Below are 143,279 nucleotides of genomic sequence, written 5' to 3' on the forward strand. Positions count from 1 at the left end.
AGAAATGTGCTCAAAGAAACTCAGAGAGCTCAAAACGCAAAGCCGTGGAGCTCTGAAATCCCAGAGGAGCCTACCCACGGTCCCCAGCCACTCTGAGAGATCAATGGACACAAGCAGGTCCTGCAGCTACCTTGCGTGTTCATTCAGTGCTCCTGGGAGTTGCTGGAACCTCTGCTTCAGATCCCGCTTCTGACACCAGCTGATAAAAGAAAATCTTCAGCCGAGTTAAATTTAAAGGAGTTTAATTGAGCAATGAACAATTCATGAATCAGGCAGCCCCCAGAATCACAGCAGATTCAGAGAGACTCCAGGGATGCCTCCTGGCCAGAAGAAATTTGTAGACAAAAAAGGACAGGAATCAGAAGTGATGTACAGAAACAACGAGATTGGTTACAGCTCAGAGTTTGCCTTATTTGAATGCAGTTTGAACATTCAGCAGTCTATGGGTGGTTGAAGTATGGCCACTGGGATTGGCCAGCACTATGCTATTGTTACAAGTGCATATTATTAAGTTAGGTTTTCAATTTTGTCTGACTATTAAGCTAGGTTACTGTTCATCCATAAAGACTCAAATATAGAAGTACAGAGTCCTACTCAGGCCATATTTAGTTTGCTTTAACAATCTGTAAAAATCAGCAAAATAAAAAACCTTGTAACGACTTCAGGTTCGAGAGCAGCCTAGGTAACACAGACCTCAACTCTACAAAAAATAAAATTATTAACCAGGCAAGGTGGTACATACCTGAAGTCCCAGCTACTTGGGAGGCTGAGGTGGGAGGATTGCTTGAACCCAGGTGATCCAGGCTGCAGTGAGCTATGATCACACCATGGCACTCCAGCCTGGGCAATAGAGCAAGACCGTATCAATCAATCAGTCGATTCTTATGTGGCAATTTATAAGTAAATTGGCATAAATATGCATGTATTTATATGGCATGTACATCTTCTTATCAATGCTATTTTTTATTACTTTTACATTCTAAGGTTCTGGAAGGTATGAACTCCACTTACCTACCTTTCCAAGGCAGATATGTAATAGTATTTCAGTATGTAAAAGTAATCCATAATTGGTTGTGATGAGTGTTGTGGTGAATAAAATACTTAAAGACCTATGAATTGAAAACTTAAATTCATTCAAATCTGAAATAAATTGAACTCTGCAATCTGAAATGTAAGGACATGAGAATAATAATAAAGTATAACTGTATTTTAATTATAATCCAAAACATTTTTATTTTTTTCATCATGATCACTGTATTTTTATACAAGTTTTTAATGAATTTGTAATCAGAACCTAACTAGCAATGGAGTAATATGTCCTTTTCTTTTGCAGCTATAGAAAGAACTCAACAAAGAAAATTTGAAGAATGACTTTTAGCAGCAGCAATAGAGGACAAAACAACAGAACTCACAGCCCTGGTAAAACCAACAAACAAAAAAACCCCAAAGACAAAAAGCATTATTTCTTTATATTTCAGGGAAAGTTTTACTTACTGTTAAATTTATAATTTAGTTGAATTGTGGGACCAAAAATCTCCAGGAATCATAATAGAACAAAAGTTCTTAAATAACTAAACACACATACACCCACCCACACACACACGCACACACACACTTAGTATGGTAATAGTTGAAGCAGGACATGTTTTAAATGGTGAATTTTTTTTCTGAATTTCTGATTTACACCTGCCCAAGTCCCCTGAAAACCTGATGGATAAGAATCTGAATTTTCATGGTAAATAGTTAACACAAGGATAACTTAATTTTTTTTTAGATTAAGCCAATTGAAAATTGAGACATAATATACCCTATAAAGGAATTAAGTTTTTCTAGCTTTGATCAGCAGGAATTTCTGAGAGGAATTCTATACTTTTAGAAGATAACATGCAAAGAGGGGACAGAATTTTGGAACATTTATACCACATTAGACTCAAAGCATTACCCACTGTTTTTCCCTTTAGAAGACCTACCTTCCAGTTTCCATTCCTGCACAGTCTCATTAAACATGAAACTCTAAATTTGTTCAGAATTCATGACTGAAGCACTACCATTTGCTTTGAATTTATTTCAGCTCCTTCGAAAAGGCCTCTTTGGGTAAACTGTTGTGAAATCGTAATGTGTGGGGTGAGTAGGATGGCAGTGGCACAGTGCATGGTGCATGCTGTCAGGAAAGTGTGGGACCTGGACACAGGCCTGTGATGTATCTCAGAGCATCTGAGAACAAGCATTGAGAGTGGCAAGATTGACTGATTTAGTGAGCGAGAAAGCACTAACAGCCACAATGCCTAGGAGCCTGGCTGTTCTTTAGGCTCCACCTTCCCGTGGATTATGAGAGAAAGTCTATTTTTGATATATAACTGCATAGCATTTTTTTCTTTCTGTTTTTTTTTTTTTCTCTTTTGAGACAGAGTCTGTCCCTGCCACCTAGGCTGGAGTACAGTGGTGTGATCTCTGCTCACTGCAACGTTTGCCTCCCAGGTTCAAGTGATTCTCATGCCTCAGCCTCCCAAGTAACTGGGACTATAGGCACGCACCACCATGCCGGGCTAATTTTTGTATTTTTAGTATAGACGGGGTTTTTCCATGTTGGCCAGGCTGGTCTCAAACTCCTCAAGCAATCCTCACCTCTGCCTTCCAAAGTGCTGGGATTACAGGCATGGGCCACCACGCCTGGCCACATTTCTTTAATTGTTAGCTCAACAGGCTCAATCCTCCTGATGTTAACTGTTTGGATCAGCTGGGAAATACACCCTTGCTTTGTGCAGCTTTGCAGCCCATAAACAATGTGCCTTAGAATTTCTAAAAAGTGGAGCAGACCCTAATCTGAAGAACATGCTGGTGAAAGCCATTGTTGGTCATTTTGAAGCTATAAAGTGAAGTTAATGTTGTGTAAAATTATTTTGTTTTAAGATCCTGCCTTTGTTAAACTGTAAGGTTATTTAATTTTGTAGCAAAGGCATTCACACAAAAGATAAACTGATGAGCAAGTTAGATCCTACCCTCAAAGGAACAGTAAGTGCAGTTAATTCTTATTTGCTGTAGCTGTGTTCTATAAAGTTGCCACTAACCCTGAATTAGGAAACACTGAGCCACTGCTCCTAGGGGAAAGACAGGGTTAGGTTCCTGCAAGCCTCGGGTCACAACATTTTCACGAATTGATCATTACGCAACCTTGTTTTGTTGATGTTTCTGTATAGAAATACCTTATTTAATATATATTGTTGATTCATTAACATTGAACCTATAGCCTACAGCATCATAGCTCATGCCTGAGTGAAGTTTCTCTCACATGTATTTTCTCCATAAGGTACATCACAGCCTTCTTGCACTTAGGTACACTAGACAGCACTTCTGCACGATGATTGGGGCCATTTTAAACAGCAGAATCATCAACAAAAAGCACAAAATATGGAAAATGTGACACTAGCTAGACTGTGACACTTGTTGACAGTATGATTGCTTGTAGAGTGGAAGAAGAAGGCCGGGCATCACCTCATTCTACCTCAGCTGGGAAAGTGAGCACTGGGCAACTCACATTTTTCACCACTTGGCATGTTTGTGAATGACTGAGAAATGGCAATGAACATTGATTTGGGGGTTACAAATAAATTTTAGCAATAGGCATATTTGCAAACATGGCATATGTAAATAATGAAGATCATTATTTATATGCATTTCATGACAATATGAAAGACAATCAGAAACCAGAAAAGCTGTAAATGGCATCTTGGGCATTATAAAAGGAGCATTAGGGCCTTCTACATAACTTTTTAGGATGCTTCCTGCTGCCGGTAACCAGCCTGGATTAGGACTTGTCAGCGGTCCCACCTCCGTCAGAGCCTGAACACTTCGTGGTATTTGTTGGTTTATGCTGCTGTCTCTAGTGAGACTGAATTCCTAAAAGCAGGACTCAGACTTAACTGTGTACTTTGCCCAGCACCTACAGTAATGCATAGCACATAGCACCAGGGAGTTTGTTGAAGGTTTGGAGTCATTAGTAATAGTTTCATGAAGGCATAGGTATGTGATATAGAACCTAAAGTCCTAGTATGATTTTTAAAATGTTTTTATCTCTAAATTTTTCACTTTATATATCTAAATTTGTACTTTACACCTCTATATGCTTTTTTCTTTTTCATGTAAACACAATACCATTATTATGTAGTAAGATTTTGGTGAGTAGGAGTTTGGGAAAGGGCATTCTAAGCAGAGGGAAGATGATCAAAGAAGGGATTCAGGTGAGAGATGTGGGTCCCGTGGAGGTGAAACCCTCAGTTTGGTGCATCCAAGGGTACATAAAGGGGAGCAGTCCTAAGTCGTCCTCAAATGCAGGTTAGACTCATTCTGTGGAAAGCCACGGAATGCCAGGCAGCTTTACTCCTCAATTTGAAATGTTGCAGGAACCCTGAAGGAAACCTAAGTGAGCAGTGGAGGGATGAGGTGCTTTAGAAAGGTTAATATGGTTAATAGGGTAGGTTATGAAAAGCCCACCATGTAGGCAGGGACCAGTAGAACCATTGAAATGGTCTGCGGTGAGGCCAGGCGCGGTGGCTCTGGGATTATGCCTGTAATCCCAGCACTTTGGGAGGCCAAGGCAGGTAGATCACTTGAGCCCAGGAGTTTGAGGCCAGCCTGGGTAATGTGGCAAAAGCCCATTTCCATAGAAAATACAAAAATCAGCCAGGCATGGTGGTGCACATCTGTGGTCCTAGCTTCTTGGGAGGCTGGGGCGAGAGGATCGCTTGAGCCCAGCAGGTGGAGGTTGTAGTGAGCTGAGACAGCACCACTGCACTGCAGCCTGGGTGACAGAGTGAGATCTTGTCTCCCCCAAAAAAAAGAAAGAAAGAAAGAAAAAAGGAAATGACCTTAGGTGAGAAGCAATTAGGACTGAACTTTTTTTTTAAGGAGCAAGATGCAGTTGTTTCTTAATAATATAGTAAAACAAAAATTCTTCTTGCAGAGATCATGTTCAATACCAAAAAGTCTCAAAATAAAAGGATTCCTCTTTGTCAGCAAGCTTGGCATGGTGAGGTGACATTGAAGCACTATTATAGACCTGCATACCAGATCAGCTTTGAGGAAAATGGTTTTGCCATCACTAGAGTTTAAGGTAAAAACCACATCCAATTTAAAATGTATAATGTGTTGTTATACGAACTGTCAAATCAGGTGTCCTATGTGTAGTAACAGTTTAGGAAAATGAGCTAACTGCAGTAAGATTTAAAAGATGCTGTCCTTGGTGAGTTTGAGTTTTGAAGTATAAACACATTGTTTATACAAAGATATTTTGGGAACAGAGGTGAATATCAACTATATGCTATAGTTGTAAATCGTTAGCTTTCATCACAAGGCAGGCCAATATACATATGTTTAATTTATATATTTAATTAATACATATTTTGTCTAAAATTAAAGTTAACTGGAATGTTTTAGCCATGGACAACTTAGTGACTTGATTTGTATTACATAAGGCTAGCAGGACATAGTGGTTTGTTTTTTGTTTGTTTGTTTATTTGTTTGTTTTGAGACAATGTCTCACTTCATCACACAGGCTGGAATGCAGTGGTGTGATCTTGGCTCACTGCAACCTCCACCTCCTAGGTTCAAGCGATTCTCCTGCCTCAACCTCCTGAGTAGCTGGGATTACAGGCGCCTGCCATCATGCCTGGCTAATTTTTATATTTTTAGTAGAGATGGGGTTTCATCATGTTTACCATGCTGGTCTCGAACTTCTGACCTCAGGTGATCCACCCGCCTTGGCCTCCCAAAGTGCTGGGATTACAGGCGTGAACTGCTGTGCCTGGCTCTTTTTTTCTTTTAATTTTTTCAGACAGAGTCTCCCTGCTGCCCAGGCTGGAGTGCGGTGGCACAATCATAGCTCACTGCAGCCTTGAACTCCTGAGCTCAAGCCTTCTCCCCACTTCAGCCTCCTGAGCAGCTAGGACCGTAGGTGCCCACCACCGTGCCCAGCTAGGACCTGAGCTTTATTGTCATCAATAGGAGTAGAAAGAAGAAAGTCAATCGATTAAGAATCCCCTGCTTCTCCTTTTTGACTGGCTTTTATACTCTAGACACTCACCATCTAACAGAAATATAATGGGAGTCACATATATAATTTTAAGTTTCTAATAGCCACATTTAAAAAGCAAAAGGCAACAGGTGAAATTAATTTTTAAAATGTATTTTATTTAAAGCCATATATCCAAAATACCATTTGAACATATAATCAGGAAAAATGGTGATGGGCAGAAGGGGGATAGCCACAAGGGACAAACCTTAAGGCATTATAAGTGACCTGATTTCTGCTTTTCTGAGCTAAGAATGGTGCTGATGGTAAAGTTTGAGACTTTTGCCACACTCAAATATGTGAAAATTAAAAGAGATGTGGAAGGAGAAAAAAAAGAAAGAAAGAAAATGTACCTGCCTCTTAATTTTACTGGATTCTCTCCAGGATAACAATAATCTGGGTGGCCAGATGCAGTGGCTTAAGCCTGTAATCCCAGCACTTCGGGAGGCCAAGGTGGGTGGATCACCTGAGGTCAGGAATTTGAGACCAGCCTGGCCAGCATGGTGAAACCCCGTCTCTACTAAAAATACAAAAATTAGCTGGGCATGGTGGTGTGTGCCTATAATCCCAGCTACTTGGGAGGCCAAGGCAGGAGAATGGCGTGAACCCGGGAGGCGGAGCTTGCAGTGAGCCGAGATCGTGACTCTGCACTCCAGGCTGGGCCACAGAGCGAGACTCCATCTCAAACAAACAAACAAACAAACCAATCTGGGAAGAGCTGTGCTCAAAACTTGCTCTAAGCTCCCTTGTCACATCGTGTGGAGGGATTGGAAGGGTCGAAGTCATGTAGACAATACAAATTCTCTAATCTCAATCCCAAAATCAAATTAGTCCAACGCCACTTCACACTTTGTAATGTCTCCACTCTGGAGTGAGAGGTTCCTGCCACCTCCCGCGAGTTCAAAGGGACTCTGCGTGTCCTCTCCCCGCAGTGTGTGAGGCACCCTCATCCCTGCAGCTACTCTCACAGGGAGCACGTGGCTTCCAGGTGGTACTGGTTGTGTATCCCATGACTTCCATTCTCTCAGTTCGGTTTCCAGATTTCTCACAGATTAAATAAAATGTAAAATACCTCTTATGGGAAGGGAGGAAATCCCTTTGGAGCCTATTTTTCCCCACTTTCCAGGAATCCCTAAAGTGGCCCTAACGTGATATAAATGTGCAGCCCTGCTTATTGGCGGTCCAGACCCTTCAGGAGATGGGGAACACACGCGGAGGGGCGGGAAGCTTTGCATTCAGAGGCTGAGGTACTGAGAAACCCGATTCCTGAGACTTCCAGGGCAACAAAGGAGAAGTACATCATGATGGACCAGTGTGGTGTGAACAAAAGGTTCTCTGGCAGTGCAGGAACCCCCAGGCTTCAAATGTGATCATACTGTAAAAGCAAAAATGGTATACAACTTGATCTTGAACAACTCTCAATTAAAAAAAAAATCATTAGGGAGAAAGCAAGAAGGGGGCCAAAACTTCTCCCCATTCAAGGAGGTTGAAAGAGGAAAAAGTAAAATGCTGAGGCAAATACGTTAATATGTACCTTTCTAGGCAAAATACAGACCACCGAGGTTATTGGCTTAATAAAAAGTGCCATAAGCCATCACTTGTCTGTAAGTAATATGAGCTGACCCAGTCCATGGCATGTGGGGTCTACTGCCCAGGTCAGCCCTCGCCGCCCCTCATCAGAAATTTGGAGCACTTGATCTGCGGCTGCCAGTCAGACAGGCTGAGCAGCAGGTGGAGGGGCATAAAGGGTGGTAACCACACATGCCAAGCAACAAAGTTTGTCTCCTGCAGAGGGCAGCGGAGAGGCCCCATCTAGCAGACACAGCAGCCCGCTAAGTTCAGCTCTTCTTCAAGCAGTGATCTGTCAGCAAGTAAGAAAGTCATCAAGTCTCCTAGTTATGCCTATGTCCCCAGGTTTGAAAAGAAATTTTCTTTATCACTTTGTACAATTAACCAAGACCATTCTAAAGGTGTGCATTGGACATGAAAAAAAAATCATTATTGGTTTTTACTTTTTTTATTCTTCTTGCATTGTAGAATTTTTTTAAAACATACAAAGTATACAGAATAACTTAGTGAATCTCTATGTGTTCATTACCAAGCCTCAGCAATTATAAACTTTCTGCCATTCTTTTTTTTTTAGCTTTATTGAGGTATAATTGACAAAAATTGTATATATTTAAGGTATACAACATGATTTGATATACATTTACTTTGTGAAACGATGACCACAATTGAGCCAATTAAAACATCCCTCACCTCAGGTAGTTATCTTTTCCTTGATGTAGAAAGAACCCTTAAGATCTACTCTTCTAGCACATTTCCAGCACACAATACATTATTAACTATTGTCACCATGCTGTACACAAGGGCCCCAGAACCTGCTCATCTTATAGCTGAACATTTGTACCCTTTGACTAACATCTCCCCAATTCCTCCATCACTCAGTTCCTGGGAACCACCATTCTACTCTCTGCTTCTATGAGTCTGACTTTTGTAGATTCCACATATAAGTGAGATCATGCAGTATTTGTCTTTGTGTGTCTGGCTTATTTCACTTAGCATAATGCCCTCCAGGTTCATCCATGTTGCTGCAAATGGCAGAATTTCCTTTATTTTTTATGGCTGAATGGCATTCTGCTGTATATATACAGGATACCACAGTTTCTTTATCCATTCATCTGCTGATGGACATCTAGGATGATTCCATATCTTGGCTATTGTGAATAATGCTGCAGTAAATATGGGGGTGCAGATATATACTGAAGATATGGATTTTCTTTAGATATATATCCAAAACTGGGATTGCTGGATCATATGGTAGTTCTAGGTTTAACTTTGTGAGGAACTTCCATACTGTTTTCCAGAATGGCTGTACTAATTTACATTCTCACCAACAGGGTACAAGGGTTTCCTTTTCTCCACGTCTTCACCAGCACTTGTTAGCTTTTGTCTTTTTGATGTCTCATGTGATTTTGATTTGCCTTTCCCCAGTATTAGTGATGTTGAGCACCTTTTCATATTCCTGTTGGCCATTTGTGTGCCTTCTCTGGAAAAATGTCTGTTCAGGTCCTTTGCCCATTTTTAAGTCAGGTTATTTGTTTTTTTTTTTTTTTTTCAATTGGGCTGTATGAGTTCCTTACGTAGTAATTGTCCATTCTTTTATCATCTATCTCTCCACCCACTCGCTATAATCCCTTTGTTAATCATCCTCATTCTCCTCCTCATCATTGTTTTATAATTCAGTGTAGAATCAAAATCTACTTGTATTTAAATATACAAACCTTAGCCATACAATTTTGATAATTGAAGCACTTGTGCAATTCACATGCCTATCACAATATAAAACATTTCCATTGACTCAGGAAGTTCACTCATATCCCTTGCCAGTCAAGTCCTCCCCTTCTAGAAGTACCACCATTATGATCATTTTCTCCTTAGACTATTTTTTAGTTTTCTAGGACATAGAACTAAAATATGGCACTATTTACTATTTTATGTCTAATAATGTCTGAGAAATTAATCCATGTTACCATGTGTTTGAGTGTTATTTTTGCTTTTATTTTTTAATAGTATTCGATTGAATTAAAATACCACAATTTGCTCATTCACTTGCTTCTTAACATGAAGAACATTTGGGTTCTTTCCAGTTTTTGGCTATCATGAATGCTGCTTTGAAATTCATGTACAAGTCTTTTTTTATGGTGATGTTTTCAGTTCACTTGGATAAATATATTAGTGTGCAATTGAATAAAAAGGTAAGTGTAAGGCTGGGTGTGGTGGCTTACACATGTAATCCTAGCACTTTGGGAGGCCGAGGAGGGTGGATCACTTGAGGCCAGGAATTCAAGGCCAGCCTGGCCAACATGGCGAAACCCTGTCTCTACTGAAAATATAAAAATTAGCTGGGCATGGTGGTGTGCAACCATAATCCCAGCTACTCACGAGGCGGAGGTTGCAGTGAGCCAAGATCGTGCCATTGCACTCTAGCCTGGACAAGAGCAAAACTCTGTTTCAAAAATAAATAAATAAAATAAAAATAAAAATAGAAAATGTTTTTTAAAAATACAAAAATCAGCTGGGTGTGGTGGCACACACCTGTAGTCTCAGCTACTTGGGAGGTTGAGGCACGAGAATTGCTTGAACCCAAGAAGCAGAGGTTGCAATGAGCCGAGATTGGGCCACTGCACTCCAGCCTGAGTAACAGAGCGAGACCCTGTCTAAATTTAAAAAAAAAAAAAAAAGAAAAAGGGCAAGTGTATATTTGACTCAATTAAACTGCTAAAACTTTTCCCAGAGTCATTGTATCATTTTACATTCCCGCCAGCAATATGTGAGATGATGGTTGACTCACATTCTTGCCAATATTTTTGTTGTTTCAGCCTTTTTCATCTTAGATATTCTAGTGATTGTGTAATGGAATCTCGCTGGCATATTTATTGCATTTCTCTAAGGACTTTTGGTAGTGAACAATTTTTCATTTATTGGCTACCTATTTGCCTTGTTTTGTAAAGTCTCTATTTATGTCTTTTTATACTTGAGTTTAAGGGGTTCTTTGTATAGTGTACATACAAGTCTAAAGCGAGTAAGTGCTTTCTGAATATTTTCTCAGCATATGGCTCTTATTAAATATTTTAAATTGTGACTTTTGATGAATGTGATTTTTATGAAACTTAATTTATCATTTTTTGTTATGGCTATTGCTTTTTGTGTCTTTAGAAATCTCTGCCTATTTAAATTGTAAAGATAGTATCCTATTTTTTCTGCTAAAATCTTTATATTCTTAGCTTCTGTAGGTAAATTTATTATCTGTCTTGAGTTAAACTTTGTGTATACTGTGAGGTGCTAATCAAGATTCATTTTTCTCATGTGGATATCCAGTTATTTCCACATCATTTGTTGAAAAACTTTCCTTTTCATGGGATTGGTTTGTACCTTTGTCAGAAATCGGTTGGCCATATACATAGAAGGTATATTTCTTTGGTAACTATTTGATTCCATTGATATATGTATCTGTCCTTCTGACAATATCACACTGTTCCAATTAGAGTCTCTGTGCAATAAGACAGGAAGTGAAATGGTATAAGTCTTCCAGTTTCATTCTTTTTTGGGATTGTTTTAGGTAATGAAATCTTTGCCTTCCCAATACATTTTACATTAAGTTTAACAAGTTCTATAGAAAATGCTGCTAAGATTATGATTGGGTTTGCAATGAATGTTTAAACTGATATGTTTCTGAGAGTTGAAATCTCAGAAACTTTGTGACTCCCTATACTGAACAGAGGATATCTATTTACTTAGGGCTTTTAAAGTACCTCCCAGAAGAACTGGTACAGATCCTACTGAAATTATTCCAAAAAATCAAGGAGAAGGGACTCCTTCACTCATTCTACAAAGTCAGCATCATCCTGATATCAAAATCTAGCAGAGACAGAAAGAAAAAAGAAAACTTCAGGCCAATTTCCCTGATGAACATAGAAGCAGAAATCTTCAACAAAATATGAGCAAACCACATCTAACAACACATTAAGAAGTTGATTCGCTGAGATGAAGTAGACTTTATTCCTGGGATGCAAGGTTGGTTCAACATATACAAATCAATACATGTGATTCACCACGGAAATGAAATTAAAACAAAAAACCATATGATCATCTCAATAGGCACAGAAAAAGGTTTGGATAAAATCCAACATCCCTTCGTGGTAAAAAACCATCTACAAACCAGGCATCAAAGGAACATACCTCAAAATAAGAGCTGTCTATGACAAACCCACAGCCAACATGATACCCAATGGCATTCCTCTTAAGACCTGGGACAAGACAATGATGCCCACTCTCACCACTCTTATTCAACATGGTACTAGAAGTCCTAGCCATAGCAATCAGGCAAGAGAAAGAAGTAAAATTTATCCAAATAGGAAAGGAAAATAATCAAATTCTCCCTCTTCACCAACGATATGATTTTATACCTTGAAAACCCTAAAGGCTCCACAAAAAGTTTCCTAGACCTGATAAGTGACTTCAGTAAAGTTCCAGGATACAAAATCATTGTGCAAAAATCGGTAGCACTTCTATACATTAGTAACATTCAAGCTGAGAGTCAAATTGGGAAGGCAATCCCATTCACAAAACAAATAAAATACCTAAGAATTCATCTAACCAAGGATATGAAAGATCTATATAAGAACTACAAAACCCTGCTGAAGGAATTCACAGATGACTCAAACAAATTTGAAAACATTCCATGCTCCTGGATTGGAAGAATTAATATCATTTAAATTGCCCAAAGCAAGCTACAAATTTAACATTATTCCTATCAAACTACTAATTTCATTTTACACAGAAGTAGAAAAAACTATTCTAAAATTCATATGAAACCAAAAAAAGAGTCCAAATAGCCAAAGCAATCCTAAGCAAGAAGAACAAAGCCAGAGGCATCACATTATCCAACTTCAAACCATACTATAAGGCTACAGTAACCAAAACAGGGTGGTACTGGTACAAAAACAGACACATAGATTAGTGGAACAGAATAGAGAACCCAGAAACAAAACTGCACACCTACAACCATCTGATCTTCAACAAAAATAAGCAATGGGGGAAAGGACTTCATATTCAATAAATGGTACTGGGATAACTGGGTAGCCAGATGCAGAAGAATGAAACTGGACCCTTACCTATCACTATATGCGAAAATCAAGATGAATTAAGATTTAAATGTAAGACCTTGACCTATAAAATTCCTAGAAGAAAGCCTAGGAAATGCCATTCTGGATATTGGCCTTGGCAAATAATTTATGGCTAAGTTCCCAAAAGCAACTACAACGAAAACAAAAATTGACAAGTAGGACCTAATTAAACTAAAGAGCTCTTGCACAGCAAAATAAACTATCAACAGAGTAAATGGACACCCAGAGAATGGAAGACAAATTTGCAAATTATGCAACTGACAAAGTCTAATGTGCAGCATCTCTAAGGAATTTCAACAATTTTACAAGAAAAAAAGGCAACCCCATTAAAAAGTGGGCAAAGAACATAAACAGATAGTTCTCAAAGGAAGGCATACAAGTGGCCAAATATGAAAAAATGGTCAGTATCACTAATCATTAGAGAAATGCAAACCAAAACCATAATTAGATATCATCTCCCACCAGTCAGAATGACTGTTATTAAAAAGACAAAAGATAACGGATGCTGGTGAGGCTGCAGAGAAAAGGGAAAACTTATATACTATTGGTGGCAATGTAAATTAGCTCAGCCACTGCGAAAAATTTGGAGATTCCTCAAAGAACTAAAAACAAAACTACCATTTGACTCAGCAATCCCATTACTGGGTGTACGCCCAAAGGAAAATAAATTATTCTACAAAAAGGACACATCCACTTGTATGTTCATCGCAGCACTATTCACAATAGCAAAGACATGGAATCAACCTAGGTGCCAATCAATGGTGGACCAGATAAAGAAAATTTGGTACATATTGCCCGTGGAATACTATTCAGTCTTAAAAGAGAATGAAATCATGTCATTTGCAGCAACATGGTTGCAGTTGGAGGACATTCTCCCAAGTGAATTAACACAGGAACAGAAAACCAAATACTGCATGTTCTCATTATAAGTGGAAACTTAAACATTGGGTACTTAGGGACATAAAGACGGGAACAATAGACACTGGGGACTACTAGAGGAGGGAGGGAGATGGCAGCAAGGGCTTAATGGAAAACCACCTATTGGGTACTATGCTCACTACCTGGGTGACAGAATCATTCATACCCTGAACCTCAGCATCACACAATATAATCATGTAATAAACCTACATATCTAGCCCCTAAATCTAAAAGTTAAAATTACTTAAAAAAAAAAAAAAAAAGCCTAAGAGGAACCTGGTTTCCCAGTTCCAGATTCTTCTTCATTTTAATCCCCTGAGAATTTCCCACACTATTTTATAAACTCAGTTACACAGTTAAAAGAAGGTTACTTTATACATAGCTTATAACATATTCTTTTTTCTAGGAGCAACCCTATTAACTGAATGGCTTATAACATATTTGTAACAGAAGGTCTTTCTGTGTCTCTAGTCTGTTGTGTCAGCAGAAAAACCACTACTGTACATTTAAGAGAAAAGCATCTAAGATGTTTATGTTAGGCCACAGGGTCTCATGAGAAATACTGACTTCGTGAGGTCCTACGCTCCTTCTGTTATTATAATAAGCATTGTTTTATGCTGTGTTTCTAATTCAAAAATTGAATACTTTACTTTCTGTGCTTCATAATATTAGGACTTCCTGTCCCCATTTTAACAAAAAGGATATTTGTATAAATTGAATTATTTATATCCAGTGTTTATAAAGCTAGTAGTTCCTAGAGTTCAGGAACTGAACTCAGGATATTTATCCTTAATACTTCCTTCACAGAAAATTTGTTCCTGTCCCAAACTTCAGTTTTGATATCTTTCACAATCCCAAAGTTGTTTAGGTTGGAGTTTAACATGCTTAAAGTAGATAGGCAATTTTTCTAGACTATCCTTCTGTTGTTAACATCTTATATATTATATATTTTATATTATAATTTTCTTAATCATAATGAAGATAGAGATCATGGCCTATTATATATTGATTTGACATAATTTACTAATTGGTTAGTCTAATTTATGGTCATTATTGAAATATTCTTTGGGTGCCAGAAAAAATGTGCAATCTCTTTTTATGAGATACAATGTTATATATGTTCATTAGTTCAAACTTTTAAATTACATCATTCATTTCTGAAGTAACTAAAGAAAAAAAGTCTGAATAAACCAAATCGTTAAAGCAACTGACTGAACCCTTAGTAAAAATCCCTCTGAACAGTAAAATAGGATTGTAGGAAAATTTTTTAAATGTTGTAAATGAATAATCCCTACTTAAAGTATAAAAATGTTAATAAAATTAAAATAATTTTTAAATATGGAAAGATACTCAACTCATTTTATCAGACTGGAATAACCTTAAGACCAAAACAGAGTAAATAGAGCTAAATAAGAGAAAATTATATACCAATTGTATTGTGCACACTGATGGACTTTTCCTAAATAAATGTCAGAAAATAAAATTCAGCAATGATTTAATCATAAGACTACATAATAAAAGATTATCCCAATAATGTAAGGTGAGTTCAGTATCACAAAATCTGTCAAAGTAAATGACCACATTATTATATTAAAGGGAAGATATGATCATATCAATATATGCAGAAGAATATAATCTAGAAAGTTTGGTATTCATTCACAATAAAATATTTTAGCAATCGAGATGAGAAGACAACTTCTTTAAATGGTCTACAAACATATCTTTGGAAACATTTTTAAAGATAAGGAAGCAGAAACATTCCTTTTAGAGTTATTAGTATGTCCATGTGCTGATATGAAATTCTGCTATTCAGAATTGTAAGGGATGCTCTAAAGGAAAAAATTAAGTCTATTGGCAAGGAAAATCACCTTTTTCACATCATATGATTTTCAAAATGTAATGTTCAACAGTATGCATGAGAAACCTGTAGAAATAAGGAGTTACTTCAGCAAGATGGCTATATATAGAGTCCATACTCAACCAACAGTACTCTTATTCTCTAGCAAATATATAATAGTAAATGCAATTTTTTAAAAGAATACCATTCATAGTAACATGAAAATATACATGGTACCTAGGACAAATGTATACAAACTTACATCAAAAACTTAATAAAAACACAAATGAAGACCCAAATAAAAGAAGAGTTATACTATAGTCATGGATAGGAAGAGACAGAATCCCCTGAACAACAGCCCCCAAATTAATAAACAATCAAAATTCAAAAGGATTACTATTAGAAATTTACAATCTGATCTTAAAATTAATACTAGAGAACAAGCAGCCGAAATAACAATAAAAATTGGAGAGAGAAGAAGAAAAGAGAAGAGAAAGGAAGTAAGGAAGGAAGAGGATAAAAAGAAGAACAGAAATAAAGGACAGAGAGCTTGGCTTGTTAGATATCAAGTATAATTTCAAGTTATAGTAAATAAAACCATGTAGTATTCATGTAGGTTTATACAGTTAGACCAATGAATCAGACTGTCGAGAAACTAATCCACCCATGTATGTAAACTTAGTGTTGACAGAGGTGGCACTTTAAGTCAATTATCAAATACGGTGGGACAATTGACTATCCACATGGAAAAACAAAAAAGACTCCTACTTTGCAAATGCCCCCAAAATATTCCAAGGGATCTCTGAAGTTATATTTCTCTTTATTATCTTTTAATTTGAGAAATTGATGCTAAAGAATAATAATTATTATATTAAATAGAATTAACCCTACCAAAGCTACCACTTAGCTTATACAATATGGGAGTTTATTGATGTATTTGAAGCCTCTATGTATCTTTTCCTGAATGCATTGAAACATAAATCTCCTAAATAAATCACGTTATAATTTTCCTTTTCATTTTAAAGTTTTTGCTATATATTATATGAATATATCATAAAGATTTTTGTGAACGTCACTGTTTATATATATATGGAATCATTCTGGATTCGTTCCTGGAAAGTTGTTTTCTATACTAAGCCTTCCGTTTTGAGAATAATCCTTGTTGACATGTGAAGCTGTAGTTCATCAGCACTTCTTATAAAATGACATTGCATGAATCAAACAAAATATCTTTACCCAATCTTTTAGGAACATATAAACAAGGCTCCTTTGAATATATTTTAGATGTTTCCTGGTCATCAATAGATGCCAGGCAGCTTATGGTCACACTAAAGGTGGGGTCACTTAGTCTCTGGGAGTAACATGAGTGACTCAGAAACAAGAACTCTTGGAAAGGCACATGCCTAAGAGGGATACGGTGTAAATTTTAATGCAAAATTTCACTTTTTGTTTATTTATCATTTGAACTGTTAAGCACTTTTTGTATCAATATAAAATATACTAAAACTAATGAAATACTAAGACACATGTCTTGTGAAGGAAGGTTTCTTGGAGACCACTTTTATTTACACGACAAGTGGATGCTCCTAGTATCAGAAGACACTGACACATAGCGTCATGTGCTTAGTGGTTGCCAAAGTCTACCAACTTTGGGGAGCTGCAGGAGTCTTTCTGGGAGGTGGGAGGAAGGGAGATGAGTTTTATTATTTTGGGGTTTTCAAGCATTGAAACCAAAGGCCAAATACTAAACAGCATTTACATTTTAAGGTAAAATTCATTTTATTTGCAGCGTACACTTGTGTGGTAGACTGTTAAAGACAATTTTATGATTATTTATACACAGTATAATGGTTACATCTGCTGTTTGTTTTTAAAATAAAAAAAAAAATCAAAGAAAAGCCCAACTTTGACTATGTGGCTGAGATAAAGACCATGAATTGGTCTTTCCTAAAACTGCAACAGATATGCTGCTAGATTATGTTGTTTGCACTTTATGGGCATTTTAAAATCAGTATTTAAACTGAAGACATTGTCATGTTTTATTAATTTAATGAAGTTAAAAGTGACTGCTCTGTACATCATGACCTTAACAATGTTGATGCTGTAAGTGAAAGTTCATTGTCGTCTATATACTAAATTTATGGGTGCTTCTAACTTAAAATTATGACGGCAGATTCTCCCCCACAGCCTTAGTCCAGGGATGTGGCTGTATGCAGGTGCAGTATGCAGTTATGTGGAACCTTGCTTTCTAGTTCTGGGGAAAAAACTATGTCCCTAATTACTGGTTGCAAGAAACACGAATCCAGACTGCTTACAATTTTTGGTGGCTTTCTTTACGGTAAATCATCCCACTGGAGATATATTGAATTGTCAGCAAATTATATGGGGTATCTGATCACGTAACTAAAAATGTTTACCTCTCTCACTTGAAATGATCAGAAATTCTAGAAAGAATAACATTGTAAAGCCATATTTATTATTTTATTTTACTTTTTGGAGACAGGAGTTGCCGAGGCTGGTCTTAAGCTCCTGGTCCTCAAATAGTTCTCCCACCTTGGCCTGCCGAAGTGCTGGAGTTAAAGGTGTGAGGACCACACACAGTCTGGCTTTTTGTTTTTTTGAGTGTCTTCAAATTACAGCCATCGTTGTGAGTATGAAGGTGGTAGGTATCTCAGTGACTAATGATGTTAGGGAGCATCTTATGATGTGCTTATTGGCCATTTATATATCTTTGGAGAAATGTCTATTCAAATTCTTTGCTCATTTTTAAATTAGGTTATTTACCTTTTGTGTTTTTTGTGTTCGTTTTTGAAACATGGTCTCACTTTGTTGTCCTGGCTGGAGTGCAGTGGCCAAGGCTTATTGTAGCCTCGACCTCCCAGGCTCAAGTGTCTTCCCGCCTCGGCCTCCCAAAGTGTTGGGATTGCAAACATAAGCCACCACGCCCAGCCTATTTGACTTTTTATCGTTGGGTTGTAAGGTTCTGTATGTATTCTGGGTACTATACTATTAACAGATATAGCTGCATCCTTTTGACATGCCCCCATTCATCTTTGAGCATTTTCTTACTTTCTGGCACAAAAAGATGTTCCAGGCTCATCTCGCATTTCCCCTGCCTTTGACCTGGAATCAGCCATTTTTCCAAGGAGCTCTTTTAATGAGAGATTGGTTTTTGGAAACCAAGATCTGGACTATAGGCATACTTAATTTTGCTGAGTGCTATAACTTGTAGGCCTTTTAAGTGGACATACCATATCTACTTTTTCACTTAACATTGCCTGTAAGTTGGTTTATATTAGTTCATGGAGATGTTTATTCTTGTTTATGGCTACATAGTACTCAATTGTGTAATGTACCATGTTTATTCAACCAGTCTCCTGTAGATGGGCATTTAGGATGTTTGCAGTCTTGTATTATTACATCTAATGCTGCAGTGAATAATCTTGTGCATATCTTGTTTTTTATTTGTGGAGATGTGGATTCAGGGTAAATTCCTAGCAGTGGGCTCACCTACTCAAAAGGTAAATGCGCATCTGTAGTTGTTAGATATTCTCAAAATCCCTTCCATGAAGGTCACACCAGTCTGCATGCCTGTCAGCACTTGCACAGATTATTAATTCATTGTTATATTTTGCTTAAAATTGAGTTAGGAAGTTTGGTGAATAAATGGTTTGGGGATTTTTTTTTTTTTTTAAAGATATTTCCTGGTCATATGTGCCATATTTTCTCTATGGTCCATACCACAGAATTTGCTTGTTCCTAAATTATGCCTGTGTTTATTCACATTCATTTATGCTAAATTGTTTTCCAAATAGTTTTATAAATTTACCTCCCACACCAGCAATGTGTAAGAGTTTTCATCTTAGCCAACACTGTAATCAACGTTTTTCATTTTCCGAATTTGGTAAGTTTGAAATTGTAACTTGTTTTATTTTCTATTTTGTATTTCCTTGATTAATAATGAGGATAAATATATTTCCAAATGCATGTTAAACATTCTTGTTTCATTTTCTGTGAATAGTCTGTTCATGTCTTTTGCCCATTTTCCTATGGGTTATCTGTAGTTTTATTATTAGGAGTCCATTTAGATATTCTATATATTAATCTCTTGCCAATCATATGTGCTACAAATACCTTCTCTGAGTTTGCCACTGTTTCTTACCCTGTTTATGGTATCTCTTTCCAAGGTTTAAACTTTTTATTATAGAAAAACTTGAAATACACACAAAACAGAAAGGATAGTATAATATTAGCTTTGCATTCTTTACCCTGCTTCAAAAGTCATGAACTTATGGCCAATCTTCTTTTTTCTATACCTGCGACTTCTTCACCTTATGTTGAAACAAATCCCATTAGTAATATAACTTCAACAAAATTCAATATATTTCTATGAAATATAGGGATTTTCCTTTTTAAACATAATCACAGTGGCATTACCATACTTGAAAATTTAACAGTATTAGATATATTGCATTCAGTGTTCACATTTTCCATATATATATATATATATATTCATAAGTTTGTTTGAATCAGGTCCAAATACAGCACATACATCATGATAGGTTGATATGTCTTTTGAAAGGGTGTCCATGCATCCCAAGTATTTGGGGCAGTCTTGGTTGTCACCATTTCACTATGTTTCCCAGCACTATCCAACATGACCTGAGTTATCTCTGCAGCATTAGGAGCTCGTGGATTTAAACATACTTAATGTATTTCAGTATATTGCAATTATTATCCTTTCTGATGATCAGACTGTCCTGTGTTTGCCAAATAGGAGTCTGTTCAATCTGTCCTGAGTTTTTTGACACGACCCTCGTAGGTTTGATAGCATAGCATCCACACTTCCCAGTATAAGAAGTTCCAAGCTCATCGTGTACATGTCTCTCAGACTTGAAGACGTCTTGGGACCATTGAATAAAAATGGTGGAGACCACAATATGGGTAGTAGTGAAATGCATTACTACTGGGTTTGGACTTATTTCTAGGCATTTTCCATGGAAAAATTAAAAAGTCTTATTTAAAAAAATACATTGAGTTTACATTGATAATCCAAACTCAAACTGTGAACTAAGGGATTTTACTACACTTTATCAATTTTACATCTTTATTCATTTCTCCCACACCAAAATCCCCGACTCTCAAAGACAGCAACATCATTTCTCATTTGAGTTATCCCTCACAATAATCTTATCCATTAACAATATAACCTTGGGCTACTTATTTCATGAAAAATGCAAGGAATGAAATTTCTGCTTTTCTGGCTCCACTATGAAAATCTAAGAGCTGCTTTAACTGTAGCCAGCCTGTTCATGTGCAATTACTATGCCATTTTATATCAAAGACTTCAGATTTTAACTTCATAATATTTTAGTAACCCATAATGTCTCAAAACTACAAGAAAGCAGCCCTTATGTGAAAATGAGTCTCTGCTGGGCATGATGGCTTACACCTGTAATCACAGTGTTTTCAGAGGCTGAGGCAGGAGAATTGCTTGAGGCCAGGAGTTTGAGACTAGCCTGGGCAACATAGTGAGACCCTATCTCTACAAAAATAAAAATAAAAACTTAGCCAGTCATGGTGGAGCACGCCTATAGTCCCAGCTTCTTGGGAGGCTGAGGTGGGAGGATCATTTGAGCCCAGGAGTCCAGGGCTGCAGTGAGCTATGATTGTGCCACTGCACTCCAGCCTGGGCAACAGAGCGAGAGCCTGTTTCTAAAATAAATACATAAATAAGTTAAAATCTGTACAGTCCTAGAACTAAGGACTAGACTGTAGTCCTCTATTAAGAAGCTTGGTTGATATGCTGCACTTGCCTATATCATAAAAATACAAAACAGGCCAAGTATTCCAGCCTTTGGTAGGCTAAGGCAGGAGGATTGCTTGAGCCCAAGAGGTTGAGCCTACAGTGAGCCATGATTACGCCACTGCACTCCAGCCTGTACGACAGAGCGAACTCCTAAAACAAAACAAAACAAAACAAAACGAAAGACATAAAGCAGTGTGTTAGTAATTGCATTCCCAAGTCAGTGTTTTTTTGAGCAGCCCTTTGTTTCAATTATTGCTGTTCTTTAAAAATCATCAACCTGCATTTATCTGAATCATTAACTCTTTGATCTGTTGGTGTTCTTACATTTAAAGATACACAGCAACTTAAATATGAATTATCCAAACCCCTTGTAGTAAAGCATAATCTCCACCCACTTCCAACTGCTTATACAGTGCCAATTCCTTATCACCAATTTGTTTTTCCACTGAAAAGTGGAAAAGGATGGAACCTTTTGTCTAACCCAAGTCGCGTTGGACAGACAGTTTGAGAATCTCTGCTGTAAGTTACCATGGCTGGAAGAACCCAGCCCTGAAAATCCAGCACCATTATGTAACACTCATCCATTCCTTTCTGCTTTCTAGTAAATGTTGACTTCCTGGCTAGATTGTAGCTTCATGGGCAGTACCATGAATGACTCACTCTATGATCCTAAGGCTTGGAACTGTAGGTCTGTGAATGCATCAAATAAATGGGGTACATGACATGGTCACAAAACAGTAACACCTTGATTATGACCAAAATTTTAACGAAAGAAATATGGTTTTTAAATGTGCAAAACTCTGTTAAAAGAAGTCATTAGGGTCTGTCACGTCTTCCATACTTGGCCAGCTCCAGGTTCTTAGCTCCTAATCAAGCAAGGTTTTAAAAAGCTCTGGATATAGAAAGCAGTTCTCTACCTCCATACACCTCTGAACCACAAATCCTTGCATTTTAAACATGCCTTTAAGCTTTCAAGCTTTAACATAGTGGTGCCTCATTCTCTAGTGTGGCAGGCAGCTTCCTGTTACTCATGTCCTTGTGTCCCTCTCGAGTGTGGGCTGTGTCTCACTTCTAACAGACTATGGTAAAGTTATGGAATGCCAGTTTTGAGATTAGGTGATGAAAAGGCTCTGACTTCCAGCTTGCTCTCTTGCTTGCTCTGATGGAAGCCACCTCCCATGTTGTGAACTGACCCTTTAAGGCAAGGGCCATGTGGCAAGGAACTGAAGGAGGTGTCTGGCCAACAGCCAATAAGGCATTGAGACCTCAATCCACAACCCACAAAATTCAACCCACTGAACCCTCCCAGAAACCACTTTGAGCGATCTTGAAAGGCCTGGCAGACCTTGAGATGACTGCAAGTATCACAGCCTCATGAGACACTGAGCCAGAGAACCCAGGTAAGGCATGCCCAGATTCCTTGTTTCAAGCTACTAAGTTTTAAGGTAATTTTTTACATAAATAACACATTTGAGACAAATGAGGCATTACTATGCCACAGCCTGAAAACTGTCACAGTTACCTTAGGCAAGTTAATCTATTTTCAAACAGCAAGAGCCTTCCCCACCTCACAGACTAACTGCAATGTCTGTGTGAAGGAATCTGCTCACATACAAAAAAGTGAGCTTCCTTTGAACTCAACACAGAAAATTTTAACAGACTAATTGGTTTACCAATATCTTTCCAGAGGAATTTCAATTGAATTGTTCATAATTTATACTTTTTTATATTGAAAACATTTTTAACTAGTGAAAACAAAGGACACATTCAAAATCAGGTAGAAATCATGTTTCCTTTTAATTGAATACTTAATTCACAATGTTTCCTCTCTTCCTGCTACTCTGGTAATAATTAGGTCCCCACCTCTCAAGAACATTGCACCTGGCCAGACTGAGAGCCAGTGTGAACATGGGCCCCAAACCAGGGCTTTCGGAATAACAAGGAACAGCCAAGCCAGCCTCTCCCTTCACTTAGAAAGGGACTGTGAATGCGAGGGTCCAAATCTTCACCGTCTAAACACAGAAAACCAGGAGCTCAACACCAACATGGAAACCAAAATGTATCAGGAATGAAGTGCAGTACCCCTTCACATACTCAAGGTCAAGATGGGTTTGCAGAAATCGTATCTGACCATCTGGCCTCTGCTAGTAGATATGGCCCCACCCCAGCATTTTTAAGAGAATATGTTTTTGTTTCTATACTTGTATTATTTTCCCCAAGGGGTATAAAATCTACCAAAAGGAATATAATGAATCAGAATAAATCAGCTCACTCACAAGAAACCTTCCTGGGTAATGGTTTTTAGTTGCTGAGCTTATTCAGCACGTTATTTAAAAGTGGCAAAATTCAGGGCAATCTGAGAAGAGAATTCAAAAGTGGCAGCTACAGGTTTAGGTAGGACACACATACATACAACCCCCATTTTTTTCAGTGTATATGTCAAGAGGTCAAGACCCCTGATCATCAAAATAAGTTATTTTGTATATTACAGTGCACAGGACAACAGAGGGAAAGACACTTTCCTGGAAGGTGACAACAAGGCCTTTTTGCAAAAGGTCCACTCCAAAAGGACTGGAGCCCAGTGCCTTGTGGCCTTCATTAACTTGACCCCTCCTCTTCTTTGGTTGCAGTGGCCTCAGTGGGAGCTGTTTCTTCTACTTGTTCTGCTGGCTTCTTCTCCCTTTCCTCTTCCTCATCCTCATCCTCTTGGGGATAGAGGTCTGGGTATTTCTGCATGCATTCCTGCATGGCCCGGAACTGGTCTACACAGTCTGACCCCTTGATCTCCTCCGTGCTATAGTGGAAGCAGGAAAAGGCTGACTTAAACTGTTCTCCACAGGGACCGCTGGCCATTCCCCCAAGGCATGGGCAGTTCCAGTTAATGTTTCCATTTGGCAGTATCAATCCTAGAACAGGAAGATAAGCAAGGACAATGTGAGAGATGTTCTCTAAAGTTTCAGAAAATACAAAACTAGTCCAGTCCTCACAGGCTACTCAGGTGGTGCAAAACAGGAACTATTGTTGCCTATGGACCCACACCTTGATTTGGATTACATTTAAAGCCTAGCACATATCCAGCATTCCTTGGCCCAGCTGGGAGAGAAGCCACCAATGACATCTTTCTCCATGTGTGACACTAGTCTATTCTAAGCCACCTCCCAGTGCTCTGAGGCTGTGCTCCAAGAATTAAATACCGGGACCCATCTAACCCAAAGAGGAGGAGATCACTTGAATGGTTAGTGAAGAGCTTTTTGAAAGCCCAAACACTTTAAGGAACCGAGGTATTGATCTCCTCTTTCTAATCCTCCTCCTCATATGGATGGTCAGGACCACCCCACCCCCCATGCTCCCTGCCCCTTGAACCCAGCTTGCCCTGCAGCTGCTCTCAGAAGCTCAGCATAGCCTGGGGAGTGGTGAAGAGGAGGAGGTTGCTCCTTATGTACTGATGAGGAAAGATGTCCAAGACATGCGGCACAATGAGAAGCTGGTGGCCTACCATTAGTGTGAGTGCATTCTTGTGAAAATCAACCAAACTGTTAAACTGCACATATGTGTTGGGGAGGAAACAAGGTTATAAATGGGTTTTCATTTTCACTATTATTAATAGGCCTCTTACTTTTGACTTTTATACCTTTTCTTATCACTGAACTTTATTCACATCTAAATAGTATTTCTTGGTTTTCCAAAATGCTCTCAAAATGATGGCTTCATTTTCAGCTTTGCGACAGACATACCATTCATATAGAAGTTTCTTACATGAGTCTTATTAAGAGACTGAAAGTACTTTCTAAGAGAGCCTCTAAAATGTCCTGTGAAATTACACATGATTCTTCACTCCAGGGCAATACCGAGGCCTGGCGCACTGCACTAATGTCCAAAGTCCTAGACGAAACCCCGCCTGCCTCTCAGTTCCAGCTTGGGAAGCTCCACTGACCAATGGATCTGCTGTAGCTATTCCTGTCCTTTACTTGTAAAATGGGGATAGCATGGACGATGCCAACTAGTGCTGCCCCCTTAGCAGGCAGCAGACCCCCAGGACCATCAGCAGTTGCAGATCAAGTTCTCCTGCATTAAGTTATGCTTGGTAACTCACATAAGCCTTCTGACAACCTTCTGCAGTGGGTGCTACTAACCCCAGTTTGCACACGCAGTCTCTGGGGCTCATGGTCCAAGTGAGGACTGCAGACTGAGCTGGCAGGATTCCCAGAGCCATGCCCCTTCCCCTACATCTCACTGCTTCTTGACAGGGACCTCAGTGTTGGAAAAACATTTGCAAATGCTACCCCCTGGAGTTTCAAATCTGCTCACAAACCTGCATAACCAGTTTCCAAGAGATAATACTGACATTTAAAAATTACAACCCAGTGCAAATTGACCAGGTGGTTGATCAAAAATAACAAAAAAAATTATATCCTAGGTCTCCAGGAGTCCTTATTTCATTATTTCTTAGGGGCAGGTGAGCTGGAATGAGATACTTCCTCACAAAGCACATGGTGCCAATCTGCATTTCAGGAACACAATATAAATCCACACAGAGGGTACCTTTGGCATGTTACATAAAGCTCAGATGCAGTGTGTTGTCAAACATGCAGTCTAAGGCCTGAGGTTCCAGTCTCTGGCTGAGTCTGTCTCCGCCCCCTCCTGGGTCCCCAGTTTTCTCATTGGATCCGATGATCTTTAAGGCCCTCTTGATGTTTTGATTCTAGGAAAATTACTTCTGCCACCTTTTTTTCTTGGTACTCTTAGCTATTACAAGCACCATCTCAGCTGCACAGCTGGGTGCTGGAAGGCAGGTAGATGGCATAAAATGGTGACTTACTTGGCCCACTTAGTAATTTTGCAGTTAAGAGGTTGAAACCTGGGTCCCAGAGTTCTTTGTGTTTTATATGCTGCTTTGTACAAAGTATCACTATAAGGGGCTGCAAAGCTAAATGCATCATATGGGATACCTACAATCCAAGCAGACACATTGCAAGTGACAGAAGCAGGTAAAAAAAACAACAGGGACAGTAAAGAATGGTGGGATCTGGAGGGAGCAGCCCAGCCTAAAGGCAGATACATTCAGTTTTTAATAACACTGTGAGGCAAACAAAACAAGGCCCAACTTGTACTGCAGGCCTCCATAGTCTTGATCAATTAATGAAATGTGCTTAATATGGATCTAAAGATAAGCAAGGTACTAGAATTGACATGTAAGTCCTGATCAAGATTACCCTTGCAGCTGTCTTTCTCAGAATGCTAGCACTTTGCATAATGTCTGCATTTCCCGCTGCTCCCACTGGGTGCTGGATATATACTTTATGCTTTGACCCCTAGGATCAGTCAGGGCAACAAGTAAAGGGTCCTACAGAAGGAATAGACACATCAGTTAGCATTTGAGAAATTCCAATCAGGAACCCATATTCCCGATGCGGCTGCTTCATGCTCTTCAATTACCAATTAGCACTAGAAGGTTAGTTGTCATCATGGACACTAGAAGTGGTTTTTGATTGGTGAACTGAGTACTGTACAATACGTAGATTGTTCATGGATACCGCACACACACATCCACCGCACACAGGCTGCAGTAGTAAGTATCTAGTGAGTTTAGCAGCCCAAAACTTTTGGAACAATGTCCTAGGCCTAAGCAACCACTGTTATATTCAGCCATTAACTAAGGAGTGTGCAACAGCTCTGACTAGGTTAGTTGAATCCTGCTGCTGGAAAGCTGTCTATGTCAAGTGACCTTTTCATGTAAGGTGCTTGCTGGAGCAGTTAGAGAGAGCAGGGACTTCACCAACCTTACAGAACAAGGTACATGACTGTCTACTTGCTAATCAAGTTGCTAGATGTGGCATAATTCAGTCTGACAACTTGTCTGAGCATGAGCCCTGTCACCTTAACCTACCTATAACTGCTGGAATCTACTAACACCCTCTCCCAAAACTTAACTGTTGTGCCAGGGAAGTACATCAGAACAAGGTTGGCAAGCACAGTCCCTCAAACCTCCAAGGAAGATAAACCACTGCCCTCAGAGATAGTCTATGGCTGAGAATAGATACCTGAAAACTCGGCCTTGGCTAGGAAAACATGGGAAAGGAATTAAGAACACTGAGGTTCCCCCCAGTGCCCTGATGTGGGAGGCCCCATGTCACTCACCGTGCTCCTCGTATGGATCATTGGGGTCATCGGCCACCAGTTCTGCATTGCTTGGAGTTTCATGATCTTCTTTGGTTACAAATATGATTCGATCCTTCCCTAGTGTTTGGAGAACACAGGAAGAAATGTTTCATTCAAGAGCAGTGAGTCAGCTTTAAACCCAAAGCAGTCGCCATACAAACCAAGTTTGAAGACTGTTCCATATGCCATCCCTACGTGAGGTGACCATCAAACTGCTCTCATATGCTACAGGTAGGAAACAAAAGGGGATGGATGAGGGGCAGGGCAGGAAAAAAAGCACTCAAGAAAGTGTCCTAGGGGCTTACCCACAGGGTTCAGAATGCATAAAAAGTTGGAGGAAGACTGAGCACACTGGCAAAGTGAGTGTGCAGTGATGTGGGTCCTCAGCCTACAGATCACTACAGCCCTCACAGCTGATGTACCCACAGGCCCCTGCCTCTGAAAGGCTGAGGACACGGGCAGTCTGAGAGTGCCCACAGTCAGCACCCCCACTAGGCCTCAGGGCTCCTAATCGTGGCCGGAAGAAGAAAGGGTCATGAAGGTGAGGAACACTGCAGCCCTTCCATTCCCCACAGTCCGAGAGGCCTGGGGACCATTTCCCAACAAGGATAACAACTGGAGGGGGACAGGAGGAAAAGCACTTCTCAGATCTTTTTAACTGTGACCATCTGCAGTTGATTTTTTTAGGACAAACCCCACAGTGGTTAGGGTCAGGACTGTGGTCCTGTGAGGACCAGCATGGGAAAGTCAGCAGGCCTAAAGTGCAGAGCACCTTGTTCAAAACCAAAGCCCTCACCCTGGGGCCTGGCTGCCGGAAGGTCTGAGGACTACAGGAAAACAGACCAGTGAGAGTCAAATGCATTTTATATTAGGAGCTTCTCCTCACTGGAGGCTGGGTGAGCACAGAAAAGCATATCAGTCCTGGCCAAACCAGGGTGGGTGCATTAACTGCCTTACAGTGACCCCCTATGAAGTATTATCACGCTCAGCCCCCATCGAGTACAGGAGAAAACCAAGGCTGAGTGGCTATGTAAGCAGAAGGTAGGTCCTTACAGCCCTCTCCACTACACCTTGTAGCTGTCAACACTTTACCTCACCTTCCTAAAAACTTCGGCCATCAGCTAACCACACCACAGGTATGCGTCAGATATTCTCATTGTGGGCAAGAAGCACCTTGTCCTCAGTACCCCACGCTGCATGGTGGATCATCAGTTTCTCCAGCAGTACCCAGAGAACAGACAGAGCCAGTCCATCTCTTGGTCCTCCGTGTGAGTTCATTCCTCCATCCTATCGCCACCCTGAGAGGGAGGTGGCAGCACCCCCTTTTAATGGTGGTGAGCCTGAGGCTCTGAGTAGTGACTTGCTGGGCCACACAGGACAGGATTCTTTGAAGTCTACACTGTTGGAGATCCTTTCTACACACCCATACTGCCCCGCACCAACATCTGCACAAGAATAATGATAGCTGACACTAAGCACTTAGCATGACTAGGCACTGCCTGAGAGCTTGTGCACCTTGGGCAATGAATAAACACAATAAAATCTGACCCAACCCCTGCCTCAAAAAGCTTAGAATCAAGTGAAATGTTTGCCAAGTAAACAAACAAGATCTTTCTTGTACCTTCCTGGTGAAGATGAATGACAAATTCTACAGAGCAACTGACCATGCGTTCTGATCCCAGGAGATCTGGGGTACAGGGACCCTCATCTGGAAGGGGATAGGAGGTGCTATGCATTTAAGAAGACTTCTTCAGCTATGGCCAAAAGTGCGTGGCTCTGAGTGAGCGGCTACTGTGGGCACAGAGGCCTGACCTGCAGAAACGTGGCTCTGTGAAAGCTGCAGGCATCTCTGATTACTTTATACTTTTTGTTTTCTCTTTATATTTAGAAAAGTTTGGTCACAGGTATGCTGAGGGGAAAGCAAGGAAAAAGGCTTGGGCCCATGCTTGGACTGATGTAATTAAGGAAGAGGCTTCTGGAAGGCAGGGGGCAGTGACAACAAAAACTGAGCGACATCTCCAGTGAGAAGGACAGTTCAGGGGACAGAGGGAGGGCACTTTGGTGCCTTACGCCATGCCCACACTGCACAGGGTCTCTTACGCTAGGACAGAGTAACAACAAAAAAACCTCAGCACACACAGGGCCAGGACCCCCAACACACTGGAGGTTTCTGCTCCCAGAGATGGTCTCTGCCACAACACCTTGCATGTCATCCAACAGAAGACTGCTTTTCCCCTGTGGCTGACTTGGGAAAGCTTTTGGACCAGGCAGCCAGGACTTGTTAAAGTACCTAGTAATCTTGGTAATTCTGGCCAGTTTCCAAAATACTCAAAAGCAATCTGTAAAAATGGTGAACGCTAAGTACAATGAGCTGATGCAAATTTCGCAACTCAGCTCTGGCAGTTTTGTTGACCAAGATGGCAGCTCAGCACAGCCCAATGGTGAGGCCCAGCCATAGGCACACAAAGCAAAAGGTCCAAATGTGGTAAAGTATGAGGCCTTCCTGGGGTTTGCCATACATAGAGAGACCAGGCCTCACCCAAGAAAAGCTGAATCGAGCTCTCTGCCACATCCATGTAGCTCACGGGCTTCACAGGTGACTGATACACAGCCAGGTTAGGAAACACCAGCCTAGCACAATCCCACTGAGAATTCCAGGTCCCTACCACTGGGCCAAGTCCTCACATGTGCCTTCCTGGACATTTTCCCTTGCAGCACAGTTCACACTGGATTGAAGGTAGAACAGTAATAGCTGCATCTTTTATACATTTTTGTCCCATGCAATGTGTTTTATTATATCTGTGAGTTCACTGGTGGGTATTACTTTATCTCCATTTTACAGAAACCACAGGAGCTGAGAAACGGACCAAAAGACATGCAGTAAATGAAGGCAGAACAGGAACTCTGGTCTGAAAGATCCAGAGTGTGTCTCCTGCAAACTGTCCATTGCATGCCTGTCCTGGAGGGCCTCTGCTTTCTGGAACATTTAAAACTCAATTCAAGAACCGATGCAAGGACAAGGCTTACCTATTCCTAACAAATCTAAGTGTGAAAGAAAGAACTGGTCAGACTAGTCATAAGATGCCAACCAGTGGGACAATCAGCTAGACAAGTAGTTCTTATGACATTTCTCAGCAATTTCTCCAGAAAAATAAAATTAAAAGTGCTTGTGTTTTTATTTCTAAGATAAGCTTTAAAAGCAGTTGAATATGCATGTTCTGAAGGAGGTGGATAACTATGTTAAACCTTCTGGCTCACAGTGGCTTCAATATCACAGAGAGTCTGAGAACTGGAGTTCAAAGCTGGACTTAAGCACTTCCCACTGTGTGAGCTCAGGTACCCTCTGGGCCTCAGAAACCAGGCCTTACCACCAGCTTCACTGACCTACCTCACATGGTTGGGGAGGTGAAATGTGTTTCTGCTGTTAGCTAGAATCCCACTCAACAGTAAGTTTTAAAGGGTACGTGGCCAGGAAAAGAGACAATCACAGGCTCAGAGATGTCAATAATATCTTGGAAATGGGAGAGTTGATGGTCGAGTGCTCTCTGACTTAACCAGTGAAGAAAGCTGAACCCAAAGTGCACAAGGAGGAGGTCCCCCAGAATCAACTCAGTCCCCACCCCAGAACCTTGGTCAGAGTGGGGAACTGGAGGCCCGAGGGGTTACTCTGTGAACAGGACTTCAGGGTGGGGCTGAGAACAGAACTGACTGAGCAGTCGGATACCAAGACACCTTCCACCCTCAGCTGTTTAGTTTTACTTTTGGTAGAGCCACCCCAACCCGTCTTTCTCTCACATCTCCATCAGCATATTAGAATGGCTCGATCTTCAAATATATCCAGAAAGAGCTGCATCTCTCACCTCTTGGACCCCATCTCCCACCATCATTCCCTCCACTCCAGCCATGCTGACCTCTGCTTTTACTTGAACATGCTGAGCACATGCCTACCTCTGGCTTTTGCACAGGGTATTCTGTCCTCCACGAGCACTTTCCCTTCCCTCAGGTACCCTCACAGCGATTTCTCCCTGCTTTCACTTCCTGCTCACATGCCACCGTCCCTGACCACTGCCCATCTCCCTTATCCTGCTTTTTTATCTTTCTCCAAAGTGCTTTTCTTCACCCAACATACTATGTATGTTTACCACTTGATGCCCCCACTGGAATGTCAGCTCCTCAGAGGCAGCGATTTTTGTCTATTCTGTTCATTGCAGTATCCTGAGAGCCCAGAATAGTGCCAATGACAAAGTGGGTGTTCAATCTTTGTTGAAAAAAGTGAATGGAGAAACAACTCTGGATTACGGCATGAAGACCCTAGTGTAAGAATTAAAGAAAGAGGAGAGAAACACGAACGGTGGCTTTTCAGTCAACAGGGACAGGTTTATTTTAAACAAACCTGAGGTGGGCTGCTGGCTGAGTTAGGTCAGAGCCACATTCTCTTACAGACTAAGAGTTTTTAAGGATTCAGGGTGAGAGAGTTTATCAGAGGCTTGGACTGCTTCTGTGTCTCTTTATTGTGCTCATCTGGGAGGCAGAGTTGTATGTCTGTTTCCACACATCTTTCTGCAGCTGCAGGCATATCCCCCCCAGGACTGCTTTTAGCTTCCCTATCTTAGTGCACCTGAAGGGAAAGGAATGTTCTTATTAAGGCCCACAGTTTTACTGGGGTCCACTGTATGAGGGTGAAGTTTGGCAGTTACCCAAGAGACTTTCCCCCACCTCCCTCTATGACCGAGGTGTCTTATCTGTGTTTTACTGTCTGCTCTTCCTGGCTGCTTGTAGTTAGAAGTGATTTCCTTGAAATGCATGAGGCTAGAAAGGGAGCTGGAACTTAAAGTGCCAGTGTTTGTCCGAGATGACGCTACTCCTGCTCTGTCACCCAGTCCCAGCAGAAAGCAGGAAGACAGAATGGTTATCACCATTAAGTGAGCAAGACCAAAAAATCCCTTGGATGAGTAGTTTGATTTCCCCCATGAAAGGGGAAGATCTTTACAGGCAAGAATCTCTCAGCATATCCACTCCAGAAGGAATGCCCGTGTGTCCTGCAGAGGAAGCAGTTTCTTGTCTCCCATGGATGCTGACTCACCAGGATCATGTTTGAGAATGGCAACCTGCACTACGGACTTGTCTTCTTTCATTTTTGGCTAAGCTGATTCAATACACCTGTGATACAATTCCAACCACTACTTTCTGACACTCAACCCAAGAAAGAGATCTAAAGCCAGAGGGAGTGGTGCCTGTGGTATATTTTGAGTGAGTAAAGTAAGGGGTTTCTAAGAGTTTGATAAATCTGACTGCTGAGGACTTTCATGTTTAGAATCTAACCCCTTTGAAAGATATAACTCCCGCGTACAGAATCAAGTATCTGTGAAGAACACACAAATAGCTTTCAGACAGAGTGTAAGAAGAATGCAAGTGTTAGAAGTTTAGCTCAACAAACCTTCCTTAGCTCCAGCTCTGTGGTAGTACCTGGTGGTCACAGATGAATACGACACAGGCATCCAGTGGAGAAGACGGAAGGGGAGGGATCCTACCTTTGTCCCTGACAAAGAACTTCAGGGAGGGAAGGAGGGAATAGACATTCCAGAAGGGACCATCCTGGGCAAAGCCTGGAGTGCAAAAGGAGGGTTTTAAGTAGTGTTCGCTCACACACATTGAGGACTGCAAAAGGTTTTCTTAAGAAAACTGGCATTTAAAAGGATCTCTGAAGCCTCAGGAAGCCTTCTCAGACCCCACAGAGCCGTTCACTAAATGATCATAGCATGCTGGGCTTTCCCTTCATGTCACTTATGACAGTCTGTAATCATGCATTGGTCTGGTGATGTTTTAATGGCAATCTCTTCCACCATGCCAGGAAGGCAGAGAATGTGTCACATTGCTCACCACTATATGCCCAATGGCTGGCACGTCACATGTGCTTTATAAATGTTGACTAAACACGAGTGGGCAGGCTCTGCATTAGAAAGAGGAAACTAAGAAAGAAACACTATGGTGCTGACACACAGAAGTGTGGCTAGCCCAAGGCCAGGGAGCCAGGATGAGAGCCCTCGAATGCCAAACCAAGGAGTTTAACCTGAAGGCTGGGTAGCAGGTGGACCCCTGAAATAAACTTGCACAGGCAAGTGATTCACTCAGGACAGAGGGCAGGTACACGCATGATTCAATAAAGATTTGGGCACCCATTGTACACCAGGCCCTGTGCCAGATGCTGGGGATTCCACAGCCCATCTGATGCTCTCAGCTTAGTGGGAGAAGACAGGCAGGAAGATGGCAAAAAATAAAAAAGGTAATTTCAGAGAGTTCAGGATGTGAAAGACACAAAGGGTCAGGAGGCTAAATTTTAAAGGATGAGGAGTCAGCCATGGAAGAGGTGAAGGCAGGATCTACCAAACCAAGGGTATAGCGAAGAGGTTAGAGGCTGGGCAACAAAAAGGTGGGAAGAGACCAGGCTGGAAAGGCAGACAGGGCCAGATCACATAAGCTCTGATACGGTAAGGAGTTTGGGATCATTTTTTTTAAAAATCCTATGGGAAGCATAAAGGATCAGTGAGCAAAAAAAAAAAAAAAAAAAAAATGTTAGGGACTTCTTAGGGGGACAGTGGTATGGATAAGAAAAATACTAAGGAAGGCCTATAAGTGAGTGCTTTCAATTCTCACTCATCTCCTAAGAGAGATCTTTGAACCAGGAAAAGATAAGGGCTCCATGTTTTTTTTTTTTTTTTTGAGACGGAGTCTTGCTCTGTAGCCCGGGCTGGAGTGCAGTGGCCGGATCTCAGCTCACTGCAAGCTCCGCCTCCCGGGTTTATGCCATTCTCCTGCCTCAGCCTCCGGAGTAGCTGGGACTACAGGCGCCCGCCACCTCGCCCGGCTAGTTTTTTGTATTTTTAGTAGAGACGGGGTTTCACGGTGTTAGCCAGGATGGTCTTGATCTCCTGACCTCGTGATCCGCCCGTCTCGGCCTCCCAAAGTGCTGGGATTACAGGCTTGAGCCACCGCGCCCAGCCAAGGGCTCCATGTTTTGAAGGCAGATGGACCTAGCCTCCCTTTCCAGAGAAAACTGCCTCCTGTAAATCCTCAAAGAGAAGGAGGGTTTTGTTTATCAGCACAGCCTCATTATACCCAAAGGCTCAAAAATTATTTGCTAAATGAAGTAAATTAGAGAGAGACTTGAAATTAAAAACAACAGTGGTGAGGGCAGAGGACTTTTGCTTACGGCACACATTAAGTAGTAATCAGCGGAAATATAATAGTACTCATTAAAGAGTGAGTCTTATGGCTTTACAACCCAGAGGAGGAGAGGTTCTAGAAGCAGACAGGGCTACTAGGGAAAAGGCTCAGCATTTTAGGCTGAGCTATGCTCCTAACTGGATGTGTAACTAAGGTAGGCCACCTCCTTCTCTGGGCTTCAGATTGCTTGAATTAACTGATGGAGCTGGAGTATTCACCAAAGAATTTCTGGGTGACTTCCAACTCTCTCTGTAGCTTTATAACCATCCATCCCCCTTCTCTGGAGCAGAGAAGATGCTTCATGAATATTTGCTGTATCAGTGAAGCCCAACATCTCATTTTACAACACTGGAAACCAGGGCCTGGAGGGGTTAGGTAGGAGCTTAGGGCCAAGGAGTCAGTTTGTGGCAGTGTGTGGGGAGGCCCTCCGACCTGTGGCTTGGGTACTTCTGAGCTCTTGGGTAGAGTAACATCAAGGAAGCATTAGGTGGTTGGAGCTCAACTTTGGGGTGGGAGGTAGGCAGGGTTCTCCCTGCAATCCACTGGGCACTAGATTGGAAAAGGCTGTTCTGGGGTCACAATGCCCAGGCTCAAACCCCGGTTCCACGATTTGCTGGCTGAGTGGCTTTAGCCAAGTCTCCTGTGTCAGACTTTACTCTTCAGTAAAATGTGACCAGTAACAGAGTCTGACTTACAAAGGGCGCAGCGAGATCAATGAGACAAGCCACGTAAGTTTCCTTGAACAGTGCCTGATAGGTAGCAGGGGGCTCAAAAACATTCCCGTTAGTAGAACTCCTAGCACAACTCCTAGCACCCCAGCACAGCACACGCTACCCCCAGTAGCAACTTTTCGGGACCCGCCTTTTAAAGGCGCGTGCAAAATGGCAACACGTGGGGTATGGCAGGAGCGGTAGTAATAATTAACATACATTCCCAGTTACGAGCCACACGCAACGTGCTCGGCATTTCCCGTGCCCCAACCCGGCCTAGTTTACGACTTCCCACGCACAGGCCCCTCTGAGGTCAGGGTTCGGGCTTCACTGTGACCTTGGACCAGTCCCGTTCCCCCGAGAGCTTCGGTTTTCTCATTCGCAAAACACGAGTGGCGACCCCCCAGCCTGCCCGCCTCCGAGTGTCCCAGGGTGGGCAACCGGGCCGCGCCTCGGGTGGCCCGCGCCTGCGGCGTGGTAGCGGGGCGCCGGGGCCCGCGTGTCTCCCGCAGGCCCTCGTAGGCCGGTCTCCATGGCAGCCCGCCCTCCCTACCTTCCTGCCGGCAATAGGACATGGCTGCAGCCCGTCCCTGAGACCTTGCAGAAGCGGCAGTGGCGGTAGCTGCAGCTTTACGCCGTGACCTCCTCTCCTCAGGCAGGGCGGGCGCCTCCGAAGCCCGCGCGGACCCGCCCCCTCCAGGCCTGCCCGCCGCGCGCCTGCCTCGGCGCCCTCTTAACCGCGGCCAGGCCCACCTCAGCCGGAAACTACATTTCCCAGCAGGTCGCGAGCCCCACAGCAGCTCGCCAGGCAGTAGAAACTACATTTCCCAGAAAGCTTTGCAGTGCGCAGGCGCATCAATGAGGTACTGTAATGTCCCTGACCCGTTTCCAGGTCTCGCCGTGCGCATGCGCAGAAACACTGGGCACACGGGGCGGTAACTGCAGTAAGTCCCGCCTGGTCTTGGAGTCCACGCGGATTTTCGAAGCTGGGGCTGGCAAGAGGCCGCTGGACTCCGCGCTCCAGTCGTCAGCCCACTTCCTAGCTGAACAGCGCGAGGCGGCGGCAGCGAGCCGGGTCCCACCATGGCCGCGAATGTGAGTGTCCCCTGGCCAGCCGGGCCACACCCAGGCTTCTCCGTCGCCCTGGGGCTCTTCCCCGGGGCCCTCTGGGTCCGTTTCGCCGTCTGGAGCTCCTCCCTGCGGCTGGGCCCGCATCTCCCTCTGCGCGCCGTGTCGGTGCCTTCGCCAGCTCATCCCTCTGTTAATCTCTCGAACCGTCCAGACTTCTTTTGTCCGTGTTCTTTGGTCCGCCTAGTCCTCGGCGTTCGTGCGGAGGCGGACTCGGAGGTGTTGCTCCCGCACTACGATCTGCTTGTACGCCTCTCCGCGGCTCCTCCTTGCATTCCTAGTTCCCTCCTGTATCTTGGGGCCCTGAAGCCGTCCCAAGGTTGCGCATTATGAGAGCTGGACGGGAGCTCAGAGAGGGGGCCATTCCCTTGGGAGGGAGGAAGGCGACCCAGCCCAAGTGGAGCTGTCCAGCAATGGACGGATAGGGCTGTCCAGGCGGGCAGAGAGCTCCCCGCTCTAGGGAGGCTGTGTAAACCGAGGCTGTGATGCTGCAAAAAGCTTAGGCTGGGCTGGGAGCGAAGGAGTTAGGGGGAGAGGGAGCATTTCTCTACTGTCGGGGCCCCTCCTCCTCCTAGCAAGGATTTGGTTGGAGAAGGCCTGGCTGAGGGCTGTTCCTTCAAGGCCTCTTCTCCCTGCAACTAGCCTTTCTCGGGAAACTATTTAAGCCCAACATTCATTCAGCACACCAAGCAGCGCCTCCTACCAGGGCGCTGGATGTGGGAGAAGCTGGTGACTCACTTCTCCCCTCCTCTGTGAAAGTGCTTCTAGGGCCTGCTTAGGAGCCCAGCCAGCCCCAGACACACCCTCCCTCCTGCTTTGGTAGAGTGTCCTAGCAGCTCTCCCCTTGCCTGTCACACCCTATTTCCAGACGCCGCCTCTGTCCCCAAGCGTCCTCTCTGCCTCCCACACCCCTTGAGAGGCCAGGGTGTGCATCACCCACAGTCCTAGTACACTCTGTCTCGGGTTAGTATCATCTACACTCCCAGGACACTTTGGGCCCACAGGAGGGTTAGAAGCCTTGAATGGTGTACCTAGAAAGGCCTCAGAGGTATTCCGAGAGACTCAGGCTCGGCCAGGAGAGAGGGCAGACAGGAGACCAGCCTGTTTGTAGTATGTGGACTCTGTCTGCTCCCATCACCACCACCACCATATTTTACAGATGGTGAACTTCCCCAGCAGGGGAAGGCACCTGCCCAAACTCTTGTGGCCAGCTTGGCATGCTGCAAAGGGCAGGCTTTGGAGTTAGGGAGACCTGGGGGCAATCCAGATTCTTCCACCCAGTAGATGTGTGGCTTTCATCTCTCCAGGTTTATGTAGCCTCATGGATCAGTTACTGTGACATTTAAGGGAGACTGCTTAGCACAGTGCCTGGTGTGTCGTAGGTACCTAATACTTGAAAACTAGCCTGTCATTGCAGAGGGGAGCACAGATGGTCCCAGTGAATAGAGATCGTCTTGGGTACATTGAGACCTGGCCCCTCACCAAGGAACATACATGCATTTGAGTATCCTCTGCTGCCAAGCATTTGTTGATTCATCCAGTAGCTGGGTATACATTTACAGCAGCCACTAGGCTGGGTGAGGAAGAAGATAGTGGGATGGAGTAGGGAGGCAACAGAATTCTCAATCAGTATAGCAGCAGCAGTACCGATGGTGAAGGTACTATTCCCCTCTCTACTTTATAAGTGAGTAAACAGAATCAGAGAGGTAGAGCAATTTACCCAGGCTTCACAGCAAGTGATTGGTGAACCTGGGCATCGAACCCAGTTCTGTTCATTTCCAGGGCTTATGTGTCAGCCTCTGTTCCCACCACTCATTGCTCATTTCTTCTGAGTCCTGAGTGCTGGGACTGGGAGGGGATGTGTCACTGGGGATGTCTGTGTGTGTGTGTGTTTACATTTGTGTGTATACATGTAATATATATGTATATATAAATATGTGTGTATATATAGATCCTTTATGATCCTCCATGTTTACTGGGAATTTTGGTTCAGAATGTGGGCTGGGTATGTCATGTCACTGCCTACCTCATCCCTCCCCTAGCCTGAGGGGCACCCTCCTGTACCTCTCTTCCTTCCCTCCAAGGCTGTCTTTGAGCCCCTTATCTTGATGCTGGCTGAGGGGACGCCCAAGAGGAAGCCACGCCTCCTTTTCCTGTTGCTGCCTGCAGCCGGCACCCAACATTCAACTCACATTGTAGCCCAAGAGCTGGGGAGCACAGACTGGAATGAGTAATAGGAGAGTAGTCTCCAGTCTGCCCAGATGTGAATCCTAACTCTTCCTCTTAGAAACTGTGTGATCTGGGAAGATGACTTAACCCAAGCCCGATTTTCTTATCAGTGAAATGGGGTGGTTATGGCATCCAGCTCTTTGGGCTTGCGTGTGGGCTGGCCTGTGATAGACCGGCGTGTTTGCCATTGTCATCATTATGATGGTCACCTGCCTGCCTGTGGTGATTCCCTCCCTTAATGTTTCCAAATGGTATAGAAAGTCAAGATGACTTCTGGATTCATGGACATCTGGTCACTGGAGGCCTTGGCTGGTGATATTCAAAGACAATCAGAACGTGACATCAGCTTTGTCCAAGCAGAGACTCTGACTCAAATCACTCCTCTGGCCCCTAGTGCCAGGATGGGGCACTGTCTTAGCTGGGCCCCACTTTATATCTTTGTGACTTTTGTCAGCTCACTCCCAGCCTGGTGCCAGCCCACTATCAGTTGTAGAGAAATCTGGTAACATTCCCACTAGCTAACATGTGTAGAGTGCTTACCAAGGCCTCGGCCCTGAGCCCCCCAATAACTATGTTCTTTGCTTCTCACCACAACCCTATGCACAGAGGAAATGGAAAGCACAAAGTGGTGAAATTGCTTTTGCCCAAGACCCTGTAGCTGGTGTGTGGCACAGCATAGATTCAAACCCAGTTCTTCTGGCTCCAGAATCCTGCCCTAGACGATGACGCTTTTGATCAGCAGTGGATGCACCCCAAATCATGCCTGTGTTATTGACCAAAGCCTGATCCACTCACCCTTGAGTTTGAGGCCCACTGTGAACCTGCCCAGAAATGCCTAGCTCCAAGCCCTTTCTTCCTCCATCCCTCCCACAACCCAGCCAAAGCAGATAGGCAGCTGCTCCCCCAGGACCACTTCCTACTTCTTCATCACTGCTGACATGGTTCTCCCTTTAGGGATGCTCTTCCCCTAAGGTCTGTCTCTAAGATTCCACTCAAATGCCCCCTCCTCCAGGGAGCCTGCCTTGATACCCCAGCTGGAAGGGGTCACTCCTTGAGCACTGAGTCCACCCCTCTCACAAGACACTCTGTATGACCTTCTAGTATTGTTTATGGTTGTGACCTCACTGCCCTAAGACTGTCTACTTCTGACCCCACAAGGGCTAGCACTGCCCTCAGAAAGCTCAGCCACTGTTTGCTGAATTTAATTAAAAATACCTCTCTAATAACCTCTTTGTAAAATAGCCTGGCAGTTTCATAAACACACATCTTCTCTGTGAGCCAGCAGTTGTACTCCTAGGTATATTCCTACAGGAGATGAAAGCACACGTCTGCATAAAGGTTCATGTATGAATGTTCACAGCAGCGTTATTCATAATAGCCAAAACCTGGAAGCTGCCAAGATACCCATCCACTGACGAATGATTCAGCACATTGTGGTATAGTCATAAATGGAATACTACTCAGCCCTGAAAAGGAACAAACTCCTGATAAACACCACAACGTGGACGAATTGCAAAAGCAGTGCTCTGAGTCCAAGAAGCTGGGCAGAAAGGAGTTGGTGCCCTGATTCCATTTTTCTCAAGTTCTAGAAGAAACAAAACTAATCTACAGTGGGAGAAATTCAAATTCAGATTCTCCCCATCCCTACCAGTTACCTCTGGTTGGTGGAGAGGGGGAGAGTTGGCAGGAAAGGGGCACAAAGAAACTTTTTGGGGAGATGGAAATATTTTGTACCTAGCCAAACTGCACATTGAGTATCTGTGTGTTTTTACCACATACAGTTAAAACTAAAAACAAAACAAAAAAAACTGAGTATAAATAAATAGCAAATTTCATTTATTTTTAAAAAACTAATTTTCCTTCTGTGACTATGTTTCTTTTTCTTCAGTATTCCAGTACCAGTACCCGGAGAGAACATGTCAAAGTTACAACCGGCTCCCAGCCAGGCTTCCTGGAGCGGCTGAGCGAGACCTCGGGTGGGATGGTCGTGGGGCTCATGACCTTCCTGCTCTCCTTCTACCTAATTTTCACCAATGAGGTAAAATGTCTGGCGTCTTCCTGTGCAGAGTGAGAGTCCCTACCATGTCAGAGAGCAAAGGCTATGAACCCAGAGGCTGGTAATAAAGGGCCTAGATTTTACAAAAGAGAAAGAAGGATACTGAGTTAATCACAGTTCTTTGCATTGTGATGCATCCCACAGCTGATGTGAGCAGGAAAAGGAGTAGATCAGTTCACACACCCGAAAATCCAGGGCTTAGCACCTGCCTCAGGCGTAGTTGGATCCAGGTGTTCATGCTGGGTCACCAGGAGTCTCCATTTCTTCATCTTTAGCCTGTTTTTCTCTATTATGGTGTATTTCTTGGGCAGGCACTTCCTCTGTGATGGTAAATGTGGCCCCAGCAACTGGCTTACATCCAACCACTTAGCCCAGGGAAGAGAAAAACCATTTGTTTATCTTCCTTCCCTTCCTTCCCTTCCATCCCTTCTTTCCCTTCCCTCCCTTCCTCCCCCACTTAGCCCAGGGAAGAGAAAAACCATTTGTTTATCTTCCTTCCCTTCCTTCCCTTCCATCCCTTCTTTCCCTTCCCTCCCTTCCTCCCTTCTTTCCTTCCTTCCTCTCTCTCTTCTTTCTTTCTTTTTCTCTTTTTTTTTCTCTCTCTCTCTCTCCTCTCTCTCTGTCTCTCTCTCCTCTCTCTTTCTTTTTTTCCTTTTTTTAAAATAAGACCTCATGATGCAACAGCATATTTCTAAATCAATTTAGCAACAGTTACAGGGCAATCTCTCAGTGTCCTGGCTTGGCTGTCAGTCCTCTGAATCAGTCTCCGTGGCCAGGGGTCACTCACATGTTCTGATTGGCAAGGTCTGGGTCACATGATTTGAACAGGGGTTCAGATCTACCTAGGTAAACCACATGGACTGAGTAGGGGAGAGGAGAGCCAGGCATGGTGGCTCAGGCCTATAACCCCAGCACTTCGGGAGGCCAAGGAGGGAGGATTGCTTGAGGCCAGAAGTTCAAAAGCAACCTGGGCAACATAGCAAGACCCCATATCTACAAAAAATTTAAACATAAAAATAAAATTAAGAAAAAGAAGGCAGAGAAAAATGGGGAGAAAGAGACAGGCAAGCAGAAACGCCAGCTGTTCTCACCACTGGGGCAGTGCTAAGACTGGTGGGGGCTAGTGGGAACCAGTGGGGCAGTGGGAAGAAGTCTGCCTGGGAAAGCAGGAATCTGGGTTCCAGTCCTTACTCTCCACTTGCTAGACCTCAGTTTTCCAACTGTACAGTGGGGAGATGGGTCTCAGTGCTCCCTGAGGCCCCATCCTACCCTGATACTTTGCAACAAGCACAGTCATGTTGAGCCACCCCTGAGTTGTTGAAATTCCCACTCCCCTTTGCTCCCAGGGCCGTGCGTTGAAGACGGCAACCTCGTTGGCCGAGGGGCTCTCGCTTGTCGTGTCCCCTGACAGCATCCACAGTGTGGCGCCAGAGAATGAAGGAAGGCTGGTGCATATCATTGGCGCCCTGCGGACATCCAAGGTAGGCTTGGCAGGGGATGCTGACCTGCCAGTGGCTCGGGGCTCATCCTGGATGTTGTCTGGCTGAGGATTTGAAAGCATGGGCCTTGGAGATGGTCACACGTGAGTGTGATTCCCGACTCCACCGCTCAGCAGCTGTGTGGACTTGTCTATCCTGAGTCTCAGTGTCTTCATGTATAAAATGGGGATGGTAATAGTAACAAGCTTGTGGCCAGCCTTGAGGATTTGGTGAGATGAGATAACTAACATCTTGATACAGAGGGTGGCACTCAAGGAGGTGCTCTCATGATTGTGATGACCGTGTGTGACCAGTGCAAAGCCACAAAACAACCCTGGGCACCAGAGCTTTCGTGTTATTTGAACACCCTGTACGCTGTTGGCACCATGCCATTGGGCCATGCAGCCCAGGCCTGTACTGTGAGGGTCACGGGCGCTATGTGTGAAGAACTTGGGATAGGCAGTGTCCTTGATCCTCCCCTGCAAAGCAGCCTAGGGCTCTCCACCCTTGTCCCCTTCTCTATTTCTTCCTCTTCCAGTCCAGCTTCCCCTCAGCCAGGCTTTCTGGGCTGACATGAATCTTATCTTTTATTTTTTTGGTTTCTTTGATTCTGTTTGAAGCTTTTGTCTGATCCAAACTATGGGGTTCATCTTCCGGCTGTGAAACTGCGGAGGCACGTGGAGATGTACCAGTGGGTAGAAACTGAGGAGTCCAGGTGAGGCGCCAGGGGCTGAAAACTCTGTTGGGGTAAAGGAGGAGTGAGGTGTAGGTGTCAGGATAACATGCAGATACCTTTCATTTTGATGCCTTTGAAATTCAAGGATAACATCTTCCTATCAGAAAAGTGTGAAATTATCCCCAAATTAATAGCCAGTGATTTGGAAGTGGCAACAACCCAGTGAAGAGTGGCTCCAAGAGGAAAAGGGGATCGAGTCACTCCCACATCTGGGAAGTTCCAGAGATGCACAAGCTTGAAGCATGACTTGGAGCAGGCGTGAAACACTGTCATGGGATCAGCATGTCACCCCCGAGACCCCACTGCATCTCTCTGTGTTCCGCCTTCCCATCAGCTGTGTTGGTCCCATCTTCTCTCCACTTACAACTTATCATTTCTGACAGGAGTCCCGGGGCAGGTTCTCATTGACCAGGGCTGGGGTCACCTGGAGCCCCACCTGAATCACATGGACTGTGACCGATGGGTGGGGAGGTGGCGGGAGGAGCAGGAGAAGGGCAGCTTCAGGAGCCCCCGCAGGGCTGTCCCGGAGCAGAGGGTGCAACCAGATCTCTGAGCCCAAAGGGCAGAGCTGGGCCCCTTGGTGGTGTAAGGCCAGTGGGGGTAGATTTCAGCTCAGGATGGGAGCGCGCTTTCCTCCAGGCAGCGCCTTCGAGGGCGGGAGCTGGCTGGCTGTCAGGAGGGAGTGCCCTATCTTGGGGCTGATGTAGAGAAGGCATCTGCCCCCATCTGGGGAGTCTGCATCTGGTAGCCCTGAGGTTGCTTCTGGCTCAGATGCTTAGAGGTTAGACCGTCCAGGGCGACGAGGCTAACCCCCATGGCTGCCTTGCTTTCCCTGCAGGGAGTACACTGAGGATGGGCAGGTGAAGAAGGAGACGAGGTACTCCTACAGTGAGTACTGGGCCCCTCACGTGGTCTCTACCCATGGTGGGGGCCCACAGCAGTGGCTGGACAGCAGGGCTGTGAGTTGGGCCATGAGAAGGATTCAGCACCAGGCATCAGAATCCCTGGGTGCCAGTCTTCAGAGTCCTGCTCTCCCACCCATCCAGTGAGGCTCCCTGACCCACCCCTTTGGCTGGGAGATGGGAGGAGCTGGGCTGGTGGGTATCAGCCACGTGCCACTCCTACCCAGGCTCTGAGTTGTTTCCTCTCCCCGAGCAGACACCGAATGGAGGTCAGAAATCATCAACAGCAAAAACTTCGACCGAGAGATTGGCCACAAAAACCCCAGGTGAGAGCCAGGCCCCAGGCCTGAATGCAGCCTTGTCTATACTGACAGGTCTCCAGCCTCAGTTTCTTTATCTGAATAACAGGATTGAGTTAATCCTGCTCCATGGGTTGAAAATGTGGGACATGGTTTTGAGACCAAGCCCTGTGCTGGGCACCAGGAACACAGAGACCCGTCTCCCCTGACCCCCAACGAGCTCCCCACAAACAGGTCACAAATGTACGGCCTGCACTAAGCATCTAAGGGGATTTGCACACACGGAGCCAGGCAAGCATTTTGTTAATGGTTTGCCATGGGTAGGAGGACAATTAGGACAGGCTTTCCAGAGGCAGCAGCATTTGTTGAGGCTTCTCAGGATTTCAGCAGAGGGAGGTTAGCTCCGTGGCATGCCAGTGGTGAGGTGGGCATAACACTTGTGTGTGGCTAGAGAGCAGGCCTTGTTCAGCAATGGTCTGGGCTGTGCCAGTAAGATGGTCAGGGGATGGAATGCTCTGGGAGGGGCTAGTGAGGGGTGTAAAGTCCATGCAAGAGATATCTGACAGCGGTGGGTGGGGCACGACAGGCTGGCAGGGGTCTAGGCAAGAGGGTAGGAAGCTCCAGGGAACAGGAGACAGAGTGAGGGCACTCAGCCCGGGGGAGGGGGCACAAGGGCCCTGGGGGTGGACAAGAAAAGATGTCTGCTGTGCCTGGGCTAATCTGGACTTGCAGGAACCCCCAGGTGGGGACCCTGCCCAGCACAAACAACCCAAAGGGACCCAGGCAGCTCCAACACTGGTGCCCATCTCTTGACAGCTTCCTCTCTCCCACAGTGCCATGGCAGTGGAGTCATTCACGGCAACAGCCCCCTTTGTCCAAATTGGCAGATTTTTCCTCTCGCCAGGTAAGTCTCAGACCTCTCCAGAGGAGCTTGTGCCAGAAGCACAAGGCCCCTCCCACAGCCGGAGCTCCCAGCACTCAGCCTTCAGATGGCTAAAGGCACAGGATCAGTCTATACCTTTCCCACCACCATGCTTTGGGCGGCCAGGGGAAGGCGAATCCCCAGGGAGCAAGGGCTAATGTAGAAACCCCCTCCCCACTCCATCCTACCAGGTTCCTCTGAAACCTGGGTTGTTCCAGAGAATGACTCAGGCATGCATCCTCACCCTGCTGCGTGCCGGTGTCTGCCTTCCTTCCTCAAGCAGACTCCTTCCTCAAGCAGACTCCGGCTAGTAGTAGACATGGGGCGACTCAGTGCTCTCGGTCTAGGCCTCCGCCTCTGAGTCCCACCTGTGCCAGGAAGTCACTAGCTCATCACAGGCACCCCCCATTGACTCCAAAGAGAAGCTTGCAAGGGATAAGGTGGGCCGGAGAGTGTGTGGCTAGAGAGCAGGCCTTGTTCAGCAATGGTCTGGGCTGTGCCAGTAAGATGGTCAGGGGATGGAATGCTCTGGGAGGGGCTAGTGAGGGGTGTAAAGTCCATGCAAGAGATATCTGACAGCGGTGGGTGGGGCACGACAGGCTGGCAGGGGTCTAGGCAAGAGGGTAGGAAGCTCCAGGGAACTTCCATGGGCCGGCACCATGGGCCGGAGTAACCCTGGGGTCTGTTCCTGGGCCTGACCCGTGAAGGTGGGAGAAGATACCAAGGGTCCAGATAGCCCTGGGGAGGCTGGGGGATCCTGAGCCTGGCCTGGGTCTGCTTTGTTGCTGGATGGTGCCTGCTGTGCCAGCTGGGCCTGCCCTCAAGTAGCTCTCAACCCAGGAGGCAAGTCAGGCTTGGACGTGGATGGCCGTAACCTTGATGGAAGGGAAAAGGGCTAAGGCCACTCCCAGTGCTGTGGTCACTCTGACTTGGTGGGAGAGGGCACAGGGAAAGCTTCCTGGAGGAGATGGTCTAACCCAGGGGAAGCCGTGGACGAGACAGATCAGAAAGAGGCACCGGAGGCGGGAGCGCCACGTGTGCAGGCTTCAAGGGCGCGGGGGAAGGGGGTCAGGCCAGGGACTTTGCAGATTGAGGTTTTCACCTAGTCCACTGGGTTTCTAACCACTCTGGTCCCCTCAGGCCTCATCGACAAAGTTGACAACTTCAAGCCCCTGAGCCTGTCTAAGCTGGAGGACCCTCACGTGGACATCATTCGCCGTGGAGACTTTTTCTACCACAGCGAAAATCCCAAGTATCCGGAGGTATGCGGAGAGGCTTGGGCTCTCCAAATAGGAGGGTCGGGGCCCTAGGATCAGGTTCCTGCACCAGGCAGATTCAGTTCAGTTGCATGCACAGCTGCACTTGGCCAAGTGCAGCTGAAGTGGGAGAGGCCTTCTGGGCGACAGCACAGCCTGGGCACGGGTGTGGAGGTGGGAGAAGAGCCTGAGGGGCGTGGCCGAGGCATCCTGGACCTGGGCCTAGGTCAGCTACTCCCTGCCTCACTCTCCCTGCTTCTCTTCCACCCCCAGGTGGGAGACTTGCGCGTCTCCTTTTCCTATGCTGGACTGAGCGGCGATGACCCTGACCTGGGCCCGGCTCACATGGTAACCTGGCTTCCCAGGGGCAGACACTAAGTCAGAGCCTCACGACTGCCCCGGACAAAGACAGCTTGGTCAATGTCAGGAGCACCTGGACTCCCTTTCCCCTGGGGAAAGCACACGCTTGCACGCACTCTCAGCCAGGCATGCTTCTGAGCAGTTTCAGAGCTCCATGTCCCCACAGCCATCCATGGACCCCACGTTAAGAAGGGCAGCTCCAAAGGGGTCTCACAGTCGCGCCTTATGACAGGTGTTCCAGTCACATGCAGACCCTCTCCTCAAGCCCGTTTTGATCTGTCAGTAATTGGTCTTGCGTTCCTGGCCTGTGTGCAGTCCCGCCCCAGCCCCTGCTCTGCCCGCTGCCCAAGGTACTGCCTGGAGCTTTGAATGCAGCAGCTCAGCCAGAGCTGCGGGGCTGATACACCCCAGGTGGACATATAGAGAGAGAAGCCCCAGGGTCTCTGTGCTCTCACTTCCCCAGCTGGCACCCGGTCCCGGGAGGGTGGGCCATGGCTCTTGGGGGTGCGTCTCCTGCTGGTCACCCCTCAGCTCTAACGCCAAATCCTCTGTGCAGGTCACTGTGATTGCCCGACAGCGGGGTGACCAGCTAGTCCCATTCTCCACCAAGTCTGGGGATACCTTACTGCTCCTGCACCATGGGGACTTCTCAGCAGAGGTGAGTACTGTGCCCCACTCGTACAGTGGGGGAACAAGCATGTCCTTCCTTCCTTCCAGTGGTTATTTAATAAGATCACACTACCAGGGGTCATAGCCAGTGAATGAGGCAAGAAGAAATAGCGGAATGTTGACTATCCCTCATCAAAGTGTTTGACCAGGAGTGTTTCAGATTCCAGATTTTTTGGGATTTGCAGATATTTGTATAACATAATGAGATCTTTTGGGGATGAGAACCAAGTCTAAACACAGAATCTATTTATGTTTCATGTGTACTTTGTACACATCGCCTGAAGGTGATTTTATACAATGCAACCCGTCACATATGGTCAAGTGTGGGATTTCCACTTGTGGCGTCATTTTGGTATTCAGAAAGTTTTGGATTTTGGAGCATTTCAGCGTTTGGGTTTTTGGATTGGGGATGCTGAGTCTGTCATGAACCCTCAGTGTGTAGGACTGTGCTAGGCACTAAACTCACTCTGCCTCACAGACTGTCCAGTAGAGGAGTGAGAGTGACAGAAGCTCGTAAGTACTGATGCATTGTGCCGAGTGTTGGAAAGAGAACAGGTGCTCTGATACCAGTGGACATCAGAATAGGACATCCATTTCTACAGTGATCAAGCAGGGCCTCTGACAAGTGAGTTTTGCTGACGAGAAGGGGTTAACCCTGGAAGAATCAGTGGTCAGTCAGTAGTTCCAGCAAGAACAGCCCAGTCCAGGCACAAAAGGGTTCACCTTTTCAGGGGGCACCTGGAGTGCTGTGGCCACAGCCCAGAGCAGGGAGAGGGAGTGGATGGGGGGGCTCCACCATGGTCTGTGTCCTTCCAGAACATCAGGAGGGCAGGGAAGGGTTTTGGGCCTCAGCTACCTCAGTATCCCTCTCCCACTGTATTTACACTGGGAGGGCTATACCTCCCCCGGGTCCCAAGGAGAAGGGGTGCCAAGATGTGCTGATTAGTTCAGTTCTATGTCTTAAAAGTTAGCCTGTCTTCTCTAGGCAGGCAATCCTTCTTTGCAGCAGAAAAATCAAGTCTTTAGTTTTTCTGTTGTTGATGAACACAGATAACCCCTGGTGGGGCACTCTATACCTGCCTTAACCAGGACTGTCAGAGTTTTCATTCCAGAAGGGCGAGAAAGGGGCAAGGCAGCAGCCAGGCATCAGGGGTTAGCTGTGACTTTTTGTTCCTGTTATTAGATCGTCAGTAACCATCTGTCCCATTAACCTCCAGCCCGCGGTGGTGCTTGGGCCTCACCCACTCCTGGTACCTGGCCAGGGCTAGGTTGTGGTCAGGCTGTTGCCCAGGAGCCCAGTTACCAGCCTCAGGGTAGGGCTGCCACCTCCCAGCCTAAAAGGCCATGAGTCACCCTTCACCAGCAGCTGAGGGTCCCCAGTGAGTTTCTAAAATTAGGAGGCCCAGTCCAGGCCTTGCTCTCTCTCCCAGGGCTGAGGCCCAGCTCACAGAGCCACCCCTCCAGAGAGGAGTGGATAGGGCCCATGGCTTAGGTAATGCCCCAGAAAGGAAGGCCTTGCAGTGCAGATGCTCAGGTGGCCTCCTCACTCCCGGGGCCTCCTGCTGCTTAGCATCCCAAAGCCCTGTCTTCCCCCAGCCCGGACCCCACCCCCACACAAGGTCTGGGGTCTCTGTCAAGTGGAAGAAAAGGCCCAGAGCCAGGCAGACAGCTCAGGGCAAAAATCAGGATGCCCCAATTCCAGTCCCAGGGGCAGGAGAGTACAGCTGCCCCAGCAGGCACACTGCAGATGGCCCTGGCGCTGCCTCCCACCTGCTACAGGACCTTGAGCTGGTGCTGATCTCTCAGCCTGTTTCCTCATTCGTGAAGGGGAAAATGTTTAAGTACTATTAGTAATAGTCACATCATCCCTAACTGGTTTGGTTGTTGAGGATTATTCATTCATTCAGAAAGTTTTCATTGAACACCAGGTACTTCACAGACATGCTCCCTGCTCTTGGAAATGTAGCGTTTAGTTAACTGCTTGAGGTGAGACCTTGGGCACATGACTTATGTGCCCTCTCAGAGCCTCAGTTTTCTCGTCTATAAATTGGAGGTAAGTATTCCTACCTCACTGAGTGAATCTGAGAATTAAATAATACTTGTAAAACACTTAGGACAGTATCAGATAAGGATCAGTGTGACCTGTTTTTGTTACGGACTCTGAGAGAGGGCCCGATTCAGATTAGAGGGTCAAGGAAAGCCCTCTGAAGAAATGGGGTTCGAGCAAAGCTGGAAGACTATGTAGGAAGCTGGCCAGGCATGACTGCAGGCAATCGCTGTAGGCAGAGCAAACCCATGCACAGATACACAGAGGGGAGAGGACGCTCGACCTGAACTGGGAACAGCAGCCAGCGGGGTCAGGGCACCAGCAGCAGGGTTGGTGTTGGGGGGATGTGGCAGGGCTCTGGCAGGTGGCTGTGTGGAGAACACGGAGTGGGGTGATAGAAGCAGGGCCAGTAAGGCTCCTGCAGGCAGATGGTGGCGAGAGACTCGGGAATATGTGACCTGGACTGGATGAGGTGATGGGGGAGGAGCAGGCCATGTCTTTTCCCCTAGATGTGAGTGGGTGGGTGGGTGTGCCATGTGCTGAGATGGAGAAGGCACCAGTGTCAGTGCTGGACAGGCCGAGATGTCAAGTGGAAATGTCGAGGAGGTGGTGGGAGCCACAGGTTTGTGAGGCCCAGGAGAGGGCCAGAGCTCCAGCTTTAAATTGGAGGGTCACAGCGTATGGAGGCCAAGGAAGCAGATGGGATGTTCGGGGGGAAAGTATGGACTGAAGCAGCTAAAGAACTGCAGCGTCTTAACAGACAGGAAGAGGGACAGCGACAGCGATGGAGCCTGAGAAGGCGGGTGCGGTGTCCCAGGCCATCTGCAGAGGGTCCACGATTAAACAGATCACACACATAGCACGGAGCATGCTGCCCAGCAGGCACACTCAGACCTGCTCAGGGGTGGTGGGGAGGGTCCTGCTCATTCCAGGTGAGACTGTGGGCTGAGGGCTCCAGGTGCTGGCAGCCTCTGAGCTGAGGAGGGCCAGTACCTTCCAGAGATCTCATGCCTTGCCCTGTGCTCTGCCAGATGGGCAGAATGACTTACCCCTATAGGAGGCTTGCCCCACCTCCCTCTGGCCTGTTCGGAAATGGCCAACAGCTCCCGAGTTGGTCCAGCCCCCTCAGCACCTGCCCTGCCGACTGGGTACACCGCTGGCCCTCAGCATCCTGACCTGCCCCACCTTGTCCTGCAGGAGGTGTTTCATAGAGAACTAAGGAGCAACTCCATGAAGACCTGGGGCCTGCGGGCAGCTGGCTGGATGGCCATGTTCATGGGCCTCAACCTTATGACACGCATCCTCTACACCCTGGGTAGGTGTCAGGGTGGGTCACTGCCCTCCCTCCTGCACCCCCACTGGCCTCTGCCTGTCGCATCATCTCAGCCCTTCCGGCCTGATGGGATGGCCCCTGCACAGAGACCAAGCATTTGGCTCATCTCTGTATCTCCGCTCCATAGCCTTGGGATGAGGGAGCAGAGGAAGGCAGGCTGAGGGCAGGAGCTGCCAGGGGTGAGGCTGGGTGGGGCTGACTCTGGGGCACTGGTCTCACTCCACAGCCTGAAGGTTCGTCCATCCCCTGGCTCGCTCATTTGCTCATTCCTTTGATCCACAATTGATACCACATGGGAGCCTGTCAGACCTGCATTTGAAATCTGTCACGTCCAAGCTCTGGGTGCTTGGCCATTCCCTTCCCACCTCAGCTTCAGTCACCTCACCCCTCACATGCAGAGTTTTATGAATGTGGCAAATAGGAAACACCCAAAACTATCATGCTTCCTTCCTCACTCTAAAACCTGGGCTAGATTTGGGCAGCCAGCAAGTCCGGAGCATGAAGGAGAGTTCTGGGCCGCTCCTTGGCCTGAGGTTGGCACCAGCGAGCTCAGTAGGAGTCCTGTGGCCCAGTGTGGTTCGGGATCTGAGTGCCCAGGGTGACTAAGTACGTTCTGGGCCCAGGAGGATGGGGTTCCTCAGAGGACTCTCCATCCAAGCCTTTCCCTGGTGTGTATCCCTTCCAGTCACATGTTTGGGTCACGCCTTTTCTGGGTGCCAACAGAAACCTCTTCCCCACTCAGGATGTACAAGTCAGAAGAGGTCTGGCTGCACATCTCGGGCTGTCTGAGCCGGGGGGACCACCTCCTTTGTTTATAGTTGGGAAAACAGGCTCGGGAAGGGAAGGACTCTTTCCTTGAGCCTTTCTTTGGACAGCTGAATTGTGCTCAGAAAGACTAGTGACATGGTGGGCACATTAGGGAGACATCAGCATTTAAGCGGAATCCTCTTTCTTGCCTATGTGACCTTGGGCAGACCAGTTCCCTTCTGGAGCCTTGGTTTCCTCGTGTCTGTCTCAGTGGGCCCTTCTTTGGATCTCTGACGTCTGTGATCCCAATTCACCCTATGTCTGGAATGAGCCAGACTCAGGACAGACTTAGAGCATGGAGGGACCCCCAGGGTGGGTGGGGTGAGTCGCTAGTGCAGCAGGGAAGCGCACACTCCCCCATGCGTTTGATAAATACTGACCGCCACGTGTAAGACTCCACAGCAAGAGAGACAGACAAGGATTAGAGCAGCGGCTCAGAGCCCAGGCTCTGGGCCCAGACAGTCTTGAGTTCAAATCCTGGTTCTGGCACTTTCTAACAGGAGGACTTGGGGTGAGTTTCTTAATTCCCTGAGCCTCAGTGACCCCGTGGGCAAAATGGAGTTAAGAAGAGTACCTACCTTACGGGGTGGGCATGAGCGCTTCATGAGATGGTGCGCGTGGTGTCTAACACATAGGCAACATTCAGAAACATGAACTTTGCTTATTATAAGGGCTGAGTAGCAGTGCTGTATGGGAACAGACCAGGATGAGGCCAGGTGGTGGCTTGCAGGGTGTGCTGCAGGTATGGTGGGCACCAGGGCTTGCTCTGCAAACCCAGTGATTCCAGACCACTGGTGGCCCGGGAACTGAGCAAAGATTCCCTGAGTGGACATCAGCTATGGAATGCCAACCTGGAGAGGTCATACAAGGCAAGAATAGGGTAATTACGAATTTAGCTGGATTCTGGGCTTTCTCCTATTGGACCAATAGTTTGTGAGATCCTTGAGGAGAGGCCAATGCTTAGGCTAATTTATTTCCTCTAGTACCTGCCGGTTCAGTGCTGGGCACATAAATAATCAGTAACATCCTGCTGCATGAATGAACCAACACCTCTAGGAATGGCTGAGAGGCCCAAATAGGCACAGGAGGCTCCATCCACAGCCTCTTGTATGAGTGTGCAGGACCCAGGGTATTTCCAGCATTACAGGCAAATGTCTTTATGCTGGCCTCAGACTGCTCTCCACATATAGTATTAAAGTTTACAAAGCACTGCCACATCCTCTCCCCGGAGCAGGGTAGAGTGGGTGGCTCAATGTGCCCAGCCACGCAGCTCATAGCAGAGACTCCTGTGCTCCCTTAGCTCTCAGAACGAGGCTCCTTGCCTTCCACCCCACTGACCCGCTCCCCTCCTCACGCACGTAGCAACAGGGGCCCATCCTCACCTAGGGACAGGAGCGATCTGCTGAGCTGGTGAGGTGTAGAGTGGGTGGCACCTCATCACCTTTCTCCTTTCCACAGTGGACTGGTTTCCTGTCTTTCGAGACTTGGTCAACATTGGCCTGAAAGCCTTTGCCTTCTGCATGGCCACCTCGCTGACCCTGTTGACCGTGGCGGCTGGCTGGCTCTTCTACCGGCCCCTATGGGCCCTCCTCATTGCCGGCCTGGCGCTGGTGCCCATCATTGTTGCTCGGACACGGGTGTCGGCCAAAAAGTTGGAGTGAAAAGACCCTGGCACCCGCCCGACACCTGCGTGAGCCCTAGGATCCAGGTCGTCCCTCACCTCTGACCCAGCTCCATGCCAGAGCAGGAGCTCCGGTTGGTTTTGGACTCTGCACCCTCTCTCCTCTTCAGGGGCCAGACTTGGCAGCATGTGCGCTGGGTTGGTGTTCACCAGCTCATGTCTTCCCCACACCTCTTCTTGCCAGTAAGCAGCTTTGGTGGGCAGCAGCAGCTCATGAATGGCCACCTGACAGCTTCTCCTGCTGTTTCCTTCCTCTCTCTTGGACTGAGTGCGTATGGCCAGCCACTCAGCCCACTGGCAGCTGACGACGCAGACACGCTCTAAGGAGGCCTGCTGATAAAGGGCTCAGCCTTGCCGTGTGCTGCTTCTCATCACTGCACACAAGTGCCAGGCTTTGCCGCCACCACCAAGCACTTCTGTGATCCTGAAGGGCGGCCGTTAGTCATTACTGCTGAGTCCTGGGTCACCAGCAGACACACTGGGCATGGACCCCACAAAGCAGGTACACCCAAAACATAGTCTGTGGCTGGAACCTGGTTTGGTGTTTAAAAGAGAAGAAACACTGAAGATGTCGTGAGGAGAAAAGCTGGACGTACGTTGGGCTTCACACTTATCTTATGGCTTGGTAGAATCTTTGTAGTGTGTGGGATATCTGAAGGTCCTATTTGAGGTTTTCTTCATTACTTTGCTGCTTTGTATGTACTTTCCTACCCTAAGAGGAAGTTTTCTGAAATAAGATTTTAAAACAACAAAAAAAACACTTGAATGATTAATATTTCAGACTGTTCCAGGAAACACCCTTCAGTCTGTCAGTTGAATTCAGAGCACCGAAAGGTGTTAAATTGGGTATGTGGTTTGACTGATAAAAAATTACCTTTCAGTATTCTGTGTCACTGAGAAGCTTTACAACGGATGCTTTTGAAACAAGTATTAGCGAAAGGATTTGTTTTCACTCTGGGAGGAGAGGGTGGAGAAAGCAGCTGCTTTCATCCTCTGGCATCAGGAACTCCCCTGTGCACTTGAAGATGGTTTAAAAGATTAAAGAAAAGATTAAGAGAAAAGGTTGGAAGCTTTATACTAAATGGGCACCTTCATGGTGACCCCCAGTCAACCACAATCAAGAACTGAGGCCTGAGGCTTGCTGTACAGTGCCCATGCCTGCCTGGCTGCTTTCACCCGGGAGTACTTTCGACATGGGCACCTGGGCCTCCTATGGCTGCTTCTGAGTAGTCCTTTCATGTGTTGTGTCCATAGCTTTAGTCCTCCTAAATAAGATCCACCCACACCTAAGTCACAGAATTTCTGAGTTCCCCAACTACTCTCGCACCATTAAAAGTATGTTGTAACCAAGATGCCTTAAATGATTCTTTGTATACCCTTTCTGTCATATTCAGAAACCGTTTTGTGCCTGCTGGAAGTAATTCCTTTAGCAACTAAGTATTTGGTAGCTGAATAAGGGGGTCAGAACTTCTGAAACCAGTGATCTGTAACCATCTCTACTGGCCTCGGGTGCCTGTGCTATAAATGAGTTTCTTCACATGAAAAACACAGCCAGCCCAAGATGACTTATCTGGGTTTAGGATACAGTAGTATTCACTAACTGCTTATTACGTGAGCAATATTACGTGAACAATTTCATCCAATCTCCAAACTCTTAAAGGATGCTTTTGGAAAACACGCAGTATACCTAGATGATGACTAAATGCAAAATCCTTGGGCTTTGGTTTAATTTTTTTCTAATAAGGATTTTAAATTACTGCCAACTTCAAAAGTGTTCTTAAAGAGAAAAATAATGTTAAGAAAAATTTGAAAGCTTTGGAAAACCAAATTTGTAATATCATTGTATTTTTGGTTAAAAATTTTGAAATAAATTTCTAAATATCTTCTGGTGTGGGACTTTGACAAACATCCTGTTTTTAGTTTCAGATTTTTTTTTTTGTCATTCTTTATGAAATTTCTATAAAGAATTCAGCCATAGGATTTATTAAGAACTGAATATTGTGGAAATTGGAGCTTTTAGTGGTTAATTTCTTTTTTAAGGGCAACTCAGTATCTCTAGCACTCAGATGCCTTCCATACTGAAGCCTACTTTGTTTTGGCTTGATTTAAAATGAATGACTCAGGCTTCATGCATCTTCAGCATGTGCTAGAAGAAGTGGAAGGGGCAGCAGTGTGCTCCACTGCCAAAAGCATCCTGAGTTGGCATGCAGACCTGAGTTCTGAGCCAAAGATTGCTACATACTGGCTGTGATGTTGGGCAAATCAAAGATCTGAGTCTGTTCCCTCAACAATACAATGGGAACAACACTCGTCCACCTCACAAGGTTGTTGTGAGGGCCAAATGAGACAAAGCCAATAGAATGCCTGACGCATGCGGCATTCATTTTTCTTTCATTTTGCTTCCTGTTCTGAAGGCAGGCTGCTAACTGCCCACTCTGATGCTAGCAGTTTGAGTGCTTTATTTTTTACAAGCAGGTGAGTGGTAACTTTCCCAAACCTACTCTTCTGTTTCTCAGAACCTATTTCATTTCCATAATGCCTCCTAGTAGCTGACACATGCCTGAAGTTATTTCTGCAGACATGGCAATGCCATCATCCAAAACCCCAGAAAGGGAAGCGTGATGGTGCATGCCTGTGGTCCCAGCTACTCAGGAGGCTGAGGTGAGAGGATTGCTTGAGGCCTGGAGGGGGAGGCTGCAGTCAGCTGAGATCACACCAGTGCACTCCAGCCTGGGCAACACAGTGGAACCCTGTCTCAAAAAATAATATTAAAAAAAAACAAACAGAAAACAAGTTGCCTCTAGGAGGGCCGAGCTCTGGTGAGGAAGTCTGAGACTAGTTTCCATAGCAACCCCAGTCTGTTTCTCAACAAGAGGTTCCAGCCAGCCTCTTGCCACATATGAGTCATAACCCAAGTGTTTTGTTTGTTTCCCTTGGATAAAAGTGACTCAGATTTTTAATGGCTCCTTTTAAGATCTCTTCACTAAACACAGAAAAATTCCATATGTAATGAATTCCCAGCCTACATGAAAACAAAATAGAATCTTTCACGCTGTCTCAACGTATGAACAAACTGCTCTGTTACCTGGGTGTTCTTACTGATGTAAATCTGAAAGAAGCTGGGCACAGGCAGTGGTGTGTGGGTGCCTGCAGTCCTGGGGAGCTGGGACTGTTTCCCGAACAATGCCTTTCCACCACACACAGTGGTTGTGAGGGCCAGCTGAGGTAAAGCGCTCAGGAGGGCCACTCAAGCCCAGGAGTCCAGCCTGGGCAACACAGTAAGACCCCATCTTTAAAAAAAAAATCTGAAAGAAAATATAGAGCCAAATCTTTAGATAAACACTTTATTTTTTTCTCAAAATGTTATAAAAGTTATTTCTCCTTAGTACAGATAGCTTTATACATTTTATCTAGTAATGAATAGAATCTAGTTTAACACTGATCTATTGTACTAACATTTCCTTAATTTTCAATTCGTATTTTTCCTTTTCTTTCCTGATTTTAGCTCTTTTGTAGGCTTCTGCCACCGCAAATGTTACTTGGAAAACTAGATCCCAGCAATTCCATAATCTGAGATGACCTGTATTTCTCTGCTCTCTCCCTTACTGCAAAGAGGCAGCAAGGGCAGCATTAGTAAGCCTGACTCAGGGGAAGGTAAGCGGCCTGCAGATAAAGGGTCCTAGGTCTGCAACCGAGGCGAGTGGACTTGTCGGACAGATGAAGACTCTAACTGGAAGAAAGGATCAGCACGTTCATGGATGCACCACCATCCAGAAATCTCCCAGTGGCTTCCATACAAAAACTGATGTTTCCAAAGATGGAAAAAACAGGTCTAGGAGGAAGGACAGTATCTCCCGCCAAAGTGTTCTGTAGCTCAAAGAGTGAGTGGGCTTTGGTAGCAAAAAGCTTTGAAGGCTTCACCCTGGGTGGATCTGACAAGGGCTGGGGCCAGGTGGGACCTGCAGCACCTCCTCAGCTTGGTCTCCTCTCCCCTGGCCCTGCCTCGTGCATGCTGCCTCAGTTTGCCTTCTCAGTGAGAAGCCCCCACCACCGGGGGCTGGGCATGCCTGGGGCAGGTGTGGGGCCTGTAGCGGGGCAGCAGCAAGTGGTGGGCGCCCCCGTAGTGGGTGCTCAGCTCACAGCTTCTCAAATGGGAACAGGTGGGAAGCTGCTGCCTTCTTTTCCCTTTTGGTCTTCCTGGGCCCACTCTTCAGCTTCTGCTTTTCTTCATCTTCTCGGTTTTGAGGCCAGGAGGCAGCCAGTATCCTGGCTGCTTCTGCTTGAGAGCTGGTCCCCTCCTCTTCATCAGAAGAGAGTCCACCTCCTGCATCTGTGTGCGGAGCTGCTGCCTCACTCTGGTCAGGTGGCAGTGGTGGGAGGATACAGGCCAGGGTCAGTAACCAGATACCAGGAAGCCCCATGAAGAGGCAGCAAGTTCCCAGCCTGCCCTAAACTCTGTAACTCTGGGAGGACGAGGGCATGGGACGGGGCAGGAAGAGAGCCCAGACTCTTCTTACTGAGCCTTCCCTAGCCTGGGGTGCATCCAAGCAGACACCAGAGCACCTGCTATGAGCTGAGTGCTGGGGAACACAAGGATGATGGCCGGGCAGGAAGCTGCCCTCTAGGAGCACAATGCTGCATCTGGGGATGCCTGTCATCCGTGCTTTGCATTTGCTATCTCATTTCTGGACGAAAGCACATGATGTTTTGAACGGGCCAGATGCACAGTTCAGCCCTCGGAGCCCTAAGATCTGAGGCGGCACTCTGCCAGCTGGGAAGGCTGGGGAGGGTTTGGATGGAGAAGGTGGCAAAGAGCTAGTCAGAACATAAAGCCAGATGAAGGGCTTTCTGTCCACCAGAGGGACTGGAATGAGGAGCGTGACAAAAAAATGTTTAAAGGCAAACAGGCAGCACAGAGGGCTGGAGAGAGGGAACAAAACATGCCAGAGCAGTTTCTGCTGTGTCTGACACAGCACTGACTATACCATGTAACTGGGCCTCGGGTCCGTCTGCCTCAGGGAAGGGCCCCCTTGAGGGCTGCATGTCAAATTCACACCTGTATCCAAGCCTGGCCTGGGACATGGCAGGTGCTGTGAGAGGTACTGAGCAGGCCACTGCAGGCCTGCAGGATGGTCACAGGCACTGGGAACACTGGAAGGCGGAAGGGTGCCCCAAATGCAGGACACTTGGCTCTCCCTATGTGTTCAGCACCAAATCAGACCCATGGCAACACTCATGTGGACAGTAGAAACAGGGACACTGGGACAGGGCTTGGGGCAGAAGAGCCAGCTGAGGCCTCACTCCAGGGACACCTCTCCCAACAAGGTAAAAACAAGGGGACTTGGAGACAGAGGACGGAGGTGTCCTAACACAAAGCTATCCCTGACGTGATGCTGGGGCAGAATCTGGGCCAGGCCTTTCTGAGCTGCATCTCCAGGAAACTGACCCTGGGCTTGTCTTCTCTGCAAAGAACCTGCACTGACCTTGGGCCCGTAGCGACGCTTCAGCCTCTCCCTGATGAGCAGACCTTTGGCCAGCAGCTTCCAGTTCCCTAGAGCCCGCTTCTCCCTTTTCTGCAGGCAAAAATGAAGTGGGAGAAAAGTCTTAAGCACTGACATTTTCAGGAAAAATATTAAGATGGAAACTGTGAACATAAAGACAGATAGATATATACACGATTTTAAGTTAAGATACAGCCTCTCCTTAACCAAGTCTCACTTCCAAAAAATTGATCTGATTTACCAAGTGATGTACTATACCTGAAAGCCACAAAAACAGAAAACTTTTTAATCATTACTGACTCCAAAATCTTTAGTAAGTGAGGTCTTCCAGAACCTGGACACAGGCGATTCAAGACAGAGGCAGGTGTGGGCAGCAGGGGCAGTAGAACCCAGAGCCCGGACCCAGGCTCCTCAGGGACAGTGACAGTGAGTCTGCGGGGTGGGCAGGAGCCTGCTGTATTCAGTGCTCACTCCCTCCGGTGCCTGTCATGATGTCAGAGAGGGTTGGGAAGGGCCTGGGAACACGGACGCGGCCTGGGGAGGGAAGAAGCCACTCGCTGAGTGTCGCTTCCTGCTTCTGCTGTCCCTCAGTCCTGCCTATGTGCTTACCTCCTTCTCCTTCTTTTCAATGATTGCCTGCTCATTTTCCCAGGCAGTCAGGAGCACGTCTCTGAATTCCTCACAGACGATGTATCCATCAGTCCTGTGGGGACACAACGCGATGTCAACCCTTGAGCCTGCTGCCTGCTCTGCCTCTCCTCCCTCCCTGGTTTGCAGAAGACAGTGGGCCACATCTGAGCACCAAGGGTCCTGAAGGATGTCTCGGGTCAGCCAGTGTCCCACACCCTCCGTGCAGAAGGCAGGCCTGTGGAAAATCCTCCCCAGATTCTGCCTAAGAAAACTGGGGTGAAAGCCCCTATCCAGCCTTGCCCATCAGAGAACAGAGCTCACTAACCAGCTGCCCAGGAAGGACACTGACTGTTTTTTGCTCACTAGCCTGTGAGTCCCTGAACCTGGGAAGAATGTTTTAATTCAGCATTAGGATGCCAGTTTCATTGGCTCTGTTCCCTCTGGAGGCAAGCCAGAATTGGTAAAGCACTGACTTTGCAAATCCAGTGTAACCTCCTGAAAACTGGAGCCACCAGGCCTCAACTCCCAGTAACCCCATGCCAGCTTTCCATCCCAATCTCTGGAGCCACCCCTCCCCATCCCTCTGTTTAGCCTCCATCGAAGGCCCCTCACGCACACGGGATGGGAGTAGCCGCCATGGAAATCAAAGCCAGTGATGGCCTGGACACAGTCGATGTCCAGCTTGCGGGCCACGCGGTGTAGATTGGGCAGGTTCAGCTGGACACAGCCAATAGGCATCATGCTGGGCAGGAAGAGGTACACATTCCCAAACTCGTTCCGGGGCACCTGTGGCGGGTAAGCACGTCAGGATTTGGCCAGCAGGGGAACAAGGTAGCCTGGTCCTGACCCCTTCTGATGCTGCCCTTACCTTCCCGTCCACGGCCACGGGGGGCTGATACTCCTCTGTCTGCCAGTAGCCAAACAGGCCTAGGTCATTTTCCTCCCGCAGCTGGGGCTCAGCAAGTCGGGCTTTCCGAGCACGGTTGGAAAAGCCTTTCACCATCTGCACCAGAGGACACGGCCACAGTTGACAACAAAGGTGACCAGTTCCTTGGCACCAGGCCCGGCACCATGCTCAGTGCTGCATGCCTGGTACCCAGTGAACCCTCACAACATGCCTACCAGCTGGGGTGCTTTTTCTCCCTTTTTTTTTTTTTTGAGATGGAGTCTTACTCTGTCACCCAGGCTGGAGTACAGTGGTGCAATCTTGGCTCGCTGCAACCTCTGCCTCCTGGGTTCAAGCAATTCTCCTGCCTCAGCCTCCCAAGTAGCTGGGTGTCCGCCGCCACGCCCGGTTAATTTTTGTATTTTTAGTAGAGACGGGGTTTCACTATGTTTGCCAGGCTGGTCTTGAACTCCTGACCTCAGGTGATCCACCCGCCTCAACCTCCCAAAGGGCTGGGATTACAGGCGTGAGCCACTGTGTCCGGCTGCTCCCCTTTTCTTACTACAAGCACTAGCTAACATTTATAGAGCGTTCTCTGTCCCAGGCACTATTTTCGGTGCTTCCCCCGCCGCCACCCCTGAGATGGAGACTCACTGTTGCCCAGGCTGGAATGCACTGGCGTGATCTCACTTCACTGCAACCTCCACCTCCCAGATTCAAGTGATTCTCATGCCTGTCTCCTGAGTAGCTGGGACTACAAGCACTTGCCACCATGCCCAGCTAATTTTTATATTTTTGGTAGAGATGGGGTGTCACCATGTTGACCCGGCTGGTCTCAAACTTCTGACCTCAAATGATCCACCTGCCTTGGCCTCCCAAAGTGCTGGAATTACAGCATGAAACACTGCGCCCAGCCTATCTTCAGTGCTTTATATGTCATTAACTTATTTAATTTTTTCAACAAACCCACAAGCTAGGTCTTAGGAGCCGATGGCTGATAAGTGACAAGAACCAGGATTTACAATTTAGGTAACTGGCCATCAGAAGAGCCTATGTCTCAACATATAACCTATGTCTGCTCACATGCCCTGGAAAGCACTGACAGTTCAGGACCCCCAGTGTGCTCCCCAACAGCGTGCAGTGGCCAAGGCCAAGATCTTCCCTGGGGAGTGACATGGTGAGAGGGGTGCAGGACCGGCAAGGACAGAGTCACGTAACTCTTAGAGGAGGCAGGCATGGGCATGCAGCTGAGGGCTGGCCCCTGGGCCTGGACGTACAGACTTCCTCTAGTGCAGGGGCCCACAAGCTCGTTCTGTAAAGGGTCATGTGTGGCCTCCATCACATATTCTTTATTCTTCTTCTTATTATTATTATTATTATTATTTTGAGACGGAGTCTCGCTCTGTCATCTAGGCTGGAGTGCAGTGGCGCAATCTGAGCTCACTGGAAGCTCCGCCTCCTGGGTTCACGCCATTCTCCTGCCCCAGCCTCCCGAGTAGCTGGGACTACAGGCGCCCGCCACCACGCCTGGCTAATTTTTTGTATTTTTAGTAGAGACAGGGTTTCACTGTGTTAGCCAGGATGGTCTCGATCTCCTGACCTTGTGATCCACCCGCCTCGGCCTCCCAAAGTGCTGGGATTACAGGTGTGAGCCACCGTGCCCAGCCTATTCTTCTCATTCTTATAGCCCTTTAAAAATGTGAAAAACCATTCCCCAGGTTGGGGGTGGCCTGTGAGCTCTCATGTCCGTTCCTGCCACTGTCTCTGGGCGCACCCTCTCTGTCACCGCTTCAGGGACTGAGGGACTCTGAGTTCCGACAACCATCCCTTTCTGAGAAGCCATTCACCCAGCACTGTTCAGTAAACTTCCACTGGGATCTCTTGGAAACCAGGCCATGACCCAGTCATGAAGGAGGGACAGAGCGGGGACAGTCTTTTCTCTTAGGAGCTCAGGCTCCTGCAGGGGAAGAGACACAGCTACAACTCAGCGTGAAGAGTACAGGGTGGAACGGGAGCTCAGAGGCAAGCTCTTGCCCAGCCCTGAGGACAGTGGAGGCAAAAAGGCTGCTCAGAACAGGTCCTGCCTGAGCAGAGGCTTAAAGGGGCAAGGAGTTGCCCAAGAGAACAGGGCTGGACCCCAAAGGACACAGAGGTGGGAGAACACTGGGACCTGGGGCCTCTGAAGTCCTTTGGAATGCAGAGGCAGTAAGCACCAGAACATCACTTTGCACCATGGGGAGGGTGCGGGACTCGGACTAAAGGCGCTGGCCAGGGTGGGGCAAGGACGGCTGGAACGCACAGAAAGAGCCTAGTGACTGACAGGGGAATGGATTCAGGCTGGAATGGAGGCTGTGGCTGTTGCCCAAGCAAAAGATACTGAGGCAGGAGTTGGGGTGGTGGGGATCAGAACAAGAGGTAAATTTGAGAGATTTGGGATTATTCCAGAACTGTGCTACCATGACAGCCACCAGTCACATGTGGCCACTGCACACCTGAAATGTGGCTGGTCTGAACTGAGGTACAGAAAGTCAAAACACAAAGGATTAGAGAGACTTAGGAACAAAATGGATTTAGAAAGTCAAAAACACAAAGGATTAAAGAGAGTTAGGAACAAAATGGATTTAAGTATCTCAACACTTTAAAATATTTCTTACTGCTGAAATAGTATTTTAGATATATCTGGATATATTTTAATGTTAAAATTCCAACTGTTTTTGGTTTTTAATGTAGCTACTAAAAAATTTAAATGTGTGGCTCATGTTACATTTCAACTGGACAGTGCTATGCTGGTTCCAGCATGAAAGACAGGTGAGATGGTGCAGAGAAAATCCTCAGCAGCCCTGCAGGCCCGGGCAAGGGGCATCACACACTCCAGCCTGTTGCTGGCAGTGACTGCGACCAGCACCTACAGCCCTTCCCACTAAGCGGAGGCCCCTCCACCCCCCACCCAGCTTCCCGGAGTCTTGCAACCCCCAAGGACTCCTGGGGTCTGATGAGAAGTAAATGGTCTCTGTGATCGGCCACTTTACTCTGCTGGTCGTACTGAGCTGTGTGTCCTGTGAATAGTCTCTGTGGGACCTCGCTCGGTTCGTGTTCCTCAAGAGCAACCAGTCTAACAATACCGCAGCACAGTGTGAAAGGAGCACTGGCTTCAAGGCAGACCCTGGGATTCTCACCTGGGCTCTGCTCTGCCATTTTTCTAACTGTGGGGACTTGGACAAGTCACTTGCCCTGAGCTTCAGTTTTCTCATCTGTAAAATGGGCATCATAATGCCAATTCCTATGGCTTTTGAGGCAACAGAGAACACACACATGCAAAATGCTCGGAGAACTGCCAAACAGAAGGATAATCTGACTGGAGAACGTGCTGCTATAAAGCAGGGCTTTGACCTCCCAGGACCATCCAGTAACTCAATTCCAACCTGTAGAACCTTTGAACTCACATAAGGAGTCTGAGGCCTACTATTTGGCCTAGATTTCTTTTCTGTTTTGGAAGATCAATTTCTTACAAATGTCTTATTAATAAGACAATTTAAAGATATGTTTCTCTCCTCCTTGAATCCTGCTCAAACCGAGAAAGTGAGACATTTCTGATCAGGATCCTGGGCAGGACACTGGGAGGCTCCTCATCATCACTTCTCTGCCCCCAGTTCTCCCACTCAGCTACAGTCCTGCGTCACCACTCCCCGCTGGGACCCTCCAGCTCCAGTTACCTTGTAGGGTACTTCTCCAAGCCTCACCACTCTTGCTTTCTTCAGCCACGTGTCCCTGGAATGCAGAGTGTGCACACAATCCCTGCGGAATGAACACAGGACACAAAGGCAAACTCAGAGGGGCCCTGCAGGCTCCCTCCTCAGGTTCTGCCACCCTGAAGCAGGCCAGGTTCCTAGGGGGCCCAAAGGAGCTGTGCTAGCCAAACAGCCTCAAATGTGGACTGCCTGTCTTTTGGGGGATGTGTCCACTTACAAACCCTAATTTGCATGGAGTTACTCTGCAGCCTTCGTGCCTTGCCTCCACCACTCCTCCCCTTTATAGGTTTTCCTCTCCTCTGGTGTCCAGAGCCTGTGAGAGCTCCAGCTACAGCCTATCAGGATGGGGTAAAGGCCACTGTGTGCAGGCAGTTACTCACGTTTACTACCACCACCAAGCAAGCACCTGCTGAGGCTCTGATCTGCTATTAACACCATGTGGGGGGAAGTGTCCAGAGGAGAGGACAGTGAACCCAAAGGAAGGCTGCAGAGAAACCAACTATAATAAGCTAATAAGCTATCACAGAACCAAGACACATGCACATGGAACAGTCAAATGATCCCTGCAGGCAAAGATCCTCTGGCTTCACTCTTCCTCCAGAGCTAAGAGCTCACCAAAGCCGTGCAAGTCTACTTTCCAATGAGGCTCAACCCCTCCCTTGCCAAGCCATCTTTAATAGGGCACGCCCATCTAGTTTGCACCCCTTCACTCTGTCCAGGGAGCGGCTCCAATGAGCAAGGGCACCCCATTTCCTCCTAGTGCAGGTTCAGGCCCTTACCCACAAGGGAATCTGAGGCTGAATTTCAGCACAGCACAATGGATGGAGGTTGAATCTTACCTGTGCCACTTCCTGGCTGGGCCATCTGGACAAGTCACTTTACCTTCCTGAGCCTCAGTACAGACAGTGCCCAACGTCCAATGGTTTGATTCAAGATTTTTCAACTTTATGATAATGCAAAAGCAATATACACTCGGGAGAAACTGTACCTCAAGTACCCATACAACTATTCTCTTTTTCATTTTCAGTATTCAATAAATTACATGGATATTCAGTACTTCATTATAGGCTTTGTGTTAGATAACTGTACCCAACTGGAGGCTAATGTGTTCTCAGCACGTTTAAGGGAGGCTCAGCTAAGCTATGACCCATGCTACATACAACAGGAGTAAACCTTGAGGACTTTATGCTAAGTGAAATAAGCCAGTCACAAAATGACCATAAATACCGTATGATTCCACCTACATGAGGTCCAGTTAGGGCAGGTTAGGTATATTAAATGCATTCTCAACTTAGGATATCCTATTTTCAGCTTCCAACGGGTTTATGGAGATCCAACCTCATCCTAAGTCAAGGAGCACCTGTGTCCTCGCCTATCAACTAGGGACAGTGAGCTTGTCCTTTCTACCACACATGGTTGCTGGGAGGACCGGACATTTCCTGAGTGCCAGAGCAGCGCTTCTGCCAGTAGCATCAACCTGCCAGAGCTCAAAGCTCCACTCATGCTCCCACTGCCGGGGGGGGGAACATCTTTGACTGCCCAGAGGAGTGATTATGTAATGGTGTGGTCTTCAGACAGGAGCGGGTAAAAAAGGGGTCTTAGGGGTTGACAGGCAGCATCTGGACATCTTCCTAAGGAAAACAGCAAGGAAGTGGTCACAGTCCTCTTGGAATAAATGTGAACTTCTAACCTTTTCACACTCATTAAAATGGCTATTACCAAAACACAGAAAGTAACAAGTGTCAGTGAGGATGTGGAGAAAGTGGAGACCTTGTGGACTGTTGGTGAAAATGTAAAATGGGTGCAGCTGCTGTGGAAATGGTAAGGTGGTTCCTAAAAAATGATGGGAATTACTATCTGGCCTAGTAATTGCACTGGGTATATACCAAAAAAAAAAAAAAAAAAAAAACCTGAAAGCAGAATCTTCAAAAGTTATCTGCACACCCATGTTCCCAGCAGCATAATTCACAACAGCCAAAAGGTGGAGACAAGCCAAGTGCCCACTGATGGATGAAGGCACAAGCAAAATGTGGTCTGCCTACACAATGGAGTTTCAGCCTAAAATTTAAGGAAGGAAATTCCTAAACTTTCCTTGCTACATACAATATGGATGAACCCTGAGGACATTATGCTAAGTGAAATAAGCCAGTCACAATATGACTATAAATACCGCATGATTCCACCTACATGGGTCCCTATAGTAGGCACACTCAGAGACAGAAAGGAGAATGGTGGGTGCAGGGCTGGAGAAGGGGAATGGGGAGTTTTTGTTGGGGACGGAGTTTTGGTTTGGGAAGAGGAAAAGAAATCTGGAGATGGATGGTGGTAATGGCTGGATGACTGTGAATGTGCTTAATGCTGTAGGCTGTACACTTAAAAAGGTTGAGATGGTAAATTTTATGTTACATATATTTTGCCACAATTTAAAAAAATCAATAAATATGCACCTCTAATGCTTCCTTCTATCACTGACATGGTGCCCCTGGACGACGCCAGCACTCTCTTCCCAACAGTCTTTCTCCCAACTACTATACATACCGACAAGAGGAAGCCTCTATCAGGGCAGCCCAGGCCCCCTGCTGCCTTTGACTGCTGGGTGCTAAAGTCCTAGAACAACAAAGCCCTGCCCCTGCCCAGGGCGGCATGCCCCCGACATCAAACAAAAAGCTCCAAGACAGGGCAGAGCCCTGAAGAGAGGGTCCAGTATGACTCCCACAGGGGGCTGACAAGCAGGAAGTCATCCCCAGTGGGAGGACTCAAATCACCCACTCTCATGTGGGTTTCCCTATGCTTCCTTTTTCTGTTTTCTTTACTTCCTGTTTTCTCATTTAAGAACATCTCCTATTTCTTGGTCTTGTACATCCCATGTCTTTTAAAATTACTTATTTTACTTGCTTTTTATTCCCATTTCTCAAAATTCCTGTATCTATTTTTTTCTTACCTCAAAATTGTATTAACATTTTTCAATTTTAATTTTATATATATTTTACTCATTTTTTGCTCTTATTCCACTCCTTTTTTAGCTATTTCTTTTTACTGTGGTATAAAATACAGTCACATAAAATATACCATTTTAACCATTTTTAAGTGTGCAGTTCAGTGGCATTAGGTCCATTCACAACATTGTACAACCATTACCACCATCCATTTCCAGAACTTTTTCATGCCAAACAGAGCTCTGTACCCATGAAAAATCCACTCACTTTTAACTTCCATAATCAAATCCTTTGTTCCTTCCTTTTGTATGTTTTTGACTTGTACTTGTGGGGCGTGTTTTATATTGCCCTATCTTAAATTTTATTTTTCCTACTTTGTATTTTCTTTTCCTTTGTAACTGTTTTTCCCCTGCCATTCTTTTAATCCCTGTTTTAATTTTCAAATTTTCTTCTCTCCTACACATCACACACACACAGCACACGCACACTGGCTTAGCCTGAGAACACTGATAAGTCAGATGAGCTCCCATCAGCACCCTTTGCCCAGGAAGAAGGCTGTTAATCCCACACCACCAGGAAGCCCCTGAGGCCAACCAGGCTGCCTCACGCACCTGGAGTAGACCGCTTCTCCACGACAATACCCAAGGATGGCAGCTGTCTCAGGATAGATGGCCTCATATTTCAGGAGATGCCGCTTCAGGGCATACAGAGGATGGTTCTTATATAAGCCAATGGCAGTGGGCAAAGGTTGGTCCATGTGTTTTGCCTGAAACTGCAAAGGCCAGACAGGCAAAGTTGAGCATGTTATTTAGAAGAGGAAATGAAGTTTGAGGGAGATGATCCTTAGACTAAGTTGTTCTGACAACAGGTGGTGGATCCAAGGTTTCATGAACACTAATGATTTTTGTAACATCACATCTGTAGCTCCGGCCAGTAAGTCGGTCACAGATGAATCAAAAGCTAAAAAGAATCAAATAAATCTGTGGCTTGTGGCAACTTCAAAAAGTTGTCTAACCTATTTGAATGCTTAGATGCCTAACCCAGCCCCAGCAGATCAGCGCCTGCTCTGTTAAAGGTCTGCAAGGAAGAAAAACACACAGTGCTCTTCAGTAAGAAGGTCTTATCTCAAAGGGACAATCCTCTTCTAAGAAGAGCGTGAGCTTATCTGCCGGCTCTCACAGGAAATTGAGAGCAGTGGTTCTCACCCTGCGACTTTTCTCTTGGTCCACTCTGACAGTGTTCTCTCTGCCCTTCTCTAAGATTGCTCATTGCTCAGTAGGCAATTCACTGCTTTAAGTCACCCTGTTCACCAGGCTCTCTTAGGCTTGCCCTTGGCATTTCTTCAAAAACCCCAACAGACTAGTAAGGACTGGCAATGTGGAGTTGCTGATAGGAGAGGACGCTGCATGTTCAGCTTCCACTAAGCTTTAGGTACATTAGTTACAATACCATCTGCATAATTTCCACTTAACCCGTCATTACTAGGTAAAATGAACCAAGAACACCCCTGGAGCAAACACTCCATGTGGGATGCACTGCACTCCTATAGGAAAGGATTAATAAATCTGCAAATTACCTATCCTGAGTGATTGGAAATAAACCTGTGACAAATCTGGGCATGTTCCTGTGTAGAAATGGCAAGCTCCACCCACCACCACCACTGCCGTACACACAGGCGGCTCGGGCACTCTTCCTGGTGTTAAGTGCTGGTTCTAGGATCAAGTGACATAGCTGTGTTATGTTCTAGAAGTCTCTGCCTCCCAATCTGCCTTCTCAATAGACTGAAGATATTGTCTCATTCCGAGACCGCTCTTTCCCAGGAGGTGAGTGTTCTATGTATGAGGGGTGTTTGCACATGCATCTTTACATGCACGCATGATGGGGGAAGGGGGAGAATATATCCATGGGCTATTCCTTCTTTCACTCAGTCTGAGTTATATTACTTGCATAAATTATTTTAAAGCTCCAAATTTGTAACTGGGCAATAACTAATAGTATACAGGCTCCAAAGCCACACAGACCTGGGCTCAAACACCATGGCAGTTCATCTCTCATCTCCACAACTTTTACCACTAAAATTAAGGCAGCAACTGCCCCAGCTTTATATTGCTGAGACAATTAAATGAGACAACCCACTAAAAACACCCAACATAGTGCTGGGCATATATAAGGTGCTCAAAAACAGGAATAATTTTAATAACCTGACTGGGTCTTAAGAGCCCCTGGCAGCCAAGGCCTTACCTCCAAGTCTTCTTTCTTCTCCCTGTCCATAAATGGGCTCTGGTATGGTCTCAAGGTCTCTGCCCACCACTCAGCATCAACTCGGCACTTGCGGGTCACTGTCATCCAGGCTGGGTCGTACCTCTGTGTGACATCTCGGACCCAGCCGTCACTGTCAATGCCCACCACATAGGTCATGGGCTTGGTGGCGTACCTGTAACAGGTCAGAGGCTGGCCCACCACGCCGTGCACACAGTCCACACATATCCACTTTTCCTCCTGCTCACAGAACACCTCTAGCCACTGGTCTACACCAGCTATGCTCCTTTCTTCTGCCTTCTCACCATCACTGGACATTTTCTTGCCTCTTTTACTGCTCGAAGAGCTTGAGGATGCCACTGGCAAGCTTGGGTCCTTACGATGGCTCCCACATTGGGTCCTGGAGGCACTCTTGGACCCAGCCTTTGTCCTCCGAGGAGCGGGGGCCTTCCTCTGCTTTGGAGGGCCAGGTTCGGAATCCTCATCAGAGGGATCAGAGGCTTCTCCACTGGAGAGCTCAAAATCAGAGCCACTGCCAGCTTCATCACTCCCACTATCCTCTTTATAAGACACCCTAGAGGCCACCCGCCGCTCCCGGCCATGCGGACGTCGCTGGGTTGCCTTCTCCTGCTTGTCTCCTGGGCCCTGGTCTTCCTCGCTGGAGGAGGGCTTCCTCCGTTTCTTTCTGCCTCCCTTGTTCCTCTTCCCTTTGGCACTTGGCTTACATGTGCCCTTAGCAAAGGTTTCCTCTTGTTTGGTTCCTTTGCTAGTCTTTGGCTTGGTGTGGTTTTCTAGAACTTGGCTGGAAGTTTCTGAGCAGCCTCCCAGATCCGCAGTCAGTCTCTCCTTGGAAGGTTTCTTTCCCTTAAACAGAGTAAGAAATTTTGCTTTGCTTTCCTTTTTTCCCTCTTTTGCTAAGGATATGATAGAAATCCTGTAATCTAATAGGGTTAATTCACTAGCTAGAGAACCAATACATCAAGATGTCCCCAGCTCAGACAGTGATCAACCAGCTATCCCTCAGGGTTGTATGCATGTATGGCTAAAATCGGTAGCATTTAGATAAGGCCACAGTATAATTATTTTCACCCTAACGGTAAAGAGAAAAGAACATGGGATTTGGAAACAGTCAAACATGGGTTTGAATTCCAGTTCTAACTCTTATTGGTTATGTAAATTATTTAACTTCCAAGTTTCAGTTTCCTCAGCAGTACTACTACCCACCTCGGACATAAGCATTTTGCAAACAAATACGTATGAACTTAATACAGTTGTAGTTTTAAGAATACAGATATTATGAAAATCAGCTTCTAGACCACCAGGCTTCAGATAATGCCAATACTCCAATGAGTATAGCATTTAGCTTTTTGAAGCTAACCTAGAGCACCTCAAAACTCAGTGCTTCACTCATCAGCACTTCACGGAGCAAGTGAGGACAGGCACCATTCCACCCAATTTACACAACAGAAACAAAAGCAGCACTCTGCACACATGAAGCTCAGGATGCCAGATACCCACTCATGTGCCCGAGTCTTCCCTAACACAGGGTATGTGCAAGGCTCGAAAGAACCCACACTCCATGAATATCAGCTCTTAAAAATACAATAATGATCAGTTTTTTTAAGGGTGACAATTTCCTGTCAACTGCTGCTCTTCTCTGGCAGCCCTGAGCACCTCACCTTTGCTGCTGCTGACTTCAGAGGAATTGGCTGTAGAGACAATACCAGCCGGGTCAAGAGCTGCAGAGCCCGGAGAATCAGTAAGAATATCTATGATGAAAAGGAATAACATAGTTATCCTAAGAAAGTAATTAAAGATGTAATGAGTTCAATGTTGTTTGTTATGGTGCTTGTTCAAGACAGGGAAAAGTTGGAAACAGCCAGACTTTCTAACAGTACGCAATGGGCAATGGAAACTCCAGACACTGTTAAAAATGGTGATGCAGAGGTTTATCTTCATAGAAGAACAGGAACATGCTCGTCATATATTAAAGGAAAATAAAATTTTTCCTTTCAAAAGTATGATGTGATTACATTTTTATAAGACAAAATACGGCCGGGTGCAGTGGCTTACGCTTGTAATCCTGGCACTTTGGGAGGCCGAGGTGGGTGGATCACGAGGTCAGGAGATTGCCGCCATCCTGGCTAACACAGTGAAACCCCATCTCTACTAAAAATACAAAAAATTAGCCGGTCGTGGTGGCAGGGGCCTGTGGTCCCAGCTATACTCGGGAGGCTGAGGCAGGAGAATGGCGTGAACCCAGGAGGCGGAGCTTGCAGTGAGCCGGGATCGCACCACAGCACTCCAGCCTGGGCAACAGAGCAAGACTTCGCCTCAAAAAAAAAAAAAAAAAATACGTAAATATAAATTTAGACATACATGGATATTTGAAAAAGCATCCACATACTGGGTTATGGGTGTTTACAGGATTTTTTTCTCTGCTTACCTATCTTCTGATTGTTCTATAGTCAATATGTGTTACGTTTGTGACTAAAATAATAAAATGAAATACCACTTTGGGAAGAACTAGTAGAAAATATCATTATCATCAGATCACCTAAGTCTGTTCCCTGTTTCCCAATTTTCCCCACGTTGAATCTTTAACTGAGTCTGCAGCTTTGAACACTGTTAACTTGGAAGTCTGGGAGCCCCTCAGGGGACCTGACCTTCAGCGGCAACAGTGATAATGTACTCAGGCAAGGCCTTCCTACACGGGTCTCCAGGTCCCAGCATCTCTCCTTGATTACTGCCACAGCCTCAGGAGAAAGTCCAGTGTGAGGAGCCATGTTATGGTGAGATAAATGATTGCTTTTGCCTTGTTTCTTCTGCGGCTAAAAATTTCCAAAGTGTCAAGATCATGAAAGACAGGGAAAGATCAAAACACTGTCACACACTGGAGGAGACATGATGACTAAATACAAACCAGTATCATGGAATAGAAAAAGGATATCAGCAGGAAAACTTGGAAAATCCAAATAATGTCTGTAGTTTAGCTGATGGCATTGTACCAATATTAATTTCTCAGTTTCTTATTGTACAGCATGGCACAGGAGCACAGGTCCAGAAGTCTGGATAACTAAGTGTTCACCACTAGCTGAGTGACTTCCCTACACCTGGATTTCTGCATCTAGAATAATCCCTGCCTCAGCTTCCTCACACGACTCTAAAGAGGATTAGACAAGATAATGTAGCTGACAGGACTCTGGAAACAGTCTAGTGCTACCCAAGCATACACAGTCACCACCTTTAATAAGAAATCTATCAATGTACATTGCTGAGGAAAAAAATCAGGTTACAGAACTGTATGATCCCTACAAATTAGATAACGTATAGAAAACGGACAAAATCCCAGAAACATACACATGACCAAACCTGACTCAAGAAGTAATGAAAAATCTGAACAGATCTGTAACAACAGATCGAGTCAGAAATCAAAAACCTCCCAACAAAGAAAAGTCCAGGACTAGATTACCTCACTGGTGAATTCTAGCAAACATCTGAAGGGGAATTTACCTTAATCTTTCTCAAACTCTTCCAAACATTAGAAGAGGAAACATTTTTTAACTCATTCTACGAGGCAAGCATTACCCTGACGCCAAAGCCAGACAAATACATCACAAGAAAATAAACCAATTGATGAATATAGATGCAAAAATCCTGAATAAAATACTAATAAACAAAATCAAACAACATATTAAAAGACATATACAACATGACCAAGTAGTACTTATTCTAGGAATGCAAGGATGGTTCAACATAAGAAAATCAATCAATTACATATACATTAAAAGAATGAAGGAAAGAAAATCCAGGACCATTTCAACTGACACAGAAAAATGCATCTGAGACAATCCCACAGGCTTTCATGAGAAAAAAAAAAAACATTCAAAACACTAGGAATAGAAGGAAACTGAGTCAACATCATAACCCAGAGCCAGCATGATACTTAATGGTGAAAGACTGAAAGCTTTCCCCATGAATTATCAGGAACAAAAGAAGGATGCCTGATGTCACGATCATTATTCAACACTGTACTTGAAATCCTAGCCAGAGCAATTAGGCAAGAAAAAGACACAAAAGGCATGCAAACTGGACAGGAAGAAGTAAAATGATCTACTTATAGATACCATATGGGATCCCATACATAAACGAACAAGAAAGCTAGTAGAGTTAATAAATGAATTCAGCAAAGCTGCAGGGTACAAGACAACACAAAAAAGTCAGTTGTGTTTCCATACATTTGCAATGAACAATCTAAAAGAGAAATTAAGAAAACAATGCCATTTCCAACAGCATCAAGAAGAATAAAGTACCTAGGAAAAAAATTTAACTGAGGTGAAAGACTGTACACTGAAAACTACAAAATACAGCTGAGAAAGACAAAAATAAAAGGAGAGACATCCATGCTTATGGACTAGAAGACCTAATAACCAGATGGTAATGGCACATAAATTAATCTACAGATTCAGAGTAGTCCCTATCAAAATTCCAACAGCTTTTTCACAGAAATGGAAAAACAGATCATCAAATTCATATGGAATTGCAAGAGGCCCCAGATAACCAAAGCATACTGTAAATGAACAAAGTTACACTGAGGCTTCCTGATTTCAAAACTTACTACAAAGCTATAGTGATCAAAACACTGTTGTACTGGCATAAGAACAATAACATAGAATTGAGAGGCTGGAAATTAACCCATACGTTTATGGCCAGTTGATTTTTGAAAAGGATGCCACACCATCCAAGCCCCACTGAAAAAATCGTCTCTTCAACAAATAATGCTGGGACAAATGGCTATCCACATGCATAAGAATGATGTTGAACACCTACCTGATATGTGCAAATATTCAATGTATGTAAGAGCAGTAACTATAAATCTCTTACAAGAAAACACAGGGTCGATCTTTATGACCTTGGATTTGACAGTGGAATCTTAGATATGACACCAAAAGCACAAAGAGCAAAAGAAAAATAGGTAACTCAGACTTTGTCAAAATTCAAAACTTTTGTGTATCAAAGGACTTCATCAAGAAAGTAAAAACACAACCTACAGAATGGGAGAAACTATGTGCAAAGCATGTATTTTGATAGGTAACTAATATCCAGAATACATAAAGAGCTCTTACAAATCATCAACAAAAAGGCAACGTAATTAAAAAATAGGCAAATACTTGAATAGACATGTCCTCAAAAAAGATACACAAATGACCAAGAAGCCCACGAAAAGACACTCATCATCATCAGTCATTGGAGAAACGCAATCAAAACCACAATGAGGTATCACTTGACAACCATCATAATGGCTATAATCAAAACATTGGAAAATAACCAAGTGTTGGCAAAGATTTGGAATTCTTGTTCATTGCTGGTGGGAATGTAAAATGGTAGAGTAACCGTAGAAAACAGTTTGGTGGTTTCTCCAAAAGTTATACATAGACTATACATATGACCTAGCAATTTCAATCCTAGGTATATACCCAAAAGAACTGAAAACAGGGTATGTAAACAAATATATGTACAGACATTGTTAACAACACTCTTCACAACAGCCACAAGGTAGAAACTAACGAAATGTCCACCAATGGATAGAGAAAATATATATACATGTAATGGAATCTTATTCAGCCATAAATATTAATGAAATACTGATATATGCTAAAATGCACATGAATCTTGAAAACATTATGCTATGCAAAAGACAGGCACAAAAGGCCACATAGTGTATAATTTATTTTATACTAAATATCCTGAATAGGTAAATCCACAGAGACACAAGACAGATTGGTGGTTGCCATGAGCGGGGACGGGGGTAACAACGGGGTATTTAATGGGTACATACAGGGTTTCCCATGGGGGTCACAAAAACATTTTGGAAATAGAGGTGGTAGTTGCACAACACTGTAAACGTACTAAATGGTCACTGAATTGTACCCCCTCTTTAAAAGCTATATGATCCCATTTTGCTTAAACAAATAAAACAAATACATATGTACACAAATACACAGGAAGCAAGTCTGGGAGGACAATACTAAAATATTAATGAGTTACCAGCCTGGCCAACAGGGTGAAGGGTGAAACCCCATCTCTACTAAAAATACAAAAATCAGTCAGGCATGGTGGTGCGAACCTGTAATCCCAGCTACATGGGAGGCTGAGAAATGAGAATCACTTGAATCTGGGAGGTGGAGGTTGCAGTGAGCTGAGATCGCACCACTGCACTCCAGCCTAGGTGGCAGAGAGAGATTCTGTCTCAAAAAAAAAAAAAAAAAGTTTTCTTTGGGCAGCATATTATAACATCATTATCAGCCTTGCCAAATATCTTAGGCTTTTTAAAAGCAATATGGAAGAAGAGAACTAAAGATGTCAACCATTTGGCCTCTACAGATATGAAAAATCTGGTCTTTTTCTCCAGAGAATCTGGGACTTCCAGATTGAACTGTATGGATTAATAGGAATCTTCTAGGGATAAAACCACATTTCGATCTCTGTTTTTGTTTTATTCAGACACAGCCTTCCCTACAGGTGCCCATAGGCATTTGATAAAGCCTGCCTGTCCCTGGAGCACTCTGCTATCACGATTCTTTTTTATGGACAGAACCCTCCTCACTGCACTGCTGCCTGCCAGTGTCATCACCCAAATGTGAGATACAAAAACACGTTCTCAAGGACTTCAGCATCCCATGTGAAAAAACATTTCCTCGGGACTTTTGAAGACAAAATTGGAATAATTAATGAAAATATTTCTAGCACATCTGACCAAAAATTATGGGCTTTTTGGTACACCAGCACTAGAGGTGACAGGGAGGAAAGCACGCAGGCCTGCCACTCAGACTCCAATCCCAATCTTGATTCTCAGGCTCACCAAGGAAAAGATCTTAGAGGCATCAAGTAGCTATTCTGAGCTTCAGCAGCTATCGTCATTACGAGGACTGACTGAGGTCGTGTTGGTAACACACTTGGAATGGCATCTGGCACATGGCTGCCATTATCATTAGTTAACAGTACTGAGAAAAAACAGTGATCTGGAAGGAATCACTTACATGGACCAATTCCTCATCATCTCGAGCAGAGTAAATAGCAAATCTCCTTTCCAATGTAGTCTGCAGGTTATCTTGTTCACTGGCTGAAAGCTCTGCATTAACTGTAAATGTTCCAATGAACCTGGGGAGAAAGCAGGCATTCCTTGTGTCAGAGGTCAGGGCAAATGGGAATCTTCATTTACAGCCAAGAAAATCAAAAGAGGGAGTGAATCGTGAGACCCGCCTGCCCCTGTCCTACTTTCCCCAGCCTGTCTTGCTAACTCCTTTCATCACTGCAAACCCAACTCAGACTTTACCTCCTTGGGGAGCCTTCCCAGACCTCCCAGCTGAGAAAAGCACCCCTGCACTGTGAGCATGCAGTTCCCAGAACACCCCTTTCAGGGCACTCCTCATGCCACCCTGTAATTACCTGGTATGTATTTGTCTCCCCACCAGTCTGGGAGCTACACCAGGGCAAGATCATGCCTGGCATTTCTCTATCTTCAATGCCATGCCCACCACCTGATCCATAGTTACCACCTCAGGGAAGGTCTGTGGAAGTGATCTGAACACAGCCTCTGAGAGGAACACAAATCCTACACTCCCCACCTCTGCAGGACAGGCGGAGGGCCTTACCACTTCACCAGGTTTGAGAGGTAGTAGGTGTCCACATCTCGAGGCAGCACTCTGGTAAAGTGGGCTGGGATGATGGAAAGGCCAATAGCACGCAGATCTGGTTGGCTGCAGATGTTATTTAGATAGAAGCCATTTGCTAGCAGGCAGAGAAGGTGAACCTGTAAAAAGGAAAGGAGGAAGGGGCAGCATGGAAGGCAGGCCAGAGACCAGGAGGAACTTTTGCTGCCAAAATCAAGACATCCTGTGGGCAAGAAATATGTGTTGCCATTTCTACATATAAGAAAGTAAAAATACTAGTATTGGCCACTTCCCAAGCCTGTCTTTCACCCTCTCTTTTTCTCTCTGTATACTCATTCCTTCAAAGGAATCATCAAAACTCAAAGCTTCAAAATACAAACTGCTTTGTTTTCAAAATACAAACTGTTTTTGTTTTGGTCTTGTCTTTTAGAGATACATACTGAAAGATTTCTGGATGAAATGCTGTCATAACTGGGGTTTGCTCCACGAGATCAGGAGGAAAGGCAAGTGAGGTGGAGCTGGCGAGACTGCTGGAAGCCTGTGGAAGCCGGTGGTGGGACGTAGCTCACTGGGCTGCTCTCACCACCTCCCTGGGTGTTTGAGCCCAACCTTCTGTCACAGGCTCCACATCTTCGCCCTTCCTCTGACCCCAAACCCCACCCTTCATCCACCTACTAAAATGATTATATGGCCTCTTCCCCTCTTTTCACACACTGCTTTGCGTCATTTTCCCTTCAACCTTGGCTTCCTCCTCCCCTACTAACAGTCGCTCTATTTTAATCAATAGTGCTGCCTCTCTTTCCTCACTCAGGTCTCAAACCTGAGAGTCATCTTCCCTTTCTTTCACCTCCAGCACCCAACAAGAGGTGAAAGGCACAAAGCTGTCTCATTTCTTGCCCCAGGCCTGGATGAAGGAGGCGACCCTCTCTAACTTCATCACCGTCCTTGCACCTCTAGATTTCTGGAGCAGCTGCACATAAAGCATCTCCCCCACCCCATCGCTATCCTCTCTGGCAGCCCACCATCCATCAAAGGGAAACCAAAGCCTGCCCTCCCTTCACCCCCACCCCCCATCCTATACACTCCACACACGCAGGTGAGCTGGGCACCTTGCCATCCCCTCCACAACTTGGCTAGAGTCTTCAACTTTTTCTCCTAGACCCGGCTCTAATCCTTTCTCCTACATAAAGCCTTGCCCAGCTCCACAGAGCCAGGCTGATCTCTTTCACTGTTTTAGGCATAGTCTTGAGTTTCTCTGTTTGGAAGTCCATGTTCCATCTAGAGATCAGATACTCCTCAATTGTAGGAAATAAGCTTTATCCAAGTCTCTATCCCCACCACGCCAAGCACCTTGCTAGGTGTGTATAGGTGTTCAATAATTATCAGGTAAAGTTAAAAGCCAGTGCCTGCAGCTGAGATTAGAATTAATGATATTAAATGACTGAAAGGAGAGATGGAAGGCAAGTACTTGTTATTTAGCCTCTGCTGCATGCCAGGCATTGGTGCTGTAAGTTACCTTACCTATAATACACAACCACCCTCCCAGGCAGACACTATTACTACCCCCACTTCCCCGACGAGGACACAAATGCTCAGAGAGAGTAAGAAACTTGCCATGGCCACAAAGTGAGCAGCAAAGCCAGAAATAAAGCCTCGGTGAGCACAAGCTCTTACCGCCGACAACGAAAAGTCCTTCCCCATCATCCCTTGCCCTTACCTTGTGTGTGTCCTCGTGGACCTCTTTATTGAAACGTTTCATCGCCCTCCGAAGATGTGTCTCAAACTCCAGTTTTATCTTTTCACTGCAACACATAGTGAAAAATCTGGGAATGAAGTGGGGAACTGAAACCAGATTCCACTCCCCCAGGCAATTCCTTCTCCTTGGATGACAGTGAATCATTCTCCCTGTTTCCCTACACAAGGCTGTGCTACTCAAGTCCATCTGCAACCCAGCTATTTCCTGTAGGCTCTTTGGCTCCTTCTCATCAGCAAACCTTGGCCTGGGACATTCTGTACCCAGACAACCGTCCTCTCAACCAACAGCAGACCACACCTCACCTACATGCCTCAAAGCTCACTTTTTCCAGGATGTCTTCTCTGGCTGTCCAACTCTTCCGACTACTGATTCTCTACTTAGCAGCCATTACCTTTATTAATGTTAAATTAACACACCGTCATTTACGTGACACTGTTCTAGTGTAAAACCTCTTTCAGTCTATATACCATAAATTTTCAAGACAACTCGACACTTCTTGAATGATTTGTATTATCTCCCTCTTCTGTGCCTAGTAACGTGCCCATCGCACAGTGTACTTCCCAAGCCATCAGAGGCTCCATATTCCCAGGTCCTCAGAGGCTGCAGAGGTACTCCAGGATGCTGGGAAGGATAGGGGCTCCCTACCACGGTGGGCACTGCCTCAAGTCCTGCAGCGTGACATGGTAGGGAAAACGTGAATCCCAAGTCAATGAGAAGGATTAGGTCTCAGCTCCTCAATTACTGGCTGAGTGACTCCTGAAACATTACTTAGTGTCTCTGAGCCTCTGGCTCCTCATTCATAACACTTTTCTAAGGATTAGGTAAGATAACGGATGACCTGCTCAATCCTTGGCACACAGGAGTTCTCTCTCCTCATCCCCCACCCCAGCCAGGACACGAAGGTGTCTCATTCAAGTCTCTAAAGGTAAATCAGGTTCCTGACCCAAGGTTCTCAAAAACTTTGAGACTCAGTCTTGGTCCCCTACAAGTTTCTCCAAAGTCCTCCTAAAGCAGCAGCTGTTGCCAACTACATGTGACAGGAGCCTACAAGCAAGGGTCTAAGCTTACCTTCTTTCTCTTGTCTTCGCCTGCTCTGGCGTTTCAATCTCTATCTCCACTGGCTTCACAGGCAGAAGAGATTGAGAGAAGGCTGTACTTTCTCTCACGTCACCCAGCACAGGCTCACTAAGTTCTATCAACAAGCATTTTAAAAAATCAGTAATAGTAATAACAACAATAAAACCTACTGTACTGAACAGAATCAAGGTTCTGCTGGGAAGGAGGAAGTGAGGCATGAATGTGAGAGAGATAGCCCACAGAGACCCCTAGGCATGCCCTGCCCTGAGTCCTACCATGTGCCAGGCACTGTGCTGAGTGTTATTTATTCATGTGTCTCATTTAACCCACATGACCCAGGCAGTCTTTAGATAAGGGACCTAAAGCATACAGACCCCTCTATTAAAAAGCTGACACTCATGCATGTATGTATATACTTAAAACTCTTTAAAAAAAAAAAAAAGTCAAATGAGAATAATCTCTTTTTCTCTGCATTCTATATCACTATAACAATTAGCACAATTTGCTTTGTATAGAGCCATGACTTAGGTGTCCGTCTTTCATTCTCAAAGTGACAAGAAATACATCCTTTTCATCTCTTCGCCCCCTATATTGCTTGTATACAGTAGCTGAAAAGGACTAAACTTGCTGAACTGGATCTAATTGAAAACTTCATTAGCAAAAGTTCCTTAAAAGAGGATCTCGGCCTAGAAGCCATGACATCTCACTGGCAAAGAATGCATCTAATGCCAGATCTTGGTCTCTATACACGAATCTCTACTAAAATGAACCACACCTTCTTGAAGAAAAAAAGCTGGTTTCAAGTCTACAGCAAGAAAAGTATAAGCCAAACAAAAATGTTCTCAAAGACTAATGAGGCCATGTCAAAAGGACATGGTAGTACAGCTAGCTTAAAGGTAGCATGACTAGAAGAGGAACAATCTGACATTAGAGGTGGCTTAATCAATGCAAGATAAGGTTTAAAGCATCACCTAGGAAGGATTCTTGCAAAAAAAAAAAAAAAGTTTAATAAAAATTAAATCACATCTTTGGATTTAGTTTACAAGAAATACAGGGATACTGAAACAAGTTTAACAACATCAAAAGATATGTGACTGTTTATCAGACAAAACCAGAACATGAGACAGTCTACAAAACAAAAGACTACGACCCTTCAAAAAAGGCAGTGCTATGAAAAGCAAAACAAGGTGGTGGGCGGGAGCTACTGCTCTATATTAAGAGACTGAAGAGACATAACGATCAAATACAAGGCTTGGTTGGATCTTGGTGTGGAAAAAGAAACAGTTATAAAGGATGTTTTTGTAACAATTGGGGACTTATTTTTCATTTTCTTAGGTGTGATGAGGTCATTTTGTCATGCAGGAGAATGTCTAATTATTAGGAAATGCATGCCGAAGTATTCAGCAGTGGAATATCAGAATATCTACAATTTATTTTCAAATGGTTCCACAATGAATATTTACAGAGGGAAACATACATTCAATGTGGCAAAATGTTAATGAACCTAGGTGAAGAGGACATATATTACATTTTTCACTTTTTTGATAAATATGAACACTTTCAAAAGAAAAAGGTGGGGAAAAGTCAGGTCAGACAGAAGGAATCAAGGATGATAACATTAGCTGGTATTTACTGTGAGTGTATGATACATTTGCAAACTTTCTTTTCCCCACAATAATCCTACAGCCTGTACTGTGAATGGCTCACACTAAACATTCGGTGTTTACAGAGTGTTACTAATGAGAAACTCAGTTCAGAGAGGTGAAGTTACTTGCTCAAGATTAAATTACTCACTTACACTGCTACCTAAGTGGCAAAGTTGAGCACTGAACTCAGTTCTAACTACTTTCAAAGCCTCTGCTCCTTCTAAATAGTGCTGCCTCTCTATTTATATCTACCCCACTGACAGTCACCAGAGAAAGAGAGTAAACAGCCTTCTTCGGTAACTTGGCCATGAGTTTTTCCATATATAGCAAAGCAAGTCCCTGGTACAACCTTATCTGTGGTCTAATTAGCTCAAAAGGAAACAACAGGATTGCAATTAGTGATTTGACTCCAAACAGAATCAAACAACAAAAAAAAACAAACAGAACCAAAGAGTTCTGAAAAACAAAGAGAGATGTTTCACCTTCAACCTCTTCCCAGTCATCTTCACTTTCTTCCTCTTCTTCGTTGCTGTCTTCATTCATGGTAGCCCCTTTCTTCAGATGGTGTGTCTTCTTGAGGTCACTTGGAAAGTCCCTGTGTAAAGACCACAGGAAGGAAGATGAAGAAGGCTCAGATATCCTCGAGTTCCATTCAAGCTAAACGGAATTTTTAAAACCCCTCCTATTTATTGAGAATCTGTGGCAACTATTTAAAGATGATTAGTAAGCGCTGAGCCTCACTTCCTCCATCAACACGTGTCTCAACATCTCATCGAGACGTGCTCTGATCATCTAATACATACCAGATGTGCTGTCAAAAAACCTCCAATCTAGATCTGTGTGAAAGAAAACATAGCTGTGCCTGGACATGACAAGGAAAAGTTAGAAGACACCAAAATAATAACATGAGTTCCAGAACTGTGATATCTGTGTGATTTATGTGCATTTGGAGGCCAGAAAGAAGAGAATAAAATTTACATTTACTTATCCTACTATAAGCCTACTCAGATTTCTTTTCCATCTTTAAGAAATATGATGTAAGGAGACATCATATTTCTGTTCGTAGCATTCTAACTTCAAGTAGGGATGTCACTACACATAGGTGAGTCATAAATAACAAGATACATAGACAGCTAGCTAGCTAAATAGATAATAACATAGATAAGTAGTTGGCTAAACAATGGTTCAAGACTAAGTACTTGCTGATTCGTAATATATTTCTGCAAATTCATACACAAAATGTGTCCAGAGTATCCAGTTACTTTTAACTTGTGTAAACTTTGGCACTTGGTACCAAGTGAGAATATTATCTAGGATTTTGGCATAAACATTTAAAATAACCAATCATCAATCTTGAGCTCTAGTAATATGCTCTTTTTTTAGGGTACCACTTTCCCTCAACACCACAGCAATAAAAATTTCCCCTTAGAATGAACATAGCAGAAATGACCACAGTCAATGCTCAGAGGAGAGGGAAAGGGGAACTCAGAGCTTTCCTTGGCAGTATCATGGCCTATCTCTATGTATATGTCTCTGGAGATACAATTCAACTAGTGAGGGGACGCAACTGGAAAGTAGTAAGCTCAGAGGCATTCTTCAGAAAAGTCTAGGGGAGGCCGGGCGCAGTGGCTCACACCTGTAAGCCCAGCACTTTGGGAGGCCGAGCTGGGCAGATCACCTGAGGTCAGGAGTTCGACACCAACATGGTGGAACCCCATCTCTACTAAAAATACAAAAATTAGCTGGGTATGGTGGTGGGCGCCTATAGTTCCAGCTACTCAGGAGGCTCACTTGAACTTGGGAGGCAGAAGTTGCAGTAAACCAAGATTGCATCACTATACTCCAGCCTGGGCAACAGAGCGAGACTCCATTAAGGACGGGACGGGACAGGGACGGGGACAGGACGGGACGGGAAGGGAAGGAAAGTCTAGAGAAAAGAAGAGATGAACCATGGCAGAAAATCAGCATGCTGTCCCGTGTCCCTTCCTGTGCTCTCTACTGGACTACTCTCTCACGCCAGGACTACAGGCTGCTGGAAAAGCAGATACTGGGAGTGAGGATTTGTTTAAGAAGCAAAGGAACAACTACCCCTCTGTTCTTCCTCTTCTCCCCACCCCTCAACTTTCTTAAGAGGCAGATAACCAAGTGTTCCCTGGGCTCATAATTATTGTTCACAACATATTACTATAAATGCTCATTCACTGCAAAAATACTTTTTCACTTTCTGCCAAATAAAAGGCCCTGCAATCGATGCTACAGGACATATGAAAATGAACCCCACATGGTTCCAGCTCTCTGAGAGGTCACAGGGTAGTAAGCCTGGGTATGTGGCGTGGTAACAATAACTGGCAGACATATCACACTCCCTAGAAGCACTACAGGAAATCAGAGGAGAGAAGGGGGAGGAATCAGTGAAGCCTCTAGAGTAGGTGGTTTCGGATCTGCATCTTCAAGATGGAAGCCAGCAAGCACTCCAGGTAGAGGGAATACCATGAGCACAATGCAGGTGCGGAAAGTACGAGAATGTGTTCAGTGAATGATGAGAAGTCCAGGTGGGCCAGAGAAGAGCATGCTTGAGGAAAGTAGTATGAGATAAAGCTGGAATGGCAGGTAAATATTTTGTGATATATCTAATATTTTTGTGTAGTAGAAAGAACACTGGACCAGGAGTCAGAAGACCTGGGTTCTCCTGCTTTTGCCACTGTCTGGCTGTGGAAGCATGAACAAATCACTTTCTGCACACTGTCACCATTCTTATCTGTAAAGTTTCCAGTTCTTACAGGTCTGAGTTGTACCTAGAAGAGCTTAAAGATCCAATCTTCCATGGACCCCAGTGACAAGTAAGAATAGAGGTTTTCATTACTCACAATTCTCTGATGAGAAAAATCAAGACCCGAGACAAAGCTTTGCAGGCATCTCACCTGAAGTCATCCCCATCGCTGAGGGCTTCATCCTTTATAACCTTGAGGTTTTCAGATTTAACAGTCACCTTGGCCACTTTCTTTTTTGCTGGACCACCTGCTGAACCCCCAGGATCACTGCAGCCTCTCTTCCTCTTTCCTTGTGAAACTCTGGAGACAAGGCTCTTCTTTGGGGGTTTCTCATCTTCAAAGGCATCTAGGTGACCATACAGAACATGAGGTGAGGGGTGGAAGGAAAGGTGGAGGCAGAGCAGCTTATGGGCAAGGGCATGAAAAGGCTCTATGATCTGTCTCCAAACCCGATCTCCATCACCTGTTCACCATCCCGTCTGGTCAGCAACCAGCTCTCAGCCTCTACCCACCTGCGGCTAGTCTATGTTTATAGTAAAAACCATTCTCCTTTATCAGCACTTTACTTCTCCTATGACTACAGAAAATACCACAGGAGTCAAATAAAACCTAACTTCCAGATCTTAAATGTCAGCCAGGAAAATACAACATCCTGGAAAGGAAAATACAACACAATTCCTGCCAAGAAAATACAACATCCATTAATTAGCACCCTATTTATTTATCATCTGCCAAGACTAATTGTTTGTCTTAGGGATAATGCACTCCTCTTAAGTAAAATGTTAAGTACATAAACATTTCCAAGTTTTACCACAACATCATTACTATTAATCTACATTTCTGCCAACCTTCAAGACCAAACTGCTCAAAACACATACTGCTCTGAAACCTTTCCAATGTAACCCAAATGGCTATCGTATACTAACCACCTCAGCAAACTTACAGTTGAAAAAAGACAGCAATAATTCAAAAGTATTTTCTTAAAATAATTATTTTTTGTTAAAGGGAAATAAAAAATGCATAAGCTGCTGGTTTTAGTCAAATTGGGGTATCTAAAATTATGGTTTATTTACATATAATAATTATATTAATAGATTAGTTTTAATAAATAACAATATGGCAGGGAAGGATAGTTTTCTATTTTGCAAATATATTCACACAAATGATCTTGAATCCGAAATAAATCCTCTTTTGTCTTTGCATGACTCTGCTTCAATTAATTTTAGAAAATAAAAATACTTTTTATTGAGGTTCCATAAGGGATTGCAACGTTAACCTAAAATATAAAATTATTTAATAATTCAGTCTTTTCATTGTTTGCCTTGCTGACTCTCTGGATAGGTATTTATATTCCACAAGAATATAAATTTTTGCATGAGGGAAAAAAGACTCTCCCTCTGATCTAGATGAAATCATTATTAAATGTTAATAAAATTCATATCAAAGGAGCATTTCTTTTAATGCTAGATAAATCACTGATTCCGTTGTTTCTTTAAATGTTTTATGAAAAAGGAATTTATGTATTCCCATTTTTAAACATTTTAGTGGAAACCAAAAAATAAGGAAAAATTTTGAAGTGCAAAGTATTTCAAAATTAATTTTTTCAAATCTGAGAACAAACTGCCGATTCCAAGGCCAGAGGCTGCATAAAGCTTAAGATTTGACAGTTTGAGGAGGGTGCCCTAAAATTAAGATTTCTGGATCTTACAATGGTATTTAGCCCTCTAATAGGCAAAGATGCAAAATACTTCACTTTCTACTAATCTAAAAAAAATGCAGGTAGGAGGATACTTCAGAGGCATCACAAACTTTTCTGGTTGGTTAAAAAGCATAGCTTTTATTTCTGTGTTTGAAGAGAAAGGTAGAGGAGTTAAAAAGGAAAGGGGGGAAAAAGGAAACACAAAACTCTGAATCAAAAGGATGTTCATAGTATTCAAAAGCATCTAACAATAATCTGAACATACAACCACGAGATAATTGTTAAGTAACTTAGGGCAGAGCCACACAACAAAATATAATTGAGTCATCCTTTAAGATAAAGAAAAACGATAGATGATGTAATGTTAATCATGCAAAGTTGATTTTACAGCATGCTTTCTGCTATGTAAAAAACAGACTAGAAGGAAACAGACCATTATTTCATGGTGGCTATTTCTGGATGGCAGAAATATGGGTGACTTTCTATTCTTTGCTATTCTTTGGTCCCTAAGCACCTAGAGACTCTTTTCCAGGACTCTCCAAAATCTTGAGTGATCTAATATGCCTAACCAGCCTCCTCGAGCTCAGCGTTCTTTCAGTAGGGCAGGAATTACCACTGTGGTCTGCTTGCCCATCTACTGGGATGTAATAAGAACACCAGAGTAAACCTTCTAGCAGCAACTCACAGCACTCAGAATAAAATTCCAACTCCTTAGCTTGGTATCCAAGCTCAGGCCCCTGCCCACTTCTCCTACCCAGCCCCTCACTCACTGTGTCCAGCCAACTGGCCAAGTTCATTCCCTCCTAAGAGTGTTTAAACACTGTCCTCTCTGCCTAGAACTCTTTTCCCCAGAACTTCCTATGAATGGCTCAAAATTACACTAACTGCCTCAAAATGCCATCTCCTTACAAAGGCCTTCCCTGACACTGATTCCCATTTAGCTGCCCCTTCCCAGCCCCATTTAAATTTGAGGGTTTTTTTTTCCCCCATCTATAGAAGCATTTTCTGCTATGTACCCAAGTAAGTTTTATCACAGCAGTCTTAACACAGGGTGATAGCTCTTACCATTATGTGAATCTGTTTTTTTTTTAACTTGTTATCTGTTCTACTTACCCCTCCCCACAGATTATAATCATGAGAGCAGGTGCCTCACCTGTCTTGTTCACCACTATTATCCTAGTACCTGGAACAGTGCCTGAAAATAGTAGGCGCTCAATAAACAGCTGTTGAAGGAGTTAACGGATTATCACCGAAGGTGTTAACATAGAGAAGAAATGCAAAGAAACCAGAGGTGCTTTAGTAACACAAAGGAAATCATGTGGAAGCCTGTTTTCTTTTTTCCTATTTGTCGAAAGCAGCCAAGTATCACCTTCATTTGCATGTACAGGGGTGCTGTTAAAACCTACACTATTACAGTGTTAGAAACTACACTGACAGTCACCAAATTATTGTCACCTGCAGCCCAAACCACACTTGCTAAGTCTATGCTTCCCCAACAAACCACCAAACCACAACAAAAGTTGTAACTCTGCAGATTGGAAGCTGCCTTGGGAACTGACTGCTACCTCCTCTGGCTAGCAGAGTAAACTTGGGTGCATCCTTACCTCCATTTAGGCTGAATGACACCAGCTAGCCCAACTAATTACCTAACATGGGTAAAGCTAAAGCTCTTGGCTTTATATGCTATCCCACTGAAAACTTACAGCCACCCTGCAAGGCAGTTATTATAGTTCATAGAAGAAGTTTAGAAGGGCTAAAATACTTGTCCAAAATAATTCACCCAAGTGCATATAACTAAGAATTGAAGCTCTACCAAGCTGGAACCCAGGTGAAGTGTTGAGCTGGGAGGAATGCAGGTAGCATTTCCATCAGATTACAACAATTTTTAATTGCCATATATGCAAATTACATTCTGACTAGAATACCAGCCCCTTTTTTGTGACCCCTTGCTAAAATAGCAACCATCCTTTAAATCACAGATCAAACAACTTCAGAAAGCGTTCCCCGATCATGCTAGTCAAACTTGATTAATCCTTTGGAAGCTACAAAGCCTTGTACCTTCTTCCACAGTATTTAGCACACTCTGCCTTGCATGTCTTACATGCAAATGTCATGTCAACACTACTCTATGATCCTCCAAGATACGCTTATCTCCCATGTCACCTCATTCATGTGCAGCACATAGTACTCAAAATATGTTTTTTGAATGAACGAGTAAATGAATAAAATGGAACCCGAAATACTACATATGAGGTAAATCACCTTCTAAGTTTAGGAATTATTACCATTTGACTATTTTCTAATGGATGATGAACTTATAATCGGTATAGAAACACAGAATCGAGTGTGATAGCCTTTGCTGGTTACCTAATCTACCCAGTTATTTCAGGAGACCCAGAAATTCCTTCTACAGCCTGCATTTTGCAATTATTTAAAATATTTATTGGCCAGGCACAGTGGCTCATGCCTATAATCCCAGCACTTTGGCAGGCCGAGGCGAATGGATCACCTGAGGTCAGGAGTTAGAGACCAGACTGGCCAACATGGCGAAACCCCATCTCTCCTAAAATACAAAAATTAGCCGGGCATGGTGGCAGTCACCTGTAATACCAGCTACTCAGGAGGCTGAGGCAGGAGAATCGCTTGAACCTGGGAGGCAGAGGTCATGCCATTGCACTCCAGCCTCAGCGACAGAGTGAGACTCCATCTCGAAAAAAATAAAAAATAAAAAATATTTATTTAGCACTTAGCCCTACCAATCGACGGGCCCCGCATCCACAGATTCAACCAACCACAGATGAATATATTTCGGGAAAAATAAAACCCACAAATTTTAAAACTATAGTATGACAACTATTTCCATAGCATCTACATTGTATTAGATATTACAAGTGATCTAGAGATGATTTAAAGTATGTCGGAGTATGCGCATAGGTTACATGGAAACACTAGGCCATTTGATACAAGGTACTTGAGCATCACAGGTTTTAGTATCCACGGGGTATCTGGGAAGGACTACCTTAGTTTGCTCAAGGAATGTCTGACTTGAGATTTGAAGAAATCATACCTGGCAAAAGCCATGGTGGGGGGTCACTCTAGGCCGAAGGAATATCAAAGGAAAAGGCTCAAGAAATAACTTGGCATATTTGAGGAAGAGAAAGGAGGCCAATGAGGAGGGTATCTGGCAAGGAAACAAGTGGTAGGAGAAACAGGAGAGGTAGCAAGAGCCAAAACACGTAGCATCTTGCAGGCCAGGATAAGACAACTGGATTTTAAACTAAGAGCAATGGAAAACCAAGGAGAGTTTAAAGCAGGAGCATGGCATGATTTTTTTTTTTTTTTTTAAAGATTATTTGCGTTGCTGGATGCAGAGCTGGGAGGCCAGTCAAGAGGAAACTGCAGTCACTCAACTGAAAGGTGATGGTGACTTGGACAGGGGTTGTGGCCATGGAAATGAAGAGAAGTGGACAAATTTGAAATACAGTCTGAGGCTGAACTGACTGGACTTGCTGACGGGACTGGATGTGTGCACATAAGAAAAAGGTGGACTTTGTTTTATAACAAGTATTGGGACTGGAAAAACGGAGGAAAGCATAGATTTGAAGGGGAAGACCATGAGCTCTGCACTGTCCACGACAAATGTAAGAAGCCTATCCAATATCCACGAGGGGAAGTCAGGTGGGATCCCACTGTGGAACTCTGGGCGAGACTCAGCTGAAGTTATCATTCGGGAGTCAGCACACTGCATCACTCTACGTCCTGGTCCGTCCGTCCGTTTTCCTGGGACACAAATAACTGCCTTCTCCGCGTTCAACCCTGAACATCTGCGCTGTATCCTCTGGACAACGGGGAGCGGGAAAGAAGCTACGCAGGAGCTTGGGTCGGGCGAGGCTCACGGGAAGCCGCTCTGGGTGCAGAGGACAAAGGCGCAGGGACAGCGGGGAGGGCCGGCCGCGGCCTGCCGTGCTGCCCCCACTGCGCGGAACGCGCGCAGCAACCTCCTCCCGGCCTCCGCGTCTGGACTCCCGCCGCCCCTGCCTCTGGGCCTCCTCCGCCCACCGGCAGAGTCTCCCGCGAAGCCCGCTGGGCCACGCTCTCACCCTCCTCCTCCTCACGCCGGGTCTTGCTCTTGGCCTTGGACTTCTGGCTGCGCGTTTCGCGTCCCCGCGGCTCCCCGCCGGCCGCGCGCTTCCGAGCCATATTGCTTGTCGGGGAAAAATCCACTTCGCGAGTGACGCACCAGGCCGCGATGCGTTAGAACGCAGGCCCCGCCCCGAGGCGGGCGCGTCTGGCCACGCCCCTTCGTTGGAGGCCTAGTCACGCCCCCAAAGGAAGCTCCGCCCCATACCCGTGGCCACTAAAAAACCGCGGGAAGCAGGCAAGAGCACAGCAGGTTTCTATTTCCGGTGTATTGTAGCATCACGTTTCCGGAGCTCGGCGTTGCTCTTGTGTTCTCGCGAGAGGCGGGAAAGGGCGCAGGGTTTGAAACATGGCGGACGACGTAGACCAGGTGAGTGAATTTTAAGGCGGTGGCTCGGCGCCGCTTCTTGTACTAAACTGCTTTTTCCAAACGCAGGAAAAATGGCCAGTCGCGCCTCTTCTTTCCAAGTCACACGGCCTAATCCGCCCCATCCTTTCCGTAAACACCCCTGTCCGAATTTTGCTGCAGGCCCTGAGGTCTTTTCCGTTAGAAGGCCACCTGATGACTATTCATCACACTCTTCGCTTTGTTTTTTTAAATCTGTAAATTATTATGCGTGCCTACCTCACGGAGCTGTCAGGATTCCAATAGAAAGCCAGATAATAAAGTTAGGAGTTGTTATTACTGAGCACAACAATTATTTACTCATTCAGCAGAGAGAGTGAACATCAGCTTTGTATGGTTAGACACTGTTCTAAGAGCCAGGGACACTGACATCGATATATAAGTGATCCTTGCCATGACTTGGAGCTTATATTCGCGAGGAGAACAGATAAATATAAATATGTAAGATTTATAGGAACTGTGATGTGCTATGAAGGAAACAAGGAACTGGTATGCAGAATAACAGATGGTCCTAGAAGCTTTTTCACCTGGTCTTTTTCTTCCTCAAATATCTTTGGAGATCATGCTACAACTTAAACTTTCTACTGAAATCTCACCTCCTCAGAGAGGACTTCTGCCCAAATAGCACTCCCCCTACTCTGCTTACCCTGCCTCATTTTTCTTCATAGAACGTTATTTTTTCATATTAAATGTATGCATCTTTGTTTAATGTGTATCTCTCCTGACTAGAATGTAAGTGCCATAACAGTAGGCATTTTGTTTTGTTCATTCTTTTGTCCTTGGGGTTTAGAACAGTGCTGGAAATACTCAACAAATATTTGAGTGAATGAGTTAGATGATCAGAGGAGGCCTCTTTTAAAAGCCAATGTATAAAGCTACAGGATGAAAAAGAACAGAAAGTGGGCATCCCAGACAGAGGCTTAGGTAGCAGTAGAGCTCTGTCATGTGCATATTCTTACAGTATTATAATTATTCATATGCCTATCCACATTAGAATGAGCTCCTTGAGGGTGGAGATTGTGACTTCTGTATCATTGTAATCTAACAGTTGGTTATCTGATCCTTTAACAAACACCTGTTGAACTGAGGGACATAGGGACCAGTTGAGTTAGGTTATTTTTTTTTCTCTCATCGGGCCTTTTGAATCTTTAGCGCCTGTTACGAATTCAGTTACCTTCCTCCACTGGCCTTGTGTACTTACTAAAGAAGCTCTCCTTGAATCATCTAACTCTTTAATGGCTGCAACCCTCCCTTCCATGTGGGTGACCCCAAGTCATCCTAGCCCTGACCTCTAAAACCAGTGTTTCCAGCAGTTCTTTAATAATATAATATTAGTAGGAATCTTTTCTTTTCTTTTTTTTTTTTTGGATGGAGTCTCACTCTATCGCCCAGGCTGGAGTGCAGTGGCGTGATCTCAGTTCACTGCAACCTCTGCCTCCTGGTTCAAGCGATTCTCCTGTCTCAGCCTCCCAAGTAGCTGGGACTACAGGCACGTGCCAGCACGCCTGGCTAATTTTTGTATTTTTAGTAGAGACGGGGTTCACCATGTTGGCCAGGCTGGTCTCAAACTCCTAACCTCAGGTGATCTGCCTTTCTCAGCCTCCCAAAGTGCTGGAATTCAGGCCTGAGCCACCACGCCCAGCCAAAAGGAACCGTTTCTAAGTATTAATATTTTCTGCTTTCCTGGCACTGTTTTAAATGCATTAACTAGTTTCATCCTCATAAGAATCCAGAAGGAAGGTTGTGGCTTTCTCAATTACAAATGAAGAATCTGAGAATTACAGATGGCATGATTTTTAATCTCAGTTCATAAGTGTCAGGTCACAGCCAGGAGTTGAACCCAGACTGCCTGACTCCAAAGTCAGTGCTTGCTTGCTTGTTGGCACCATCTTGGCTCACTGCAACCTCCACCTCCCAGGCTCAGGCAATCCTCCCACCTCAGCCTCGGAGTAGCTGGGACTACAGGCACATGCCACCATGCCCGGCTAAGCCAGTGCTTTGAACCAGTGTTCTATTCTGGCTACTAAATATTCATCTTACTGGCCAGTTGGCAGCCTAACCTCAACCTGTGCTGAATTCATAATCTTCCCATAAACCTACACCTCTACTTGGCATTCTGACTAGTATATGGTAGGCATTAAGTGAGTGTTTTTCCTATGATTACATAATATTTGAGATAAAGCTAAAGTTCCTAAGACCCTATACCCTGAAATCGGGTCAGGCAGTTTGGATTTTGAGGGAACAAAGTATAGTCATGATTATTTTGCTGTGTAACTCCTTCTTATGTATGCGTGTTTTAATCTACATTTATATAGCACATACTATGTGAAAAGTTCTGTTCTAAGCCTTCATATATGTCACTTAAGCCTCATAAAAACAGTATTAGGTAGACACTATTATCTCCATTTTACAGATTAGGAGACTGAGGCAGAAAAAGGTTAAATAACTTGCACATGGTCATACAGCATAGCAGTGATTTAAGCACTACTTTATCTCTAGTACTATATTACTAAACCTGTTTCTGTTATCAGCAACAAACTACCAACACTGTAGAGGAGCCCCTGGATCTTATCAGGCTCAGCCTAGATGAGCGAATTTATGTGAAGATGAGAAATGACCGAGAGCTTCGAGGCAGATTACATGTGAGTAAATTTATCAAGTTACCTTGAAATCAGATTCCTTCCCACCCCCACTCCCTTGAAATGTAAAACCTGTCCAGAGTGAAAAGGTATTTTGAAGGAAGAGAGGGTAGTGGAAAATCACCCATGTTTCCATAAGCCAGATGAAGCTGCATGTATTCACATTTTTAATATTTTTTCTTTTAATAGAAATATGTTTATTATAGAACATTTTTATTCCCTTCATTTTCCCTTCTGTTTATTTGTAAATAACATTTATTTGTCCTCCATTCTTAAATGTTTTTTAAACTTAAAACACAAATATGTGTTTTATTATGAAAAGTTAAACAGCACAAAAATATATAGAGTAAAAAGTGAAATCCCATTTCCTCTACTGGTAACCACTATTAAAAATTGGATTATCTTGGCCGGGTGCAGTGGCTCATCCCTGTAATCTCAGCACTTTGGGAGGCTGGGGCAGGAGGATCACTTGAGGCCAGGAGTTCTCTGTGTTGCCCGCCTAGGCAACATAGAGAGATCCTGTCTCTACAAAAAATAAAAATTAAAAAATTAAAAATTGGGTTACTGTTTCTGTATGTTTACACACATACATTCATATATGTACATATGCACATACTTGCACTATGTACACCCTACCTCTACAAAACATGGATCCTGCTATACACGTTTTTCAGCACCTTTTTTTTTTTCACTTAATCTTTCTTCGAGATTATTGATCATTAGTGCATTTAATTCTCATTTGTTCTTTTTAATGACTACCTAGGATTCTGTATATGATAGTGATCGATTTTTTTTTCATTTCTTGCTACAAATACTTACATAAATACTTGCAGTAAGCATTTTTTTTTACATATTTATTTGTGCATATCTGCAAAATATCTGTAGAATTGGTCCCTTGAAGTAATCCCATTTGTTCATAGAGTACCCTCAAGGTTTTGCCTCTCCTTAATGACTTGTTGCTTTCCTAAGTGTGTTGTTTTTAGTGTTGCTACTTTACCCTAAAGTGATTAAAAATAGCTAACATTTATTGAGCATTAGTTATAGACCAGCTACTATTATTCTAAGCATTTTGTGTGTGATATCTGATTTAATCTTTATAACAACCCTGTGATGATACATACTAATTATTCCTGCTTTGCACTGTAGGAAGCTCAGGCTCAGAAAGGTACAGTCACTTGCCAGTAAAGAGAGAGCTAGAATTTGAATCTAGATTGTCTGACCTGAGCCCCACTCTTAAGTACTGTGGTTCCACCTTCCACAAAACCTAACGATAAAGAACCTCTGGGCTTGGAAAGGAAATAGGGACCCAGGGAGACAATCTACAGTTGGCCTTAAAGGAAGAGAGACTCCAGGAAAGGAATAGTGGTAACTTCGGGAATACAAATGGAATTGAGCTTAATTACTTAAGTCTGTGGCCCTTGGAGGCTTCTTCAGTTCCCTGTGTAAACTTGATGGTCTGTATCCTAAATGGCCCCAACTTTCTGTTTGTTTTGTGCCCCTCAGTTATACATTTTTGCTCTTGTTAGCGTGCCCTGCTTAAAGCAGTTCCCCACGTGGCTGACAAGTGACTTTTATTTTGATGTGAGCAGGTGAACCATGTAACACGTTGTTAGAAGTAAACTTGAGTTCTGAACAAAGTCCCAGCTTTAAAGTGCACCTTTTAGTAAAATGAATGAACTTTGGAGCTTGGATTGAATATCTTAGCTGCAACATTTATTGATTGAGCCCACAGGTGCATTTAAGTTTTGGATAGGTTAGAAATGGGCAGGGTGTTGCTCTACTTACTTTCTCTCTGCAACATGTAGTCTACCGTGTGCCTTTAGAAGACTGCAATGCCATCATGTTACCAGTAAACAAAGGATTTTATCTTCTTTACTGTATTTTTCTTGTCACATTGTTATAGGTGAATTTGAAGGATGTCTACTGATAAATGATGAAGATGTATCTGCTGTTTTTCATAATTAAATATTATAAATGATGTGACTGCCTTAGATAACAAGTGGGGTGGAGACTTTAAAAATAATTTCAAGTGATTTTGAGTAAATTTATTTTTGGCCATATGAGCAGTTTTATATTTTTATCAGGTCAATTAAGTAATCATTTGAAATGACTTGTAAAGAAACAGTGTATTAGTACAGTAGGATTACTTTTTATTTGCATGTAAAAGTTTGTGATGTAAGTATCAAATGCCTTAGTTGTAATTGAGCAATTTGCATATTGTTAAGCCTTGATCATTTTCATAATTTGATTATTAAATTTCTTGGTTCTTTACCCTCCCACTTGAGGCTTATGATCAGCATTTAAATATGATCTTGGGAGACGTGGAAGAAACTGTGACTACTATAGAAATTGATGAAGAAACATATGAAGAGATATATAAAGTAAGTCATGCAATTCTATTCATTGCTTTGCAAATATCACCTGTTCTCTTTCAAACAGCTTAACTCATATTTATGGGAAGCGCATCATGTTTTGACACCTACTTATGGACTCAATAGAGCACAGCAATTAAATGCAGGGATTCTGGCATCTGACAGACGTTGTTGCCAGTACTGGCCTGACCACTTCCTACTTGGGCTACCTTGGGCAAGGGAATTAAGTTAGCCGATTTCTCATTGGTAAGCAGGAATACTACCATTTACCTCATAGGGTTCCCAGATTCAGTGAGATACAACAATGCAAGGTGGCTATGTATAGTAGTGTGTAACAGTAATAGTGGACAGTGTTCTTTCATTTTCTATGGATTTGATCTGTTAATACTTAGTTTATTAGAAACTGAAACTGAAAAAGTTTTTAAATATTTATTCATTAAAAAAAACCTGGCTGGGCATCGTGGCTCACACCTGTAATCCCAGCACTTTGGGAGGCCAAGGCAGATGGATTACCTGAGGTCAGGAGTTTGAGACCAGCCTCACCAACATGGTGAAGCCCCATCTTTACTAAAAATACAAAAAATTAGCCGGGTGTGGTGGCATATGCCTGTAATCCCAGCTACTTACTTGGGAGGCTGAGGCAGGAGAACTGCTTGAATCCTGGAGGCAGAGGTTGCAGTGAGCTGAGATTGTGCCATTGCACTCCAGCCTGGTCAACAAGAGTGAAGCTCTGTCTCAAAAAAAAAAGAAAGCCAGGCACGGTGGCTCACACCTGTAATCCCAGCGCTTTGAGAGGCCGAAGCGTGTGGATCACCTGAGGTCAGGAGTTCAAGACCAGCTTGGCCAACATGGCAAAACCCTGTCTCTACTAAAAATACAAAAACTTAGCTAGGTGTGGTGGCATATGCCTGTAATCCCCCCTACTTGGGAAGCTGAGGCAGGAGAACTGCTTGAACCCTGGAGGTGGAGATTGCAGTGAGCTGAGATTGTGCCATTGCACTCCAGCCTGGTCAACAAGAGTGAAACTCCATCTCAAAAAAAAAGTCCGGGCACGGTGGCTCACACCTGTAATCCCAGCACTTTTGAGAGGCCAAAGCGTGTGTATCACCTGAGTTCAGGAGTTTGAGACCAGCCTGGCCAACATGGCAAAACCCTGTCTCTACTAAAAACACAAAAAATCAGCCGGCCGTGGCGGCAGGCACCTGCAATCCCAGCAATTCGGGAGGCTGAGGCAGCAGAATCACTTGAATCCGGGAGGTAGAGGTTGTGGTAAGCTGAGATCGTGCTACTGTACTCCAACCTGGGGGACAGAGTGAGACTCTCTCAGAACAAAACCAAAACACCTATCACATGTTACTGTAACATTTTTATGAACAATAAATATTTTCTAAAACAAAATGTTTAATGAGGAATGTCTTTGTTTTACGTTTTTGCAAATCTCTTTAATGCTCAGCTTAATCAATGACAGCTAGAAGATTCTTACATCTTTTTTCTGCATTAAATGTATCATGAGATGTTGTTGTAAATGAAGCAAATCTGACCACACAGATAAGTAGTTGGAAAGGAAGAAGTATGTTTTGTGGATGTTCCACCTTTGATACTACACCCAAACTGAACAAGTGGTAGTCAGTCAAGGGTTATTTGCAGTCTGGAATCTGAAACGATAACAGTAAACTTTTTGTACTCTTGTTAGGTGAAAATTCATTAATCTGCCTTGCACTTCAAATGGATCTTTTACTCATGCATGATTTGGTTATATCAGGCACTGGTTCTTTAGAAAATAGTTCACTGAGCTATGCAGATTCATTTTATTTGTTCAATGTTTAAAAAAAATCACATTTATTAGTATCACCAATGATCTTGTCAGAAAGGTCTTTTTTTTTTTTTCTTTTTTCTAGGACAGAGTCTCCCTGCGTCACCCAGGCTGGAGTGCAATGGCGATCTCAGCTCACTGCAGCCTTCGCCTCCCGGGTTCAAGCAATTCTTGTGCCTCAGCCTCCCAAGTAGCTGGGATTATAGGCATGTGCCACCACGCACAGCTAATTTTTGTGTTTTTAGTAAAGACAGCGTTTCACCATGTTGGCCAGGCTGGTCTTGAACTCCTGGCCTCCCAAAGTGCTGGGATTACAGGTGTGAGCCACTGTGCCAGGCCGTAGCAGAGAGATCTTTAAGATTTGGGAAGCCAGTTTCTGAGCCTGCCAGGGCATACTGGTTAAAATGTGGGCTCAGAGTACAAGACTACGTGGATTCAAATCTTGACTCCCTTGCTTACCACCTTTTTAATTGGGCCAGCTCACCTACCCTGTCTGTGAATGTGTTTCCTTGTCTGTAAACTGGGAATAATAATAGGACCCACTTCATATAACCGTAGAGGATTCATTGAGGGCTACATGAAAAGCCTTCAGATTAGTGACAGGCACATTGTAACTGTTAAACTGTTAGCCTTCATTGGATTTTGTAGTTCTGCTTTATCCTGGCATTCCTCCTCTCTGACCACACCTGACTCCTTTGCTAGTGTTCTTTCTCCTAAGTGTAAACATTTCACATTTTTTTCTGTTTTTTACTTATTTATTTATGTATTTTTGCTGGCTTATTTCTCCAAGAAAGAATAGTATTTTTTAAAATCTGCATTTTTTTTCCCTTTAGGAATTTCATTTAGTAACTATTGTTTGGTGGTTGTTACTGTTTTCTTAACATGGACACAATCATAAGTACCAATTCTAAGATGCACTTTTTCTTAAATTTTAGCATCTTAAAAATCTGATTGCATCTTACAGGTGATGTGATAAAAAAAAGAATTGTGTCATAATTTAATTGGCAAAATTTTTCCTTTTTCGGTTCAACTAAGCTTACAAATGATATCTTAAATGTGATAAAATATGGACTATGCAGCTTTAATATTCTGCTTTATTCATGTAACATTATTAACATAAGAATTTTACCATGGGAGTAGACTCTTCATAAGCATTTTAATGCTCTTGACTTGAATTCTGCTTGTGACAGAAATGAGTCTTCAACTGTGGTGTCTATTCTTACAGAGAAGGGAACACTGCCACTTACTCCATGTTTGCAGTGAACCAACAGCAAGGTCCACCTCTGTCATCCCTAGTAGTCTGCTCCACGTGCGGTTCCTCCTGAAACTGTTTGAAGGTGCTATGTGTCTGTGCACATGTGCATTTCTCTGGGTGGAGTGTCTATAACAGTCTCAGTAGTTACTGACCTCCATTAAGATTAATTGCTGCCTTTACTACTGGGACTAGTTAGCTCCTGAATGCTGTGTGCTGGCGTGCATGTGATCTCTCTTGTGCCTAGAATTGCAGCTGCAGAACAGTCAGCCAAGTCTGTTAAGTTAATGAGTTTTTTTCACATTGCCATGATGTATTGGGTAAAACATTTAAAATGGAATCTTTGGATGACTGAGAATACTTCAGTGTGTAAATGTGTATTAACAATAGACTTAGAAAGGAAAGACAGTGATATTATGGAGAGTGTCTGCATCTGGTTCAGTGCCATGGAGACTAACTACTTCACTGTCCTGTGCACTCTTGTTACTCATCTCCAAGATGGGAAACCAAGATGGGAAACCAGACTAAATGGTTTCTTACCTTGGCCGATTTTACATGTTGCTCTCTCTCTCGTCTATTGAAATAACTAATGAACATCAACGTTATCACCAAAACAGTATGGGGGACCCATAAACCATAGGGTTGTTGGGTTTTTTTCCACCTATAACTTACATAATTGACTTCTAAATAATTAATTTGACTGCTGACTTATAAATGGGAAGATGGAAAGCAGTCAGTCTTACTCTTCTGATTCTCGGTCCTCCATAATTGGAGTTTCCATTTTACAGATTGTGAACAGTCTGTGTTATTTGACCCAGCCTACTTTTTCAGCTGTCCATCATGTGTACTACCTTCCTTCACCAAACACCTCATAGTTTGGTTCACCAGACAGTTTCTCTTGGGGACGTTGCACCCTTTTGTAACTGAGCCCTCTGCTCCCTCTGCTTGCCTGAAGGTCTTCTACAGCATCAGATGGCTCTTCTAGACCTTTCTGTAGATTAGCACTGTAATAATAGAACTATCTGCAGTAGTGAAAATTTCTATCTAAGCTGTCATTACAGGAGCTGTGAGCCACATGTGGCTATTTGGCACTTGATGTGGGTGCTGGTGTGACTAAGGAACTGAACATTTAATTTTATTTAATTTTAATTTAATGAGCCATCTTTGACTAGTGGCACTTGTATTAGAGCAGCTCTAGACCTGCTCCCTTATACAGAGCTAACTCTTTATGGTCCATGCTGAGACCACATGGTCCATATCACCCTATAGTACTTAACACATATTTCTTTTCTTACTCATTTTAAGTTGCTTCCATTTTAATTTAACTTTTTGAATGGATGCTAGACTCACACAGTCTTAAAATCACAAAATGCAGAAAGGAACACAGTGTAGTAAAAAGTCTTCCACCCCATCCTCTGTTCATCATCTTTACACCCCACCCCCAGACATAAGCACTGTTACTGGTTTCTTGAGAATCTTCTCATGTATTTATGCATATGCTAATGAATGTTAATTCTCCCTTCCCCTGTTTTTTTATCTCAGTGCTCTTTCCCTTTCATACATAGCTTCCTTGTGCTTTCATTTTTAGCTTTATGGTACTTCATTGTATAGATGTACCATAATTTAACTGTTCTCCTATTGATGGACAGATAGCCATTTCCAGTATTTTGCTAATTAAACCTATTCTGCTGTAAATAATTTTATCTTTTTTTTTTAATTATACTTTAAGTTCTGGGTTACATGTGCATAACATGCAGTTTTGTAACATGGGTATACACGTGCCCTGGTGGTTTGCTGCACCCATCAACCCGTCACCTACATTAGGTATTTCTCCTAATGTTATCCCTCCCCTAGCCTCCCAGCTCCCGACAGGCCCTGGTGTGTGATGTTCCCCTCCCTGTGTCCATGTGTTCTCATCGTTCAACTTCCTCTTATGAGTGAGAACATGGGGTGTTTGGTTTTCTGATCTTGTGATATTTTGCTGAGAATGATGGTTTCCAGCTTCATCCATATCCCTGCAAAGGACATGAACTCCTTCTTTTTTATACCTGCACAGTATTCCATGATGTATATGTGCCACATTTTCTTAATCCAGTCTATCATTGATGGACATTTGGGTTGGTTCCAAGTCTTTGCTATTGTGAATAGTGCTGCAATAAACATACATGTTTATGTGTCTTTATAGTAGCATGATTTACAATCCTTTGGGTATATGCCCAGTAAAGGGATGCCTGGGTCAAATTTTATTTCCAGTTCTAGATCCTTGAGGAATCGCCACACTGTCTTCCACAGTGGTTGAACTAATTTATGCTCCCACCAACAGTGTAAAAGCATCCTAATTTTTCCACAACCTCTCTAGCATCTGTTGTTTCCTGACTTTTTAATGATCACCATTCTAACTGGCATGAGATAGTATCTCATTGTGGCTTTGATTTGCATTTCTCTATTGACCAGTGATGACGAGCATTTTTTCATATGTCTTTTGACTGCATAAATGTCTTCTTTTAAGAAGTGTCTCTTCATATCCTTTGCCCATTTTTTGATGGGGTTGTTTTTTTCTTGTAAATTTGTTTAAGTTCTTTGTAGATTCTGGATATTAGCCTTTTGTCAGATGGATAGATTGCAAAAATTTTCTCCCATTCTGTAGGTTGCCTGTTCACTCTGATGATAGTTTCTTTTGCTATGCAGAAGCTCTTTAGTTTAGTTAGATCCCATTTGTCAATTTTGGCTTTTGTGGCCATTGCTTTTGGTGTTTTAGACATGAAGTCTTTGCCCATGCCTGTGTCCTGAATGGTATTGCCCACGTTTTCTTCTAGGATTTTTATGGTCCTAGGTCTTACATGTAAGTCTTTGATCCATCTTGAGTTGATTTTTATAAAAGGTTTAAGGAAGCGATCCAGTTTCAGTTTTCTGCATATGGCTAGCCAGTTTTCCCAACACTGTTTATTAAATAGGGAATCTTTTCCCTATTTCTTGTGTCAGATCTTTGTGTCAAAGATCAGGTGGTTGTAGCTGTGTGGTGTTATTTCTGAGGCCTCTGTTTTGTTCCATTGGTCTATATATCTGTTTTGGTACCAGTACCATGCTGTTTTGGTTACTGTAGCCTTGTAATATAGTTTGAAGTCAGGTAGTGTGATGCCTCCAGCTTTGTTCTTCTTGCCCAGGATTGCCCTGGCTATGCAGGCTCTTTTTGGTTCCATATGAAGTTTAAAGTATTTTTTTTCAATTCGGTGAAGAAAGTCAGTGGTAGGTTGATGGGGTTAGCATTGAATCTATAAATTACTTTGGGCAGTGTGGCCATTTTCATAATATTGATTCTTCCTATCCATGATCATAGGATCTTTTTCCATTTATTTGTGTCCTCTCTGATTTCCTTGAGCAGTGGTTTGTAGTTCTCCTTGAAGAGGTCCTTCACATCCCGTGTAAGTTGTATTCCTAGGTATTTTATTCTCTTAGTAGCAATTGTGAATGGGAGTTCACTCATGATTTGGCTCTTTATTTGTCTGTTATTTGTGTATAGGAATGCTTGTGATTTTTACACGTTGATTTTGTATCCTGAGGTTGCGTATCAGCTTAAGGAGGTTTTGGACTGCGACGATGGGGTTTTCTAAATATACAATCATGTCATCTGCAAACAGAGACAATTTGACTTCCTCTTTTCCTATTTGAATACCCTTTATTGCTTTCTCATGCCTGATTGCCCTGGCCAGAACTTCCAATACTATGTTGAATAGGAATGGTGAGAGAGGGCATCCCTCTCTTGTGCCGGTTTTCAGAGGGAATGTTTCCAGTTTTTGCCCATTCAGTATGATATTGGCTGTAGGTTTGTCATAAATAGCTCTTATTATTTTGAGATATGTTTCATCGATACCTAGTTTATTGAGAGTTTGTAGCATGAAGAGGTGTTGAATTTTGTTGAAGGCCTTTTCTGCATCTATTGAGATAATCATGTGGTTTTTGTGACTGGTTCTATTTATGTGATGGGTTATATTTATTGATTTGCATATGCTGAACCAGCCTTGCATCCCAGGGATGCAGCTGACTTGATCGTGGTGGATCAGCTTTTTGATGTGTTGCTGGATTCAGTTTGCCAGTATTTTATTGAGGATTTTCGCACCAATGTTCATCAGGGATATTGGCCTGAAATTTTCTTTTTTGTGTGTGTGTCTCTGCCAGGCTTTGGTATCAGGATGATGCAGGCCTCATAAAATGAGTTATGGAGGATTCCCTCTTTTTCTATTGTTTGGAATAGTTTCAGAAGGAATGGTACCAGCTTCTCTTTGTACCTATGATAGAATCCGGCTGTGAATCTGTCTGGTCCTGGACTTTTTTTGGTTGGTAGGCTATTAATTACTGCCTCAATTTCAGAACTTGTTATTGGTCTATTCAGGGATTCAACTTCTTCCTGGTTTAGACTTGGGAGGGTGTAAGTGTCCAGGACTTTATCCATTTCTTCAAGATTTTCTAGTTTATTTGCATAGAGATGCTTATAGTCTTCTCTGATTGTAGTTTGTACTTCTGTGGGATCAGTGGTGATATCTCCTATATCATTTTTTATTGCATCTATTTGATTCTTCTCTCTTTTCTTCTTTATTAGACTGGCTAGCGGTCTATTTTGTTGATTTTTTTTTTTAAACCCTCCTGAATTCATTGATTATTTTTTCAGGGTTGTTCATGTCTCTGTCTCATTCAGTTCTGCTCTGATCTTAGTTATTTCATGTCTTCTAGCTTTTGATTTGTTTGCTGTTGCTTCTCTAGTTCTTTTAATTTTGATGTTAGGGTGTCAATTTTAGATATTTCCTGCTTTCTCTTGTGAGCATTTAGTGCTATAAGTTTCCTTCTAAACACTGCTTTAAATGTGTCCCAGAGATTCTGGTACGTCGTGTCTTCGTTCTCGTTGGTTTCAAAGAACATCTTTATTTCTGCCTTCTTTTCGTTGTTTACCCAGTAGTCATTCGGGAGCAGGTTGTTCAGTTTCCATGTATTCGTGGTTTTGAGTGAGTTTCTTAATCCTGAGTTCTAATTTGATTGCACTGTGGTCTGAGAGATTGTTAAGATTTCCTTTCTTTTGCATTTGCTGAGGAGTGTTTTACTTCCAATTATGTGGTCAATTTTAGAATAAGTGCAATGAGGGGCAGAGAAGAATGTATATTCTGTTGATTTGGGGTGGAGAGTTCTGTAGAGGTCTATTAGGTCAGCTTGGTCCAGAGCTGAGTTCAAGTCCTGTATATCGTTGTTAATTTTCTGTCTCGTTGATCTATCTAATATTGACAGTGGGGTGTTAAAGTCTCCCACTATTATTGTGTGAGAGTCTAAGTCTCTTTGTAGGTCTCTAAGAACTTGTTTTATGAATCTGGGTGCTCCTGTATTGGGTGCATATATATTTAGGATAGTTAGCTCTTCTTGCTGCATTGTTCCCTTTACCATTATGTAATGCCCCTCTTTGTCTCTTTTGATCTTTGTTGGTTTAAAGTCTGTTTTATCAGAGATTAGAATTGCAACTCCTGCTTTTTTTGCTTTACATTTGCTTGGTAAATATTCCTCCATCCCTTTATTTTGTGCGTATGTGTGTCTTTGCATGTGAGATGGGTCTCCTGAATACAGCACACTGATGGGTCTTGACTCTATGCAATTTGCCAGTCTGTTTCTTTTAATTGGAGCATTTAGCCCGTTTATGTTTAAGGTTAATACTGTTATGTGTGAATTTGATCCTGTCATTATGATACTAGCTGGTTGTTTTGCCCGTTAGTTAATGTAGTTTCTTCATAATGTCCATGTTCTTTACAATGTAGTATGTTTTTGCAGTGGCTGGTACTGGTTGTTCCTTTCCATGTTTAGTGCTTCTTTCAGAGCTCTTATAAGGCAGGCCTGGTGGTGACAAAATCCCGCAGCATTTGCGTATCTGTAAAGGATTTTATTTCTCCTTCACTTATGAAGCTTAGTTTGGCTGGATATGAAATTCTGGGTTGAAAATTCTTTTCTTCAAGAACATTGAATGTTGGCCCCCACTCCCCTCCCTTCTGGCTTGTAGGGTTTCCGTAGAGAGATCCGCTGTTAGTCTGATGGGCTTCCCTTTGTGAGTAACCCAACCTTTCTCTCTGGCTGCCCTTAACGTTTTTTCCTTCATTTCAACCTTGGTGAATCTGACGATTATGTGTCTTGGGGTTGCTCTTCTTGAGGAGCGTCTTTGTGGTGGTCTGTATATTTCCTGAATTTTAATGTTGGCCTGTCTTACTAGGTTGGGGAAGTTCTCCTGGATAATATCCTGAAAAGTGTTTTCCAACTTGGTTCCATTCTCTCTGTCACTTTCAGGTACACCAATCAAATGTAGATTTGTTCTTTTCACATAGTCTCATATTTCTTGGAGGCTTGTTTGTTCCTTTTTATTCTTTTTTCTGTAATATTGTCTTCTCTCTTTATTTCATTAAGTTGATCTTCAATCACTGATGTGCTTTCTTCCACTTGATCGATTCAGCTATTGATACTTGTTTATTCTTCACGAAGTTCTCGTGCCATGTTTTTCAGCTCCATCAGGCCATTTATGTTCTTCTCTACGTTGGTTATTCTAGTTAGCAATTTGACTAACCTTTTTTCAAGGTTCTTCGATTCCTTGCATTGAGTTATAACATGCTCGTTTAGCTCGGAGGTGCTGGTTATTACCCACCTTCTGAAGCCTACTTCTGTCAGTCAGTCAGACTCATTCTCTGTCCAGCTTTGTTCCCTTGCTGGCGAGGAGTTGTGATCCTTTGGAGGAAGAGAGGCGTTCTTGTTTTTGGAATTTTCAGCCTTTTTGTGCTGGTTTTTCCCCATCTTTGTGGATTTATCTACCTTTTGTCTTTGATATTGGTGACTTTCGGATGGGGTCTTTTGGTGGACGTGCTAATTCTTTCTGTTTGTTTGTTTCCTTCTAACAGTCAGGCCCCTCTGCGGCCAGTCTGCTGGAGTTTTCTGACCCTGTTTGCCTGAGTATCACCAGCGGAGGCTGCAGAGCAGCAAAGATTGCTGCCGTTCTTTCCTCTGGAAGCTTCAACCCAGAGGGACACCTGCCAGATGCCAACCAGAGCTCTCCTGTGTGAGGTGTCTGTTGGCCCCAACTGGGAGTCGTCTCCCAGTCAGTATACATGGGGGTCAGGGACCCACTTGAGGAGGCAGACTGACCCTTAGCAGAGCTCGAATGCTGTGCTGGGAGGTCTGCTGCCCTCTTCAGAGCCATCAGGCAGGGACGTTTAAGTCTGCTATAAGCTCCTGACTGGGGCTGCTGCCTTTTTTACAGAGATAGCCTGTCCAGAGAGGAGAAATCTCAATTTTATCCTTTTCTTAATGTGAGAGTGTACCTGCAGAATAAATTCATACTTTCTCTCTTTTTATTTCTGGAATGGGGATTCTAGGAGGACAGTCCATGTTTTATTCATCTCCCTGTGTCTAATGCCTATCATAGTACCTGACACATAATGGGCACTGCAAATGTTTGTATGAGTGGACTTCAGATTTCATTGCAGGTTGACTCTAAGTTTTAAACAGAGGATTCTGTTTCATTGCAAGGACTACAGATCCAAGCCTTGTCACCTATCGGACACACATGAACACTTAAAAAAAATTTCTGGGTGAAATTCATCACCAGTACTAGAACATTTCTCTGATATTGAGTTTATAGCATCCTTTTCTCTTTTTTTTCTTTTTTTTTTCTTTTAACCTAGAGCACTTAAGTTTACACACTGAACTCCTTGTACTAGAGTCCCCTTCTTTCTCAGGAATTATTTATCTGTAGCCAGATCTCCTGCCTGGGTGTTATGGCCAGACAGCCTAGGGGAGAGTCCTCACACATGGGTTGTTGAAAGTATACTGTTGTGGGCATATTAGTTTGTGTTGGCTAGACTATGGTAACAGGTACCCCCTAAACATGTACTGGCTCAGCAGACTCACAGATGTGCAGTGGCTCTGCACTGCTGGAGTTTGTTTCTCAATGACATAATTATTCTAGGTAGGTTTCCTCCACGCAGTCGTTCAGGAACCCAGACTCCTTGTGTCTTGTGACTCCTCCAACCCCTAAGTCTTTTGTCATTGTTTCACATCCAGCCAGCGGGAGCAAAAAGGAGTGGAGGAGTGTACATGAGAAGTTTATGAATCAGCCTGGAAGTACTACACCTCTTAAATTTTTTAGGATAGAGCTCAGTAATATGACCCTACCCAACTGTAAGGGAGCCTGGGAAATACAGTAAAATTGTGTGCCTAGGAAGAAAGAAGGAATTTTTATGAACAGCTAGCAGTTTCTGCCATAGTCTGCCCCCGTGGCAACCAGTGTCTATATATCCCTGTGAGCAAAGGGCTTTAAAAAAAAAAATTCTTTATGGAAAAATGACCATGGGTTAACTTACCAGTTCATTTTCCCTAGAAACAGATAAAATTGGAATATCAGCTGTGTTAATAAAAAATATTGCTGTATTTTAAAAAGAGGCCCCTGGTTTGTAAACTGCATCTGAACTGAGAGAACTGTGAATGAGCTCTGAATACTGTTAGGAGCCCATAGCAATGGTTTTTCCTGAGAGCATTGCAACCCTTGTAGTGGAGTGTGCCCCCTCCTTGGTGACTATGAAGCCACATTTATGGAACTGTTATAAAAGATACTGGTTCTGGTGTGGAGCTTGGGGCAGTTAAGCCAGGATGGCTCCTGCACCTACCTGCTAACTAAGAAGTCATTTGGGTAGCTAGATAAGAATCCTTGGAATGCTGTAAAGACTTCTGCTGAGACACTTGCCGCTGCCCAGCGGGCATGTGCTGTGTTTCCTTTGTATAAAGCTGTGTGCCCTTGGCTGTCTTGAGCTTTGTCAGTTTGAGGGCCAAGTTGCTGCAGAGATCAACGATAGTGGGTGTTGCAGAATCCTGCTTCCCAAACGGAACACATCTCTACCCCAAAGGATGCAAGCAGGATATCCAGCTCGGTGCAGGACTGCCACGTGACTTTCAATTCTCTGTCAGACTACATGTGGTCACTTGGACAGACACCCATACCCCAAAGAAGATGAATAATTTACCCCTCCCACATTCATGATAAACACAGCAGGGACAGGATATCCACCACAAAAACTCTCTTTCAGAGAAGGAAGAAATGAGAAACATAAGACAGTTACTGGTCCCTAACAGTGATGAATCCCACTGGGAGGGCATGAATGCTCCCTGTCCTGGTAGCAGCAGAAATCCCCCGATTAGATGAAATATGTCCCATCTGGTGTTTGGAACTTATACTAAATTTAATTGTGCGTCCTACATCTTGATTTGCAAAATATGGCAACCCTAAATGGGGTCTGCAGAGCTTTCAGGGCCAACTTCTATTTCGCTGGAAGACTCAAGGAGTCAAAGGTTTTTTGTTTTTTGTTTTTGTTTTTGTTTTTTGGCCAGGCTGATGGTTTCTTTGGCAATGCAATTTCTTTAAAAACTTGGAACATAGGTTTCTGAACTGTTTACATCCAAACAATTCAAAGGGCCAGTAACCTGTCTAAGCTCTTCCCTAGGCATAGTTTATAGGACTGCTTTATTTCTTCAGTTTCTCACCCCTGTTCTGCTTTCTGAAATTAATGTTGACTACCTTGAGGCCATTTGCTACAAAAGTTTGGGTGGAAAGACAACACCCTTAATCTGATCTTTGCCTCAGAGCTGAGTTTGTTTACCTGGGGAATTTTACTGGGCCTTGTTTCTCAAAGCCTTTTTTCATACTTACTTCTGTAACTTGTGGTCTAAAAGTCAGTGGGTTTTCTAACCCTGTGAATCCTGTTTCTTTTCATCTCTGCTTGAAAGCCAACTAGTTCTTGCCTGAGCTTTTCTGTTTTTTTCTACTGCCCTGCTAAATGCATTAGGCTAACAGCAACACCTACTAACATTTGGCTTTTCCAGCCTCTTCTCCCAGAGCTCGTAAGTTTAGGAGCCCCTTGGGCTACATTCCAAGTTTTATCTAATATTTTGCCAAGGCATAATATTAGGATTTCAAACATTCATGTGTTTCTCTACTGCCCAAGACCTGACCACTAAGCTAATGTGTCAAGGTATCCATTCCATATGTGTGACCACAATAGCACACAGAAGTAACACATAATGACTCAGCAAAGTAGAAGTTGATCTCTTGTCCACATGACAGCCCTGGTGGGGTTTAGGTCTGCACAATAGCTTTCTTCCAGGTGGTAAGTCAGGGACCCAGGCTTTGCCTATCAGTGGCTCTGCCATCCCTGAGCTCTCGCCATTATCTTAGTTCATTTAGTGTTAGAGGAACGATCGCAGAGGGGCATTCTGGGTCAGTCTGGATATAGTCCTGCCATTTCTGTTTACTTGACATTGGTTAAAGCAATCCGATGGCTACATCTGGTTGCAAGGAAGAATAAGAAACATAGTCCAGCTGTGTGCCCAGGAGGAGGAGAGTGAGTTTTAATGGGTAGCTCCAGTCTCTGCCACGACTGTCGAAAGAAAGCAGTTGATAAATTGGTTCTTGGTGCTACCAAGGTAAGTGATCAGGTTTTTTAATCCAATTTTTTTGTATCATGATGAATCCATTTTTTAACATTTCTGTCACAAACAATAAGCAGTAATACACAATTGTATAAATATGTTCTGTTTTTTTTTCTTTTCTAGTCAACGAAACGGAATATTCCAATGCTCTTTGTGCGGGGAGATGGTGTTGTCCTGGTTGCCCCTCCATTGAGAGTTGGCTGAAACAAAGAATTTGTCCTGTATGGAAAACAGGAGACTTTGTACAGTGGCCTTTCTAAATGTACAAAACATTCAAAAGAGAAACCTGCATACATTTTGATACTAAGAAATAATTCTGGGGATTCTTCCACGCCTGAAATGAGTTGATTTGCAGATAACTCACAACTTCTTAAGTGAAATGGTATTTTCATTTTTCTTAAGCTCTTCCAATAAATATGACCACCAAGATGCAGAACTCTTTTTCAGGACTTGTTTGCTCCATTATTCTCACAGATATTTTTCTCATTTTTTTTTTCTTTAAATTGGTGTTTCCTCGTAGATTTTTTTCAGTGCCGTCTTCTGTCTTGTAAATGATTTAAGGTGAGCCCACGTCTTACCTTAGCACACATTTGCAGTGCACCTACTGTGTTTCAGGCACCAGGTTTGAGTGCTGGCAACCAGAGTTTTACCAAAATGCTGTCTGGGCCAGACACAGTGGCTCACGCCTGTAATCCCAGCGGTTGGGAGGCGGGTGGATCACCTGAGGTCAGGCATTTGAGACCAGCCTGGCCAACGTGGTGAAACCCTGTCTCTACTAAAAATACAAAAATTAGCCAGGCGTGGTGGCACATACTTGTAATCCCAGCTATTCAGGAAGCTGAGGCAGTAGAATCACTTGAACCCGGGAGGCAGAGGTTGCAGTGAGCCAAGATCACACCATTGCACTTCAGCCTGGGCAACAGAGCGAGACTCTGTGTCCAAAAAAAAAAAAAAAAAAAATTCTGCCCTCAAATCTTCTGGGGAGGCAGATGTTTAAACCAACAATTGCAGGCAGTAAGATTAGTGCTGATAGAATCATGCACATGCAGGATGCCATAGGAGCATGGGGAAGAGCACCCAAATATGGGAGAAAGGGGCAGACAGACATTGTAAACATTAATCCTGCAATAGAAGACAGCAAACCACGATTTCTCTTTTCTCTGGCCGGATTTAATTCTAAGGTCAGACGTGGTTCAGCTTGGTCATACCTGCTTATAATTATGACTCAAACCATTTTTCTACTCTTGGATCATTGGCCATTAATGATGAGGGGTCTCAAACAACATGTCTCAGTGGCACAGTAAAGCAGAAATTGGCTAAAAGCAAAGTTACTTTTATTTCTAGCTTCAGTCAGCACATAATGCTTAAAACCTAAAGAGAAAAGGAAAAGCATGTTACAATCGCTCCAACTTTATCAAGACAGGACTTAGAACCTGGCCTTCTCCACTATGGTCATTCCATTTTGAAATGTAGAAAATCCAACATATGGATGGTTTGTCCGTAAATGAGCTGAATGTGTGTGTGTGTGTTCATTATCAAGCACAGTATGCTCACAAATGCACGGTACTTTAAGCCTTGTGCAAGAAAGATGCTTTCAGTAGACATATTTAAAAGGTTTTATTTTCCTTACTAATGGTACATGCCCCTGCAAGTTCATGGAGAAGAGAAACACAAGTGTGGGTGAGCTGATGGAGGTTTCATCTTAGGTGAGGAGGCAGGAGAGACACCCTCCCTTCCCTTGTGCTATCCCCACACTTTGTCCTTAAACTGTAGTGGTCCCAGGAGGTAACCTGTTTACAGCAGCCCGTTCACTATTGAAAAATGAACTCCCTCCCGCAGAATGTTAGAAGAAACAACCTCAAAGACCTCAAGCCACCTGTGGTTATTAGTGCATGGCAGCAAGATTGAACCTGCCTGCCTCCTACCTGTGTGAGCCTGTGGTGTGGGTGTGGTGCCAAGGCCTTGGCTCTGGGCAGTTTGTTGGCTCCTAGTGTTCACTACGGTGTGGTGTGACAGGCCATCTGGCCTCGCTCTGCCAGTCTGCAGTTCTCCCCAGCACTACATTCATTTTTAGTGGTTTCTGATAGTCACACTGAATTTCTGGACACTTTCTTCTCTTCATTCTTAGTTACATTTCTCCTTTTTCTCTGGGAACTGATAGTTTACACTAAAACTTTTGGCTATGAGGACTTGATTATACACATTTCTAAAACCCATGAACCTTAATATCTGACATTGTTACTCTCACATGCACATCCAACTACAACATACCAACCCACTTCATTTCCTAGCTGCTAAGATACAGGGGGAGGGACAATAAAAGGTTAACAGCAGAATAGCCACCTGTGTGTTAGGAAATGAAGGGAGGGGAGGCAATGCGTGAGTCCTTTTAGAGCTGGGACTCAATCCACAAGAAACAGCTCAAGCAGGACCCTGCCATGGTCCACATTGAGGTTTCCTCTGCAGGGGTGCTGTCCACTGCGGGATTATGCTGTGAGGGCCCCTGGGAGCCACGCCTTGGGCTTCTGAGTCTGCAGAGCACTCGGCTCCAGCCAGCTGGATGGCCGTGGTCACTGGAGCTGGTGACTGGTGGTTTCTGCAACGAGGTGTCAGATTAGCCTAAGGGGAGCCTCTCCAGCAGGTGTCATGCCTGGATCCCTGTCTTGGTGGTTTTATGAAAGAAGCTGATATGAATTGCCATTGCCTTCCACAAAGAAAAATGGACAAAATATGGGACCACATATTTGAGATGAAATGTACCCAAAATGAAAAGTAACTTGAGTATCCCAAGTTAAACTTAATCGTTAGCTACAAATGGACGATTTTCAAATTTCAAATGTGATTTTTGAAGATTTGCCCAAACTAGACTACTATCCCTCTACACACTAAGAGGCAGAAAGTGGTTTCACACACCCTTTAATTTAATTTTGTGTATATTACTTAGTTAAACTGGGTGCGGTGAGGCACACCTGCAAACTCAACCACTAAGGAGACTGAGGCGGGAGGATTACTTGAGCCCAGGGGTTGGAGATCAGGCTGGGCAACATTAACAAGACCCTGTCTCAAATAATACTTAGCTATTGCCCATATTGCTTTTAGCCTGCTGCCAGGAGGCGAGGAATGTTCCATTGTTTGAACAGATGTCAGGTGTGAGTAATGCTCAGCTGTGTTCAATGTAGAAAATTAATAAAAGTTTCAGGAGTCATCCTGGCTAGATCAAGAAGCACAATTGATGTTTCTCTGTCACTCAGCTCTGCTGAACCACGTGGATTTCGTTCATGGGCAAGCTCCTCCCTGTAGCAGATGCAGACTTCCAGCCTACCTGCCCTCCAGCTGCAGTGGGCTCATCCTCCTTGCTTGGTCCCTGTGCCCAGCTGTGGGCTGGTTTTTACGGCCCTGAGAATGTGGGACTCTGATTGGTCAGGCCTTAGTCACACGTCCATTCCTGGAACTAAGAGCAAGGTTATCCCCACCTGAACTGTGTGGTCTGAGTGTAGAGGGAGGGGTTGTTCTCTAAAGGAAACCAGAGGGAAGGGGGAATGGAGCTGGACACAATGCCTATTACAGAGGAAAACTTTTAGTCTGCCCCAACTTATAGGAAAATAAATCCCTTTGGTACTTTGCTATTAGTAACAAATTTCTTAGAACACACCTCAGACTGACACTTTGACTTTAAGCTATTGCTCTGGAATCCAGGAGGTTCTGGAGCAACCTGTGTGGGGATCAGTATGGGTGGAACTCAGATTTGTTGGCTGACTGGGCCTGAGTCCTCTCGAGGGGTCTAGGTAGGAGATGGGCAACACAAGAGGGCTGTTAAGCTGGGGGTGGGTATCGGGGTCCTCAGAGCTTCCGGGGAGGGCAGGGTACTTGAACAGAGTGGACTGAAGAACACTAAGCTCCATGAGACAAATTGCTGCTTACAGACAGAGACCATATTCACAACCCCTGGCACAGGGCCTGGCCAAGAATTTGTCTTCAATAAATGTTGAATGAGTATTTAAATGACAAGAAGACTAGTGCAACAGGGCTTTGTGATCAGCACTGTGGATGGAAGGTTCAAATGGGAGTTTGAAAGAAGGTGAACTTTGCACATTGTTTTCCAGACACTTGTGGTTTCCTTCCTACAAGAGGACAATGTTCCCCATTTTTTACCCTCGTGGCCATCCTCCCCAGTACCATTTACCTGAAAATATCAGTATTTGCCAACTCCAGATACCTAACTAGTTATTAATTTACATGGAAAACTAATACGAAGAAACAAGGAAGATAAGGCCAAATGCTTTAAATTCCTTTAGATGCATTGCCCAATTTTAATAAACCAGAGCATGTAGGTTCTTATTTCCTTGGCTGCTTCTAGAAATATCCTGGGTGTGGAGGCAGCATGCCCCATTGCAGTTTCTGATATTGATTACTCCAGAGGAACGTTTTCTTGGTGCTCATCCCACCCACCTGCAGTGCTGCAGGGATCTGGGCTTGAGTGTTGACACAAGCCCCAGAGTGACCCTTAGTGAGGTGCAGAACTGACCATACAGGGTCTAGCAGTGCAGCGGGGTCAGAGAAACCTGGCTGTGAGTTCCTGCTGTGTCACGTACCAGCTAGGCAAATAGCTTCTGTCCTAAGGTCAGTTGTAAGGGCTGGAAAGTGGCCCTAGGAGCAGGCTAGGGTGGTGCTGGGATGTTACTGCCAAATCACTGACACCAGGGTCACAGGCACAGAGGTGGAAGGGGCACTGGGAGGCCACTCCTTCAGCTTATTCCAAATGTGCCTGCTCTTTCCTTTCCCAGATAGTTTTCAGGAGAATGATGAATTTGAAATAACTTGATTTGTTCCATTGAAAGTTATTTTCAGATGTCTGCTCTGTGCCAGGATCTGTCCACAGAGGCCTGAGCAAGACCAACTATGTGCACGATGCTAAGAGCTGGGAAGGACCTGCAGTGGGTGAGGAGATGGGAGGTGACATGGTGTTGTCGGGGGTGAGGGGGGATGGGGCTCAGGCAGAGGTCTGTCTCAGCAGAGAACATTTGAGTGGACATCTGAACAGCAGGAGGGAACAGGTCCCGAGGGGATTTGGCAAAACAGCATTCTTCCAGAAACTGGAGGCCGTGCAGAGGCTCTGAGATGAGGGTTTTCCTGGTGGAGGGTCGGCAAGGAGGCCAGTCAGCATGGGAAGAGTGAGCCAAAAGTCTGAGACCTGGGAAGTCCAGGTATCATTCAGAACCTTCATTTCACAGAAGGGGATGAAGAGCCCAAGAGTGAAATAGACTTGCCTGAGGCCACCGTGAGTCCAGGCTAATCTAGTTCTAAAGCCTAAATAAAGGCCACTGTGTGCCCCAGCTCCAGTGGTGCCGCTCATACTGTAGCCTCTGGAGCCGTGCAGTGTGCCGCTCCTGCAGCTACATGGTTCCCTTCTTCCGATCACAGGCCAGCATTTCACCATCCTTTCTCTTTTCGAAGGAAAGGTTCTTCCTTCTGAGTTCGCAGGTGCTATGGGGACCCTGCGTGAGCTGATATTCAGGAGGGGGAAGACTGCTTCCCTCCCCTTGGCCAGGCCTCGTGGGAGGAGCACAGAGTTGGAAATCACACCCGCAAGATTCAGCTCGATCACTGTGTGCTCTGTGACTTTTGGCCAGCTCCTCACCCATTCTGGGCTTCCACTCCTCACACGAAGGGAAATGCAGGGAGTTGTTTTTACTCCTAAACCTGCATGTCTTAGTTGGCAACACCAGGTGGTGCTGTGCTCTTTTACTTTTCCACTTCAGTCCTCGCTTTGCAATCTACATGAACTAATACTGGCCAGCAAGCTCTCAGATCGTTTGTGGAACTCCAACCCTACAATAGCTACATAATATGTAGGCCCCAGGGAGAAAGTTGTAAGGGAAAATACCATTCTTGTGGTGCCCATATCCTGCTGAACTGAGATCACCAACAAAGCCGCACTCCAGGTGTGGTGGGTTTTGCTGCGCCGGCTCTGTGCACATGACTGAATGATGGGTGGAGAGAGCTTTCTTTGGGGCCTGAGCCCGGATTCTGCCATCCTGTTGAGCAGATCCCTTTTCCTGCTCATAGCCTTGGAGTCCTCATCTATACAGTGTCCTTTGAGCTTGAACAATGTGAGTTTCAGGAAAAGGGCTCAATCACTGCTATTGATTAAAAGAGCCTAGGTTTGGAGTTCTTGAAAAACTCTTGGTAGCAGCATCTGAAAGCCGACATTGGTGTGTGCTAGGGAAAGCGAACAGATTTGGAGTGAAAAAGCCATGCGTGTGAACGTTAGCACTGCTGCTTCCCAACTGAATAACAGACTCCACCTCTCTGACCCTTAGTTTCCTCCTCTGGAAATGAGGATAGTGACAGTGCCCCTCAGGAAGAAGGGCTGAGGATGAAAAGATGTCCATCAAGGATGGAGCTCAGGTCCTGCCGTGGAGTTGGAGCTCAGGGCATCTTTGATTCCCTTAATTGGGAATTGGGCCAGCAGCTCTCAATAAGATGCTTCTTGTCTCCTCCTGAATGCCTTTCTGAAAAGACCACCCATAAATATTTATCTGTCTTTATAACAAGGATCCAATCTATTCTTCATGAATCCATAGTTTCTGCCTTGCTGAGTCTACTACAACATTTTTTTTAAAAGTTTTCTTCCATCTCTCCTTGCATTGTTTTTCCTGTATGACTTTTCCAGGCTGAGTTCTGCTAGAAACTGGGTTGGCTAACAGCTGGTCATGATAAGGGTTTGGGAATCAGATGAGGGGACAGGGGAGCTTCCCCTTTGCAGGGTCCTCTGCCCTCCCACTCTGTGGTTCTCAGCAATGTCTTTCTCAGTTCAGCTTCAAGGTAGAAGAGAAATGGATGAAACCAGCTCCATGAACAAGGTCACCCCAACAACATCACGAGACAATGACATCACTGTCAGCTTCTGCTCAGGAAAAACCTGGGACTTGAATAACCAAGGGAAAGGGCAGGTCATCCTCATGGCAGATTGACAGAGCTAGTTGCAGACCTCCCCGCCAGATATCAGGGCCTGGGAGTGTGGCTAAAAATGACCCAGGGACCACACCTGCCTCTGGTCAGTTGCCCCCGGCAGCCTTACCACCCTCGTATGCTCAGAACAACGGAATATCACCAGTGGGCTGTTGTATTTCCCCTTTCCTAGAAGAAAGGTTACCAACTGCCAGAATCAAAATAGAACATGAACTGTGTCACTGGAATCCTGTCCAATCCAAGCACACTGATATTGTGCAATGCCCTTTGGAAGATAAAGCAGATAAGCAAAATCTCCAAGTTATTATCATACTGTTGGACCTGGCATTGCAGAAGGCCTCTAGCCGGCCTCTTCTAGGCTTGTCATGTTTCTGCAACACTGTGTGTCGAGTGCTTTTGTGCTCTAGAAGGACACTATTTCATAGGTGAAACCAGGCGCAAAGCCTCACAGAAAGAATTATTTTGTTAAAGTGAATCGTTGTCCCCAACTTTTTCCATTTCCCAAGCTCGTACTTTTATACATTCTTTCTTTTTTTCAGGCTTGGCTTAAATTCTTTACTATTATTTTATTTATTTATTTTTATTTTTTTGAGACGAAGTCTCCCTCATATCCCCCAGGCTGGAGTGCAGTGGCGCAATCTCAGCTCACTGCTGCAACCTCCGCCTCCCAGGTTCAAGCAATTATCCTGCTTCAGCTTCCCGAGTAGCTGGGATTACAGGCGCCTGCCACCATGCCCGGCTAATTTTTTTTTTTTTTTTTTTTTTTTGAGACGTAGTCTCCCTCTGTCACTCAGGCTGGAGTGCAGTGGCGCAATCTCGGCTCACTTCAACCTCCGCCTGGCAGGTTCAAACAATTCTCCTGCCCCAGCCTCCCAAGTAGCTGAGACTACAGGCGTGTGCCACCATGCCTGGCTAATTTTTTTTTTTTTTTTTTTTTTTTTTGGTATTTTTAGTAGAAACAGGGTTTCACCATGCTGGCCAGGCTGGTCTCAAACTCCTGACCTCGTGATCCACCCACCACAGCTTCCCAAAGTGCTGGGATTACAGGCATGATCTACCGCGCCCGGCAACTTTTGTATTTTTAGTAGAGACGGGGTTTCTCCATGTTGGCCAGGCTGGTCTCGAACTCCTGACCTCAGGTGATCCACCTGCCTCAGTCTCCCAAAGTGCTGGGATTACAGGCATGAGCCACCGCGCCCTGCCAAATTCTTTATTACTCTTAATGGTATGACATAGTTTTCCATATGGTAATGAAATACCCATGCTGACTTTCCTGAAGAACAAGGAAAAATGAACAAATTGGAGAACACAGTGCTTGGCAGGCTTATCTTCATATACATGATGAATATCATCAGCCTTTACTGAAGCTTTAAAATCCTCTTGGTCTAAGTTACTTTTCCTTGAAGGATCATTCCTGCCCCTTGACATCTTTGAGAATTGTTCAACATGTAAATGATGTGCATCATTTGATCAACTTACATTTTAGCTTCTTTATACTATCAGCATATTTTTTTCTGTCACTTTCGTGTTAGTGAAGTATAGTAGATATTTGTAAAAGTATTGTGACTATATATTTTTTAATTTTTATTTTTGATTATAGTAAAAAATGCATAACATAAAATTTACCATCTTAGCCATTTTATAAGTGTGCAGTTCAGTACTGTTAAGTATATTCACAGTTGTGCAACATATATGAAGTTTTCTTAAAGCAAAGCACTCCTGAATGTCCCTCATCTGCAAGTCCTTCTCCCATGATGTAATACTTTATTACTGTGCCTAAACTTACCCTTCAGGGATTTCAAAGCCTTGGACAGTAACTCTGAACAAAATCCATGGGCAAGATTTAAAGTATGGGGAGCACTTAGAGAAGGCTGTGAAGCTATTTCATCCTTTACTCATCACAAGCCAAACTGCTCTGGGTAGAAAGCGCTTGACTGACAGGAGGAGAGCTGGCCTTGAAACTGCTAGATGAAGGCCCTGGTGAAGGCCTTCAGATCACATCACCCTGTGTAAAGCCCTTGGTGGCTGCCTGTCTCACCAGAGTAACACCCACAATCCTGACCCATCTCTCCGCCTCCTGATCCAATCCGCCCTGGCCTCTCTGGCCTCAACTCCTTCTGTCCAGCCACTCTGGCCTCCTTGCCATTCCTTGAAAATATTGAGCTAATTTCTTCCTAAAGGCCTTTGCATTTGCTCCTACCTCTTCCTAGAACAATCTTTTCAAATCATGTTGAGCAACAGAACCACTCATGGAGGTCATAAAACTCTCAAAGCCCAGGCCACATCTTACACCAGTTAAATTATCTCTGGAGCCTTAAAGATCCATTTTTAAAACAAAAACAGAAACAAAACCTCCCCAATAATTCCAATGTGTAGTCACTTTTAAGAACCAGTGTCCTAGATCTTGTGGTTCCCAAGGTGTGGTCTCAGATCAGCAAGACCAGGATCACCTGGGAACTTGTTAGAAATGCAGATTCTCAGGTCCTAGCCCAAGGTTATTGAACTGGAAACTTTAGGAGTAGGGCCCAGGAATATGTATTTTACCAAGCCCTCCAGGTGACTCCCAAGCACACCAACTTTTGAGAACCATTGTCCTACATACTTGGTGCTCAAGATGAGCCTTGTGGACCAGTATCATCTGCACGCCCTGGAAGCTTGTGAGACAGGCAGAGTCTTCAATGCACCCCCACGGGCAGATCTGACCCAGTGAATGAGGATCTGCACTTCACCAATATTCCTAGTCACTCATATGCACATCAGAGTTCAAGGAGCTTTCTAGCTCTGTCCCCAGAGAGATCCTGGAAGTGGTAACACACCTGGTGGCAGGAACCCACCCAGCCCCCAGATCTTGGATTCTAAATATCTTTTAACACCAAAAGAACCAGGCTCATTGGAGAAAGGGCTGATTCCAGGGCTGGGGCAGGGAAAGTACCAGAGGAGCCCAAAACATCTTATTGTGCCAGCAGGCAAGGAAATGACTGAAGAATGGTGGGGCTATGTCAGAAAGACACAGAACCCAGTCTGAAGGGCTCTCATTGGTCAAATCTGAGGTGGTCTGATAGCAGTAGATTATAAGCTAGTGAATAAAATAAAAAGCCATGAGTTCATAGTTATGTAAAGAATTATATGATTATATAAATAAATGGGTAGGGTCAGGCATGGCGGCTCATGTCTGAAATCCCAGTACTTTGGGAGGCTGAGGCTGGAGGATCGCTTGAGCCCAGGAGTTTGAGACCAGCCTGGGCAACATAGTGTGATACTGTCTCTACAAAAAATCAAAAAATTAGCTGGGCATGGTGGTATGCTTGTAGTTCCAGCTACTCAGGAGGCTGAGGTGGGAGGATCCCTTGAGTCCAGGAGGTCAAGGCTGCAGGGTACTGTGATTGCACCACTGCCCTCTAACTTGGATGACAGAGCAAGATACTGTGTCAAAAAAATAAATATAAATAAATACATACATAAATAAAGTAAATGGGAGAGAAGGAAAAGCTCTTCCTTACAGTACAATGGCAACTAATAAGTTGTAGAAGATGGAGTATGCTAAAATTATTGAGGATCAGAGCACTTATATTCTAAAAGTGCCTCCCCACAAATTACTCGTTTATTAAAAAGGGGGAAAAGGCAATTTTTTCATGGAGAAACCTGGAGGAGACCACCTAAACCAATTAACCAACGTTAATGTCCCCAACATAGGGACAAACAGCACCACGTGCCTCCTGCTGTGATGCACTGAGGGGGACACAACGTCACTTCTGTGGTGTTCCTGCCACAAAGGTGTTACCTGAATCTAATCCTCAGGAAATATCAGCAAACCCAAATGAAAGGACGTCCCACAGAATAACTGGCCTGCACTCTTTTAAAAATGTCAGGGTCAAGAAAGACAAAGAATGGCTAAGGAACTGTTCCAGACTAAAGAAAACTAAAGAAACATGAGGTCTCAGTGTAATATGTGACCCTTAGCCTGGAAAAATATGTGCAATTTAAAAAGGTTATTGTTGGAGCAATTGATACCATTTAACCATGCGCTGTAGATTAGATATGGACTGTGGTTATGTAAGCGAATGTTCTTATTCTTAGGAAGCACACACTGAAGTATAGAGTGAAAGGGCAGTATGTTCGCACTGTGCACTCTCAAATGTTTCTGTGAAAAGTGTGTGTGTGTGCGCGTGTATGTGTGATGTGTATATTGTATATTTAGAGAGAGAGGACAGAGAATGAGGCAAAACATAAACAATTAGTGATGAGAGTTCCTTGTACTATGCTTGGAATTTTCCTGTACATCTGAAATTATGTCAAAATAAAAGTCATGTCCCCCCTTCCTGCAAAAAAGACCAATGAGAGCAAACACCCGAAAGGCAGTGTTCTAGAACACTCTTGCTCCTGAGTTTGGTACGACTCTCTCCCTCTGGTCATTCAGGTCCACTTTTATATCCTATACCTCCTCTACAGGGAGGCACACCTAGTTCCCCCATCCAGTGTACCCCCCCATTCCCAGCCCCCCTCCATTACACTCCCCTGTGTTCTTGCTCGCCATAGCACTGTGTTAGTATGTGACACAATTCTTGTTTATATATTTGTCTACTCATTTACTGTCTCCTCCCACTAGAATGTAAGCTTCATAAGCATGGAGACTTTCTGTCTTGATAGTCCCCTCTATGTGAAATGAATGAATGCACAAATGAACAAATCTACAGATCTGAGGCTCTGTTTGCTCATCTGCAGAACAAGGGGCTCTTCGGTGCAACATCTGGATCCTTTCCCCGTGCTGACACTGAAGGAAGGCATCTGGCAATGGAAGAGCTACTGTGTCATGCACATCTAAAACACTCTAGGCTTTTATTTACAATTTCCCATTTAATCCTCACCACGATCCAGCAACAGCAGTGAGAGTATCCTTATTCCGTTCCTTCATGTAGCAGAAACGTGTCAAATGCCTGTTATCTGCTAGGCACTTAAGAAGACAGTGCTGAGCACCACAGGTACAGCCCCACCCCCACGGAGTCTGCCGGGTGAGCAGGACTGGCTGAGAAAACCGAGACTCAGAAAGCTTGCCCAACTTGCTGAAGTGATGCAGCAAGGACATGGCAGAGCTGGGAAGCCTATGCTATCTCCACTGCTGATAACAAGGGGAGTGAAGGAGAGAAGCTGCTGAGTTGGCCACTCCTCAGGTGGCTCCCTTGGAGCTGCCACGCCCACCTGTGTCCATGGCCTCAACACAGCAGCAAAACAGAACACGCTGTAGCTCAGCCATTTCCGGTTGTGTTTTTTATTATTCCATGGCCTCTCGATTGTTTTATCTCTTTTTTATTATTTATCATTTTTATTATTTTATCATTCATTCTTTATCTCATTTATCTGTTTTATTATTATTTCACAGCCTCTTGGAGGGGACAAAGGGCTCTGTGGGGGTGAGAAAATGTGAGATTCGAATGACACACCAAAAGGATTTATGTCTGCTCCAACACACGAGCCTGGAGAAGAGGGAAGGAGGGTATTATATGTTTGAGGACACATCATCTGTATTTCAGAATATAACTTTCAACAAGAAGGGTTGCATGCACCATAAGCTTACACTTCCCATAAGCAAGAAGGCTGTCTGTTTCACTGGGCAAAGGTTGTGTTCAATTCAACCTGAGAAGTAATCTAAGTCGGAGATGAGATCAAATAACCTTGACAGAAAAAGCAAAACAAAGTAACAAAATAAAAACCCACTTCAAAAATATTTAATGAAGACGCTGAGCATGAAGAATTAAAACAATGTAAGGGAGTTGGGGGTGGGAGGCCAGGACTTCTGAAAAGATGTTTCTTTTTTTTTTCAACTCGTTGATCCTTTCCCTACTTGAAAGCTTTCTCTGCCAGTTACTCACTCAACTAATCGCCAGGTCCTGTTTCCCTGTTTATAATCTTGAGCCTGAAGAAGGCTTCTGTAAAGGCCACAGTAAATTTCCCTGACTAGCAAGACAAACATTTATCCTAGGGGCTGAATTACTATGCTGGGAAGTCTTAGATTCCTGGGATTTAGTGCATGCTTGTGCCTCACAAGCGTGACCTTCACTTCTCTGTGCCTCAGTTTCTGAAGCTGCACAATGAAAACAATGTTCCCCACTGAGTCATGTCCTAGGATGGTTCTGAGCTCTCCATTGGAAGGTGGAAGAGGGTATTTGGCGGAGGGTATGATTTATCCGTGCCTCTACATGCTTCTCCTCCTTCTTCTGGAAGCTGGCTCATTATGTCGGGAATTGAAATGCATTCTCTGTGGGCATCTGAAGTAGATTCCTTACGGGAATGTTTAGTGGGTGGGTGAATAAAAGAGACACATTAACAAAGTTGTGTTATTCTAGAGAAAAAAAATGTCATATCTTCATTTTTTTGTGACCACAAAGTGCAGAGTTGAGGAGGGGGTGGACAAGAAAACAGTATTGTTCTCTAGAGCTATTGTTCCCAGACGGCTTGCCCATGATAGAAGCTTTTCTGTCGCTGTTGAATGTCATTTTTCCAAGAAAGCCAGTCAGCTAACTGGCAACTATGTGGGTGATGATATGCCCCACCTTTCTCTTCAGTGAGTTCCCCTTCCTTGGAAGTAAGAATAGACTGAATAAACCCTCGTCAAAAGGTGGGGTAGAGAAAGTTCAATCAGTAGATTGAACTTAGTTGAATTAGTAGTTCAACTAAGTACCACTCATTTTCCTCCAACCCTAAGATTCAGAGCTTCTAGTCCCTTTTGGTGCCACATCCTCTTCTGAATTGACAATCCAAGCTGTGCAGCAGTGTGCAGGGACAAAGGGCTCTGCGGGGTGAGAAAATGTGAGATCGGAATGACACACCAAAAGGATTTATGTCTGCTCCAGCACAGGAGCCAGGAGAACAGGGAGGACGGCTATCATATGTTTGAGGACACATCATATGTATTTGAGAATATAACTTTCAACAGCAAGGATTGCATGGACCATGGACTCTGTAGCTTGAAAGGAATCCTGGAAGCCCCTGGAATCCCTCTGAATTCCTTCAGCCACAGGAAGCTCTGTTACTGAGGAGAGACTGGAGGGACCCAAGCACCAAAAACCCAGAGAGGGTGAGCATAGTGGTGGAAATTGGGGATGGTATCAGCTTAGCCAGGCCCTCATTGTATAGTAAATTACAACCACAATAATAACAGCTCCCCAGCCTTAATCCTTTCCTGTGTGCAGGTGTGATGCATGGCTTGCTTCATTTACCTCAACAATTCTTCAAGGGAGATGCTACAGGCCTATTTTGCAGATGAAGGAACTGAGGCTTCAGTTTCACTAGAGAGAGAAAGTGAGTTGCCTTGCAAATGGCAGAACCAGGATTCACACTCAAGCCAATCCGACTCAAGACCCATGTTCCTTCCAGTGTGTCAATAGTCTTGATTTAAAGGTGGGGATTATAAATCCCACTTCTGTGCAGACAGAAAAACTGAGCTCATACAGTGGAGATAACACTGAACAAACTGAGGTTTGACTGGTTCCACATTTCTGCCAGGCGTTTTGTGTGAGGAGCAGTTGGACCTTGCAGAATGATGAAACTGGCGGACTGACCACAGGGTGGCCTGATCAAACCCCTTCTGTCTACAGAGGGAGAATTGGACTCAGGACAGAGGTAAGCAGCTCATGGCAGGAGGCAAGAGAGCAGCAGGCTAAGCACAGAGCCCCTGTCTTCAGCCTCCCAGGGGTGTGACTGAGCTGCTCTGGGCTATAGTGGGAACAGGTCTGTCCCACCTGCCTCCTGATTGCCTCTGTGTGCCTGGCAGGGATGCCTGCCCCAGGCTGGGATGGAGGCAAGTCTACAACCTTGGAGGGGACCCAGGAGGCCGGGGCAGGTGGGGTTGACCTTGTGATTGGGAATTTGTCTCTGTGTGAAAACACAGCCAACTGGACAGGGGCCTGGGGCCTACGGGTCAGCAGCCCAGCACCTGTCTATGCTGGTGAACCTGGGAGAGAGGGGGGGTCAGGTGAGGTGCAGAGAGCAAAAGCAGGGCTTTATTCATGGAGGCATACTGTTGTTCTCAGATGCCCCTGCTCATCCTATACCTCCCTTAAAGGCTCAGCCTTTGGAGAGAAACCCCCTGAAACCATCTAAACTCCCTTTTCCTCCTCTGGCTGCGAGAGTCAGAATTCTGACTACCATTGCTAGAAGGCTGGTTATGTGCCAGGCCCTGGGCCCGACACGCTACAAATAAGGTCTGACGTTTAGCTTTCCCAACAATCCTGTGACCATGCTGTAACGAGCTAAGGCTCAGAGAGATCAGGTGACCTGCCTAAGCTCACACAGCTGATGAGCAACATAGCCAGGGTGGCAGCTCTATTAGGATAGAGACTTTTTTTTTTTTTTTAATTTTAGACAAGGTCGAGCTCTGTGGCCCAGGCTAAAGTGCAGTGGCACCACCACAGCTCACTGTAGCCTCAACCTCCTGGGCTTAAGCAAGCTTCACACCTCAGCCTCAACTTCCCAAGTAGCTAGGACTACAGGTATGAACCAACACATCTGGCTAATTTTTAAAATTTTTTGTAGAGATGGGAGTTCACTATGTTGCCCAGGCTGGTCTTGAACTCCCGGACTCAAGTGGTCCTCCCACCTCAGCCTCCCAAAGTGCTAGGATTACAGGTATGAGCCACTGCACCCAGCTGGGATTTCTCACTCTTTTTTGCTGCTGTATTCCCAGTGGTAGACACATAGTGGCCACTGGAATACACATTTGTTGAATAAATGTCTGACTCCAAAGCCACATCCTTTGCCCTATACCCCTCTGCTTCCTGGGAACTCTCATGGTGGGAAAATTCAATTTTGAGTAAAAATTGACTTGGAGGACTTCAATCAAGAGTGAATCCATTAATTTCTCTTTTATGGGTACTTTCTGTACTCACCAAAATAAAACAATGAAGAAAACTCCCCAAATAGAGTGTCAATGACATTATGCACATTTTTACAATTAGCAATCAGGGCTGCTGTGGAATTGGTTTCTTCCTCAGGAGGATTCACAGAGATGCTTGTTAGCTCATTTTGCTTTTTGGCTTTCCTGTGGACAACATGGACAGCAACAGACCTTTGTTTTTCTGTGTTCGGTCCTTCTCCAAAAGTTCAAAGCCTTTTTGATTTTGCAACACAGAGTCTCTAAGGCACTTTCCTTAAGCCATGAGTTTCTGACTTTATATTCAACCCAGGCTTTGGGGGTGTGGAAAGGGTCATCTGTATATCCTCAGATTTCCAAAAAAGGAATCATGAGGTTGGCTTACTGCATAGCACCCTGTTGCCCAGCAAGGCCCAAGTCCATTAAATGTTCTGTTTGTTGGGTCATTACCACCCATGCCACACAGCAACTACAATTCTACAATTACAACCGAACTTCATCTAACTTTACTGACCATGATTTTTGTGGTTGTTCATCATTCAGGATATAGTTCAGCATCTCACAGAGCCCTAAGTCAGAATAATGCACTTTGAGTTGTAACTTCTCAGAGCTGAAAGGGATCCTTTCACCACATCTAACTTTTCCCAAAGTCTGTTTCACACCACACAGCCCCAGGATACTGTACCCAGGAAGGTTTCCTTTGTTGCGGAAGTGTGGGAACTGCTATGTGGTCTACCTCCCTGTTAGGACCCACAATGCGTCAGAGCAGACTGAGGTGTCCAAGTCCTGCAGGAAATATACTTTTGTTTAACTGTGTTCTACACTGTGTTCCCAAAATTACTGGCCCAGGACGGGGAAGCCTTCTATTTTTTCTTTCTTTTGCGATTTATTTTTCTTTTTCAATTTATGGAAAATTATTTGGGAAATAAAACTTTCATCAGACCCCACCCCTCCACTTCCCAATTTTACAGCTGTCGAAAGTGATGATCAGAGGAGGAAAGGGAAGAAATTGGCCTGAAGCTGTCCATAGGTCAGGCCTGGGACATGTGTCTTAACTCCATGTTCACGATTCCTCTCAGCCACACCTCCCAGGTAGGACTGCCAACTGGTTGTTAACAGAGATGGCAGGAGAGTAACGTGCAGATTGACCCAGGTTTTATCGCACCAGGTTTTGCTGATTCTGAAGCTGAGTGTGCTGAAAAAGATAACTGTGGAGCAAGCTCACTTCAAGTCATCCCAGGTGACTGTTTTCACACCTGCCTTTGAGAGCAGAGGGGCTGAACACGGCCACCCTCCCTCTTCTCCAGCTGTAGATGACTCCTTATAAAGAAGACTTGGGGTTGCTGGAAGATGGGAAGGCGGGAAGGGCAGGTGGTCAGGGATGAGAAGGCCATCACACATCGGCCCGCTGGAGTGGCTGCTTGACTACAGTGATGGTGGCCCCTCACTGAATGGGACAGGATACTGCAGCGGTGAAACTCCAGGCTTAAATCCTGGCCCAACAGAACAACTGCATGACCGTAGATAAGCAACTTAATCTGTCAGGGCCCCAGCTTCCTACTGTGAAAATGGGATAATAATGGCACCTACATTTTCCTGGCACTGCTCTCTCAGAGAAGTGTATGCCATGATTTCTTCATAGGGAACATGGGGTAATAAATACAAAGTTCCTGACATAGAAGGAGGTTTTCTAAAAGACACTCAGAGGCTCACCCAGTGCCTCCCTCTCATAAACCTGAAGTGGCGGCGGGGGCGATTGGAGCAGGTAGCCCAGGAGGTCCTTTAGGCCAGCATGAACCAGGAAGAGCAGAGAAAGGGGTAATAACTTGGGTAAAGATAAGGGAGAGATGCTCAGTCCACAATGATGAAGGGCATTTTTAAATTTTTTTCAGGCAGGGTCTCTCGCTCTGTCACCCAGGCTGGAATGCAACAAAGCAATGACGGCTCACTGCAACCTTGACCTCCTGAGCTTGAGCAATCCTCCAGTTTCAGCATCACAAGCAGCTGGGCCTACGAATGTGTGCTACCACACCTGGCTAATTGTGTGTGTGTGTGTGTGTGTGTGTACTTTTTGTAGAGACGGGCCTCACGATGTTTCCCAAGCTGGTCTCAAACCCCTGGCCTCAAAAGCAATCCTCCCTCCTCAGCATCTCAAAGTGCTCAGATTACAGGTGTGAGCCACTGCACTGGGCCAAGGGCATAATTTTTAATGAAAATTGAGGCAAAGAACAATTATGGGAGACAAATAGATGACAGTATCAAGGACTTTTTCATTAGCAATTAACAACAACAAAATAAAACCTCAAACTGGCTTAAGAAAAAAAAAAAAAAAAGAGCAGCAGGAGCTGATTGTAGACATGGCTGCATTTGGGAGTTCAGGCCATGCCACCAAGAATCAGTCTTGCCCTGTCCCTTGGCTCTGCTCACCCTGCTATTGGCTCTGTTCTCAGTCAGACGCTCCCCTCGTTCCCCTCCTGGTGACAGGATGGCGCAGCAGCCCCTAGTGGACATCTGCAGCTCAGTCACCCACCTCATTCCCAAAACGCCAACCGAAGCCCCAGGATTCATTATGGTTGGCCCAGCCCAGGTCATGTGCCCCTTCCAATTACTGGCACTGATTGGCCAGTTCTGGAGATGAAGCAGACAGGGGGCTGGGACCCTGGTCTCCTGCGTTCTTTCAGTTTCCTGACTCTTGTCCGTTCGTCTTCTGTTGGCCAACTGCTCCCCAGGCTCTCAAAACCACACCTCAGTTAGGCCTCTGGCAAGAAATGGCTACCTCCTCTACAGGGGCCTTTTGCGTTGACTTGAACTCTTACGTTGCCTTCAAGGCAGATTCAGGAAATGTCAGCTCAGATAGAGGGAGACAGAGTCGTATGTGATGCTGGGATGGCCTAGGAGTTTTCATCTGATGTGCCAGTTACGGTTAACAGCAGCTGCCCGAGGGCTATTTTGCAGATGATGTTAAAGCTAAGTCCAGACTCAGAGGGAAAAGAAGCTGTGATTGATTAATAATGTCTGCCAGGAGCCCTGGAGCAGTCAGTGGTGGCCGACTTGTGGTGTATCTTCCAAACTTCATTGCAGAAAGAGCATGGATCACGGAAAGCAGCAGCCCTGTTCACAGACACCTCCGCCTCTCAGCTCTGCAATCACACGCTAGTTACTTAGCTTTACAGGAAACAATTCTCCCATTTGCACATGAGGACGTGTATCCCAAAGAGTTGCTGAAAGAATCAATAGAGACAGTATACGTAAACTGGTCACCATCCTGCACCAAAAACAGAGGCTTTGGCTTTTAACAGAGGTGGAAAGTCATGCTGTTTTTCCAGGGGCCCCATCCCAAAAGTGCTTGTATGGCCTAGGACATCTCAGGAAAATTTTCTTTTTTCTTTTTTTTTAAGATGGACTCTCGCTCTGTCACCCAGGCTGGAGGGCAGTGGCTCGATCTCGGCTCACTGCACGCTCCACCTCCCGGTTCACGCCAATTTCCTGCCTCAGTCTCCCGAGTAGCTGGGACTACAGGCGCCCGCCACCACCCCCAGCTAATTTTTTGAAATTTTTTTTAGTAGAGACGGGGTTTCACTGTGTTAGCCAGGATGAGTCTCGATCTTCTGACCTCATGATCCGCCCGCCTCGGCCTCCCAAAGTGCTGGGATTACAGGCGTAAACCACCGCACCCGGCCAGGAAATTTTTCTTGAGTTCGAACTTCTTTTTTTGAAATATGTGCTGTTGACACCTGGCCTTATCCCTTCAGGCCTTCACAGTTCAGGCCATATAGGCCCTCCTTCTCCTTCTGGTTGACTTTCCCACCAACAGTGCATTGACCAGCACCACCATCTAAGAACTCACAAAGGGACTGATTTACCTTCCTAGGATTCCATATCACCTCTTCTTACACCAAGGGACCCACTGCATGGCAAAAGGTGTATGAAAATGGGCACATAGCCACAGAACAGACAGGTTTTTCCAAGGAAGGCATCACCAGAAGCTGCTTGCTGACTTTTTGCTAGAAGCACAGCTAAGAAGCCTGCCTAGGGGAGATACCCAGCAAGGTTGGTATGCTATACTGTTTTTTATTGAGGTAAAATTCATATAACATAAAATTCACCATTTCAGCCATTTAAAAATATACAATTCAGTGGCTTTTAGTGCATTCACAGGATGGTGCAACCATCACCACTATCTAATTCCAGAACATTTTCATTCATTCAAAAGAAACCTTAGACTCATCCAGCAGTCATTCCCATTTTCCCCTCTCCTCAGCCACTGAAAACAGCTAATTTGCTTTCTGTCTGTATAGATTCACCTGTTCAGGACGCTTCGTATAAATGGGATCATACAAGTCGTGGCCTTTTGTGTCTGGCTTCTTTCCCTTAGCAAAATGTCTTTATCCAAATTGAAGTATCAATCAGTACTTCATTCCTTCTTATGTCTGGATAACGTCCTATTGTGTGTATGTACAATATTACGTTTATTCATTTGGCTGTTGTGAATAGTGCTGCTATGAAATTCTTGTAGAAGTTTTTGTTTGAACACCTGTCTTCAGTTCTTTGGGGTATGTACTTAGGAGCAGAATGGCTGGCTCATATAGTAATTCTGTTTAGCTTTTTGAAGAATAGCCAAACTCTTTTTCCCAGCAGCAGCACCATTTTACATTCCTGCCTCCAATTTCTCAACATCTTTGCTAACATTTGTTTTTTGTTTTTCAAATCATAGCCATCCGAGGGGCTGGGCAGTGATATCTCACAGTGGTTCTTTCTCTTTCTTTCTTTCTTTCTTTCTTTCTTTCTTTCTTTCTTTCTTTCTTTCTTTCTTTCTTTCTTTCTTTCTTTCTCTTTCTTTCTTTCTTTCTTTTTCTTTCCTTCCTTCCTTCCTTCCTTCTCTCTCTCTTTCTTCCTTCCTTCCTTCTCTCTTTCTCTTTCTTTCTCTCTTTCTTTCTTCCTTTCTTTCTTTCTCTTCCTTCTTTCCTTCCTTCCTTTCCTTCCCTCCCTCCCTTCCTTCCTTCCTTCCTTCCTTCCTTCCTTCCTTTCCTTCCTCCCTCCCTCCCTTCCCCTCCTTCCTTTCCTTCTTTCCTCCCTCCCTCCTTCCTTCTTTCCTTCCTTCCTCTCTCTCTCTTTCTTTCTTTTTTTTTTTTTGACAAGGTCTCGCTCTGTCACCCAGACTGGAGAGCTGTGGCACAATCACAGCTCACCACAGCCTCAAACTCCTGGGCTCATGTGGTCCTCCTGCCCTGGCACCTACAGCTGGGACGATAGGTGCACATCACCACACACAGCTAATGTTTGCATTTTTTTGTAGAGACAGGGTTTCGCCATGTTGCCCAGGCTGATCTTGAGCCCTGGGCTTAAGCAATTGGCCCACCTCAGCCTCCCAAAGTGTTGGGATTACAGGCATGAGCCATTGCACCCAGCCTTATGGTGGTTTTGATTGGCATTTCCCCAATGATTAATGAAGATAAGCATCTTTTGTGTGCTTATTGGCCATTTCTATATCTTCCTGAAATGTCTATTTGAGTACTTAGCTGTTTTTTGGGGGGGGGATGGAGTCTTACACTGTCGCCTGGGCTGGAGTGGAATGGCGTGATCTCAGCTCACTGCAATCTCCACCTCCCAGGTTCAAGTGATTCTCCTGCCTCAGCCTCCCAAGTAGCTGGGATTACAGGCACATGCCACCACGCCTGGCTAATTTTTTGTATTTTTAGTAGAGACAGGGTTTCACTATGTTGGCCAGGCTGGTCTCAAACTCCTGACCTCGTGATCCGCCCACCTCAGCCTCCCAAAGTGCTGGGATTACAGGCGTGAGCCACAGCACCCGGCCCTTAGCTCATGTTTTAATTGAGTTATTTTGTCGTTGTTGAGTTTTAGTTCCTTATGTATCCTAGATATTGATCTCTCATTAGGTAAGTGGTCTGCAGATATTTTTTGCCCATTCTGTAGGTTTCCCATTAAGTCTAATGTTAACTCTGGATTTTTCATAGGTGCCCTTAATCATGTTGAAGAATTTCTTTTCTGTTCCCAGATTGATGAGTGGTTGTTTTTGTTTGTTTGTTTGTTTGTTTGTTTCTTTTAACATGAAAGGGTGTTGGGTCTTGTCAAATCCTTTTTCTGCATCAATTATCACTGCCTTTTTTTTTTTTTTTTTTTTTTACTTCATCTGTTAATACGGTGTACTGTGTTGACTGATTTTTGTATGTTGAACCACCCTTGCATTTCTGGGATAAATTCTACTTGGTATGGGGTGTGTGTGTGTGCGTGTGTGCATGTGTGTGTGTGTGTGTATATATATATATATATATATATTTTTTTTTTTTTTTTTTGAGACAGAGTCTCTCTCTGTCGCCCAGGCTGGAGTGCAGTGGCGCGATCTCGGCTCACTGCAAGCCCCGCCTCCCGGGTTCATGCCATTCTCCTGCCTCAGCCTCCCAAGTAGCTGGGACTACAGGCACCCACCACCATGCCTGGCTAATTTTTTGTATTTTTAGTAGAGACAGGATTTCACTGTGTTAGCCAGGATGGTCTTGATCTCCTGACCTCGTGATCCACCTGCCTCAGCCTCCCAAAGTGCTGGGATTACAGGTGTGAGCCACTGCGCCTGGCTGGGGTATAATTTTTGAACATGCTGCTATAATCAGTTTGCTAGTATTCTGTTGAATATTTTTACATCGATATTCATAGGAATATGACCCTCTAGTTTTTTTCTTGTTATATCTGTCTGTGACTTTGGTATCAGAGTAATGTGGGCCTCATAAAATGAATTAAATAGTGTTTCCTCCTCTTCTATTTTTTGAAAGAGTTGAGAAGCATTCATTTTAATTCTTCTTTAAATGTTTGGTAGAATTCACCAATGAAGCTATTTGGTTCTGAGATTTTCTTTGTTAAAAGTTCTTTGATTACTGATTTTATCTCTTTACTTGTTATAGGTCTATTCAGCATTTCTATTTCTTCTTGAGTTAATATTGGTAGTCTGTATGTTTCTAGGAATTTGTCCATTTTATCTAGGTTGTCTAATTTGTTGGTGTACAATTATTCGTATTACTTGCTTATACTCTTTTATTTCTGTAAGGTCATTAGTAATGTCTCCACTTTTATTTATGCTTTTTGAGTAATGTGTTTTTGCTTAGGCAATCTAGCTAAAGGTTTGTCAATTTTTAAAAACCTTTTCAAAGAATCAACTTTTAATTTCATTGATTCTCTTCAGTGTTTTTCTACTCCATTTCATGTACCTCTGCTCTTATCTTCATTATTTCCCTCCTTCTGCTTGCCTTGATTTAGTTTGCTCTTCTTTTTCTGCTTCCTTAAGGTATAAAGTTAGATAATTTGAGATCTTTCTTCTTTAATGTAGGCATTTACAGCTATATATATCCCTCTGCACAGTGCTCTCGCTGCATCCCATAAGTTTTTATTGTGTTTTTATTTTCGTTTATCTAAAAGTATTTTTTAATTTCCCTTGTGATTTTTTATTGAGCCATTGGTCATTTAAGAGTGTGTTTTTAAATTTCCACATGCTTGTGAAATTTCCAGTTTTTCTTCTGTTATTCATTTCTAATTTCATCCCATTGAGATTGGAGTATATAAATTTTATGATTTCAATCTTAACATTTATTAAAACTTTTTTTGTGACCTAACACGTGTTCTACTTGGAGAATGTTTCACGTGCACTTGAGAAGAATATGTACTTTGTTGTTCCTTGGGTGTTTTGTATATGTGGTAGGTCTTGTTGGTTTATAGTGTTGTTCAAGTCTCCTGTTTCTTTGTTTATCTTTCATCTAGTTTTTCTATCCATTATTGAAAGTGAGGTGTTGAAATATCTAGAATATGTAGAGCTGTCTATTTCTTCCTTTAATTCTGTCAGTTTTTGCTTCATATATTTTGGGTCTCTTTTAGGGGTGGATATATGTTTATAATTTGTATATATTCTTGATGGATTGGCCCTTTTGTCATTATATAGTCCTTCTTTGTCTCTTGTGACAATTTATGGTCACAAGTCTATTTTGTTGGATATCAGTATAGCCACTTCATCTCTATTTTGGTTACTATTTGCATATATTGCCTTTTTCTGTTCTTTCACTTTCATTCTATTCATGTCCTTCGATCTAAAGTGGATCTCTTGTAGACAGTGTAGAGTTTGATCATGGTTTGTTTGTTTAATCCATTCTGAAAAATCTGTCATTTAATTGTAGAGTTTAAGCCATTTACATTTAATGTAATTGCTGATGGAAAGGGCCTTACTCCTGCCATTTTCCTATTTTTCTATATCTCATTTTTTTCCCTCAATTTCATTTCATTGCTGCCTTCTTTTATGTTAGATAAATATTTTCCATGTACCATTTTGATTTCCTTCTTGTTTATTTTACTATATACTTTTTAGTTATTTTCTTAGTGGTTGCCTGAGGATTACAATTAATTTATAACAATTAGATAAGTTCAAATTAGTACCAACTAATTTCAATAATATAATAAACATTACTTCTGTATTCTGTTCTCCCATCTGTTTATGTTGTTATTGTCATCAGTTACATCTTTGTGCATCATGTGCCCATCAACATATAGTTATTATTACTAGTTTATGTGATTATTTTTGAAATCATATAGAAAAAAAGAGGAGTTACAAACCACAAATGCCTTTATACTAACATTTCTATTTATTTACATGATTACCTATGCTGGTGTTCTTCATTTCTCCATCTAGATTCAAGTTACTTTTTAGTGTCCTTTCATTTCAGTCTGAAGGACCTTCTTTACACTTCTTGCAGGGCAGGTCTACTAGCAATGAACTCTCTCAGTTTTTCTTTATCTGGGAATGTCTTCATTTCTCTTTCATTTTTGAAGAATATTTTTCCTGGATATAAAAGTATTGGTTAACCATTTTATTCTTTCAATATTTTGAGTAAGTCATCCCACTGTCTCCTGGCCTCCTAAGTTTCTGATTAAAAAAAAAAGAAGAAGCTGTATTTCTTATTAAGGATGTCTTGTATGTGATGAATCACCTCTCTTCTGCTGCTTTCGGGATTCTGTCTTTGGTTTTCAACGGTTTGATTATAAAGTGTTTCAGTGAGACTCAAGGTTCATTGAGATTTTTGGATGTGTAGATTCACGTCTTTGATCAAATTTGGCAAATTTTGGCTATTCTTACTTCAACTATTATTTCTCATTCTCTCTCTCTCTCTCTCTCTGTCCCCCCCCCCTTCTGAAACTCCTAGGTACTCTTGATAATGTACCTCAGATCTCTTAGGCTTCATTCATTTTTCTTTATTTTTTTTCTTTCTGCTCCTCATACTGAGTAATCTCAATTGACCTCTCTTCAAGATTGCTGATTCTTTCTTCTACTTGTTGAAATATGCTGTTGAATCTCTCTGAAAAAAAAATTATTTTAATTATTGTAGTTTTCAACTTTAGATTTTCTTTTTGGTTCCCCTTACAATTTCTATCATGTCATTGGTAGTCTCTATTTTCTTGAAATATAATTATCATGATTTCCTTGGTTTTTTTGTACATAGTTTTTTGTACATAGTTTCCTTTAGCTCTTTGAGTATATTTTAAATAGTTGGTTTATGGTCTGTTTAGTAAGTTCAATGTCTTGTCTTCCTCAAGAACTGTTTCTATTATTTCTTTATTTCCTGTGTATGGGCTGCACTTTCTTGTTTCATTGCATGACTCATAATTTTTTCCTGAAAGCTGAACATTTTGAATATTATGATATGGCACATCTGGAAATCATCTTCCTCCCACCAGGGTTTATTGCAGCTGCTTTTTGTGATTGTTGTTGTTTGATTGCTTAGTTCTCTTTCCTTAATTTTGTAAAGACTTTATTCGTTGTTGTATATAGCCACAGAAGTCTTCATTTTGTTAGCCTAGTGGTTCAGCTGGTGATTTAAATACAGCCGTGTATTCTTTGCCTGGAACAAAAAAAGAAAAGAAAATCTCTCGGTGTTTGCAAATGGACTCTATGTGCATGCTGGAGTATACCTTCAACTCTTGGTGAGGCACTTTACCACTCTGCCTTAGTCTTCACTTCCTCCTTGTGGAGAGCCTTGAGGTCAGCCAGAAGTGAAAACTTCTCAGGTCTTTCCTGAGCATGCACCCAGTTCTGGGCATGCAAGTGGGCTTCTAGATTCCCACAAATATGTGAGAGCTTTTCAAAGCCTTTATTTCCCAATGTGTTTTAATCCCCAATTCTTTCTTCCCAACCCTTTTGGTTTGTCTATAGTTTGTCCCAACAGTTATCTATTGCCCCAAGTGGCAGCAGCTGTTACATTTGCCTTTTAATGTTTTCAACAAATTCCCCTTGAGTAGATAGATGCCTTAACCCTTGGAGATCTCAGCAATGAGTCAATTCTTCAGGGATCCACAAGACAGGTCAAAACAAACAACCACAGTTATTTGGAAATTAGGTCTATTCTGCTCCCTTATGTACTAGGAGCCTATACAAGGAATATGGATTGCTATCTTCAAGGCCACTGCTGAGCCAGGGTAATTTAAATACCGTGAAGCTCTATTATCAAGATTCTGGTGGCTTTTTGTTTTTTGTTTTTTTCTTGATTAAATATTCTCTTGGTTGCTGTAAACTTTCAGTTAGTTTCCCAATTTCCAATAAAGTTGATTCTGACTGCTTTTGCCAGTTTGTTTTCTCCTTTTGTGGAGGGATAGGCTTTTGTAGTTCTCTATTCTGCCATTTTCACTTTTAGGGTGCTGACTTTTGAGAAGCAATGTGCACTTCAAAACAGCAGACATTATGTGGAGCTGGGGCCCCATCAGACAGACTACATGGGAAACAAGCAGTGGAAACAGAAGTGGCCCCATCACCACTGCACCCAGTGACTCACCTCAAGAATGCCTTCAACTTTAGGCTCCACTGGACCAGTAATGCTGGTCCCTCAGCATGTCTGGGGTCGATGGGGAGGAGATACTTATCCCAGGGACGCCTAAAGCTGTAGCTGCTCCTTGTCATTTTAGGTTTCTCATGCCAACAGAGCAGTAGGCAAAGAAAGGAGTTCTTACACTTGTAGGAATATCAGATTCTGCCTATTATGAGGAAATAGCACTGCTGCTAGATAATGGGGTCAGAGAATAGGATGCCCAAAGCTCAGGGGATTCAGTGGGGCTCATTTTGGTGTTTCCCAGCCCAATGACAAAAATTATGGGCAATTGCAGCAACGATATTCTGCCCAGTGCACAGTGATCAGGACTTCAAACCTCTAGGGATGATGACCCAGTTACCCCAGCAGATCAGCAAGCTCAATATGCAGGAGTGGTGGTCAAGTATAAGGTCTATCCAGAATGAGTGGTGACACACGGGGACAACGAACACCATTGATGACCTTAGAATTCGTGGTAATGAGGGGGTCTGTAGCTTGTTTCACAAATCCTCTTTCTTAACTTCTTTGTAGAAATTGTGACAGGCAACATCCTAAAAGAAGCAGTATCAGGAGGGAGTGGACTTAATATGGGAAAGCAGTATCCCCCAGGTCTCAGCATTCCCATACAAGCTGGCCTGCCTTCCATATGCCAACACATGCATCTCTTTGCCAAGGGCTTCCACTGGCTGCTGGAGCCTGCTGTAACCACAGGCATGGCAGCCTAGAAGTGCCCGAGTACCAATGCCACATCCCCAACTGCAGCCCTCGACCAGCCCAACATCAGATAAGATGTCGTGGAGGACATCAGGATATCATTGTGTCCTCCACTGGCTCCACGTGCTCACGGGGGTAGCTTGGATGTTAACAATTGCTTTCTTGCCTGCTTGCATTCTGTCTTGGTTCACACTCCCCTACAGTACTGTTTGGCGTGAAATAAACTACTTGCACTCAAATCCATGACTGAAGATCTGCTTCTTGGGGAGCCCAGGATAAGATGCCCAACGTCTCTCCTCCTTCCCTCGAGGAAGCCTAGTTTCTTGCTTCTGACTGTTTTCCTTCCTTTTCAAGCACGGAAAAATGGACCATTTCGACGATGTAACAATTTGCTTGCTGAATTGCTGCCCATTGTACTTGGAATGAATAATAACAACCAAAAAAACCTCCCTAACACCATCTACCAGACCCTGCAGTATCTGAGCCCAGCCCACCTCCAGTCCTGCCTTCACTCACTGCTCCTAGTTTTATTGCAGGGAGCCGACAGCCCTGGGACGTGACCAACTGGGCATTCCACTGGAGGCTATATGATCAAACAGCAAACTGTTTATCATGAACACAGGATGTGGGCAAACTCACGACTGCTCCCGCTGACAGAAGGTTTGCTGGAGGCAATCACTCCCCAGCGCTGAGGTTATCTACTGCGACATCTAGAGCCTGTTGTTCGAGGAATGCAGTCTTGCAAGCCTACTCTGGACCTAGCAGCTGACCCCTTCTTCCACCCCGCTTCTCACTGTCTCTTTTGCCAAATTAATATGGAGGGCTATGTAAAGCTCAGGGCTCTTGTCCACTAGAGGCAAGGTGCCCCCTGACCCCTTCTTCCAAATATACTCTTTCGCCTCTCGTCTTTTATTCCCACGTTCGCCCCCTTGGTTCATTCCCCCTAGGTCTGTGCAGGCTACAAGTGGCGCTTGAACAGGCGGCAGTCCGAACACAGGGACTACAAAGACATGAACGAAGAAGGTCTGCTGAAGCAGAGGAGCTGAAATCCAAAGGTGAACGGTGACCCTGGGACCAGTCTGCCGGCAGCGGATATAAGTCAGTGCCCTAAAGAGGTACCGGGAGCAGTGCTTTAAAGAAGTACTGGGAACGGGAAGTTTTCTGAATCAGGATAACAAGGGGAAGAATTTGTCTGTTGAACAAAAAGCATTATGTGCGGTTGCTTAAAGTTCTGTTGAGACAGTCTGGAGCTCAGGTTAATTCACAGGCACTAACTAACCTCCTGCGGAAGCCACAAAATGTTACTATGCATAACCCATGGTTTCCACAGGCAGGCACTCTTGATGTGGAAAGTTGGGACAGAGCGGGAGAAGGATTAAAACGGGCTCATCAAAAAGGACTTAAAGTTGATTCTTCTGTTTTCTTCACTTGGAGTTTAGTTCATACTGTACTTCTGCCATTTTCTCCTGATTCTGCAGGACAACAGGCTGAATCTAAAAATCTGAAAGAATATGTTTTCCCACCCACAGCTCCAATGGAAAATAAAAAACAGGAGAGAGAGGATAAAAATTGACCCATACTCCCTCCTCCAATTGCAGAAACATCTGTACCGCCTCCTTCGGTAACAGAAATAGAAACCCCAATACAAAGAATTGTACACTCTGCTGCCATAGCTGGAGAGCCCTCAGGACCTTGTGCTTTTCCTGTTTCCATAATGCCTGATAATTTGTTGAAGGAATTAAAAGCAAGTATGATAAATACTGTCCTACAGAACCCATTCACCTTAGGATTGCTAGAATCTGTATTTGGTGCTATACGTAATGCAATCGCAGATTGTAAACGTGCACTGGCACCTGTGAGATGTACAAAAAACTTGGGAAATTGTCTCAGAACTTGTCGAGATGTAGCAACTGAGCTTCATTGCTCTTCAATGTTAGCTGAAGCAATGGCTAATTTAGTAGTTGACAAATCTAAAAAGAGCCAAGGGTCAAAACCCTAAAATGGGAAAATGTTATAATTGTGGAAAAACTGGACATTTTAAAAAGGAATGCCACCAGATCTCAGGACAGAAAGGATCTTACAATGCAGTTCCTCCCCACCCCACAGCGGAAAAAATGCCAGGACTTTGTCCTCGCTGTAACAAAGGAAATCACTGGGCTAATCAGTGCCGTTCAAAATTTCATCAGATTGGCACACCCATGTCAGGAAGTGAGACGGGGGGCTGAACCCGAGCCCCACAAACAATGAGGGCATTCCCAGTCCAAACCTCAACCCTGTTTCAGGGATGGGTTCCCAGAGGCACATTGATTCCCTCGCCCCAGGAACACCAGGACGTGCAGGATTCGATCTCCCAGTCAGAGAATGGATAATGTTAGTTGGGGGAGACAAACCTATCAAAGTTCCCACTGGTATTTGGGGACTAATTTTAGGCAAAAGCCGCCTTAACTTGCAAGGCATTGCTGTAGTCCCAGGAGTTGTTGACTCTGATTATGGAGGAGAAATTCAAGTAGTTTTAATGTCACAAGATCTTTGGGTTTTTGAACCGGGAGAATACTTTGCTCAATTGTTGCTTATTCCCTGCAAATTACACCCCTCTTCATGAAAGGAGAAATGAGGAAATAAAGGGTTTGGGAGCACAACTACATGGGAAATCTATCTGTCCCAACCCATAGCCTCTAATAGACCCACCTGTGTAGTACAAATTAAAGGAAAGAAATTTTATGGGCTTATGGATACGGGAGCTGATGTGTCAGTAATATCTAAAGACAATTGCCCCCATTCTGGCCCTTGTAATTAACTTCTACATCCTTAGTGGGAGTAGGAACAGCTCAGCGTGTTCAGTAGAGTGCTGAGATTTTACCTTGTCTCGGTCCACATGGACAGTTATGTACTTTTCAGCTTTATGTTGCAAATACAGCCATCAATTTATGGGGTCGAGACTTACTTACAGCATGGGATAGGAGACTTTCAAATGAAAACTTTGATAACCTAGGATTTAAAATGTTGAAGAATATGGGATATCAGAGTGGAAAAGGTTTGGGGAGGTTTCTACATTGAAATCCTAACCCAGTATCAGTAACTGGAAAAACAGATAGAAAAGGGCTAGGATGTTAGGATTTCTGACGGAGGCCATTGATATTTCTCCTCTACTCACTGCCTTACCATTAGAATGACTCTTTCTACCTAATCACACAGTTGAAACCTTGCACGTTTATCTTTCTTTAATTACACAAATTGCGACTATGGGCAGGCATAGGTCAAAAATGTTTACAGGATGTTATCCTGACAAAATTATTCTTCCTTTAGACTCCCAACAGCAAGCCACACTTGGAAAATGTTGACTGCCTGGCAAACTCTTTCGCAGATTTTGTGGGTGCTATAGATAACCACTACCCCTCAGACAAAATTTTACAGTTTTATAAAATCCATTCTTTCATTCTTCCTGTGATTACTCATCACAAACCTATTCCAGGTGGACAGACTTATTTTACTGATGGCTCTTCCAGAGGTCGTGCCGCTATCTATGGACCTAAACATACTCAAACAGTAATGACCTCTGGTGCGTTAGCTCAACACTCAGAGCTAATTGCAGTCATTCAGGTTTTACAGCTCACACCTTCAGATCCTATCAACATTGTCTGTGATTCAGCTTATGTTGTAAATGTAGCCAGTTGCATAGAAGCTGCTACAGTTAAAAGTACACTAGACCCAGAACTGCTTAATTTGTTTCACTTATTCTCATATGCTGCATGCTACATGCCAAACAGGTGAGACAACTGGTCATGTACAGCGACACTGTCTGTCATCATTTGCTCATATGGAGATACCTAAACAATTAAAAACTGACAAGGGACCTGCTTATGCTAGTCATGCTTTTCAAAATTTCTTACAGCTTTGGGCTATAACCCATAAAACAGGAATTCCTTATAATCCTAGAGACCAAGGCATTATAGGACGGGGACATCAAATATTACAACGCATGTCGAAAAAACAGAAAGGGGATATAGGAGGCCAACTACCACCTCAATCAAAACTACATTTAGCCTTATTTACTTTAAATTTTTTGACTCCTGATATGGATGGTAAGATTCCAGCAGAAAGACATTGGCAAGTGCTAGAGGAAAAGAGGAAAGTTTATCCACAAGTGTTATGGAAATCCCCGGAAGAAGGACAGTGGAAAGGTCCACTGAATTTACTGACATGGGGAAGAAGGGATGCTTGTGTTTTTACAGGAGATGAGCAAATCGTGTGGGTGCCCTCAAGGTGTGTGCGACCATAGAATGGGAGACTGGAGGAACCCAGGGTGGCAAACCATGGGCCCAGTCCTTCTGATATGAGCCATGAGTCAGCTGAGCCTGAGTGCAAAGACGGAGAGAAGGCCGACCAGAGTCACAACACAGTTCTAATGTTACATTTGTCAAGAATATCACCACACAATTTACAGTTTGTGTTTTTAATCCTTATGTCTTTTGGGCAGCTAAGAAGGACCACCTCCAGTTAAATAATGCCCACTTGACCTGTACATCTTGCCAGTTATATCACTGCATTAATCATAGCACATTGCAAAATACGTAATATCTCTATCTTGATGATTTTAGGTCTCATCCCTGGGCTATGGATTCCTGTTAATCTCTCTGAGCCTTGGGCTCCCACACCTGCTTTGCACTTTGTAAAACTTCTTCTAACTCAGCTAACTCATTGTGTCCGTGGAGCCTTAGGCATGATCATTTTTGCTATTGTTTCTTTGGTCACACTAATAACTTCTGTTGTGAGGTCTCCTGTAGCTTTCCGTAGTTCTATTCAAGCAGCTCAGTATGTGGAGAACTGGACGCGCATAGCCAACCAAGCTTGACTACTTCAGAATAAAATTAACATTGAGTTACAAATTGAAGTGGCAATGTTATAATCCATGGTTCTATGCTTAGGGGAACAAGTACAAAGCTTGCAATTGCAGCAGCAATTGCGTTGTCATTTTACTCACACTCATATTTGTGTAACCAACTTAGAATATAACCAAAGTGAGTATCTGTGGGACCTTGGGAAAGCCCATTTTCAGGGAGCTTTCACATCCAACATCACCTTTGATATTGGCAAATTACAGAACAAAATTCTTGATTTAAAGAGGCAAACTCAAGAATTTCAGCCTTTAGAAGGCTGGACCGAATTCCAGCAAGGCCTGAAGAGCATCAACCCTTGGAACTATCTAAGGCACCACAGTTACACCTTTTATGTGGTTCTTGGAATAACATTGTTTTGTCTCTGTCTTCTGTTTATAGTCTGTAAAATCAGATGGACTGCCAATTGGAGAATGAGAGCTGACCAGCCTGGCCTTACGTTCTTTCATTTAATTCATAAACAGAAAGGGGATATGCAGGGAGCCGAAGGCCCTTGGGACGTGACCAACTGGGCATTCCACTGGAGGCTATATGATCAAACAGCAAAGTGTTTATCATGAACACAGGATGTTGGCAAACTCGCGACTGCTCCCGCCGACAGAAGGTTTGCTGAAGGCATTCACTCCCTGGTGCTGAGGTTATCTACTGCGACATCTAGAGCCTATTATTCCGGGAATGCAGTCTTGCAAGCCTACTCGGGACTGAGCAGCTGACCCCTTCTTCCACCCCCTCTTGTCACTATCTCTTTTGCCTAATAAATATGGAGGGCTGTGTAAAGCTCAGGGCCCTTGTCCATTAGAGGCAAGGTGCCCCTGACCCCTTCTCCAAATATACTATTTTGTCTATTGTCTTTTATTCCCACGTTTGTCCCCTTTTTTCAGTGCCCCTTGGTCTGTGTGGGTTACATAGTGGCGCTCCTAACGGTGACAGAATTGGGTGTTCCACATTTTATGAACACCCTTCCCATCATTTGTCATTTGGTGAATTATTGCTCATCCTTCAGATTTTAGCTTTCAAGCCATTTCCTTGGAGAAATCTCCTCCAAACCCCCTCATATTGACCATTTCCCTCTATGATTCTTCTTCAAAGGACACTCTGCTTTTCCATTTTATGCTTATAGTAAGTCACCTTCATATATTTACTGGTGTATTTATCTGATTAATATCTTTCTCCCAACTAAACTGCACAAAAATGTTGAGATGGGCCCTGAAGTTCTCCAAGGCAGATGGATGGTGGCAATGAAGTTGTGATAAGAAGAAGGAAGGGCAAGAGGGGGCATGGCCAGAAGCCCACAGGTCCCTGGCTGATGGAAACATGAGGTGTGAAGAGGGCCAGCATTTTCAGAAACTTTGAGTGCTGTTTTCCCTCTTGACCCCACAACCCCCTCCACCTAGGTCCTCATTTCCCTGCACCAAAATGTTTTGTCAAGGCCAGCTATGCACCTCCAAGTGACTAAATCCCAGGGTCTATGGTCACTCCTTATTCTCTCTTGGCCCATCAGCAGCAGTAGACACAGCTGTGGGCCCTACCTTCCTGAAGCCCTCTCTTCCCCTTGCAGACTGCTCCTCTGCTTCTCCTCCCTTGCCAGATGCTCCTTCCCAGTCTCCTTTGCTGGTGTCTCCTGACTGCCTCCACCTCTGAATGCTGTGGGCTCCCCAGGTTCAGGCCTGGGTCTCCGCTTCTCTGACCACAATCACTCCCTTGGTGATGTCATTCTGATGCACACAGGTTTTAAATGCCTTCTGTAAGTCAACAACTCCCAAATCAATATTACTAGCTTGACCTCCTTCCTGGACGCCTGACTCTATATTCAGCTGCCTGCCTGCAAGCTCCCCTTAGAGACTGTAGCTATGTCAAACTCCACATGATCCAAAGCAATCTCCTGACTCTCTTCTCACCCCACCCTGATCCACCTCCTTTTTTCCCCACCCCAGTAAATGACAACTCTGTCTGTCCATGAGCTC

At 44.3% G+C, this 143,279-nt stretch overlaps 4 protein-coding genes and 1 long non-coding RNA gene across 29 annotated transcripts; 2 read left to right on the forward strand and 3 right to left on the reverse strand.

Moving 5' to 3' along the window:
* Positions 1–23,098: 23,098 nt before the first annotated feature.
* On the reverse strand, positions 23,099–36,173 carry CHCHD4 (coiled-coil-helix-coiled-coil-helix domain containing 4). 2 transcript variants are annotated; one of them, XM_015130126.3, is made up of 4 exons: positions 35,967–36,173; positions 32,917–33,085; positions 27,459–27,557; positions 23,099–24,226 (listed from the first exon to the last, which is right to left on the reverse strand). In XM_015130126.3, the coding sequence occupies exons 2-4, from the start codon at positions 32,975–32,977 to the stop codon at positions 23,919–23,921; spliced, it is 468 nt and encodes a 155-aa protein (XP_014985612.1). In that variant the 5' UTR covers positions 32,978–33,085; positions 35,967–36,173; the 3' UTR covers positions 23,099–23,918. The 2 variants fall into 2 exon arrangements, with proteins under 2 accessions (XP_014985612.1, NP_001185638.1); NM_001198709.1 differs by lacking the exon at positions 32,917–33,085 and having other exon boundaries at positions 23,915–24,226; positions 35,967–36,070.
* A 152-nt stretch (positions 36,174–36,325) lies between these two features.
* TMEM43 (transmembrane protein 43) lies at positions 36,326–55,199 on the forward strand. 10 transcript variants are annotated; one of them, XM_077993526.1, is made up of 12 exons: positions 36,326–36,508; positions 40,659–40,808; positions 42,173–42,307; positions 42,925–43,019; positions 43,879–43,928; positions 44,196–44,268; positions 45,075–45,145; positions 46,304–46,425; positions 46,693–46,767; positions 47,336–47,437; positions 50,693–50,810; positions 53,094–55,199. In XM_077993526.1, exons 1-12 carry the CDS (start codon positions 36,497–36,499, stop codon positions 53,294–53,296), a joined length of 1,206 nt encoding a protein of 401 aa, XP_077849652.1. In that variant the 5' UTR covers positions 36,326–36,496; the 3' UTR covers positions 53,297–55,199. The 10 variants fall into 10 exon arrangements, with proteins under 10 accessions (XP_077849652.1, XP_077849653.1, XP_077849656.1 ...); XM_077993527.1 differs by having other exon boundaries at positions 50,696–50,810; XM_077993530.1 differs by having other exon boundaries at positions 44,199–44,268; positions 50,693–50,889; positions 53,057–55,199.
* On the reverse strand, positions 42,890–45,544 carry LOC144339315 (uncharacterized). Its single transcript, XR_013414221.1, has 2 exons — positions 45,408–45,544; positions 42,890–43,043 (listed from the first exon to the last, which is right to left on the reverse strand). It is a non-coding gene; the product is annotated as an uncharacterized LOC144339315 (long non-coding RNA).
* A 1,447-nt stretch (positions 55,200–56,646) lies between the features above and the next one.
* On the reverse strand, positions 56,647–90,132 carry XPC (XPC complex subunit, DNA damage recognition and repair factor). 15 transcript variants are annotated; one of them, XM_077993511.1, is made up of 17 exons: positions 90,015–90,132; positions 84,351–84,546; positions 81,912–82,024; positions 79,775–79,898; positions 78,668–78,752; positions 76,933–77,090; positions 76,318–76,438; positions 71,944–72,108; positions 70,957–71,046; positions 69,260–70,141; positions 67,630–67,790; positions 64,047–64,128; positions 60,316–60,450; positions 60,064–60,233; positions 59,427–59,520; positions 58,800–58,889; positions 56,647–57,671 (listed from the first exon to the last, which is right to left on the reverse strand). In XM_077993511.1, the coding sequence occupies exons 1-17, from the start codon at positions 90,097–90,099 to the stop codon at positions 57,453–57,455; spliced, it is 2,970 nt and encodes a 989-aa protein (XP_077849637.1). In that variant the 5' UTR covers positions 90,100–90,132; the 3' UTR covers positions 56,647–57,452. The 15 variants fall into 15 exon arrangements, 13 of the variants coding, with proteins under 13 accessions (XP_077849637.1, XP_014985677.3, XP_077849640.1 ...); XM_015130191.3 differs by having other exon boundaries at positions 90,000–90,132; XM_077993514.1 differs by lacking the exon at positions 71,944–72,108 and adding an exon at positions 85,922–85,924 and having other exon boundaries at positions 90,000–90,132.
* A 203-nt stretch (positions 90,133–90,335) lies between these two features.
* On the forward strand, positions 90,336–109,451 carry LSM3 (LSM3 homolog, U6 small nuclear RNA and mRNA degradation associated). Its single transcript, NM_001261364.1, is given in 4 exon segments — positions 90,336–90,409; positions 92,977–93,087; positions 95,370–95,465; positions 109,139–109,451. Coding segments are annotated over 4 exon segments (309 nt in total). The 5' UTR covers positions 90,336–90,388; the 3' UTR covers positions 109,220–109,451.
* The last annotated feature ends 33,828 nt before the right edge of the window (positions 109,452–143,279 follow it).

This window comes from Macaca mulatta, chromosome 2 (genome assembly GCF_049350105.2).
Source record: "Macaca mulatta isolate MMU2019108-1 chromosome 2, T2T-MMU8v2.0, whole genome shotgun sequence".
Lineage (NCBI taxonomy): Eukaryota > Metazoa > Chordata > Mammalia > Primates > Cercopithecidae > Macaca > Macaca mulatta.

Coding starts and splice junctions, on each gene's coding strand:
- CHCHD4 (XM_015130126.3), bottom strand. CDS start 32,977: ATGCCTGTGTCGTATTCATCTGTGACCACCAGGTACTACCACAGAGCT. Junction 27,558..32,916: donor CAGAGCTGGAGCTAAGGAAG/GTTTGTTGAGCT, acceptor TCCAAACACTAG/GGAAGGATCGAATCATATTT. Junction 24,227..27,458: donor TGATCCATACGAGGAGCACG/GTGAGTGACATG, acceptor TTCCTGTTCTAG/GATTGATACTGCCAAATGGA.
- TMEM43 (XM_077993524.1), top strand. Junction 43,020..43,878: donor GTAGAAACTGAGGAGTCCAG/GTGAGGCGCCAG, acceptor CTTTCCCTGCAG/GGAGTACACTGAGGATGGGC. Junction 43,929..44,198: donor GGAGACGAGGTACTCCTACA/GTGAGTACTGGG, acceptor CTCCCCGAGCAG/ACACCGAATGGAGGTCAGAA.
- XPC (XM_015130191.3), bottom strand. CDS start 90,099: ATGGCTCGGAAGCGCGCGGCCGGCGGGGAGCCGCGGGGACGCGAAACG. Junction 70,142..70,956: donor TGAAGTCAGCAGCAGCAAAG/GTGAGGTGCTCA, acceptor ACTCTGTTTAAG/GGAAAGAAACCTTCCAAGGA. Junction 60,451..64,046: donor TTGGAGAAGTACCCTACAAG/GTAACTGGAGCT, acceptor CCTCTGGTGCAG/ATGGTGAAAGGCTTTTCCAA.